The sequence below is a fragment of the Leptosomus discolor genome, chromosome 7 (genome assembly GCF_034619465.1).
Source record: "Leptosomus discolor isolate bLepDis1 chromosome 7, bLepDis1.hap2, whole genome shotgun sequence".
NCBI lineage: Eukaryota > Metazoa > Chordata > Aves > Leptosomiformes > Leptosomidae > Leptosomus > Leptosomus discolor.
In genome coordinates, this window is record NC_141397.1 from 711,302 (window position 1) to 850,755 (window position 139,454).

The 139,454-nt window shown below is 51.0% G+C and overlaps 4 protein-coding genes across 4 annotated transcripts; 2 read left to right on the forward strand and 2 right to left on the reverse strand.

The window, feature by feature from the left end:
* Positions 1-15,689: 15,689 nt before the first annotated feature.
* TFPI2 (tissue factor pathway inhibitor 2) lies at positions 15,690-20,523 on the reverse strand. Its single transcript, XM_086467533.1, has 5 exons — positions 20,442-20,523; positions 20,161-20,340; positions 19,529-19,708; positions 18,071-18,244; positions 15,690-15,793 (listed from the first exon to the last, which is right to left on the reverse strand). The coding sequence occupies exons 1-5, from the start codon at positions 20,521-20,523 to the stop codon at positions 15,690-15,692; spliced, it is 720 nt and encodes a 239-aa protein (XP_086323659.1).
* LOC147415057 (guanine nucleotide-binding protein G(I)/G(S)/G(O) subunit gamma-11) lies at positions 20,166-25,752 on the forward strand. The gene is made up of 3 exons (XM_086467534.1): positions 20,166-20,198; positions 23,745-23,843; positions 25,627-25,752. Exons 1-3 carry the CDS (start codon positions 20,166-20,168, stop codon positions 25,750-25,752), a joined length of 258 nt encoding a protein of 85 aa, XP_086323660.1.
* Positions 25,753-26,161: 409 nt separating this feature from the next.
* On the forward strand, positions 26,162-104,020 carry LOC104344909 (putative acyl-CoA dehydrogenase 6). The gene is made up of 9 exons (XM_086468419.1): positions 26,162-26,263; positions 41,298-41,418; positions 75,430-75,559; positions 81,995-82,101; positions 87,391-87,558; positions 93,676-93,849; positions 98,249-98,410; positions 98,562-98,712; positions 103,930-104,020. Exons 1-9 carry the CDS (start codon positions 26,162-26,164, stop codon positions 104,018-104,020), a joined length of 1,206 nt encoding a protein of 401 aa, XP_086324545.1.
* A 2,372-nt stretch (positions 104,021-106,392) lies between these two features.
* On the reverse strand, positions 106,393-112,626 carry BET1 (Bet1 golgi vesicular membrane trafficking protein). Its single transcript, XM_086467848.1, has 4 exons — positions 112,605-112,626; positions 109,591-109,706; positions 108,042-108,098; positions 106,393-107,588 (listed from the first exon to the last, which is right to left on the reverse strand). Exons 1-4 carry the CDS (start codon positions 112,621-112,623, stop codon positions 107,433-107,435), a joined length of 348 nt encoding a protein of 115 aa, XP_086323974.1. The 5' UTR covers positions 112,624-112,626; the 3' UTR covers positions 106,393-107,432.
* Between the last annotated feature and the right edge of the window lie 26,828 nt (positions 112,627-139,454).

The following is a 139,454-nucleotide window of genomic DNA, read 5'->3' on the forward strand; positions in this document are numbered from 1 at the left end:
AGCGCTTCTGCTGGCACGCAGACAGGTGTGTCTGCCCCCAGCCAGGAGGGTGGGACACGCAGACTCCCGCAACGGCAATGTTCAGAGTGCTCCGTCCCTCGCTCGGCCAGTGGTTGTAATGTGTTTGTGTCGTCTCTCTAGAAACCATCTAAATCCGCTCCTACGTGTTCCCAAATTCTTCTGCCTGAGGAGCAGAAGTCTGACAGTGGCTCTGAAAGCAAGCCTCCCACGGGATGCTGTACGCCGGCCTGCCACGGGGCCCTTCAGCCAGAAATGTTTCTTGCTTGTTTGTCTTAAGGCTTTGTGGGCGCTTTTTGCAGCTTGAAAGAACGTTTTCTACCAGTTCAGGCAGAATATCCTTTTAAATGTTTATTTATCTGTTTAGCACAACAAAGAGATCTGGGGCTAAATGCTACAGGCAAAAAGCAGATTGAACTAACATGCACAGAGGTGCAGCTAATACCTCTGAGTAAATGCCATGTTCATAGGACTCTGGGTGAAATGGCATTAACCAGAAGAGTGTCATTTCTCTTGTGTCTTCCTAATTGTTCACTGTTCCTTTCTAACCTGATATTCTCACTGTCCTCTCATTCTTGCTCTCAGTGATGCTGTAGCTAGGCAGAGGCTTTTCATTTTACAGGCATACCCTCAACAAAATTTCTTCAGGTGCACTATTGACAGGTAAAATTAGATTAAAGAAATATTTTATCTTACCTTACTGAAGCATTTCCCTCCCTTTCCTTGTAATTCACCTGAAACAAGCATGCAAGAGGCCAAAGTGAAGGGGAGCAAGGAAACATCCTGTTACCTGGCCGTCCTTGGGGTATTTCTTGAGATACTACATGCAGTTATGGCAGAAAGTCAACCGTTCATGGAACAAAGAAGGTGTAGCTTACATCTGGGTAAAGACTCAGGCAGAAGGTCAAGTACTATTCCAAACATTTAAGCTAACCATTCAGAAGAGATCAAAATGGTTCAAAACAGTTCCTTGCCTTATGAAGCTGTTCCTTGTATTATTCAGCCACTGAGTCACTCATTTCCTCAGCAGCAGGGAAGCAGCTCCTATGTGAAAGACGGCAATGAACTCAGAAAATTTGCTAGAAGATGGATCAGAACTACTGTTTCACTGAGGATACGGTACAGGTCCTCAGGTGACCCACCCAGCTGACCGCTGGCCTCCAGCAGCAGGTGAGGGTCTTTTCACAGCCGTAGCACGACAGCGGCCGATGCGAGCTGTCCCGAACGCTTGGCTGGGATTGTTATGGAGCGAAGCCTTGTTGGGTGTGCTCCTCACAGCCTAACAGGGCTCTACCTTGCTAAATGATGGGCAGAATTAGTCACCCACTCTGCGGCATTGACAGGTCATGATCAAAGCTTACATTAAACTTTCATGGATATGAAATACTAATTTCTTCAGATTACCTGCATGTGAGCCAGATACCCTTCACATGAAAAGAGAGATTTCATTTATCCGCACAAAAATATCCTCAAAGGCTCGGGGAGCTCTGAAGATAAACTTCTCGGTGTTTCTAACAGGCTGGAAGGAGAGGAGAAAAAAGTTTCTTCCTTGGCATGATTAGAATCTTGTCTTTCTGAGCCCCCTTTTCAAGCTGCGGAGCCCCAGGACCCAGCAAACGCGGGCTTCGGCAGCGCGGCACACGCCGGTGTGCGAGGAGGAGCCTGCGGAGCGTGCGGGGAAGGCGTCTTCTCGCCAGGTGCCGGAGAGTGCGAGGCAGGATGGGGCTGGGGGGACACCGCCGCGGCGGGGGCCGGCGCTCGCCGCGCGAGCTGGGGAAGCAGCGCGTCTGGCGGGGCTCCTGCTCTGGAGGGGAGCCACCCGGCCCCGCGCAGCGCTTCTGGGGGGTGCCCAGGTCCCCGCGCGCCGGGAGGGTGGCGCCACGCGAGCAGCCGCCTGTGTATTGCAGGAACTGGGCAGCTGAACGCCGTACTGCGACGTGCGGGCTGGATCTCGCAGAAAACTGGCTTTCCTGGAAGAGGAGGGAATTCGTGCGTTGCAGTAGTTCAGCATTTGTCAAGAATCATCTCCCATTGCAATGGGCAATGAGATAAATCTGCTTTTTTGATGATTTTCAAATTGGGTTCAGTTTTTGTACTCCTAAAAACTTCTCGGTCAAGCTCATTGAGTACAATTTCCCATTCTGTTTTCCAGCAATTAGTGAAATGGTGTCGCATTTTGTTGTGGGATGTGTCAGCTCTGTGTGACGTTGGAACCAGAACGGAATAAAAGGAGGAATTATATCAGGGACAGGGTAAGGTCTGCTCCATAGTGGAAATTCAGATTGTGTGGCTGTCCCGCAGTGCCACGTGACCGGCCTGTCCCAGTCCAGCCCAGCACGGCCCAAACCTTCTTCCTAATAACGCATGAGGTGCTCCCTTCCTCAGCCCAGCCTGCTGCCAAATCCCAGCGGAATGGGAACGGTACCACAAGGGCTGAGCCTCACAGCACTGCAGCAGCGGGACCTGGGAAATCTGACTGAGATCTGTTCCTAAAAGTGAATTTATCCCCCTTCTGAGCCATAAAAATTGTTTCTTAAAAACATTACTGAAAAAGAATGATTTTACAGAAGGAGAAGTGGCATTTTGGAGATGGTGCATTACACCTTTTTGAGTTAGAGCAGTCAAAACTAAAAAAGAAAATGGACAGTCCTCAGGAAAATTCAAAGAACTGGAAAGAAACCCTTGTTACAGTACCAAAAGAGTTACTGTAGCATTTTCCGTGACTGATGTTTTTAAAAGAACATTTCCTGGTTTAATTGGCATTGCTAACTGGATTTCATTTTTTACCAAACCCCTGTGGTGAGAGTTGTTAAGCAGTGTCTATCAGTATAAAAGCCAGTGAAGTATGAGCTGAGTTACACGGGGCACAACAGTGCAAAGCAAGAATTTGGGGGAAGCGAACTAATGGAGCAAAGCGAGTATGATTTTCTGAAAGATGTTGTCGTCATTTTTGGTTGCGGTAGGGCATGCCCGAAACGGGAACTGCTGAAGCAAATGGAAAAGTCAAATCCACGAAGAAAAATCCTGCCCTATGAAGTCAGTCCTTGCTCCACTGAAATTCCCAAGAATTTTGGTAGGAGTATTGCCTGGAAAACGGCTGAGGGTTGGAGTTTTGGATAACAAGGAGAACATGGTGGGATGCTTCTGGGTTAGTTTTATGCAACATCATAAAATGGCAGGCTCTAAAGCCAGAGGTGCAACATAAAAGCAAGCTGCAAACACTCTATAAACCAATCTTTTCATTTTAACTTTGGGGGGAAATGTGACTTAGGAAGTGAAGGAATAATCTGTTTCTTCCAAATACCTCTAGCCAGTATTATATGTAGTGCACTAAGTAGGAGAGAATCACCTCTTTCACGCTCGAGAATATTAATAACCCTTAGTTCTGAAAAATTAATGGTTCCTCCTAAGGTTGTGACATTACAGGAACAGCCTGTTACCCACAATTAGTTTTCTAGGCCTGCTTTTATGATTAGAAAAAGGAATCCAAGTGAGCTTACTGTATTTACACATTTCTCAGTATAATCTCGGTTCCACACATCTATCTTTGAGATTACAAACTTCTAGGGAACAGGTCTTTCGCGAAGCACCAAATAAGTTGTTAATCTAAGTAAAAAAGGCTACTCTTGTGCAAAAAGAGGAACTGCTGAGCACATTTAACTTCAGAAAAATTGCATGGCTATTTCTGCAGCTTGTAAAAATTGGTGGGATTTTCTTTTTTGAAACACTTTTGAGGTGCGGGAATGGGTCAGAGATATGTGAGGAGACTCCCACCTGTGCCTGCCTGTGTCAAATACGGCTGCAGGATCTGCTCCTCCCATTACACCAGGAACCTACGTGTTTAAAGGAAAAGAATCCAAATTTTCAATGTAGAGCGGAAAAAAGTATGTAAGAAAACTAAATATAAAAGAAAATGGCATTAACGCAGAAGCTGGAAATAAAAACCGCTTGGCTAAATAAACGAAGAGGGTGTCCATCTGGCTTTCTGCAGGCAGCCGAACTCTGCCTTGGCGGTGCTGGGGTCTGGCTGGGCCTGTCTGCATTGGTGCTATAAAGCAATAACCGATTTGAGAGGCTGGTTTTCTTGGCATGAGGCACCAGCAGTACCCAAAGGGAAGTCTGTCTTCTACCCCAGCCTTTCTGTGCTGTTTTAGGCACGTCAGCTAGCTCCTCTGTGATCTGACTTGGAAATAATTTTCATTAACTTTGTGAAAGCTGCATGTCTAACTGTCCTTCAGGAGATGGCTCATCTTCCCTGCTCTGCAAAATGGCTGTGAAAGGACCTCCCTCATTCACAGGGGAGCATAAGTAGAACCAACAACACATCACCTCGAGGCTGGGTGTGGAGACGTCTCCAGTTTTCCCGTTGACAGGGTTTCTTGGCTCACGTGCAATGCCCAGCACGTGCAGCTTTACAGAGCTCTCAAAGTCGGTTCGGGCCAGCAGCAGCCTTGGTGCTTTCGTGTAAGGCTGCTGCTGGGCTGGTAACTGCTGACTCCAGGCTGGAAGCCCTGGGGGCAGAATGCAGAGGCAGATGAGCTGGCGCTGCAGGAATTTGGGTGCCTGCAGAAGCTGAAACACTTCCTTCACGTTCCCTTACCCACTCAACCTCAGCCCCAGTGCCCCAGATAAAGTGAACCCGTCTGTAGATGAAACATCCCTAATAACTGCACTTAACGGTGGACATATAAGCAGCCTGAAAGGACTCCTAGTCCTTGTAGATCTTCAAATGATCTAACACTGGGGTTTGCCCTTATTCCCTCGTGGTATCCTCAGTCAAATGATCATACTGACTTTCCATCCGCTAGGCTCCCAGTATTTCTCATTGGTACGAGAAGTGTATACAAACAGGGGATACACGAAGTCTCTGACACGGCTTTGTCACACCGTTACAGAAGGAACAACCTTTCTGTTGAGCAATACCAGCCTGAGTGAGACCGACTAGTGAGAACATACTTCTCCCTGCACTTCACGGGGCAGAACAGGACAAAGTGTTTCGCCTCCTTACAGCCAGTACCTTTTGGTTGGACTTGATTACTCTTGTACTTCTAGTAAAAATGAGACATCTGAGATGCTGTTCAATCTTACAAAACTAGTCTTTCATTAAAAACCTGGTATTTCTGCCTTTTTTTTCAGTTGTTTGGGTTTTTTGGTTTGGTTGTTTTTTTTTTTTTTTTTGTTCCAGCCCAGCAGTGGAAGCAAATGTTTGGAACTTCAGGATTACCAAAAGGGGAGGAATTTTGGTTTGTGACAAGCAGTGCTGCTCACCAGGCCTGCGTTTCACACGTACCGAGGGCTCTGATTGCTCCCAGACTGTGTTCCTGGAAGGTCAGGAAGTTCCTCACCGGGCAGCTTCTATAGGACAGTCCGTCGGTTTGTTATTGACTCTTGTGTTGGTCATTCTCAGCCACCAACGCACTCGTGAACCTCCCGCTGTTTTATTGGCATGACTGGATCCACACGAACCTAAATCTCGGCCTTTCCCATCGTCTGTGCAAGGCCTTTGTGATTCAGTCGGTGTGCAGGGAACCGGTGCGAGAACCCTTACACAAGACCGGAGGTGTCTGTGTGTTCTCCCATGCTAAGCTCCACCCATCCCAGCCACTAACCACGTACTAGGTGTGACAGAAGTCATCTTGTCAGACACGGGTAGCTCTGATGGATCATGCAGCTTCCTTGTCTTCGCTGTAGCATTTATATGTTTCCTCTTTTTTCAGCAGTCAAGGGACTGATTTAGTTCTCAGAAACTGATTGTGTTCCCTACGGATTTCCAAAATGAAGAAGGCAATGCGCAACATAGCTAGCACCTCAATTCTCTTGTGGGTTGAACTTTGAAGAAGATTGAGAAATAATTTTCAATTATATCGCAGCCTCTGCCAAAAAATCTTAGCAAAAAGCCAAGAAGTCAACACTGGAAAATAAAGTCCTCCTGTTGGATGCTGACAAGGATTAGCTCAGTGCAGCAGCACCTCCGTTAGCTGAAAGGACGGAGAATGTGGGTGCAATGACAGAGACCTTGAGGGTTACCAAACGCCCACCTCAGTCCCGTCTCTGAGATTTTGTGACATGACAAGCAGAGTCAGGTGTAAAAAGGGAAAAGCATGTCCTAAGACAAAAATATATCACAATAACGGATTAACACCAGCCTGTTTATCCTGGCTGATCTTTCTGAAATATTCAAAGCTAATTGTATCATTACGAAGAGAGTGGCAACGTTTTTATTGGGCACTTTTTCGGGATTGCCTTTCAGTTGGATGATGGGCGCACACGAAATGCACCCCCGGTCCCACCCCCCTAACCCATCACCCTTCTCCGACGCTGCTTCGTGGCCTCTGTGCCTGGGGCAGCTCTCCTGAGGAGCCGACAGACCCCCCTCTGCTTGTGCTCCTCCCCAGGCAGCCTGCTCCCCCCGCCTCCCGGTACCTACGGACGGCACCAGCTGTTGGACTTTGGACTGAGCTTTCAGGCTCGCGGCGAGGCCCAGCGACAGCTCTTGGGTCTTTCGAACTCTGCGCATTGTTCAGGCAGCCGAGGGCTGTCAGCTAGGGGCCCTTGGAAACGAGAGATCTGTCCTTTGCCTCCCAGCCTCGGGCCACGACCTCGTTCCATACGGTACACCAAGTGACCTTTGAGGCGAAAACGTTCTGGTCCTGGGTCTTACTGGCACGGGAGGCAGCAAGTGAAAGGCTGGGTATCGCAGGAATCTGAACTATTCAGTGTGTCAACACTGTTTGAAGAGCCACGTGTGCGTCATCTTCTTGTTTGCAAGCTAATTAGATTTCTTGTTTTGAAAGATGGATTAATGAATTAATCACAGGGTGCGGTGGATGTTTTTTCTTAATGTTCTGAGACCAATTTAATATGAAGGTTTTTATTTTTTTATACGCATGATTCATTTCAGAACTGGAAAACACAGAAAGCAGAAATGTGAAAATGATAACTGTGTTAAGAAATGAAAATGATAATCACTGCCATCTCTGGCACGGCGAGCTTTCTTTTATGTTATCTGAAGCTGCAGATAGTACCAGCAACCGTGGAGAGAGGGCACGATATGAGAGCTTTCTAGTTAATAAATCAGCGCTGAATGGAAAAGGGTGTGGGTTTGATTGCGCAACATGCCAGACAGGTTTCTGGTTTGCAAAACTGAAACCGGGGTGGTTCACATCTTGATCTTCTCATATTGCAGCATTCACAGAAATTCTACTCTTTTTTTGTCTTTATTCAAACCAACTAAATTTTGGGCAACTCCTAATATTACAAAACGCAGTAACCCATCTTTATTGACTCAAAGGCAGACGGCAGCAAGGACTGGGACCTGGCCCTGGGTTCCGCATAGAGGGAACTCACGCCTGGACAATCCAGCAGCTGCACCAAGTTGGGCGTTTATACGCGCACGTGCCTTTTCGCTCATTTTCCTGGTTTTCAGTTTTCCTGTTCTAGACAGCTGCCCACCTAATGGGCCAGATTCTGCACCTCCGTTTCTTGGTCACCTAGCCCGCTGAGCCCCGCACGGGGGCGGGGTCTGGGTGCTTGGCACACGAGAAGGGAAAGAGGCTCAAAATCAGGAAATGCCAAATGGTGCGATTCTGAGCAGGACGGTTTGCATGAACCGTGAACCATCTGGTCTTCAATCGTTTTGAAAATGAGACGTGGAGCCAGATTTTCAAAGATATTTACCTTAATCAATAAAGATAGAGATAAGTGTCCGAGGTCAGAGATAAGGTGCCCTAGATATGTTTTAAAAGTGCTTGGGAAATTCCCACTCTATTAGTAGGAGCTGGGCAGCCAGATACTTAGTAAAATCCCACAAATCAAACACCTTGTAAATGTGGCCTTTGTTTCCTGCTCCCTTCTGTTTTCGCCTTCAGCTGTACAAACACCGTCCATACGGACAGAGGATCTGCAGTTCCTTCCCCAACAACCTCCTTTTGGTTCTACTTCGTCACTAAAACTGAGGAAATGACAGAGACCAAAGTACAGGCTGCAAAATCTGCGTTACCAGTGCAGGGGACACTGTACAGACCAAGCGTACCCAGTAAGGTCTCTCTGAGGCAAGGCAGAGTCCCATACCTGTTGATTAGGAAAATAGCCATTTCTCCTGAACATTGACTGACTGTTAAATGGAAATTTAGCGGCCAAAACACACAGAAAGGCCGAGTCCTAGTCATGTTTTGGAACATGACTGTACAAGTGTCTGAAAGAGAAGTGGAATAGGTTTGACAACAGTGCGTGAAAGCTACCAGCAATCCGTACCAGTGCTAGGGATGTATTTAGTTGTGTATCACAATTTCTCTTCACACCTGCACAGTCTGGATGCAATAACGTAGAGAAAGAGCTGTCACGGTCAAGCTGCAGTTGCAAGAGTCCTGAAGTCATGCTTTGCTGTGCTTTATGGAGCATTCACTCCAGTGCTGCTGAGGTTTATTGCATCAGCTGGCAAAAGAGTCATTATTTTATGGGTTTGGGTGTCTGAAGGAGAAAAATACTACTTTTAGGGTGCTGCCGAGCACAGTGATGCATCTCAAAGCTCTGTTAGCACTGCGTGCTCCCACCTGAGAGGCTGCACAACAGCCGGGTAAGACAGCGCTGCAGTTTGGCGCGTGGCCGACAAGCCGACCACGCAGGGCCCCAGGGCCGCACCTCGCTATCGCTCCTTAGACTAAACCGCGCCGCATTGGCTGTGGGGCGCAGGGCACCGACCAGGCAGCGGGACGGGTTTGCCGGACGGGACCAGGGAGGGGGGCTCCGTCCCCAGCCGCAGCACCCCGGCACGCCAGGGCGCGTGGTGGGAGCCCCCTGCTCACGCCTGCTCTCCCTCGCCCCACAGCCCCCTCCCCGCTCCCAGCGCTGTGCCCCGTGCTCTGCCACACGTCCCCGGCCGCGGGCTGCCCGTAGCTCCGCGCAGCGCTGGGACAGGCGTCCTCCTCGAGCCCAGCGCCCAGCACGGGCGGTGACTCGTGCTGGGCACGGGGGTCTCCCCAGGTAAGGGCCACGGGACGTGCCCCGGTGCCCAGGAGGACGGGCTCAGCTGGATCCGTAGCTTTTCATCCCAAGATGTCCTCAGAAATCTTATTTGCATTTCCAGCTTGAGACAGTCCCCTGTGCTGGCTGGAGAACTGGGGCTGAAAGGAGCTCGGGGGGCTCCGGGTGGTCAGCCCCAGCACCAGGCCAGCTCCGGCCTCTCCCGGCTGTGGTCCCTGCACGCTCTCGAGGGCAAAGCCGGAGGCTGTGCGGGAGGCAGAGAGGGCTCTCCCCTCCTCCTTCCCGCCGGGGATCCCCTCGCCGGGGAGCAAACATCACTGCACAGCCGGAAAAAACGTCTCTTGGGAGCAGGAGGGAGCCTGCAAGAGCTGGGACTGTTTTATTTTCCTCTGATGGACCTTTCTCGAGTGCGTAGGATACGCCCTGCCTCTTCTCGCCAGGGAGGCAGCTGAGCTGCTTCTCAGCCGAGGGTTTCAGCAATAAACCGTTCTGTGGCGCTGAAGTTCGGGGCTCCCCCTCCACAGACCAGACTCGGCACCCTCCTCCCTATCGCCTTTCGGGACGAAATGAGAAAGTGACAAATTGAGAAAAAATAAAGTAAAATGAGGCTTTTAAAGAAGAAAACCTCAATCCTAAATGCTACCGAGCGCTCACTGTCATGTTCAAAGGTATAATTCTGTCCGTTGGGGATAGAAATACTAACTACAGGTGTCTGCTCAAAAATGGGGCAATAAAGAGTTGGATGATTCTCCGTCGGCTCCATTGCAGTCGGTTTGCAAAGAGCTTCTTCATCATATACCTGGAGAGAGCAAAGAGCAGCTTTGCTTCAGCGTAACGGCAGAGCACAGTCTGGAATCTTTTTTTAGTCTCAGTTTTAAAAATAAAATGCAAAATTGAAAAACAAAACGAGGTGAGCTCTACTTCAGTGGCACAGTGACTTTTTTCAGGTGTTTGTAGCTTCAAACAGTTCTACGAGAATTAGAACTTACTGTGATTCATACCGTACGGTTTTACTGCAGTACTGCTTAGATCAATGCGCACTGGAAGGATGCAAAATTGCTGTTATGAGATCAGCTAAGGAACCCAGTTCCACTGCCGGTACAAAAGTGACACTTAGAATAGGTGTCAGCTAACACATAATGTATCAGAAGGAAGAATATCCAAGCTGTCTGATGACTTCAAACCAAACCAAGGAGATTTAAAAGTTCCTCCATCAACATAAATTTATGTCCATTTATCCCAATATTGCTTTGGATTTTAAGAGAGTCTTGAAAAAGTTGGAAAGAACAATTCCTGATAAAACCTAACAAAGGAAATGCCTTTAATAGTAAAACAGATGTTTTCCCGTGTTTTTATAGAATAGACTTCGTAGCAGTTTTGGTCCTGCTCCTGCCTGGAGACCTGTTGGAGTGAAGCGACGAGTTAGCTTCCTTCCCACTCGAGAGGAACCCATCGCCCCACCCGAGCAGGACATTGCCCACACCGTGCACCCAGCAACTGGGCCGGCGCTGAAATAAAGGTCAGGAATTTTTTGCTTTGCCTTCGTTTATTTGCTTCCACCCAGCACTGAACGTCGACACAGAGGTGAAGCATCCACACGTGCTGCTGCTGCGGGAGACCGCTGCTCTGCGCGAGGTCGTGGCTCTGCACGTCGAGGAGGTGACCGAAGCCTTCGGGCTCGCTCCAGGCCTTGCTGGGGTCACGGCAGAGCCCCTCACAGCCGCCTGGCTCCGGGAGAGAGCAGTAAATACCACTGGCATCGCTGCTTTGCTCATCAGACTTCCCTCCCACTTTTAGAGAGGAAAAAGAGTCCTGCCAGCCTCGCTGCATTCTACTGGAGGCATTTTTGTAAAGTGCTCTTTTTTAACATCAGTAAGACTCAAGCTTTCTCCTTGTTGAAAACTACCCTGATGATGGAAAGCTTTTTTCTGGTTTGATAATGAGGTATATTTTTCACCCATTACTCTCTTGACTCTTTAAATAGCTTTTATTAGTATAATCTATCATCTTCAGCTCGCTTCCCACACACAGAGAAAAATATCCCATAGAGAATAGCACTCATAGGCATTTATTAGTTACTATGAGTTTTATTACTGCATTTCATACCAAGCTTTAAAAAATTTAAACGTGCGTTGGCCTCTTAGAAAAGAAGCTGCGCTCTCGCTAAGCCATACCTCCGAGGAAGCCCACCGAGCCAGAACACGGTACCTCAGCTGGCGGGTGCAGGAAAGGATTTAACCCGTACTCAGTACATTACGGCCTCTAGTGAGGATCTGGCACGAGAAAAAATCAGGCTTAACATTACTGTGTGCTCACCAGGCTGAAGTTCACCCCCACCGAGGGGGACGGTGCGATACACCTGGAGCTCGAGCTGCGTGAACGACCGCTCCCACAGAAGCAGTGGGGCGCCCAGCCAGAGGTGTCTGGGAGAGCACCCGGTTTGTCCGCGCCCGTCCGAAATCACTGGCAGCGCTGCCAGCACGAGGGAACCTCCATGAAAAGGGACTTGCTTCATCCCCACAGAACGGACGCAGCGGTTCACGTTTCGGGGGCGGCTCTTTGGCTCGCCTGAACTACCTGTGTCACCAGTGGTTCAGCCGTGAGCCGGGAACTGACTGGAAATCAGCTCGTGAGCATACCAGTCGCTACCGCCTCGAACAGCGGGCTTTACCCCCCTTGTTGGCAGAGAGCGCTCGTGATGCCATTGCTGTTCATCAGGCTTTACATCTCGGATTAACAGCCCTGCTCCTCGGCCGTTAGGCGGCTGATCGGGTGATAGACGTTACTGTAAGGACCACCACGTGCTGAGAAACTACACGCACCTCAACAGAAGCAAGGATCTTGGCGCTAGTTATCACCAGCGATGGCCCTTCGTTCTACAGAGATGATGAGGCAGATTTCGCTCTCCATGACGCTGATGTAAATGCATAACAATTCTGGCGTACCCGCAACGTGGCTCTTCCCGGCTCTCGCAGCCAAGGCCGGGCTGCCGTACCCCGCGGCACGGGCGCCTTCTCCCGCCTGGCTCCGACGAGCTGCCCTCAGCAGCAGAGCTGGCTGCAGCCATAGGGACGAAACCTTTCACCTGCCCTCCCAGACACAACCTCAGTGATTTTTTATTTTTTTTAATGTGGCCCATTGTGTCTGATAAATGACTTCTTTTAAAATAAATGTTCCACGTTTTCCACCTCCTCCACCGATGAGAAGCGAATAGAGGAATGGGGACACTTCTGGCAGTCAGGAATCTGACTCCAGGGGTGTAAGTTTTGCTCCTGAAGTATGGAATTGTGAGAAAGCCATTTATTGGGTAAACCATTGTTGAAGTGAGATGTGGTGAAATTTTGCTTGCCATCATTTAGCTTATCAATAAAAAAAAATCTTGTGTTTCTGCATGGATTTTTTTTCTTTTCTCTTTTTGACACTGAAAATTCCACTGAAATATAAACTCGAAGCCACTCTCCTGCCCTGGAAATACTTTACGAAGCAATTCTTGGAGCATTGCCACAGACTAAGGATGGAGCATCAGCGCAGATCTTCGTTTTTATGGTCTTTGATACAGTTCTTCACAAGAGATCGCTAAGAAAAGAGCTGGAATTATGGATTGCAATGGAAAGTCAAAGAGCAGTGATGTTATCTGCAATGGAGTTTAGTCGAATCTGCTTATTTCAGCACCACTGCTCAGAGGCAGGTGTGACTGTCCCACGCAAATCACTACTCATGAGTTTCAGCAGCACTTTGCCTATGCAAGACGAGACGAACCCGGCGATTATCATCCCGGCTTCCCTCCTCTGCAGCAGGCATTTGCGCCGTGACACACGAAGCCAGCTGCTGGACACTGGCTGCTGTAATAGAAGGTAATTTGCAGGATGGTATGGGCTGCCTTAATTTTCAACGTGGCAAAATGCGAACAGCTGACCCAGCCTTGGGCCAGTGCTGTTTCATCAGCAAACTGGAAAAGGAAGTAAGTCATGAGTCATACAAAACGCTGCAGATGATAGAGAATTATTCAGCTTAGTCAAAGCCACAGGAGTCTGGAGGGACGTTGGAGTAACTTAAGAACGTGAAGCAGAGCAGCACAGTGGCGGCTGAAACTCTTTGTAGCTAAAAAGATGAGATTGCGGCATTTACCTGGAAAGAAAGTATGATTTATACAGAGTTCACTAAGGGACTGAAAGAAACCTCCACGGCCTCCACCCTTCCTCTTCCCCCCGCCCCGTCCTCCGGAATACTCCGCAGCCTGCTCGCTAGGAAGCCCCGCAAGAATCATGGGTGGTTTAGGTTGAATTTCTGTGTGAGACCAGGTAGATACGGGACTGAAACCCAAACCTCTGGCATTTCCCTGAGTGTCTGAGCCGTAAGCCCTTGGACTTCGAATTGTGCTTTTATGCAAGAGCAGACAGAGCACGCGGAGCAGCCGCATCACAAAGGGCTGCCGTGGCTGCCACGGCGCCCTGGACGGAGCCCGGTCCATCCAGACAGCTCTCGCTGAGCCCCTGAGCGAAAGGTTACGGCCTCTGGGATCCCTCCGGGACACCAGCTGGGTACCGCACTGCCCAGGATATGCTGCGACGTGTGACCAGGCACGCGATTCTGAGACCAAAAAATCAAGTGAGATGGATTTTGGGCTCCCTTCAAATCCCAGGTCCACTTTTGTACCCCACCCCAAGGTGCTCCTATCAAGCCAGAGCGTTAAGGAGCGGTAACGGTCCATTTCTCAAACCCGTTACCAGGGTTATACCCCGCAGCGATGCGGTTAAGAGGCGGCCATCCTCTACAGGGCCAAACAGTGCCTAGGTTGGACTTCCAGAACGGGCTGGCGGTTTTTTAAGGCACGGTCAGAAGTCTGCCACAACGGCAGCGGGGCTGCCCCAGCCGACAGTGCTCGGTGAGAAAAGGGACCCTCTGGGCTGCTGCGCTACGCGGCATGGCCAAAACCACGGCCCGAGGGAAGGGACGCGGGCAGCGTCCGTGGGCAGCGCGCCCTGCCTCCCCCAGGGAGGTCAGACCGGCCTGCTGCCGTGCGGAGGCTGCTCCCCAGGGACGAGGGCTGCTACGGGACAAACGCTCGAGGGTTTGGGTCACTGGTTACCTGCTGGTTCAGTCACAGCCTGCGCGCGTTCGTCTGCACCGAGTGACTAATGGAAGTGAGGAGGGTTTTGAGATTGAGAACCAGAACTGGAGCGGCAGAAAGACTGCGGCAAGCACAGCCGCCTGCTTTAACGGAGAATCCAGCGGTTTCAGAGAGAAAAATCAGTAAGACAAACAAATCTTGGCTGGTTTCCCCACCACATTCCCCCTCCGAAATGGGGATAAAGCACACACCTGAGATTTTCTAAGTGAAAGCCAATGTCGTTTCAAGCAAATAGCTGCCTCCCACGCAAAAGCTCTTCAGATAGTGCAACATCAAAGAGGGAGGAGACCCAGCAGCAGACGATCAGCCCAACTAAGCGCCCCCTTGGCGAGCAGCTCTTTAGGGAGAGCCAGCCGAGCCATAAAAGCTGCTGGGGGTGAATGACATCAATGCCATTTACTGGCCTTCTTCAAATAAAGACCTCAGCGTAAGGAAATGATTTAAGAGACAGCTAAACTCTGCTAGAGTCATAATTAGCAAATAATAGGTTCCATTACACATAGTGGTGCATACGACCAATTCAGGACAACGACAGAACAAGCTCTCCTTTTCTGCCCCAAAACCACTTTATTAACATTACTTATGAATTCATATTTAGAAAACATTGCAGGTGAAATGAACTGAAATTCAGACATGGCTCATACAAAACATAAAAGAAGGTGCAATAGTATCACCATAGGCATCACCTACCGTAAGAACTACAATAGTGCCTCGAAAGAGGGATTACAGGAGGTTTGCAGGAGCTGCCGCTTTCCTGCTTTAACAGCCACCGCACAAACACAAATACCAAGATCCTCAGCAGATGCAGTCAGCGTAGGCTCCACTAAAACCACCAAAATGCTGACTTACACCACACGAGGGTCTGGAGTGTAACTTGGCAGAAATTCCAAACGTCATGAAGCAGCAACGGCCACATTTCCACTTTAATACTCGGGCGGCCTATTAACTACCTTTGTCAGAGTGTTTATCAAAGCATCCCCAGTCCAAATTTCCTCTTGTGGGGTGAGCCAGATTTAAGTTTACGCTTCATTTACTGTTATGAAGGCTTCGGAAAGCCGTGACTATGGCCGTAACGGTAAGGGACAGCCGACTCAAACAGTAGTGCCGAAGTGTGTGAGACGGCAGGGCAATAAACCCCTGAACACGCTCCTGAAAGGCTCCTCTTATTTGGCAAGCAGAGGATGCCAAAAGAACCCATGGTAGGAGTTTAGCTTTGTACTCTCCTTAGTTGTACGAAGAGACAATTGATTTTTCAAATCTTAATTGATTCGTAACAGCTGAAATATTCTCCCAAGGCAACACTCCCCCATAAAAACATGGCAACTTAAATGCCTGGCTTTGCCAAAGTGTTCCTGCAAAGACCCCAGAGCAGAAGAACCAAACTTAGGTTCATTCTTCCTCTATCAGATGCAGTTCTTTATAAAAGGTAAGTTGGAAATAAAAAGCAGTTCTGAAAGACAGAACTATGTCAGTGTAGAAAACCGTGTGCAAACTGTCTTACAAAAGAAGAACGTGGAATCAAAAGAAGGTGTTTCAAACATCCAAGTGCACGACAGCTTTAAGACTTCGGGTTGTACGTCTGAGGCTTTTTAACCAGTTTTCTCATCATTTTTCGGCGGAACACATTCGCTGGCTTGTTGATTCTTGGTTTCTGTGTCCCTGCTGAGGAAACAAAGGAAGCAGTTAGGGAAACAGCAGGACAAAACTGTTACTGCTCTGTATTGTTTGGGGTTGGTTTGTTTCATGTTATGCTGTTTAAGCGGTTGATCCAATAATAACAAACGTATCAGAAACTGGAAAATGTGTTCCGGGCACCCTGTTCTCACACACTGCAAGGTCTCAGCGTGGCCACCTTTGGCACTGGAGTCCTACTTTGCTGCCCTTTTCCTGGGCAAGCATCAAAGTCTTTTCTAGCTGTCCTGCAGCAACAGCAGAATGGAAGTAAACACACTGCCCTGTCTGAAAAAGAAAAAAAATCACTATCGACGTATTCCTCTGAACAACAGTGGGGTAAAGTCTAAAATGGGAATGAAAAGGCAAAACGTTTTGGGTTACTGCGCAGCACTGGGTTTCACACAGAAGCTGCAGCGTGGCCACAGACAGCCGGGGTTGCCGTCCCCAGAAATGCTTACGAAGGCTGCACGAAACCCTGCGGGCAGCTCAGAAAACAGGCACCGGGCAAGTCCGGCCGAGGATCTTTGTCCTTGTGCTGCTACCTGCCAGCACGCAGAGCCCCTCGGCCAGTTCCCGATCCTCTCGCTGTCGCCCCAACACATTTATTTTCTTTTCCAATATAAACTTTTTTTAATTAAATGAATGAGAAACCTCTTCACTCCAACAGCTGGAGGTCAATTCAGACAGCAGGGGCGTGTTGGCACAGGGCACTGAATTCAGCTGGAGACTCCAAAGGGCCGCAGGAAAGATGCTGGGGAGGGAGTCATGGGAGCGGGAGAGGAGGAGTGGCTTCAGCTGCCCCAAAGATTTGCTTAGTGCTGCTGTACACTCCCAAGCTATAGAAATGAATATGTATAGCACAACATTAATTAGCACTAATTATGCCCTTAACTACGGGCTTTGGTCGCACCAAGCCTCACCAGTTGTGAAATCCACCAGCTGGTGGAAGAGCTTGTGATGGACCCTTCGGGCTCGGCTCCCCGGTGCTCCGGCCCGGACAGAGCCACCCTTTCCTCACCGCTCTCCTCCAGAGGAGAGGGGGAAGGCGGCACCCAGGGGGGCCCGGCCGGTGCGGGCAGGGGCAGCGTGGAGGCGAGGCGCTGAAGAGGAGCTGCCTTCCTCCCCTCTCCCCCCACACCTGGGCTGCAGCCTGGCCTGGCCATTCCCCAGGTAGTCACGGATTAGGCAATCACAAGCATCTCAGGTGGACTTGGCAGCTATTACCGACTCTCTTAGAACACTAGAGCGGCAGAGACACACTCTGACCTGTCACCCACAGAATTAGTACTGTTGTGACTAACTGGCGGCCCGTATTTTTACTTCTGAGGGCCGTGCTGGGGCTGCAATCCTTGCCCCAGCCCCGGATTTCCAGCCCAGAACTGAAGAGTCATCTCCTGGCTGCACATCTTACAGGCGAAGTACTCAGACCTTGTGCACACCTCACGTGTAAAACAGCTACTTTGGGGACGTTTGGTTTTCCCCCAAAGGCAACGGACATGCTAGACACAGCCTTACATTTTTCTCCCGTTAGTATCCATTTTTCATATGTTGCGCCGTGTCTGCTTCCTGAGTGCCCTGGGGATCAACAGGGAATTATGCTTTGCTCTGTCTCACCGACTTACGTATCAAACTGAACTGGAGCATGAGAACCTGCAATAGCTGGTGTGAACACACGGCTGCAGGTAAAAGCACAGCTCTCCTGACTTACAAGCACAGCCAGTAGCTGTTTTGAATAAAACCATTAAGAAAAATCAACGTCATTCCCAACCCTTCCCCCCACGGCCACAGAAACAGCCGATCTTTAGATGGGAAGAAGAATTCTTTAGTGATGGGAATGGGAAACGGGAAGGGGCAGCAGGGCATGAAGGGAGGGTGGTGACTGCTGGAAACGCGAAGGGGAAAACTAAATTGATTTCACAACTCACTTTACCCCTACTTAAAAACACCTAGAAGAAAGTGATACCTCAACCAGCGTTCGTGCTGGTGCTGAGCAGTTTAAAGAGTGGGCTCTGGCGAGTTAATTAGTCCTTTTGTGCGCCCTTCCCTACACTTCCTTCAAAAACGGTGTAACCACCCCGCACGGCACTGCCCTCGTCGTCAGGATTTAGTGCTGCATCTCAGTTTTCCTCCCTTTGGAAACGTGGAGTCCAGAATGCAAACCGCACCCGCCTGTAGCGAGCCAAGGTGAGAAGGACCCTGTGAACACCCGCTCCTGGCATTCAGATCGCCTCCCTGCCTGTGACTGACAAACGCAGAAAGCCTTACCCCTTCTGCAGACGTTGTAGCAATCCGTTTCGGTAACGAAGTTGTTGGCATTGCCACCGCAGCCGGTGTACTTGAACTCCTTGCAGGACTTGGTCTTGGCGTCATAGTAATAGCGAGGCACAGCGGAAGAGCAGAGTCCTTCATCCTTCGGGCTGTAGCACAGCAAGGGACCAGCTTGAAAACACGAAGGGACAAAAAAAAGAGAGAGAAAGAGACAAATCACACAAATGTAACCTCTGTGCCTGGCTTCTTAAAATTCACCCTGCAACAAATCTCGTGGTTAAACAGCTCTTGTTCTCATGGGCTTGACATGACTGCTCTCGGTGAGCTCAGAGACTTACTGCATCCCACTCCTGTGAGTTACGCGTTTGAGAAAGCAACAGACAGTCCCAGAAAAGAGGACTACCATCCCCCACGGGAAATTCATCAGCTCTCCCCGTTTGTGGTGCCACACATACGACAGCCGAGATATTCACAAAGTCTGGCCAGAAGTCTCATTCCACGTATATGGGGATATCACAGCCACCCCAGCGGCACCACCTCTGCAGAGGAACAAGGCACTCTGCCGCTTATCCTCACTACGAGCGTGCCAGCACATCCTGCCCGCTCGCAGCAGAAAGTACAAGCCCCACCGCTTTCCTCACCACCCATCATGCTCCATTTTGCCTCAATGGGATTTTACTGTCCTTGCTGGAAACCTTTTATCAATTTACTGGATGTGCAGCACAGAAATTAAAAACAATTCAGCATTCACCTAAGAAAACGCTGACCATCTGCCACCAGCCAAACATAACTGTCTCGTCAAGCCCTAATGAAGCTCAGGCAGTGACAGCTTTTGCGCATTCTGGTAGATCTCTCCTCTTCAAAGATCCCACCTTGCTCTGGGTGTCAGCCTGGCGTTTATGGCAACACTTGCTATGGTCACCTGCTCGTAATTACCACCTCTTGTCTTTAAAGCTCGCACGGAGAGACAGCAAACAGTCATGTCAGGCGAAAAACTTTTATCAGAAGTCAAGCTGGCAAGTGCCAGCCACCTACCTACCAACCCACCTACCACCATCCCTCAGGCCTGGATTTTAGAGGCGATTCTGCTTCCCATTACAGCGTCACTGCCCTGAACGCAGCTGCCCCGTCTCGTACGTCTGCCCCAGCACAGCGCTCCAGCCTTATCTCCCTTCACGTGCCACACGTACAGCCCTCTAGCAGTCAGGAGGTCGGCTGGGCGTAGCTGTGGGCATATTTAAGGTCACAATATTATACTAACGCAGCAGTTTTGCTCTTTCAGTAACAGCTGAGGCAAGTGACACATGAAAGCCTGCAGACAACATAAGCATCTGCTTCGCAGAAGTCTTCAAAAATACCACTGTATGGGTATCCAGAGGAAAATACCAAATAAGATATCATCTTTGTGTCGCTTTCAAACCATCTATTTTATTAAAAATTTGGAACAGCCATTACTTTTCTCTGGCAGACAGCGGTCCACACAAGACTGCAAATCTCTGAAGTTGTTGTCGTTGCCATAGCAGCCGCCGTAGATGAACTCCTCGCACCGCATCGAGCTCAGGTTGAAGGCGTATCTTTTTAGGTGACTCCTGCAAGGTCCCCCATCGGCCTCCATCCGGCATAGCTTGGGCACTTCTGCATCAAAAAAAAAAGAAAAAAAAAGAAAAAAAAAGAAAAAAAGACATTTTATCCTCTGCAACACCAGCCCTTGGCGCTCCCCGTGCTGGACGTGGCGGCGCAGACCAACCCCACCGCTCCGGCCGCAGGCGGGTCTCAGCCCGTCCCGCCGCCCGTCGCGGGGGGGGGGGGGGGGCGGTCAGGCTGGCAGGGGGGGTCCGGCGCGTTCGTCACCGACTAGGGGCGATGTTAGACCCCGTTTAGCGCCTCAACAGCCGAGTCCCGCACGCCGCCTCCGAGACACCGCGCTCCGCGCAGCACCGACCCCCGCTGCAGGGCCCGGCGGGACGGGCGGGGGTGCGGGGTGTCCCCCAAGCAGCGCAGCTCCCACGAACACCCCCCAGCCCCCGTCCCATCCCCGGGGGCACGCCGGGGAAGCCAGCCCCGCCGGGGCGGGTGCGCGGACTCACTCTTGATGGTCCAGCAGCTCTTCTCGCAGTCGTCGAAGGTGAGGAAGTTGTTGGCGTTGCCGTGGCAGCCCCCGTAGGTGAACTCCTGGCAGCTCTGCGTGTGCCGGTCGTAGTACCAGCGCGGCACCAGGGCGCGGCAGGGCCCCTCCTCGGGGGGCAGCAGGCAGGCGCGCTGCTTCCCTGCGGGAGGAGACACCGGGCGGCGGGGCTGAAGCCACCTTCGGCGGCGGCCCCGGCCCCGCGGAGCCGCCCGCGGGCTCCCGCCGAGCGGCCGCTCCTACCTGTGAGGGCGCGGGGGGCCAGGGCCGCGCAGGCCAGCGGCAGCAGCAGCGCGGGCAGCGGGAGGCGGCGGCCGGCGGCCATGTCGCGGCGGCGGGGTCCCGGGGAGAGAGCGGCGCTGCCCGGCCCGACGGCAGCGCTTTATATGCGCCCAGACGGCTTCCCCGGGCCGCCTCCTTCCTTGCGCGTGTGGTGGGAGGGGAAGGGCTGATTCAGCGGGGCGGCAGGTCCCCGCTGACCCGGCCGTCACCGGGGCGCGGCCTCGGCGTGAGCCCGAGGGCCGCGGGCAGCCCCCCGCCCCGCCGCCGCCGGGGCCCACGGACGGCGGGGGAAAGGGGCGGGGGGAGCCGCCGGGGCTGGCCCGGCGTCGGGCCAGGCCCGGCGTCTCGTCGCGGGGGCAGGGGAGCGGGTCGGTGTCCGCGGCTACCGCCCCCCCCCCCCCATTACGGGACGGTGCTGCAAGAGCCGTTCCAGTTAATGACGGCGAAAACCGGGCCGGGTCGCCCTCGCCCCCGCGGCGGCCGCTCCCGTTTGGGGGTCCCCGGGCGGCGGCGAGCCCAGCGCGGGGGCTCCAGCGGGTCCCGCTGCGGCCGAGCCGGGCACAAGCCGCTGGAGAGGCCGGCGAGCAGCCCCCGGGCCGGCGGAGCGGCGGCATGTGTGGCGGTGCGGCCGCGGCACGGCCGGGCGGGCCGGGGTCTGCGCGGGTGGGTCGCGGAGGGCTGGATTTGGGGAGCCGGCACGGCCGGGGGCAGTCGGTGGGCTTTCACCCCGCCGGGCCAGCGCTGTGCCCCGGGGGGAGGCGGGGGACCCGCGGGCAGCGCGCCGTCCCTCTACCGGGAGCGGACGTTAATTAGCGTTTACCCCAGCTTAGCACGGTACGGGAGATAAGAGCGGCTGCAAATTAGGCGTGCTCCCCGCGGGGAACCGCCAGCGGACCTGCTCTCCCGCTGTCCTCCGCCCCCTCGGGGCGGCGGTGGGGCGGGACGGGGGCTGGAGATGCCGTCCGTGCTGCGGGGGGGGGGGGGGGGGGGGGCGCCGCGGCCCCGACGGGCTGGGGCGGGGGGGAACGTCCCGGCACCCCGGTCATCTCCAGGACCGGCCTTCTCTCCGTGGCTTCGCTGCTTTTCTTACGTCATGGAGGGTTACTAACCAGTTGGCTGACATCACTTCGTTTTTCACAGGGGCGAGAAAGAGGAGCGCATCCCCACCCCACCGAGGTGGCTTCTGAGAGGCCGTGAGTGGCACCCCTCTCCCTCCTTTTCCAGCGCTGTTCCTGTTTTCAGAGCCTCCCGTTGCCCAAGGGTAAGCGGGTGCTTTAGTGACAAAAGAACAAACCCTGGCGCAGTTTGAGGTGTCACCATGGGACGCATCTGCCACATTTGAGAATCCTACAGCTACCACTGTCGGTAAGAGGTGTCCTCATTTTTAGGGGGTTCGTTCAGCTCGTTAAGCACAGCAACTATAATAAAGCTTATGTCCCTTGGGTAGGAAAGAACAAACAAACAAAAACCCAGCGTATATTTTCGATTTCTGGAAAGAATCAGAAGGCCATCTTTTTGCTATCAGGAAACTCTCAAGTGATTTCAACATGACTAGGCTGGCGTCCTTTAGTTTTCACCAGGTTTTGTTGGGATTGCAAAGAAAGTCACTGAAACACCACCTGAAAGACCAGCAGCAAAATGAGTGCTGTCCATATTTTGTTTCCCCTGTGCATGCACACAGCAAAGTTGGAGCAAAGCCCACCCGTCCATCGGTGCTGCAGCACAGCACAGGGTTTATTCAGCTGCTCCTTCACTGTAGCAGCGGAGACGTTCACTTAGATGAGGCAGGGGTCTGTGAAGCCATGAACTAGAGCTAAAGTCAGCACAGCGGGTGGAAAGCCAGGCCTGTCAACAGAGATCATTGCTCCTGGCTGTGGCTGCCCCCCGCCCCGACCCCCTGCCACAGCCCACCCTCGGCTCAGTCCCACACCCTGCACCGGCCTCCCCCCCACCCGCTCTGCCTTTCCCCACCGCCATGGCCCTGCGCCCACTGCAGCCCCGCTCCCCGCAGGCCCCCACCGGCTCCTTCCACCTGCGTCCCTGGCCCGGGACCAGCGGCTGGTGGGGTTTGGGGGTGCCAGTCTGGGCTATAGGGGTGCAGAAACTGCGTGCCGATGGCTGGGAAGGGAGGATGATAGCCAGAGCAGGCGAGAGGAACTGGTCTCAGTGAACAGGCTAAAATAAACCAAATACAAGCCCCAGGAGCACTGTAGGAGCAGCGCTGGAGCAGCAAGATGTAAATCTTATGTGCTGCTGACAGCTGCTTACATCTGGTGAGTGGGGAGGGAAGGAGCAAGGAGAGTCGTTGAGGGGAGAAGCCAGAGGTGGAAAGCGGGAGAGGCGACTGCCTGCGGGGGCCTTTGGAGTGCCAGAGCACAGGCGGACTGTACAGCCCGTGTACAGCCCATGTACAGCCCGTGTACAGCCCGTCCTCATGGCCGGTGTTTGGGGCGGTAAATTCCTCCTCCGAGCTGCATGGGCCAGAGGTGCTGGGTGCTGCACGGCCACGCGTGGGGGGACCCCCCCGTGCCAAGGAACACAGCGCCCTGCTTGGGACCTGGAAAGCGTACGCGAGCGCAGGGAGAGAATTTCCCAGCGCCTTCTCGTCTCTTCTGAGCCGTCTCTGCCCGCGTAGGGGGTCTCCATCCCCAGCACCCGCTGCAGCCCCACGGCTCCAGAGGCGCCCGGTGCGGGCCGGGGGCAGCCGGAGGTGGCGGGGGGGGGGGGGACGGGGCCGCGCTGCCGGGCTGAAACACCCGCCCGACGCCGTGGCGGCGTCGGGGGAGAGGAGCGGGGGGGGGGGGGGGGGAGGCGCGCAGGGGGGCGGCCGCAGCCCCCCCGCTCCCGCCCCGGCTGCCCCTCGGGGTGCGGGGCGGCGGGGCCGAGCGCCGGGGGCGGCCGGAGCGTCCCCTGGGCAGGCAGGGCCCGTGTGGACGCCCCGGCTCCCCGGCAGCGGGGCCGGGCCGGGCCGGGCCGGCGGGCTTTAATCCGGTGAGGGGGATTAGCGTGGGGGTTTAAAGGCCGGCGCCGAGCGGGGACGGGAAGGGAAGGGGTGCCAGGCGCGGCGAGCGGCGCGGACGGCCCAGCCCGGACAGCACCGTGTGAGTGAGCCCGGGGGCGGGCCGGGGGCGGCCGTCCCACCGCCCCGCCGTCCCACCGCCCCGCCGTCCCGCCGCCGCCCGGGGGCTCCGGCCCCGGCGCCCCGGCTGCCCATCGGTAACCTCTTGTCCTCCTCCTCGTTCCCCCCGCCCTTTGGCAGCGCAGACGATGCCAGCCATCAACATCGAGGACCTGAGCGAGAAGGACAAACTGAAAATGGAAGTGGAGCAGCTCCGGAAAGAAGTGAAGCTGGAGAGGCAGCCGGTGAGCGGCCGCGGAGAAGGGCCCCCAGGGCTGCCCGGCCGCCGGGGCCGGAGCGGGGAGAAGCCCGTTGCTCCGCGGGCGGGGTGGCGGGGGCTCATGCGGCGCCCCGGGGGCACGTCGGGCGGGGCGGGGGAGCTCCCGCTGGGCCGCTTTGGGGCGGCCGCGATCTGCACCGACGGGTCCGGGCACCCCCTTCGGGGCCGGGACCCGGGACGGCGCTGGCGACGTACTGCCGGCAGCACAGTGCGGGAGCGCCGGTCCGTCGGGGGCTGCTGCGGAGCCGGGGGGAAGGGGCCCCCGGGATCAGGAGCCCCGCGGGGGCGGCACGGCCCCGCCGGCCCGGCTCTTCCCGGGACGGCGGGCACCCGTTGGCTTCCCCGCTGCGGGTCCCCGGGGCCAGGGCCGGCTCCGGGCAGCCTTGCCCGGCGAGGGAGGAGCGGTCGAGCCCCGTTACCCTCCTCCGCCAAACGCCTTGGGACCCGCCGGTGCCGGGCGAGGGGGCGGCGGGCCGGGGGGGAGCCCTGCGGCGACCCCGCACCGCGCCGGCGGCCCCGCTCCCCCGCCCCGCTCTCGTTTCCAGTGAAATGTTTGTGGTTTTGCACGTTTTCTGTAGATGAAAGTCAAGCGGAACTCGCTTTGCTCCTTGATGAAACTGACTTTCTTTTCCTTTTTATTCTGCATGCCCGCAGAAACAAACTGCGCCTCAGCGGAGGCTTCTAGTTGGGACTAAACCCACATTTATGCGTGGGAATCAGTGGCGTTAGTCCCGTTAATTACATCGCAGGTCTGGGTGTTTAGTCCAGAAATAGGAAAGCCACAGTTGACGTTTTAGCTGTCAGACGGGTGTTGGTGATTGCAGGTGTCACAGTACAGTCTGAACCTCCAGCAGTACGGGGGGCTCCACGGCCAAGTACCCCAGATACCCCGTCATCCCTCAGAGAGTTTCCCAGGCAGCTGATGTGTGCTCGGTGGGATGTGCAGAATTTAGTAACAACAACAAAAATAATTTAAAAAAAAATTGCCTAAATTTTCAGAACAACCCGAAAGCCTGGTCGCTTCAGGGAAACTGGTGGTAAAAGCACAAGCAACATCCTCGGTTTTAGCAGTGCATCGTAACAGAAGTTTCTCCATAAGAATGAAATCTGTGCTGTAGCTGTCACCGTCCCCGGGCACCGCCGCGGGCATCACAGGGAAACGCAGAAACCACACTTCTGTTGTCACCAAGAGTGACACGTTTGGCTGAAGTTTCCTTGACAGTACAGAGAGGAAACTGAATAATTTTTTCAATGAATAAAAATGTCTGGACGTGTATTTAAGCAGACATTTTTCTCCTTGCACGTGAAAAGGCCCCTGATACAGCGCTGGCTGAAGCGAGCCAGCCCCGGGGCCTGCCTTACCCCGGAGCACCCCTTCGCTGTGGCCAGAGGTGCCCCGGCTGGAGCGAACGGGGCTGGGGAGGCCCAGGAGGGCGAGGGGGGTGCGGTGGGGTGTGCAGGCGTGTTTTGGTTGGTAAAACCACGTAAAGCACTTTGAAATGGAGCTGAAAGCTACAGGTCCCGAGCCCGGTGCCGGGGCAGAGCGCGGTCCGCAGCTCGACCACCGTGTGTCGGCTAATTAGAGCTAAAAAAGCCAGTTCTGAGGTGTGGGGGGGGCGCGTTCCCAGGGCGGGCGGGCGGCGGGGCCGGGGCAGGGCCCGTGCCCGGGGCGGTGGGGGGCGGCGGGGGGCCGGGGCGCTGTGCCGCGGGGGGTCCGTAACGCCGCCGCTTCTCTGCTTTGCCCCGAGGTGTCCAAGTGCTCCGAGGAGATCAAGAACTACATCGAGGAGCGGTCGGGCGAGGACCCGCTGGTGAAGGGGGTTCCCGAGGACAAGAACCCCTTCAAGGAGAAGGGCGGCTGTGTCATCGCCTAGGGAGCGCCGGCCCGCGGGGGAGCACGGCGGAGCGCATCGCGGCGGGTTTTAATTCCTCTCTTTTCCCTCACAAAAATGAAAGAAACCAGCCCGAAAGCAGGCGCGGCCCGCGCCGGTGGCTCGGCGGGGCCCGTCCCTCCCGCGGCGGGGCCGGTCCCCCCCCTTTCGCCCCGCGGCCCCCGCTTTCGCCACCCGGTGACCGGTTCCCTCGCGGCTGTTCGTTGGCATTAAAGCAACCCCGCCTGTCACCCGAGCGCCTGCCGCGGCTTCGCTGCGGGGAGAGGGGCTGGAGGAGGGACGGGACGGGACGGGACGGGACGGGGCGGTGCAGGGCCCGCCGCGGCGACCCGGGCCCTGGGGCAGCCGGCCGGGACAGGCCGCGGCGGGGCGGAGCGGGCGGGCGGTGGCCATGGCGCTGCGCGGCGGCGGGCGCTGGGTGCGCTGGGCCTCGGCGCTGCGGGGCGGCGGGGACAGGCCGCAGCACCGCGACTTGCGGGCGGCCCTCAGGAAGGTACCGGGGGAGCGGGGGGGTGGGGGGGGAAGGCGGCGGGAGGCCCCCAGCCGTCCGGAGCGCGCCCGAAGAAGTAACGTCCCGCCTGCCGGTGCCGGGGCGGCCGCAGAGTTCCGGGCCCCGCGCGGGGAGCGGGCCGCGGCCGGGCCCGGGCTGCCCCCCCGGCTGCCCCCCGGGGCGGAGGGCTGGCTGTGGGCGCGGCGCGCAGGGAAGGGCCCGGCGGGGGCCGTTTGTCCCGGGGCGGAGCGGGGCCGGGGCCCGCGCTGGGCCAGCGAAGGCCGCCGCTGGGCCGGGAGCGGAGAGCGAAGGGCTGGAGTTCCGCAACCTGCGCCCAGGAGCGGCGGCAGCCGCCGGCGGGGGAGCGGGGTGCGCGGCCCGGGGAGCCGTGAGGGGCCGTGAGGGGCTGCGGGGCCCGGCCCTCCTCCGCGGGGCCCGGCTGCAGCTGCTCCAAACCAGTACGGACTGGGCTGCCCCGTGGGAGTTCATGCCTGGGACTTCGGAGCTGCACTGTCCCATCTCTGACTGATGCTTTTTAAAGTTACTCCAGGAGTCTCATGTATTCATGGATAAATTTAACCTTTTCCAAGTTTCCCCTCTTCCCCCAGTTCACTGTGGGCAAAAGAAAGTGGAACTCCTTCCGAGTCATGTGTCATTTACTTTTCCTCAGTTATTTTTAGGAATTAACTTTCACACTGCGAGATGCCCCAAGGGCCGTTTAATTACTCAAGTTTTCTGTCGCTAAGGCGAGGCCTGTTGCCCTTGAGCTGTAGCAGTTGTGGGTTCGTCTCCTCTGTAAAAAGGGGACCTGGACAGTGAGGAAAAGAGCTGACTGCCCAGCCTGCTCCTGAGAAAGGAGTTTCGTTGGTTTCCTTCCTGGACCTTCCGCAGAGCAGGAATGAGCTGCCAGAGAAAGAATCAGTAGAAGAATTTGGAAACGAATCCTCGTCCCTCACCTGGATTAATGGTGCGGGATTTTGTAGCTAATCCCATAGTTCAAATTCGTGCTGATCCCACCCGGAGCGAGCCCTCGCTCTGGCTGCCTGCGGAGCCTCTGCCCGTTGGATGCACCCCCGGCACGCTGCTCCCGGTACCTGCCACCCCATCCGTGAGCAGTCGGTGTCCTGAGGCAGAGGGCAAGGCCCGGCCGGGCGAAGGCAGTCCTCTGGGGCCCGGGGCTGCCGAAAGGCCGGCTCTGCCGCGGGCAGGTCATGGCGCACGCGGGTGCGCGCCCCGGGTGGGTGCAGGTGTGTAGGTGCTGAGGGGTCGGGTGAAGGGGAGGGCGACGGTGGCTGCGGTGGTGGCTGCTGGGGCAGCAGAGCTGCTCTGCTGTGTGACACGGTGCATTTTTTGACAAATACAAACACTTTCCCCACCCCCCCCCCCGTGTTTTATTCCCCCCACAAGTGAGGTGCAGCTGACTGTGCCCTGCCTTGCTGGGTGATGGAGTCGTGGGCTGAGAGGGACTGCGATGCTACGTTTATCACATAAACCCCGGTGCTGAATAAATTGTAGAAGAAATCCCAGTAAGCAACATAAACCACGTTTTATCGTTGACCGGTATTTTGCAAAATGCTTAGATAGCATTTATTTCTGATTTTGTCTGATCATGCAGGGAAAGAAAATAATCACCGGTTTGTGCCAAATCCTGTCTGATGTCGTTCACCCCAAAGCTTCTAGCGATCAGGGTTTATTTTGGCTGAAGTTAAACCTGCCCTGGTGACTTCAGGCTAAACTGAAAAGTAAAGTCTTTGGGAGAGAGCGGCCACTCAGGACCTGCAACCCCCCGCGCGTGTACCTGCCGCGTAACCTGGGGCGCTCCCTCCTCCAGCGACATCCCGAGGTGACTGCCGGAGGAACCAGCAGTGCGGTTCCTCAGCGAGACCTGCTGGGGTTTTGTCTCCATTTTATTTTTTAATCTGTTAAACTAATGTCTTCTAAACGGTCTGTCGTTTTCCAATTGTTCTGAGCAGGATGAGGAAGAGACTCTTTTAATTCCAGGGTCTGTTTTTAGCAAGGGCATTGAAACAGGCCTGTGAGCGGTTTCCTTTACAGCTTTGTGGGTCACCGCCCTTCCTCTTGGAAATCGAAAACGTAACTTTTCCTTAACTGCGGAACAATGCCTGCAGGGCAGTGGTGTCCCAGGGCTTGCCCCAGTAACTGACTTCCAGGGTGACCGGCCTGAAGGAAAAAGGTTTGCCCTGCTCTCTGTGCGTGTGTGCCCAGCAGCATGCGTATGCACGGCGGCTGTAGACATGCTGCCCATTTCTCTGCTCCTCTGGCATTAGTAGTTTGAAGCTTTGGGAAGTAGGTTTGAGAGGGATTGGCGTGTATTTTGCTGGAGTTGGGTGTACCGTAAATGAGATCTCACTTTGTGGCCGGGGGCAACTTGGCCCAGTGACGCGGTGCTACATCTCGGCGGGACAAGGGGGATTCCCCCTGTGACAGTGAGACCCACCAAAGGACACCGCTGCCTTATTGGCTGCTCTTGGCTTGTGTGTCATGAGCTTCTGTTTATTAATATATGGTTTTTAACGAGAATTAAACCCCCTTCATGTTAGGGCATGTACATACCGACATTCACTAACTTTCTGGTAAAACGACTGCAAATTCTCTGTCAAAAGAATATGGCCCTTTTGACCTGCAAAATACGGGAGGGTGACCACCGCTGCTGCTGGAGCACCTTGGATGGAGCTGCTGTGTTTATCTTTGTAGCAAGTCATAAACACCAGTAACAGAACAGCAAAGTAGCAGGTTGCTGGTGTTACAAATAAATCACTTACAAGTGAGTTTTTCACTGAATTGGGAGGGCGAAAAGACGCAGCTGAGTCTGCAAAATACATGATTTGCAGCTGTGATTTTAAAACCTCACTTGTCAGGCACCTGAGGGAGAAGTTCCAGGAAGGAGGCGGTTAAAAAGTGTGTGTTAGTGAAGCTCACGGGTTTTGCACTGAGTGCCCTTCTGTCTGAGGGCAGCAAAACATGTTCCCGGGCTCTGGGGTCTTTGCAACGGCCTTTGTCATCTTGTGTCCGACAGAAATGTCGCCTTAACAGTCTGGGGCCAGTTCTCTGCTGCTGTGGATAAACACAGCAATGTCCTTTACTACTGCCAAGAATTTTTGGTGGCAATTTGACAGAGGAAATTTTCATAATTGATTTCTGTTGTTATTGGAAGGGGCAGCTGGGATGCAGCACTGTGGTAGGAGGGACCATCCGATGCAGTCACCAGGGCCCTACCAGGAGCTGCTTTTGAATCGGTTTAGGAGAGCGGGAGAGACAACAGTGAGCTTCAGCACAGTCAAGCAAGCTCTGATAACCCAAAGAACGTCGCTTGACGTACAAATGCTTCATTGTGCAGCGAAAATACAGTGAAGGCAATTCCTAAGCGATGCTCTGGTCTGCCAGGCAGTGCCAGGGCAGGGCGTACGTCTGAGATGGCAGTTGCTGTGTCTGATGTTAGGTTTTTTCCCTGCCCCGTGTTCATGTTAGAAGAGATCTCCACTGCGTCTGGTTAGACTTGTCAGAGCATCCTTTAGTAGGAGCACTGGGCCTAAGGGATACTTTTGGGTCTCGGCTCTAGCGGTTCTATCGCTTTGTTTGTCACACCTGGCTGGGGGAGGCAGCACCGTTGTGCGCTTCTGCCAGCTACGACCCTGTGTTCATAAGCGGTTTATGGCTGAGCAGACCTCTGGGGTTTATATAGGTTTTGTTGTGACTGTTCAGAAAATGTGACTTTGCCTAAACCTTTTTAGGTCACATTTGCTTGGAAACGTGCAGTTAAATCCCTCCCGCCCGTGCCGGTACTCGGGAATGGGGCATCTCCCAGCGGGGCATCAGGGTGCTCTGAGAGGGCGTCCGCAGTTCAGCTCGCCTCGCTCCGCACTTTGGGTTCCTGGCAGAATGGTGTTTTCCCTCTGTTTGGGCTTAGGAGGAGCGTGAAAGCCTACAGCCAGCTCCAGTCCTTGAAGATGAGATTTGGTAGGTGGACGCTGAGAGGTTGCAGAAGGAGGCTTGCAGGGCACTTGGGGGCTGCTTAAAACTGTTGGCTGTGGTGCAGCCAGGCTGGTGCATCTCGGCAGCAGTACGTGTTTCATCATAGCAACGAGCCACAGATCCCGGGTCACCAGCCCTGTGTGTTCCCTCAGGTGGGTTTCAGTGACTAGTGTTTAACTGCTTGTTAAAAAACTCAAGCCCTAGTTTCTCTACAGGAGTAAGGAAGGACAAGCTCAATGATTTGATGTATTTCCAGAAATGCCATTATAGCTGCAATCTGCCCTTTTATCCTCCTGGTCCTGCCCAGCCGTGCCAGGCAGGCCGTTAGCAGCTCGTCAGCCGGGGCAGCTGCCCTGAGCGAGTTGCAGGGGCAGCCCCTCGTGCCGGGGGCCTTATAAAGGGGGAGGTTGGCTGAGCAGAGGGATCTCCTGGGAGGGTTTCTGGTGCTCCTGGGGACTGCTGTGGCCAGAGACTCCAGGCTGGGTATGAATTTGTATTCTTGCTTTGTTTTGCTGTTTGATTAAATCTGTCCTTGCTTCAGCCTTTGGATCTCCCCTCCCTTTCCTGATCCCCTTCTCAGGTGGGGAGGGGTCATGGGGTGACAGGGTGACTGCTACAGTTGAGCCCCAGGTACAGGCTAAATGAAGATGTTTGTATGTGACAGCCTTCAAAATATGCTGTGAAAACTTGAGATTGGGCAAGCTTGTTTGGGTGGCACAGGGCGTTCTGGGAAGTGCCAGGAGTGCCTGCAAGGGTGCGACGCAGAGATCCTAAGGAGGAATCCGTAGTGGGGCAGCCAAGTTGTTGCCCTTGGAGCTGCTTTTTGGTGGTGGCTGTTCTGCTCCCTGCCTGCGTGCCAGGCCCTGGGGCGGAGGTGCTCGGGGGCAGCTGAAGGACAGAAAGGCTGGACGGGGAGCGTGGGGCACTCGTGGCCGTGCCTGCTGGTGGCTGGGCTGCCGCAGAAGCAGCAGGATTCTGCCTGTGGTCAGGAGCTGCCTTCCCCCTCTGCCAGTGCCCCCCAGACCCGCTGGGGGCAGCGGGCTGGGTTGGAGAGCGGGGCTGTGCCCGTTGTCACAAGGATTGCTGTGGGAAGTGTGCAGTGGGGCAGGCACAGCACGTAGGGTGTGATGGCCTTTCTAAAGGCAGAAAGGGAAATTGGAAACTCCTCTCTTACACTTGAGAAGGAGCCAGTCATTCCTGGGGAAGCTGATAAAGCCCTGGAGAAAAGCTGTCTCATTTGGGGAGAAATGTGGAACATCTTATTTCAGCTTGGCTTTCTCCCAGCCACACAAAAAAAGGAAAGTAAAAGGAACTAGAGCATGTCGAGTAGAAGTATTTCATGTGATGTTGGAGCAATGCAGTAAGTAGATCCAGAGTAAGCTTCTTGTGGTTCAGATGACGGTCCAGATCTTCAGCTGATGACTCAGTATCCTGAACTGGCAGCCCTTCAGTGAGGTCAGCGGTTTTAGTCTGTGATGAATCCCAAACCTTGTTAGGTGCTTGGCTGGTACGGTGAGGAGCAGAGGTTGAGTGCCAGCACATACATAAACCGGTGTAAGCTGTGGGTCTCCGCCTATGGTTTGGCATGTGTGGAGCCATTCTTTGTATGGCTCTAGAGTATTTTTTCTTCTTTCAGTGATGCAAGACAAGGGGTGAGGGCAGCAACAGAGTTAGGATCAGTTCCTAGGACTGAGTTTTTCCTGTGTTATCTAGAGGATTCGGTCATGATGTGGACCCCTTGGATGTAGTCAGTAAACCATGTCTTATGTCCAGGACTACTCTGGGTACAGGGGTGGCAGCACGGCTGTCCCCTCTGAACGTGGCCCACTGGTGTACCGAGAAGCCCTAGAAGTACGGCAGGAGACCTTGGTTACCACTTGTGGTCCTAGCTGGTGAAAAAGCATCGTGACCATTGGAAGCTCTCCTAATGGAGATGGATGTCCTTGAGGAAGGACATCCGTCAGTCCAGGCGAGTGGCATAGCCCAGCCAGCGCTGGGTACAACACGGCTTAATGAAGCCAGTCTCTCCAGCTCTTACCCAGTTTTCAGGCTGCACTGCCGCGCGAAGCCCCGCGCCCTGCGATGGGCAGCAGTCTGCGGCTGCGGAGGTGGATGAGCTTCCGAGGCACTTCCCTTTGAAGTTGGGTCTCGTTGTACAATTCCGTGGTGTCCCTATACCTTGCAGCAGAGAGGTGGCATAGGGTGGTGTGGGCCACAGTGAGAGAACTCCTTTTGTTCCTGCGGGGTGTAACCCGGAGTCAAAAGCAGGATCCAAACCCCAGCCTGTGGCGGGCGTTAGGCTATGCCATGCCTCAGCTCAGCATCTGTGTTGGAAAGCAGGAGTTGCAGGGGCAACAAAAAAAGCTTTGCTTGCTCGGTTCTGCATGGCTTTTGGAATAGGATACAGGTCACTCCTAGCTGTCCAAAAGGCTTGCCTGAGGTCAGCACCTGCAGGGACGTGGCAGGCATTCTTGCTCTTGTAGGGCTGCCCTGGTTTGTATCTGCCCTCAGGTCGGAGGAACAGCCGTACTCTCGGCTCTTGCTTGTTCTCACTAATTCTGGGTTCCCTCTGTGCCAGGCCAGGAAAAAAAAAAAAGGTCTTTGCCCATTGTGCTGTGAAAGTGTGTGGTTTGTGCTCACTCTGGTTCCTTCTGGGATGAGTCCTCCAGCTGAAGGCCAAGTTGACTGGGACAGTCCCATGTGGGAGTTTAGATATGTTGTAATTTGGGTGGGGGGGGAGATTAGTAATGAGACTGAAATTATGAAATCGTGTGCTGTGGGGGTTGGCGCTGTGGACAGCCTCCCAGGGCACCTGGAGAGGTGGTGGTGTTACCAAACACAGAGTCCTGCTGCTTGTGAGCAGAACTTGTGGTTGCTGTGGATGAGTCTGAACCTAGTCAATCAAGGGCTGGTTGGAGGTGGAAAAGGGGATTTCTTTGGCCTGTTTTCTGCCACAATGACATCATGTGCACACGTCATTCTTGTCCAAGAGGAACACAGGGCCCCGTGTGGCTTAAAAAACATGGTATTGAATGAGAGGTGCTGTGTTGATGGCATATTGCTTTGCCCGTGGTGGTGCGGTTGGGTGGAAGATGCAGTAGATGTCACTGACAGAGCGACAACCTGCATGTGCCCAAAGGAGAGAAGGGAGAGACTCCACGGAACTAAACGCAGAGCCGATTGCCTGCTCTCGGGGGGCTTTGTGAACGCGTTCCTGCCCTTCTCTGCTGGAGAACGGCTTTCACTAGGGTGGCTGCTGCTCTGGAGCCCACAGTGGGAAGCCATGGTGGGCTCCTCCCTTCTCTGCCATATTCTTGGATAGGGCAGCTGGAGGGGTTGTGGTTGGGAGTGTCCAGGGGCTGCCGAGACACTTGGGTCTGTACAGCAGGGATTTGCCTCTGCGGCCGTCCTGGGGTGGCGGACGTGGGGGGGGGGGGTTGGCTGGAGTGGTGAGGGTCCATCCCCAGCTGGAGCTGGCCTTCCAGCACCTCGTTCCTCAGGAGAAGGTTAGGCTGGGCTCAGCTCCCAGGTCCTGGAGCCAGCCTTGTGCTTCCATTGTACGGCGATGACGTGTGCTCGCTGCTCCAGCGGTGGGGCTCCCCGGTGGGCCAGCAGCTGCTCGGGGTGGGGGCGCAGCACGTGCTTCTGGGCTCCCGGGGGACTTGGAGGTTGTTAAGTTTTTGGTAAGCATTGGCAAAAACCTGTGGTTGATTCAGGGTTTGAGTTTCTTTGTTTCCTGAAGTAAAAACTGCAGCCAGATGTATGGGACCAGAAGATTTGCGGTGTCCGGGTTTCTGAACCAACAAGGAGCTTTGCTTTATGTGCTGGGTACATGGTGAGGAACTGTGCCGTGGAAGGGCAGAAACGTGATGATTTAAACAGAAGCGTGTCCGGTTACTGCCAGATGAACAGACCAGGCAAAACTGCAGAATGCTCATAAAGCGCGTGCTTGCATTTCTGAAAATTGGATTTTCTAAAAATAGGTGAGGACAGGTAAGTTTGTGATGAGATGCTGCAACTCTTACATTACAGGGGTTTTTCCCTCCGCTATTTTTTTTCCCCTTTGAGAAAGGGAAAGTTTCATTTAGTAACAGTCCGTTCCTGTATTTCCTGATCACTGTGGTCTTTGGTGCCCAGTGCTGGAGGAGATTGCAGGATTCCTTTGTTGCCTGTGGCACGGCTGAATTGAAGGTACAAAGAGGAACTGTGGTGCTCTAATTAATCAGATTTAAATGCATGTCTTCCCATTTCAGCCATGCCTTTTCCAGCATTCGGGAGATTTTTCTGTTTTTTCTCTTAAATGAGCCTACTGAATATTGGTTTTAAATCCCCTGGAAGCTCAGTTCTGGCCACAGCTATGTGCCGTGGCAGCGGAGAAACCCAGATGGGAGCCAGGCCGGCTCACCCTCGCTCTGCAGCCGTGAGCAGACACGTGGAAGTGTCCCGGGGTGCCCAAGGCGCTGGCGGTGGTGTTACCTCCCCCTTTGAGCCGGCTTCCTAGTGTGAAGCTGGGATGACTTTTTTTCTGTATTTTGGTGTCTCAAGCTTACACACTGCCCATGGGGAAGGCTCAACAACTTGGAGTCTGTGTGTATTGATGTCTAAATGCACACGTGTGCACGGAGCAGATTCGGGAGGGGTTATATGGAACATGTCTGACATGGTTGATGTGTGTCTTTATTCTGTGAAGTGCTTAGTATGTTTACAAGCAGAATAAAAGATCAGCAGTGGGGTCCATGGACAAAGAGGGGGGTGTCAGTGCCTGCCGTGGAGCCTGTGCTTGGCCAGGGACTGCAGCGTGGTCCTAACCTCGCCCCTCTGTAATGCCACCAGGGCAAGGGGACTGGCAGTGTGTCTTGGTAGGGTAGGTGGAACCATTATTTTGCTTTTCAACATCTGTTTAAGGTTTTTAGGTACATAATTAAAAAAATATATATAGTTGTATTTGATGTGAGTTTCTTTTTCTCTTCTCCATGGTGCCTGCTGGCTGGCAGTGTGCTCTTCATCCATCGGGTTTTTTGGACTGGGCTGGTCACATCTTGTCCTGCAGGCACCCCACAGAGCGGCTGGGTCTGCCCATGAAGTGCGTGAGGAGTTGGGGAGACCACAGCGAACTGAAGGGCACAGGCAGCAGCGCGTGGCCTTCTGGACCTTGGCAAGGGGTGGGCGCTGGCGGCTGCCCTGCCTGGGGGGTGTGGGTCTGGCACCATCTTCAAAGCCTGTGGATGAAGGGTGAGGGTTTGAGAGCATCTTTCCTGCCTTCTCTTTTGAAGTAGTCTCGCAGCCACTCGTTTCTTGCTCAGAAGTGCTTGTTTAGTGTTCAGGAAGATGCTGATGAGAACGGTCCATCCCACTGTTCAGTACCGTTTGTGTGCCCAGGGCTTCTGCGCAATTGCTTTTCAGTCCGTGAATCTCAGTCCGTGCATCTCTCCTCTGCAGACTGTGCTTGGGGTCATGGCAGTGAGCTGCTTCATACAGGCTGAATCAATCACCTGTTGGCCCTCAATTATAGTGGGGAAAAATGTAATAGATGGAGACTAAACCAATGACACAACTTGGGGGGCATTTTTCCTTCAAATGCAGTAAAGGCTTTTGAAAAAAGGCATGGGTATGTGTGGTAATTCCTCGTTCATTCTAGGCTTTCACAGGAAGGGAACAAGATTGAAAAGAGTAACAAAATGTTTTGAAAAAGGTATTTCCAGTAACAATAGAAAAATAGGGAAAGAAATCAAAGCTGTTTTATTTCAGACCTTTCTGTGAAAGTTTAGACCATGCTCTACAGCTAGTAGCAATGAATCTAAAGTTTTAAGTTAGATGGGTGCTTAAATACTGCGGTGTTTTCCTGCCGTTTCCTCCATACTGTGTGCTGCACTCGCGTTGTTATTTAGTGTCTTGATGATGGCTTGAAAATATTGAGGCTTTATGAAGAACTGTCGTCTAGGTTATAATTTTATAACTGGTTGGTTTGTGGTTGGTAAAATGAATCATGTTGCTTTAAAAAGCTTCAGTCAAAATTACTTAATTTCTGTTCTTTGTTTTAATTATCTGGATAGCTTGCTCTTAGGAATTCTTTTTTTTCTGCTGAGTGTTTTTCACAGCATCGTGACATGCCTGCCTGTGCTACAGCTGAACCTTTGCGGTTCAGCCCCGCATTGCTGTGGAGAACGTGCTCTTGGCTTGTTCCCACGAGGGTCTGGCAGCTCAGGGCACAGAGGTCTCTGTACCCCCAGGCCCTCAGAAAGGGTGAGCTCTCAGTGGGAAGTCTGGCAGACAGCCGTTTGCCCGGGTGTCGCGCCGCACGCCTGGCTGGGCGCTCGCGCCTCGGGCAGAGCAAGAGGCACAGGCCGCGTCCCCCGCCGCGGGCGAGAGGGAGACCCCCCTTCCTGCGGGAGGGGAGGGTGTTGGCAGCCCTGGGACGTTTGCTGCCGGGGGGCCCTCGCTGCCTTGTACGTGCGGGGTAGGTTTTGGCGGCCGGGTTTGGTGGCACCCACGGGTGGCCCGTGGGCTTGACCCACTCAGCTCTGCCTTGGGTCTTGCCGAAGCCCACCTGGTCCTCAGCACCGGCGTCCCCGCGGTGCTGCGTTGTCCCTCACCACAGGCACCGCTGCCTGCGGCTGTGACTAAAACTACAGGGAGAAATGTTGTTGTGCAGGCTGTAATTGTGCTCTTCAGTTGTAGTGTTGAAGGCAAAGGGCTCTCTTACCCCCTTCTGTTCAAGCCAGTGCTACACTAATGTCTGAAGAACTGTCATTCGTGGTTTGTGACTTTTTTGTTACATTAAAGGTCTCGTTGTGTCATCTTTGAGCTTGGCTCTGTTAATATAATAACCAATTACTGTAACTTGATTTAAAGGGAAAAAATGCTCCTCGTAACATCATATGGTGCAGTTATGTGGCACCACTAAATCCGTGTGGCACCGCTAAATCCATTTCATCTTGATATTAAATACCTTCTCGGACGTTCTCTCTTGCTTCTCTCGTAAGTCAGTCTGATCTCAGCTTGGGTACCACTCACAGGAAGCTTTAGTAAAAATGTTTGTCGTTTTGGAAGAATTCAGTTTATCATTTTCTTTTCAAGACTCATCATCGTGCTAATTGTGTGCTGAAATGTACGTCCACCATACAGTATTACAAGGGATGGATGTAAGAGATATTGTGTAGAAATGTTATTTACATTTAATTTCTGATTTGAATTGCTTGATAGAAGGTAAACCTGCTGGTGAACAATGGAAATAAACTAATTGCTGTAAAGGAGATCTGTGCACACACTCTCAGTACCCAAATGAATTAAATTATAGTTTATGCTTTTGTAGAAATAGCATATTTATCTTGGAATACAGTGAGAATTAAATGGAAATTGCCACTAATTTCTGGGTAGGTGCGGGTACAGTCTCAGCACAAAACACTGAGCATCATCATGTGAAGGAAAATCCCCAAATGTGTGTTTTTGGTTTTCTCATTTAAATAGTAAAGTAACTTCCAGTGCAAAATATTCATAACATGCACCTGCCTGGCAATGTATGCTTATTGCTCTGTTTTAGAAAGAAATTAGAATGATGTCCAGCAAAAAATGTCTGCCTGCCCCCCTCCCCGACCCCACCACCCCATTTCCCTGTCCCTGGGCAGGAAGCTGCAGGTGCTGTTTTCACAAACTTTGTCAAGTGTGTTTTGGAGGAAAACACTTGTGTTTCTCTCGCTGTCACTCAGCACCCAGCGGGTTTGCTGGCTCTATCGGTTTCCAGCTGGGCAAATGCCCACGGTGGCTTTTGAGACAACTCACGGCTGCTGTGAGCCCCACGGAGGCTCCCCGAGAGCAGCCCCAGCTCTCGCTGGGATACGGGCTGTGCCGGGGCTCCTCCGGATTTGCATCTTCATGGTCTGGGTGAGGCAGCCCGAGAAGAACATTGGTCCTGTAGGTGAGAGTTACTGTGCCCTCGCTGTCGGGGAGAATAACAGTTTTGGTTGTGGTTTGCTGGTACTTTATCAGCAGGTGGGGAAGATGCAGGGCTCCCATGTCAACTTTGTGTCCCAAATGCTGTTGGGATTGTCCAGCTAGGTCAGGTGAAAAGGTTCCCTTTGTGGCTGGGAGTACCTGTCAGGACACAGTGTTGAACTGCTTCTCCCGAGAGGAGTCTTGGGCCTTGTTCTAGTCGGTGTCCTAGCGATGCAAGTCTCTGTGCTGTCCCCGTTTCTGCCACATTTCTCGTGCTAAAGCATGTAAAAATCAGCAGGCCGGCTGCCTGCCTGCTGCTGAAAGCTGCTGGCTTCGGTGCGTTTGCCAGGCACCACGTGTGTACCTGGTGCCTGGGGTTAAGGTGCTGGCATGATTCGTGCTTGCTTCTAAAAGCTGTGTGCTTTCAGGGAGATATAAATAAATTTACAGTTAATTAGTCAAGACTTAAAGCAAGTGCGAAATACTCCTGTGGGGCACAGATGTGGGGAAGTCACCGAGGCGAAGGGAAGGGGCACACCAAATGCTGAGGTGTGCTGCATTAACTGGCCTGCGCTGAAACAAGCCTGCCTTCAGCAAGGTTTTAAGCACACCTTGTGTAATTGCTCGTGTTCCTCCAGTCATTGCTAGCCTGACCCTTTGAAAACGCCTCTGTTTCAGTGTGCTTTTCTGTGTGGGCGTGATAACATCCAGTAACCAGTACTGACGCGTCAGCCGGTTCTCCAGCAGTGTGGCTTGTACGTGGGAATACAAGGGAGATGTTCCCCCCGATCCCCTCATCCCTGTAAATAGCACGTGTGATTTTTGCTATTTGTGTCTAAAGTGTAAAACCCTTTGACAGGACCTATTTAATTTCTTTGCAAAAACATAGTTTAAAGTGGATGGTCCCCTGGCAAAGAAGAAACTGGCAGTCAGTGTCTGGACTGTGACACACTTTTCCTGAGAGGCATGCAGCGTTTGTGGTTTGTGCAGTGAGGTTGTCCTTGCGGTTTTGTTGTTATGCAAGGAGATCTTGTTTGATTCGATATGGCAAACTTCATGGTAATAATTAAACTTCAGCTCTGTTAAACAGTTTGAGCTTTACTCAAAGGCACAGGAGCAAGCAGGTTATAATCTGCAGAAATGATGCAAAATAACTTCTCTTATGCCTTAGTCATCCTTCTGCCTCTGTTTAACTTCAGAAGCTTGAAACACTTGGCCCAATACCAGCCATAGCATGCACAAAACTCTGGTAGTCCATTTGCTTTGTCCTTCTGCCAGGATCCACCAAAACACTGGGATAATGTCCATGGAAATGCCTGAAAGAGGTTATGCAGCATGTACAGAAAGCTCTCTGAGCATGACCAGATGTTATTGCACACCACCAAAACGGTGTTTCACCACCTGTAACTCAGCGTGGAGGGTCAGCCTCCCGGGGCCTGAGCATCTAGGGTATGGCGATACAGGAGTTAACTGGGGGCTCTCCCAGATCGTGTCCCAGGCAGCATTCTGTTATATTGATCGCGAGGCCTATCTTGTTCAGTGGTGAATGAGTTGAACGTTCAGCGTACACATTTCTCAGAATTTGGTGAGAGAAGTGAAAAAGTGATATTTTTTTTTTTCTATTACCAACAGTGAAGTAGCCTTATTTCTGTGGCTGACTGGGAAGCAGAGAGCAGCCATATATGGGCTAAAACTCTCTGAAGAATGTGCAGTAAATAGATAGTTCAGAAGAAGGCTCTGCGGGGTCTCACGAGCGCAGCGGTTTGGGAGGGAGAGGAGTCTATTTCCAGCTCAAGGAACTGTTAACGCCACAGGACTTGTTTATTTAATGTGGAGGAGAGACTAAGAGGAGTAACTTCTTAAAGTAATGAATTCTCTCTCTGGAAAAGAGCGTAGCAGTGTAGTTGGGGTCACAGACTAAAGGCGTTGCCTTTCTATGGGGAATCGGTGTGTGTTTTGGTAAGGTTTGGTCTGGGGGAAGGCCGGTGGCTGTTTAGCGTGTGGACCCCCTTGTGCCCGCTGACCCCCTCGGTGGCACGGCGGAAGGAGCCCGTGCCACCCCTGGTTTGGCTGGTGGGGGGTGGGCACTGTGCCCCCGGCTCCTTTTGAGAGCTCCAGGAGCCGCCTCTGCCCCGTGCCGGAGCGGTGGGCGGCAGCACCGGGCGGCAGAGGCGTGAGTGCCCGGCGCACCCTGCGGCATGGGGCTCTGTCGCGGAGACGGCTCTGCTCGGGAGTCGCTCCCGGGCTTGGAGGTCAGCTGCAAGACTGCAGGTTGCCTGTTTTGCTCCCTTCCTGTGGCCACAGAAATCAGGGACATTGTGGGGTGAGATGCCCACCCTCGTGCTCCGAAACCGAGAAGTGTTCCTGGATGTAGCGGCTGTGCTCCAGATGTGCGTTGCTGGCAACACCTGGAAGGGAAGACGGCAGCCTGACGAGGGCAAGGAGGGCAGTAGCCGGGCAGTAGCCGGGCAGCTCAGGACGGTGACCCTTGGGAGGTGTGCAGCAGTAGCCCAGCTGGGAGCTGCCCTGGGGCTGGACCCAGAAACGCCAGACATCTGGAAGACCGCGCTCTTGCAGGACGTGCTCTGTCAGACTGCGGGGAAGTCTGACTGCAGGCGGGACCCAAGTGCCCTGGACAGCGCTGGTGGCCTTGAGAGCGCTTCGGGTGGAGGGAGGGGGAGTGGGGCCTCCCCGCCTCGTGTCCCGTGTGTGGGCATCGTGAGCGGGTCCTCAGCCGCCTTCGGCAGGGCCCCTCTGCGGGCGATCCGCGCTTCCCTTCCTCTGGCTTTCTAGAAACCCTCCCCAGAAAGGTAACAAATGGGGGGAACTGCCGCTGGCAGAGGTCTTGGAGAGGCTTAGACCGGCCCTGGTGGCTTCCTGCTGTAGTAGTTGTCACTGTGAAAAGAATTATTTGTATGTGCCTTAGTGCATGGGATGTACTAGTGGGTGGAAAGTAAGGACATCCAAGAGGAAGTAAGAAAATTAATGTGCTTTCAAAAATTTCCCTGTAGGCTTTTTTCTCTTTGAATTAAAGTTTTAGACAAAAGTAGTCAAAGGTATTTCTGTAGGAATGTCTGTTAGTAACTTTCACCATTTATTTTTTTGAATCTAGATCATCGACAAGGAGATTAATCCCTTTGTGGACAAGTGGGAAGAAGAAGGACAGTTCCCAGCACATAAAATATTTAAAACCCTGGGACAGGCTGGATTCCTTGGTGTGGATAAGCCAACAGGTAGGAGAGTGTGTAACTCCCGAGCGGTGATGTTGATGGCGATAGACTCATTACATTACCTCGAAGTCGCTTTTGCCTCAGATCAAAACATGGTTCAGAATTCAGGCAAAGTTTACTTGTATTCCTCAGTCACGGGTGTGCTGGCTACCAGCTGTGCAAATACAGAAAATGATGTTGCTGAGGGCTCGAGTTGAAACTCTCCCAAATATAAGTGCTAAAAACCTGTGTGACTGTTACTTTAAAGTCAGCAAAAATAATGTCACTTCAATTTTCACAAACAGTCTGTATAATGACTTTTATGGATCCGGACACGTGGAATAATCTCAGTTTTCGTTAAAGAAACCACAGTTTGAAGGCATTGAAAGTGTTGTAAGATTTGGCCTGTTTTGCTTCCTTAACCTGTGACCTCTGCATTGCTGTGTCTTATTCTGTCTCGCCATTCAGAGGATGAGGTTTGTGTGGGTTTTAGGCCGTTATGTCCTCGACTGTCTTTAAAATGCACTATTCCAGCCCACAGAAGTGTGTACAGAGCAAGAAGCTGATGATGCACAGAGCAAGGACAGAGCAAGCTTCATGTGTACGTAGGTGTGTTAGTGAGGGGGAAAGGCAAGAAGTCCAGAGGAGCAGGGGGTATTTCTGCCTTGCAGCTAAAATACGTGTTCCCCTAGGTGTTTTGTTTGTGTGCCAATATACACTCGTGTTCTTTTCGAATGCTACTGTCATGTGTTCCCGTCAGAATTCTCTGTGGTTTTCCCCCCTGTTTTCTTATTTGTGGTTAAAAAGTTTGAACAAAAGCAAGTCTGCACAGGCAAACCTTGAGCAACTGTGGTGAGTTCGGGGCAGCCCGAAGTGACAGCGTTTGCACAGTTAAGTGCAGATAATCGTCTGTATGGAGCCCTCGCCCGGCCTTAGCGGTACCACGCCGCATCATTAGGGTGCTGAGGGGCAGGGTTTGAACATCGGAACAAATGATGTCCTCTTACCACTTTGAGAGGGAATATGTCCTCTTGAAATGAACTTTCATATTACCCATTCCAGCACGGAAAGTTTTCTCTCTAGCTGTTCAGCTGTTGGAGCTTGCAGAGCTGTTTAGCTGCGATTGTCTGACAAATCCAATTAGGTCTGAGCTGGTATTTCTTCACAAAAACGCTGACAGTTTGAGATTATACTTAAGATCTAATTAAAGGACAAATGGGATTACTGGGGGAGGGAGAAAACCACCTCTTCCTTCTGCTGTTATTGTTGGATAGGCAGGTTTGAGATGTCTTGGTGGGGTCTCCTTCACGCTGCTGATAGTCACGTGGGTTGTAACAACAGTGCGTTGCATTGCTGGCGGGTTACAGCCCTGTCATGTTGTCCTCTTCACCTCTGGCTGCACAGAGACCTCGGCTGGGGCAAGGAGCCTCAGTGCTGAGTGTGCTGAGCATAAAATGTTGTGGAGGTGGGAACTCTGCATAATGCTCACAAAACAGCTGGGGGCTGCCTTGGCAGCATCCAGTTGTGCAGCAGGACGTCGCCAGGTCCAGCTCTGCTCGGTGGTGCTGTGATGCCATCGGGTATGTCCTGCAAGCCCTGAGACTTTCTCTTGGTGGCAAGTGAAGCAGCCAGGTGTGTGATGGTGCGGTCCCGACAGCAGGGCTTTGGCACGGCCCAGACTCTATCTGCTGCTCTTCCACAAAGTGCTTGTGTTGGCTGTATGATTAGCGTGTACTGGTAGTAGTAACTATAAATACAACAGAGATACCTTTTACACTGTGCTCAGCCACTTCTGTTCTTTAACCGCTGTGTGCGGGGGAAGAGAGGTCTTAAGAGATTTGAGGAAGCCAAGAGCAGCTGGGAGTTCTGGAGGTGTGTTGGGGGAGGTCTGGCGGAGAGCGGCTCAATGGATCTGAGCAGAGCAATTGTGACAGCTGCCTGAGTAACAACCTGCCCTACTTTCTCTTTCCATCACGGACCAAATTCATGATTTCCATGTTGTATCCCTTCAAACCCAGATCATAAAGCATTCTTTTTCAAGACTCCACATTTTTAGTTAATTCACTTCAGTAGCAGCGGCAGTTTTGAAATACAAGTTTTTCTGAATTTGTTTTCCAAGGTCATTCTGTCAAGTACAGTTTTTTTTCCCCCCATAAAATTAATTTTGAAGCTTTCTGATTGGGCAGAAACGGGTCACAAACTTGTTTTGCTTAGATAGAAGGAAACATCTGTTGGAACGCAGATTTATTGAAACTGGACTCTTTCCTGTGTAAACACCTTTCCCTTTATGAACAATGAGCTGCTTAATGGGAGTCAGGCTTTTAAAAAAGCGTGCCTTATGTGGTCCCTTATCATTGGAGGCTTTCTCTGTGTGGAGAGCTGATTTGGGGCACTGTTTGTGTTGCAAAGGCTACATCAGTTCCCACCATATGCAGTTGTGGGCCACAAACTTGTCAAGGCTTTTCTGTGTATTTTTTCAGTTGTTTACGATTGTGGTGAATATTGGCTGTAGTGCAGTAGTTCAGGTTGTTGGCTGGAGGGGTCCTGCGAACACAGTGGGCAAGGCCCAGCCATGCACCCATAACTGGGGAGTCCTTGAGGTGGTCAGTGGCTTTAACTTCCTACGCTGTCCAGTCAGTCCTCTGCCAGAGGAAGATTCTTCTCTTTGAACCATTTCTCTGCACTGGTATTTTTTACACAACCCAAAACCAACGTGTGCACTGTTTTCCTGTGGAAGAAGTATGTGTTGTTCTGTCATATCAGGAAATTCTTCCTAGTAGTGAAATATGTGCTGAAAAAGTGAACACTATTTATGCATAAAAGTGTCTTTTTGCTCTGTCCAAGATGGGTTTTACAGAATCACTCAATTCAGCCTGAAATATTTAGTTTGGGGGTGGGGGAAACCCCAAACCAACATCTCTGTATAGCTGTTATTCTTCACTTAGGTTTACTGTGTGTTTCTCCTCAAATTATAAAGTTTTTGGACTATGGAGGTGCTGACAGTCCCAAAACTAGGGGCAGAAAATAGTATATTTTATAGGGTGGGCAGCAAAAGTATTTTGCGCAGGCTTGGCAGGTGGCCATTGCCTGTTTTGCGAAGGGAAGTGGGTAAGACAAAGTCTTGGGAGAGTTCTGTGCACAGATGAGATGCTGCAGTAAAAGCTGAAAAGATCCATGTGGTCACTTGTGATCAGATGATTGGCAAATCAAAGCCTTGGCTGTTGCTATGTTTCGGGTGTGTTGCCAGAGACAGGCTCAGAACGTAGTGTTATGTGCCTGTGTGTGCTGATGCAGGCGGGTAAAAGCTGTTGTTGTCTGCTGCTGGGAGAGTACCGGGACCCTCCCGTGAAGGCTCGGGGACAGCAGAGGAGAGGAGAGAAAGGTTTGTGAGAGGGCAGCGTCTGCTGCCCTGCACGCTCCCGTGGCACCCCCGTGAGACGTGAGCAGTAGCGGTGCCCGCGCTGGGTACTTGGTCAGCGCTGTCGCTGGCGGTCCTGCGGGAGCGGCCAGCAGGATGCGTTGGCATGCAGAGAGCGTGGACAGCTGTGCCAGTAGTGCCCTTCGCTCGTTCCTGTCAGACGCCTGGCAGCGCACTTGCACAACTGTGCTCTTAAATACATCGGGAAACTGTGTGGTAGGACTTGTCCGTGGATGGGAAAGCACGGTTTTGCACTGCCTCCCGCCGTGCTGGTGGGACAAGTGCTGCAGAGGGGGCAGGGGAGAGTAGTAAGCAGTACGTTCTTGTCCCTCGAGACAGATAAGCGCCCGATGAAAGAAAACAAATGTTTCGAATGATGGATTGCACTGCAATTGGACAACGATGCAATCTCCTCCCTGAAGAAAGCCGGCTTATTGCGAGTGTCTGTTGAATGGGGGAATGTAGCTCTAGACTATCCTCTGGGGTTAATGCTGGTGTTTCCTTCACAAGTATAAATTTCTCTGGTAGGATGAGACCTTAGGAGAGTTTGGTAGTGGAGAGTCACTTGGAAAGAGAGTGTGTGCCGTTGTTTGGTTTGGTTTTTTGTCACTTTCCCTTTCTGTAATACTAAACCTTATTGTTATATGGAATGAGCATCAATATGGAGTGAGCAAAAGAAGGACCTTGCAGGAGCAGTGAATTCTGTCATGAGAAAAGGGCTTTGTAGTTCAGGTAAAACAAGGGTTTATGGCCTCCAAGAGTAACTGAAACAAGCTTTCCCAGGTGTACCTGTGGATGGAAGCTGGAAGGTAGGTGTTTGGCAGAGGAGAATTCATTTGCTGAAAACCGTTTCTGTGTGGCAGGAGCGGACCAGCTGCAGTGCCTGTGCTTGGCTCAGCAGACTTGAGCGTAGCCAGCCGAACCAATTGCTTGATCCTCTCTCTTCCTGAGGAGCGCAGTAGTAGTTAGTTAATAGTTGTCGTGCTCTAAAAGTTTGAGAGAAGTCATTGTGCCACATTTTAAGGTACCAATGAGCTGGTAACTCAGCACTCTGAAATGTTTACCAGCTATGAGACGCCTGGTTTGTAATCAAGAAATAACCTCGATAAGCCTCTAAAAACCAGTAGACTGAAATTAGTCACTGCTTTGAGTCAAGTGGATGGCAAAGATAGTGATGGATGGCAGTGGTTTGGAGACCTCCATCAGATAAGTATAAGAAATTTCAGGTGCTTATCTGACCTTAATTTGGTGGATTGGATTGAAATTCAGGAAAACAGGTTTTTGTATGTGTAGATACAGGTTCTGTGTGGATGAGACTTTTTATTTTTTCCCTCCCCTCTGTGAAGTGCTGATAATTCAAGCCCTGTCTAGCGTCTTGCTGGTGCGGGATGAAATGCAATTGAAAATGGTACGGAGGAGATGGTTTGTTTGCTGCACTTCAGATGAGCAGATATTTCTGATCAGACCAGGAAACAGGCACTTCAGTTCATCTTTGGTTTTTCTTTACTTTGCACGTGACTTGAAGAATAAAGCTCTCGTGTTTCCATGGCTGGTGGGTGCAGCAGTCCCTGTGGGAATGGCTTGTTCAGCTGTCAACAGCAGTTTTGTGGGAACACCCAGCAAAGAACAGACTTGCTGAAGGACAGTGAGTCTTTGTTGAAGAGATTATCTTCTCTTAAGTGTGTTGTTGATAGAGGGATCGGATTAGTTCCTGGGGTTCTGCTTTTGTACTTCAGATAAGGCAAATCCTCACACTTGTGACTTGCAATGCAGGACACAGCAGTAACTCCTCCAGTTCAGGTATGTGTATACCAGCACTTAGGGGCAGATTAGGAGTTTCTGAAATCTGGTACCTGAACCTCTGGTAGCTGCAGGTCATGCCAAAACGGTATTGAGAAAGGAAGGAGGCATTTTTAATTCCTGGAAGAAGTCGAAGTGTCTAACTGGGAGCAGATGATCAGCTCTGTAATACAGCGACGTGCTGGAGCTCCTGGTGCTCACTTCTCCCGTGGCACACCTGCTGTGCCAAACCTGCTCCTGCGTGTCACAGGCTTTGCACAGAGTGACCGATCCACGTGGAGTCTTGAAGCTGACTGGGAGCGCGCTGTCTCTGGCTGTAGCGAAGGGACAGTCACAGCCAGCTGTCCCTGTTCCACCTCTGTTCCTCACGGTGTGCAGGGTTGTGCTCCAGGTGGTGCAGGAGGGTCCGTCCTTCTCTCTTGTACCTGATTTGAGGTTGGCCATGTTCCAACTTGAGTGCTTGGTATGAGGCTTGTTAATGGAGTTTCAGGGTTGCACAAAACTGTCTGTTTGCATACCAAGTGTAGGTCTGGGGGAGCACTGTCCAGAAGTGAAGATGGACAAGCCAGAGAGGGAAAGTAAAGATACAGCTGTGATGATGTTGGAAGGTCACACTGAAATGGCGTCAGTGAGAACCTTGGTTTCCAAAATCCCACTTGTGGTTATCTACTGCCTAACTGGTTCTGTCTCTTATTTTTTTATGTTCTAATACTTCAAGACTAATCTCATCCCTAGCTAGAGTTTTCACTTCTCCCCACTGCTGAAGTTGCAACAATAATCACTTTCTTCTACTAAAAAAGTGGGAAGAGGGCCTGCATACTGCTCTGAAGTCTGAATCGGGAGCCCAGTCTAACCTGTGAGAGAGAACTAATTTGACAAGCTGGCGCTGAAATGGGCCAAAAGCCAGGTGGCATTTCTCGACCTAATGTTGTGATGAAACACTGGAAGAAGCAGTCAAGACTCAGTAGTATCTTGTGATCTTTTATTTGGAGGTCAGCCTGTTTCAGAAGCTGTGGACTAAATGCTCTTAGATAGTCAAATACTTGAATTAGCTTTTGTGACTTCTGTGTTTTATCCTTCTGTGGGGTGTGCTCTTGTTTGTGTTTCCTCCTGTTCCTGTGCTTCTGAGGTCTCTGTGTATAACTTTGGTTTGAATTTCCTTCAGTTTTGTAGAAAATTGCTGGGTTTGTCTCTTGACAAAGCATGGGCCAATGAGTGAGCTTATACTAAAATAACCTTGGTATTATAAGTCTCTTTGGAACAAGACTGTTACATGTCAATTAGTCTCGAAAGTTTGATGCTAGATTCTTGACATCTGTCATATACCCAGGCGGCATAATGGGAGAGCTTTCTGAAAGGTATGAAGGCACTTCTTGCACTTGAGGCGTGTTGGCACACCAAGTGGGAAGGGTGTGGGAAAAGCCCCTGTGGAACGTAGGCTCGATGTGCTTTTACCGACTTGCTTTTTCATTATTAACTGCTGGGAGTGAAGTCTGACTTCTTTCTTGGGGCTGAAATGGGGAAAATATTGTGAAATAGTCATTCTGAGGTTGAGATGGTGATGGGGGGGAATCTCTGAAGAGCTGTTGACTTGTCAGCACTTGCTGATCCCGTAGGTCAGTAACCAGATGACAACCTTTTGAATGACACCTGGCTTGGAGAGAGGGTTACCAAGACCGCAGGAAGGCTGTGTTGTTCCTGGCTATGTGTTTCTGTCCCCAACGTTTGAGCAAGGGAAGAAGCTGGTGTCCAGCCTGCGCAAACCAGAACACGTGTAGCTGAGCAAGGAGTGAGGAAAGAAAGATAAATGTGTTTCGTTTCGGTTCTCCTGATCTGTCTAACACTTCTAATCCCTAGTGACCCAGTTCATGCAACATCATGAGCATCATTAATAACCTAATCCCTGGAGATCTTGCCTAAACCCTTAGTCACGCCAGCATCTCGAAGGAAGTTGAGGTCCCCGTGCCAGTGAAGTGCCCTTTCGTGCAGGTGGAAGATGGCTCTCGGCAGCGTGTCCCTCTCTGCCAGGCGGCCAGCGCTGCAGCCGCCCGTGAGCCTTGTCGCTGCCCTGGCAGCACAACTGCGGGGCTTCCCCTGCTGCCAGCTGCCCCCTGGGGAGAGCGCCTGTCCTTTCGGCACTTGTCCCGGGAGGGGGGGACGGGCGAAGGCGAGGGCCCAGCACGTGTGAGCCCGCACGTGACGGGCAGCCTGCTCGCGGGGTCGGTGATGCCTGCCACGCTCGGTAACCGTGTGCTACGTGGTGGTAAAAAAGGTCAGGGAGGGACAGCAACAGGAGGAATTTAGCTCCTTGGGGCTTGATACTTAGATAAGGTGAGGGCTGGCCATTTGTGGCTTTCTCGTCTGGTGGACTGGAACAAGCGAGTTTTGAGGTAAAGGCGCAGAGAACTGAAGTTGCAGGTTTTTAGTCGTGCTGAGTTGTGTGCAATAGGTATCACCGTTTCACAGCGAACCTGGAAGTTAACTGTATTCAGTTGTGTGACACGGGGCTCGTGTTTGTACTGCTTTTAGCTCTGCTGGGGTTTCACTGTTGGCCCTCATGTGATACCGATGCATGTTGGAGACTGCCTGATACCTTCTCGTAGGTGAAGTGGGAAGTGGGAAAAAAAAAAAAAAATCGGGTTTGTTCCAAAATACTTCTAAAGTCTGTTAAACTGGTCTGAGAAATAGTTGGAGCCTACACTCTGGTGTGTTGGTGCAACCATGCTGAAAGCCTTTTGTAGGTTTGGCCTAAGTAACACAGGGATTGTGGCCAGTCTGAACAGTTGATCTGTGTACCCCAGTTTCTTGGTTGATTAGGAAATGTTAAAAACATGCAAATTTGTTTTTGAAGTGAAGGTATGTGGGAGGCAGGAGTGAGTGATTTAAAACCAAAACCTGTTCTTTGGACTGGACAATCTCACCCATGCAAGACATGTGTCTGGCTCGTGTGTGGGGAGGCAAGGGGGTGTGTGGTGCCATCGGAGCCTGCCCTGCGTTAGTTACCGTGTGCTTCGCTGCTGTCGGGGTTCTGTGGGGTCTCAAGGGGGTGTGCAGGCTGAGCTGGAGCTGAGGCGTGTGCGGCTGCTCTGTCCAGATGCAGTGCCTACCCCGTAGGGGAAGTAAGAGCCTGTCCTACACAGCACTTTGCAGTCACGCTTATCACTACGTATACATTACAAATTTATATATTGCAGCAAAGCACGTTTCGTTTTGTACATATATTTGTATATACAGAGAAGGAGTTTCTGCTGATTTTTTTTTGTTTGTTTTTAAACCTCTCTAAAACTTTAACAAAACAAATATCCATCTAGTCAGCCTGGCTAAATGCTGCCTGGTTGTTTGGTTTTAATGTATTTCAAAGGCCTGTCCCGGTTCTCTGTGCAAGTTCACATGTCAAACCTTACGCTGTAAAATAACACAGCTGGAGCCCGGTGCTGAGCCCGGAGCACTGCTCGGGAGAGCTGCTGCGGCTGGGAGCCTTTCTGCCGTGGGGACTCGGCTGCTTTTTCTGTCCAAGGGTTGCCGCTGCCGCGGGGTTTGCCGGTGGGAGAGCTGCTTGGAGGTGCTCGGAGGGGTGTGCCCCACATCCGAGCGTGGAAACCCACGCCTGGTAAGAGATCTGCGTTAGTGCCCCGCACGGGCGGTTCCCCTGAGCAGGGGGTGGCCCTCGGGTCGCGGAGCTGGGTCTGGGGAGCTCTGTGCCCCCGAGGCACCTTCCTGACCCCGCAGCGCGGGCGGCCGTGGGCTGCTTGTCCTGGTTGTCCTTGGGGCACTTCAGTTCTCAGCTGAGCAGGCTGCTTCTGGGTCTCTGGCTGTTTCACTCACAGGGGCAGACAAAAGTGATAAATGTAATATTTTAAGTGCTCAAGAATGTATGGGCTGACTATTCGCAGATACTCACCAGTCCTGATAAACATTCTGCCCCAGGTTCACTTTTTCCATCATTTTTTAATCCCTCCAGAGGAATCGTGTCACTTTGTGTCTCTGTTGGGTGAAAAAGGAGCTGTAAATGAGCGTGCAAACCCACACCACTGTGGGCGTTATCCATACCATCTCCCTCCAGGCTCAGACATCCTCGCACACGTACAGCAGGGGAGGTGCACGGGCTCCGCTGCTCCCGTGCCACTGTTGCAAGCAGCAGTGTCCTGCTGCCCAGCATCGTTCTGAAATTTGTTGGCAATTGCTCAGTTTCCTAACACTTCCCAGGAGCTGAGGGGTTCAGTGGTGCCTCGGGGCTGGCAGTCTCCCAGGGGGCGGCCAGGGCCTTGGACCTACCAGAAGGAAGTTGTCTGTCTGTCTGACCTCCAAGCTTTCCGTCCCAGCTAGTGCTCAGGGTTCTTGCCTGACGCATAAAATTATTTAATCTAGAGTCTTCTGCCCACCACTAAATGAGTAGTCATTATTTTGACGTATTTTCCTGTGAATAAGGATTATTCATGGGTCCGAGTTTTTGCAATTAGGTTCATCACCCGGCACCTAGACGCTATAAATGGGCTGCCAAGCAGTCACCTTCTCCCCAAAGTGTTCAGATGTACGCTTGGCGGTGGTGCTTCGAGAAAATAAGACTTGAGAGTGCCCTTTGAAGGAAGAAATAAATCTAGAGTGCAAGTTTATCCAGTCTTTTTGAATCTATCAAAAAATAAATATTTTGACTTTTTCTCATGGACAGCACATTCCTGGCAGTTGACAGGGTTGAGCAGAAAAGCTGGTGCTGCTCGGCCTGTCGGCTGCTCCTCAAGCCTCTGACCGTGCTGCAGAAGATACCTTGAGCCCTTTTATTTAGATACATGCTTAAATGTGTTCAGTGTCTGGTCTTATTGCTTTGGTGCTGAAGGGACGTGGCTGCGGTTGCCACTTGATACCATGTACCTGCACTTCAGCTGTGTTCTCCGCTCTAACCTGTAATGTCCACGGAGGACAGCACAGATTTTTGTTCCCTGCAAACTGTGATCCAGTAGAGAGGGGGCATGGATAGGACACAATGAATTGATAGCTATTTTTTCTTTGAATGAAAATCAAGGAAACGATTTGATTTGTGCTTGAGTTTTTCATGGTTTTTTCTTCTTTGTGCACCTCCTGGGACCAAAAAACAGTATAAGCCCAAGTGCCTTTTGAAGCTGCTGAGGGATTGGTTTGTGTGGTTTAGGGGTTCTGGTTTGGCTTGGTGTTTTGTTGGTTGTTTTTTTTAAGCCTTGCTTAGGTGAGATGCTTCTCTGCAGACTAGCATCGCCGTGCTGGAAGGCTGGTGTAGCAGTCGGAGGGGGTTTGTTTGTGGCGCAGAGCTCATCCCTCGCTGGAAACGCAGGCGGTTAACGTGGGGGCAGAGCGGCTGGGGTGGGGCTGCAGCCCCCGCGGGGGACGGGTGTGCAGCGCGGGGCCAAGCCGAAGGGTGGGAAGATGCCACGAGGCCGCGGGCAGCGCTGCCGGCCCTCGGGGTGCAGGGAGCACCGAGCAGGACTGCGGGGGCGGGCGGGCTGGGCAGGGCTCGCCCCAGCACCGTGGTGCCGGTGGAGTCCGAGCGGCTGCCCCCGTTGTTCTGCCACTGACCTCGTTGGTGGAGACCTGGAGAGGAGGCTGTCAGAAATTGATTGGGGAGTGGGCATGGGACAAGGTGGTGTGAGGATTTGTTTAACGTGTTTATTCCAGGTGTGTTTGGTTTTGTGCTGTCATTTCAAAGCCATGATCATCTGGAGGCCATACAGCTTCACCTGTGTGAGGAGGAGAAAACAAACCGTGGGAGAAGTGTGTCAGTTAAAGGTGAAAAGGAAGGCTGATTTAAAACTTGGTGGGTTTTTAAATTATTTTTTCCTTCTGTCCACTCAAGAAACCCTTTAAATACCTTAATCTTTTAGATTTTTTTCAGTAACATAAAGAGCTTGGAGCCTTTGTGGAATGCAGAGAGTTAAGTGTTTGAAGTGTTGTCCAAGGACAGTGTGATAAGGAAAGTGGTCTCCTAAACAGCAGTTGTACATAGACTGACACTTAATACCACTCTTCTGTTTTACAGAATTAGTTCTGAAATCGGACTTCAGGGTCAGGTTTTTCTTTGTTTTGTTTCTCAGGCAGATGCCTGGGGGACCCCTTGGGACAGACAAGCTGTTCCCTGCAGGACAGCGGTATTTCCTGAAGAACATGCCGGTTTGTTACCTGCCTTCGGGGGAGCCAGGTAGAGCTGGTTCCTCGGTCATCTCTAGTGCAGTAGCTGTTGTTTCCCCATGAACCTGCTCCCTGGTCTTGTCTGCCCTGGGAAATGCCTTCAGTGCTGGGGGCAGGAGCCGGGAACCCAGCATGGCTCTGGAGGAGGGCAGGGAGGGGTCTTGCCCAGGACCTTTGGAGCGCCATGACCTGTGTACGTGCACTCTCCGTGAGCCAGGGAGGCTGGCAGAAAATGTGCACTTCCCCACAACTCAAGCACTTACAGGTTAGCTTCGCTTGTACAGCTGAATGGGGAAACAACGGGTGGAATTAGTGGAAAATTTCCTTGAATGCGTATCACAGGGGCAGGTATTTGAGTTTTTTATGGCATCGTTAAATGGTTTAAAAATCTCTGAAGGTGAATTTAGTCAGCATTCCTTCTGCTTCCTATTCTGTACGTCAGGAAATGAGTGAGACTGTTATGCTCACCCTCGCTTTATTATTTAAGAACTGGGGTCTCGGTGGAGTGGAAGATCAATGAGTAATAAGGCTGCTGAAAGGAGGAATTTTTTTTCCTTTTTACATTATGTATAACCTGTGAAGCTCCATCCTGCAGAAATCACGAGGAGCAAAGTTTAATAGGAATGCAGAAGCTATTTTGTACTTCTGTAGCTAGTTACATCCACAGTGACTTCAGGGAGAGTGGCTGTATTCCTGATCGGCTGTGTTCCTGATCATCAGCTCCTGGCTCAGCTGGCGGATACACCCTTTCGTGGCTGGTTGGGCTGTGGCCTCGCCTGGCGTGAGTGAAATAGCATGTAGGGGGATGGGAGCCTCGGTCCCAGCAAGAGGCTGTAGTTTTATGCCAGAAATCTGGATTCTCTGGTGATGTTAGTACTCCTCTGGGCTGAGATGTGGTGTAGGATGTTGGTCACATCAGCCTGCCCAAGAGCAGAGTTCACCTTCGGCTACGGCAGATGCTGCTCAGGGGTGGTTTGTGCCCCTCCCGGTGGGGTGTAGTGCTGCGCTGAGATGCAGGGTGCAGCCCTGCTGCTTCGGCTGGACAGTGTGGGTACCACTGGGTAGGCGGGGGGGATGGCACGTGGCCCTGAAGAGCTCGGAAGAAGGTCCAGTTTTCTTGACTGAAATGTTTCTCTCTACCTGTTGACCCATGGGGAGCTTTGCAGCTGCAGGACTGTGATGGAAAGGGTTGAGTGCTCTTACCCCCTCGAGAGCTCTGTGGTGTGAGCCCCATCCGAGGCCGGGCTCACACGGGCACCCCACCAGAGCCCTCTCCACGTGCTGGTGGAGCACCGGAGGGAAGGGGACATCCAGCTGCAGTCGGTTGGTCCAGAGCTGCTCAGGGTTCAGGTGGAGCGCAGCAGAGCCAGGGCTTGTGTGGGAAGAACGTCATCTCCTGGGGAACTACTTCGAGCAGGAAAGGGTTTGCTCCAGGCTCAGTTTTGTCAGGAATGAAAAGCTCAAGTAATTAAAAAAAAATTAAAAAAAACCCCCCACAACCAAAAACCAACAAAACCAAACAAAACCCCACCAAAACCAACCAAAAATCCACAATGGATACTGCAGCTTTTGAGGATCCTCCCCCAGCCCAGGAGAGAAAGCTTTTAGTTTTTGTACTTCCCTCCTCCACGTATTGAATGGTTGTGATCACATTTTTCGCAGGCCGTTACTACCCGTATTTGTTTTCTAAACCTTACCAGTTGTTTTCAGCCACCCCTGTCTGCTCGTTTTCCCACTGAGCCTCTTACCTCTTTCTTCTTGCATTTTTTCCCCTCTTAAGAGGATTCAGGTGGGTCCTTGTGTTGCTTCTCTAACAACTGTTATTTGTTGTTTCTTCTGTTTTAACTTACTTTGGAAGGACTGTGGGTAATAAAAATATTTGGTGAAAAACTGAATTCTGAGTGTAAGAGAGGCGTGGAAATCATCTCTTATGGTCAGATATTCTTGGCATTACTAAAGACCTTAAGGTCCTGAAGGCTGCGAAAATTGAGGCTTTTTTATCTACTTGCTGTGAATTTATTCTTCAAAGCCAGTGCCATTTAAGAGAAATTTGGATAGATGGACTTTACTTTGTGGGGAATGCTTATTAAAGAGTGAATTGCCTTTTTTTTCCTTCCTTCAGCTAGTAACATGCTGTGTTTTCTTTACCTGGTCTCTTGCTTGTTCTTGTGCAATAACCTTTTATATTCCAAAATAAAACTCCTGAAATAGATAATATCCTACTCCTTCGTCATTCTGACGGGGATTTGCTTTCCAAGTCTCTCTCCTCATAGCTGAGCAGTTCAGGCTAAATCCTGGTGTTGTGGAAGTCCATGTTTACAAAACAAAAAACCTCTGAATCCATTTTAATAGCTTTTCGGGGGCTTTGTTTATTTGTTTTAGGGAGAATACTGAAGGCTTTTCCCTTTTTCTGCTAAGGGAAGCAGCATGCCAGCAACTTGCTCTTCTGTAGCTGATGGAATGAAGCTGTTCGCTGAGCCTGTCGCTCGCAGCGAGTCAGGAAATTCTTTCCAGTGTGTCCAGATGCTTCCTGTGCACAGGGCTGGTGTCATACTTGGCACGTGATTTAAAAAAAGACATAAAATCAGTCAGACTTTATTTTGTATTTGGCCAGGTCCTTTGGCACCGTGGAGGGAGAGAGAGGCTTGCTGGCTGGACGGTGTCACTATGCTTGGGGTGGTTTGGAAGAACAAAAAGGGACTGTGTAGAATGTAATCACTTTTTTAGGTGTTGAAAGCCCCATGGCGCTCTGCTCCGTGCCAGCTGTAGGCTGTCCCCCCGAGGCTACGGGCTGACTCCTGTTCCGCCCGTGCGGGGTGCTGCGCGGCCGAAAGGTGCGGCAGCTGGAGCTGGTGGCGGGGCTGCCTTTCGGAGGGGGTGGATAAGATGTTGGCATCTGTGGGCTCTGTGGGTTTGAGCCGACCACGATGCATCCTCTGACCCCTCTGCAGGCTGTGGTGTTCTCTTGGCGTGCCACTGCGTGGAAAAGGGGTGTAGACCGCACGTCCTGGCTGGTGCTCGTAAAACCTGTGGGCGGGTGGACCTGTAGGAGAAAGCATGATGGATCTGCTGCCTTTGGACAGGTCTCCCCTGGACTCCCAGTCACCATGCGAATGAGGAGTCCAGATAAACCAGATTCTCTTGAGAGTAAAAGCCGTTTCCTGTGCTTTCTCCTTATCTCCTTCCAAGCCATGTTGGGAATCCCGTCCTCTGTCTCTGCCCAGGTCGCAGCTGGATGTCATCAAGGAGGATGTGGAGTGAGGAGAATACAAGAGGAAGCAAATGCCAGGAGCAGAATTCTTTAAGTAGGAATCACTTCAACAGGAAACCATCTGCTCCTTTCGGCAAACGTGCTTTGTAACGCTTTTCAAGATGCTAATTTCATTTTATTCCAGGTTTGCATTTATCTATTCCAGGTTTGCATTTATCTCTCGGTACTGAGAATCCAGTTCCTTCTCTCCTAGAAGAGATGTGTATTGTGGTCTTGGAAAACTTTGTTGTTTCTGATCGTCAACTTTGAGTCAGCAGCAGATCTTTAATGTACAAAACCAGGTGTTGGGGTTCTGCTGGGTGGTACTTCTAACACTGAAGGAGCCCTCGGTTTTGGAGGTGCCACTGAACATTCCTGTGCAAACTGATGTGCACAAGAACCGACCCACTGCGCTATGTAACCCCAATGTGACTCCAGGAATCCAGAGTTGCACCCATCCGTAGTGGATCAGAATCTGGCTGTTTCACAGCTTCTGTGGTGCTGCCTGCTAAGTTGGGGAAAGGCCAGTTTTCTGCTTGGAAACAAGAGAAACAAAGAGTGAAACAAAATGAATCGGTCTTTCTCTGAGCTAAACTTCAAGCAGTTTAGCTGTGTGTCTGAAACAGAAAGCACGCAAATGCAGAGAATTCCAAAATCTTCCAACTCTGACCTTGCTTTAACAGGTTTTAATTGCTTCCAGGTTTAAGGCAAGTGACTTTAAAACAATCTAAGATTCCAAATCTAAAAATAGGAGATTATTAATGTTGAAGACTTTTACCATGGCAGTGACCATTATCTGGATCTATAGCATAGTGTGGTTTCTGCAAGGGAAAGCGTGGAGCAAAGTGGAGGGGTGTTGACATGCTGTGTTGTGCCTTGTGCCTTCATGATGGGGAGTCAGGAGATGGCATCAGATCTTCTGTCCTGCGTTCGAGCTGTCTAGGGCTCATGCTGAGCGCTGCGGATGTGGCTGCTGTGTGGCTTTAAAATGTTTTGCCTGGATTTGGGTAGATTTGTGTGTGGCCCTTGGAGTGCTGTGGATCGTCTTCCACTGGGTTTAGGGAGGAAGAACTGGATAGAGAGTGGGTGTGCTGACATGGCTGGTGTTTGGGGGGGCAAACCTGCCCCCTTGGCTGCCGCTGTAATGAAGGGTGCAGAGACCCTCCAGCAGAACTTTGGGTGTCGTGGTGCGGAGATGGAGCAGCACCTGTGAAGGGTGGTCAGCTCTAACGTGAGCTGCCATCATCCCCGTCGCTCTCCATTGAATGAAAGTGCTCATAGCGCTTAAGGGGAAAAATTAATTGTTAGGTTAAAATTATTTTCCCTTCCTCTCAGGATTTTATTGACTCAATGGGTAGTAGTGAGCTGTATTCTCTAAATGCCTCCACATGCTGAATGATCTCATTTTCCATGTGGGAGTACAGCATAAACTTCAGAACACAAAAGATTGCATGAAAAGGTGGCATTAATTATACAAAATTACCATCAGAAGGCAGATTGTTACAGAGGACACTTTTTTGACATTGTGAAACAGCTTTTCATTTAAGTTTAATCTGACAACACTCAGAAATAACCACAAAGCTCTGCTGTTTAATTCCTGGCAGGAGAATATCTTTAAAGTTAGTTATTGAAGCATACTAACAGTTGGGGGGGGGGGGGGAAGGAATTTAAATCTAAGTTCTGGTGAATAATGATGAAGTACTTAATTGAAATCAGTAGGTTTTAGTCATAACATAGCTCGCTGAGAAAAGGTGAAATGGAACAATACCCAAATTCTTCTGAGGGTCCCAAATATCTCCTAGCTGTGAAGTAGTTATGTCATAGACATGCAAATGTAAACGTAAGCTTGCAAAAAAAAAAAAAAAAGGGTTGACAGTTGGTTGATGCATTGTTTAAAAAGAAAGAGGAAAATTAGTACAGCAGGTAAGAGAAGTCAAGGGTTACCGTAGCAGGCAGGCACCAATCTGTCTGTGGCCGCAGTCGCAGGACACAGGAGAGCAAACGCTGGCGAGGTGAGGGTCGTGCTTTGGGGCGGCACAAGCCCTTGCAGGATTCCTTTTATCTCTGCTCGTGCCAGAGAAATACTGGCTTGTTTTTGAAGGCAGAAAAGCAACCCAAGAGCCACGCTCGCAGGGTTATGATGGAAACCCTCCTCTGGCCGTAACTGCTTTTGCTCGTGTGTGGAGGCCACCGCCGGGGCAGGGCCCGTGGTGCTGGGGGGCGGTGGGTGCTGCGGGAGGAGGCTTCCCGCCGGGGCGGCAACGCGGCGGTGGCAAAGGCAGCCTGGGGCAGAGCCAGGAACCGGACCCTGCTTTGGCGGGCTGGGTGGCTGCGGTGAACACGGGGAAACTCCTGATCAGGGTGGTCTGCGTCTGCTGTCAGGCAATCTTGGGGAATTACTGGAGTCCAAGACTTGAAAGACCCCAGCAGAGGAGCCATGCGGAGAAGCTCTTCCCTCCAGCTTACCTGCTCAGCTTCCCCTGTTTGTGTCTGTGGTGGTTTTCAGTCAAGTTATTTTTGTTGTGCGAGTGCTTAATCTCAGAAACGCGGGGCATGTTTTTAAAACATTAAAAAAAGCTCTTGCTGCTCGGACAACGGGCTGTGAAATCACTTGGCAGGGATGTTTTTATTTCGGCTGACCCTGGAGGATCTGAAGGATACCACAAATGCGTTTTTAATGGTCAGCTGCAATTTTACTCATAAGTAATAAATTGCAACCAATCGGAGCATCATTTAGGGTGAAAGACAGCTCAGTGATCATGAAGTCACTCCAAAGTGCAGGGCCAGATGAACATACCCATGTTGAACATAGGCTTTGAACTTGTGTTTGTGAGGATGGGCAATGAAAAGCAGAATCAAAGCATTGCTGTATTTTTTTTGAGATGTGTCACAGCCTGCTGCGTGGAGGGGACAGGCTGGAGGGATCGCAGTTAAGCCCTGTGGAGGGCACACGTCAGCGCTGTGTCTTGCTCTCGCAGCAGGGCTTTAAACACTGGGGCTGCTGGGTGAGACTGGGGTGATGGAACAGGCCGTCCCTGCTGATAACCTGGGCCTTTCGTCTGCTTGGGGCCGAATGTCGCCTCTGTTTGAATCCCCTCTGTGCAAGAGAAGCTGCCGAAGGCCTGAGCGTTGGTTATTGTCGCGTTCCGGTTGAACATCAGCGAGAGCTGGGCACGTCTTTGCAGTTTGAGTTGTTTGAAAACTGAGCTCGTAACGAGGAAGAGGAGGCGATGTGACGCGTGTGCCGCCTCTCTGTGGACTTCTTGGCGCGCCTTGCCTCGCGGGGCTCCAGCGGGGCCTCCACGCTGCCCTGGGCCGTAGCCGCGGGGTGCGGAGCCCTGAGGCGCGCAGGGTGGCGAGAGCGGAGCACCCGGAGCTCTGCCTGTCGGACGGGATTTCTCTGGACGCGATGACAAAAGATACCGCCACCTGATTCTTTTGCCTTTGCTGGGCGGCCGGGCAGAGCAATGATCATCACTGCTGCCATAAATATTTATGGAAAAAATTGCCTCCCACCTTTGGCTTTGGCTGATGTTTTTTTAATCCTGTTTCTCTGCTGCTTGTCAGATTACCCAGCTGATTCATTTTTCATCATATAGGCTCCTCACTCTGTGCTTCTGGGCTACTGTGATATTGCATATACTCAGGTTATTGTGAGAAAAATGATTGTGCTGGTTTTGGAGGAGTGCTTTTTTACTGTATATTGTGCACACTGGTAATAGAGCGTTTCTGTATTGCTTTGAGATGGTATGGTACTATTGTCAAATATATCCTTTTTTCCTACATCATTTACACAGCAATGAAGCTTTTTTTCATGGGTTAGAAAAGGTTTCACTGGTTTGCTTTTTCTAAGAAGATCTTTTAAAGCCATTTTCAGTAGCTGTCCTTTACATATTCATGCATTTATACATATTTTACAGAGCCTTAATATGCTAAAGAAAAATGAGGGGTCAAGCAGAAGCTCACCGATCCGATTAATGAGTTCCAGTACATGCCCTTAAATCCTTTGTGCATTGGGAGTGGGGCACAGAAAATCCTCTCCTGGTGCTTATTTCCACTTATTGCTTCAATATTTAATTAGCATGGCTTAGTCGCTGTAACTCTCAGTGAGTTTTTAAAAGATTTAATTTGAAACTAATTGGACTAATGCACTGACTATTAATTACCCAGCCCTGCAGGTGCAGGGGCGGTAGGAAGTCGGACCCTGCGAAGACACTGGGTGCGGTTCTGGGCCAAGACCGAGGCTCAGGTGTGGCTGAGCAGGCTCGGGGGAGTCTCTGCGGCTGCCTCTGTCCCTTCCCTCCCCTGCAGAGGGGAAAGAGGCGAGTGGCCCGAGAGCCTTGGCGCTGTGCTGGGCGTCTGCCCTGCGAGGAGCCGAGGGAGCCCTGAGCAGTGCGCTGTCTGCAGTGGCGTTGTCCGCGGGTCACTCGGCGGGCACACGTCCGTCCCCTTGGCCGGTCCACGCGCCTCACTAGACGCACGTCGGTGTGTCCGTCCATCGTTCAGTGGAACGGCAGCGCGGACCGGCCCCTGCCTGCTCAGAGCCGCTGCGGCAGCGGCTGCGGTGGGGACGCGTCGCCAAGGCTTGTTTCTGCGGGTCTGCGGCTGCGGGGTCCTGCAGGAGGAGGGGTGCCCGCGGCTTCCATCACCCCCTGTTTAGGAAGGGGCGCGGTAGGACTGACTGCTTGCAGCAGAATTGGTGGTTGGGGCTCCAAGCATCAGCTGCTCCGAACCTAAGTAGCGACTGAGGATTTGGAGTGAGGTGTCGTTTGGTCGGTTATCTGTAGGCAATGCGGTGGAGGTTCCTGGGGAGGACAGCTGCGTTTTACTTGGTGAAGAGCTTAGAAACAACAGAGCCCTTCTCCTGGCAGGTGCCACGTCTGGTGAAAAGACGCAATGAAAAGAACACGGATCTGGTTTCAATCTCAACTCAGCTTAATCCCTTATGCTGCTTTTGTTTTTCTCAAACAAAAATATTGAAAAATTACCTTTTTGTACATGGTGCCAGAGACAAGGTTTTTTATACATATATAAAAAAATATATATAGTCTTATTTGCTCTGTGATCTTGATTTCAGACTTTTTTATAACCCATCTTCCCATCAGCAAGAGAGCTGTTCATGTTTGACTGTTCAAATAACTTCACTGTGGTGCTGTACTGGCTTCTGCCAGGAAAAGACCTCTGTGCACCAAAGCATGTTCTGAAGTTTGCAGCTATCCTTTATGTAAGTTTGAACAAAGTTTGATCCTTTCTTTAAGAAGTTGATTTATTTTTCCTCTTTGCTACAAGGCTGCCTTTTGCAGCTGTTTACATCACATGTTGCAGGAGTCATCACAGTAATTACTGGTGAAAGCTCTTTGCCCAAACCCCGAATTAACTGCATATTTTACCAGCCCTGAGATGGATTTGGAGTGGGAGCTCTTAGCTGGGCATGTCTTGGCCTGAAAGTTTTTGGCAAAGTAATGAGTTCAGGGAAGAAACAAAGCAAGCACAAAGGACTGATTTGTAGGAGCAATTAAAGAGCTCCCTAGTTGAGCTGGGGTGTGATTAAAGGCATGTGACTCCAGTGTGTGTCAGGCGTAAACGAGGGAAGGAGGAGCTGTTGAGGACAGTGGAGGAAAAGGAGAAATACTGCCTGGAAAACTGCCAGCAAATAAACCAGAGATGATCGCTTGCTGCCAGAAGTTGGAAACCTGACTGCTGGAGGCATACCAGTTGTGTTAACTGGGCAGGGCGAAAGATGCTGGGACTCATGGGTTTCTTTAACTCCTTGGGTTCTTCTGTTTGGATTTAGTGGCAAGCAGAGTGCTGCTTGAGCGTGTTGTCTGACTTTGGGCTTAATATGGGTAATTAACTTCCATGCAGTAATCAGCTGATCAAATGCAGTACTTGTGGGTAAATCAGAGAAGTAGGTTTCGGACCGTGGATTCTGTAGAGCATTTCTGAGATGAATGGAAGAAGTTAAAGAGGAGAACAGACTTCTTGTAGCTTGAATATTTACTGCAAAAAACTGTATCCCTGAATATTACTGCAAAAAACCTGACAAAACAAAGGGAAGCAGTACAGGTGCTGCATGTGCCTGTGTAACAGCTTTAGAAGACGTGATACCCCCGTTTTTGGAGAGGAATGGCCGGCGCGGTACTTGGCAGGATCGTTATAGCTGTACTCACTGATGGAAATCTGGCTCTTGTCTCAGGACTGCTTTGCTGTTCCCAGCTGTTGGCTCGTGAGTGACCCGCCTTGTCCCGAGTCCCAGCTGTGGCCGTGGGTCAAGGTGGCCGCAGGGCGACCGAGGGAGGTGCAGAAGGCACAGACGTGCCGCGGGCAGGGGCAGCGGCTGCAGCAGGCCCCAGGCCGGGGAGCGGCTGTGCTTCTGGGGCTGGCGTAGGGCGGGCAGCTCTGCTGGTGGGGCAGGCTGCATGGTGGCTGCGCCGGAGCTGCTGAAGAGTGGCTGGGGAGCCCTGGCTTCTGCTGCTCCTCGGTGCTGCCGTGATCGGTGATGCTTTCTGCCTTGGCATGCTCTAATTTTTTTTGATTTTTTTTTTTCCCCAGATGTTTTTTCTTAAAAACAGGGACTTAATTTATTTTCTACGTGTATTTTTTTTCCATTAAACTTGGGGAATGCTTCAAAGGTTTTGCCTTTGAAATAACAATGAAACAACAGTGCAATGAGTCACATCAAATCTAGTTTTCATAACTTGGTGTAGGAAGTATGTCAAGATAAAACCAGAGGAGGTCAATGTTAACAAAGTAGAAACTCAATAAATGAATATTTTATTTACATGCAGGCTACTTTTACATGTAATCTCCGTAGTGTTACTTGGCTTTATTTCTTATGTCCTTAAGTCTTTATTGTTTAATCATCAGTAGGATCAGCTTTCTTCACAGATAAGATCCAGATATAAATAAGTCTCTCTTCAGTGAGCAGTGTCACAGTATGAATACTGAGAAGGGAATCAAGTTGGTATTGACAACAGGCAGTTTGTCTTCAGAATCTTCATAAATCTTTTCAGAGAAAGTGATTATTAAACAATTTCACGTACGTGTTTATGGGCCAGTTCTCTGTGAGCAAACAGGCAGCAAGACCACTTCTGACCGCGAATTATTTGCTATGAATGCTGCAATCACGTATGTAACTGCGGGTGTACATTCTCAATAGTGAATTCTTGTGAATGTTTTAAATAATTTTTTAAAGTTTTGCTCTGTTTCTGTGTAAAAGAAACCTGGCTTGCAGTATCACTGAAAGTGGTGAAAAATGTGAAGTCATTTGTCATGAAACTAATGAGAAAATAATCTCAGCTGTAAACAGAAAGAGATAAATGAGAAACACATGAGTGTTTAGATTTCTTGTTACTCCCTCTGGACAGCTTGTTAAGTCACACTGAAGTTAGTATATGCAATATAAAAACTTTAAAAATAAATTTTATGGAACAAAACACCAAAATTGGTGTGATTTCCTGTCTTTTGCTATTCTGTCCTCTAAAAGACCCAAGTAGGGTATTAAACAAACAAATGTGAAACTTCCCGTATAGAGTTTAGGTATGGGACAGGTTTGTCATGTACCTCTGGTTTGATTTTGCTTTTCTCGGACAGTCCATCCGTTGCAGTGGTGACACTCACTGTGCAGCGAGGCTACTGGCGTTAGAAAGGGGGTTTTGAGTGGAAGCGTAACTTCTGGACACTAAGGGTCTCTGAAAGCAGATGCAAACATTACAATTTCATTTAAAAAAAAGAATCCTAAGAATTACAGCAGGGACCCACCGTGTTGTGCGGGGAGGCAGGTACCCGCGGCAGCGTGACTGGAACCAAGCTGCTGCTGCTGCTGCTCAGTCCCGGGGCTTTCCCGGGTCGGGCGGCAGCGATGGGGGGCTGCAGGGTGGGGAGGCAGCGGGGCGGCCCGTGCTGGGTTTCACTGGGTGAGAAGGGCTCGGGGTGGCCATGGCACTGCCCCGGACAGCGGGCACTGGCAGCTTCCCCCGCCTGAGGGCCGGCTTGCTCGGGAGGGCTCCAGCTTGCGCCTTGCCCTGCCGGCGCCTGAGGAGCGCCTCCAGTTGCTCCCAGGTGGAGCTGGGTGGCATTTCTGCAGGGTCCCCCCGGCCCACGGAGCAGCCTGCTCTTACCGCTCGCTTTTGCCCAGAGGCATCTCCAGTTAGAGCACACGCCAAGCTGGTTGTGAGGATTCATATTTCCTTCCATCCCTTGCTTCAGTGAATTAGGTTTAAAAATAAAATGCTTTTATTCCTGAACTTCCTCCTTCTTTGTTTTGGGCGATGGAGAGCACCACTCTCCCCACCTGTCTGCCTGCCTTCCCCGTGGGCTTCCCTGAAATTACTCCTCTATTGTGTTCCTTAATTACTCTTCCCAGCTTCAGGCTGCTTTTTTTCCTCTTTTGACTTCAAGATTGTGGCAAAATCCCGTAATTTGTGTATCGAGACTTGCTCGTTTGACCTCTCTTGGATATCTTGCAGGATCCACTTTGCCATAGAGACCACAATCACCACCAACGATATTAAATTGCAGGCAGCACCTCTTTTTCTAAATTGCTTTGTTCTTCCATGCTCTCCTCTTCCATGCCTCTTACCAGTTTTGTGGATCCTGCTGTCATCGTTGAGTGGAAATAATTTTTTTGTCCTTTTACTAAGTAGTAAAGCCTTTTAAACGGAGGTCCATGGTCTAATACTGCATCTTTATTGCCTCACTGGCCCCTTCTTTTAAAGGTGTACAAGATGCTCCTGTGCTTGTGTGAGGAGGTGAGCAGATGAAGGCAGATAAGCAGGTGAATGAGGGATAAGAGGTACGGGTGTCTGTCCCTCCTGTCGTATGATGCTTCCTCAGCAGGAAAGACCTGATGGCAGGGGGTTCCCTTATCTCCAAAGCAGGACCTGGCCACCCAGAAGTGGGGACAGCAGTGAGGCGGGGGGGAGGTGAGGGCTTGTGCCCAGCCATCAGCACAGCCCTGGGGCTGTGCACTGCAGCTGAGAAACTCAGAGGTCAGATTGAAAAAAAAAAAAAAGTGACTCAACAGGGAAACATTAGGGATAACGAAATTCCAGTATGATTAGTTTTTATGTAACCTTGTTGTCACAGTTCTCCCTTGCTGGCAGGCTAAACAGAGAGGGCTCCTGTGAGCCAGCTGTGAAATCTGGGCAGATTTGTGTTGGTGGTTTCTGTCTCTTTGTGTTTGTAATCAGCAAAACAATCAGATCAGCAGAGCCCATTCATCTTGCTAGGATACTCCAAAAGCGTCCCGAATGTGGCAAAAAAAGAAGACAAATCCTCAGCAGCATGAGGAGCAGGGCTGGGTGATGCAGGGTGCCCGAAGCTGGGTTTACACCGAGGAAGCCCTTTCATTGAGGGAGAAACGGGCAAGCAGTTTGTTCCATCCTGGGGCAGGACGGGAAACGCACACCGGAGGACAGGGTTTGTCTGAAGACTCATCCTGGCTCTGGAAGGACACGCTGAGAGATGGAAAACAACTCTGTGAAAACACGTGTTCTGTTTCTGGGGATGCTCACGCTTGGGTACCAGTAAACTGATGGGGATTTTCTTTATTTCAGATGCTTCAGTGACTCCGGTAGAACAGCACGTGCAGTGCTGCAATGAACCCCTGGTATCTGATGGGGGGTGATAGGCTTGGCCTAATCATGTTTTAAAAATTGCTTGTGATTAGATGGATCTAATGGGAAGTGCGTGGTACAAGTCCGACTGAAATATAGCGATAATACGTGGTTTTGACAAGTGCTTTCTCCCTCATGGAAGCGCTACCTTTCCCTCCCCCACCCTCCTCACTCTCCAACTAGTAGATGTGTGGGAGAGGTGGGGGGAGCATTTGTCTCCTCAGGGGGAGGAAGATGGGGAGGATTCTGGCCTCTCTGGTATTTTTCCCTCTGATTTGACAGGAAGGTGTGTTACTGACTAGATTACTGAGCCAGTAGATAACAACTCGGGTGCTTGGCAATATGTCTAAGATTATTTTTCAAATATCTCCTGGAATAATTTATTAATTTCTGGAAAGAAGGATTTTTCTCTCAATATGTATGAACTTGTTTTGCTACTTTTATTTTCAGGTGTGAATGTTTAAAATCTCAGTTTCAGAGCCATCCCATGAATATGAATATATGCAACACAAGATATATGTTGATTTAATATACTTTCCCTTTCAGACTTACTCAGCGTATGCAATAAAACTTCATTCCACTGCAAATTTACAATGCAGCCACGTACTCACAGTATTCCTTTCCTGAAGAATGCATTTCTTGCTGTGTAACTCGAGTGATATTTTAGGAACAAGAATTTGAGATGTAATCTCTTGCGTAGCTGCTCACAAAGCAGCGGATGACTGAGATGAATAGCCAGCCTCTGCCGTCCTTGGAGCTCCTGAGCGGCAGCCGAACGCCTGGGCGTCCCTGCTGGGGTTCCCCCGGGGGGGGTGAACGGGAGAGCTCTGCCCGGCGCCGCGGGTGTCTGTCCGGCCAGTCCTGCACCCGCGCTTCTACCTGGGCTGTGGCTGGCGATGGCTGCAGCTCCTCTGTCCCGGTTGTAAAAAACCGCAGGTAAACTGCCGAGCAGAAGGGTGGTTCTGCCGGCCGCCTAAGCGCTTTGGGGCATCGGTTGTAACGCAGGTAGGCTTGGGAGTCGGTGAAGGTGGAAAGGATTTTCTGGGGGCTTTTGTGGTTTAACTCCTCCCGCTCTTCACAGATACCTGTAACCACGTCACTGTTCCCTTTTGCCCTGGGTTATCCTCTGTGTGCGTTACCGACCTCGCTGTGTCAGTCAGATAACTGTGTATTGGGCAGTTTGTGTGGTTTAGTGGTAAACTCTTGAGGTTTTTACCTGCTCGGCAGCTGGGTGCTGTCTTTCTCCCTCGGCAGACTCCCAGGTTTGAGTGCTGATTTGTCACTGATTTCTGAACCAGATCAGTAAGAAGAAACAGATAATCCTGACTGATGGTAATTCTTGGAGTGTTACCACAGGGGATGAGGAAAAGCTCATAGAAATAATCAAATACTTTGAGTAGAAGGTTCTTTTGAAGCAAACAATCTTGAATGGGGAACTTGATTCCCAGCATGCTCTGCACCGCACTGAAAATCCTTGCGTTTGCCCCAGTGCCACACGTAAGGCACACCCTCCAGTGTCAAGGTGAATGAAAATAGAAATGTGGTGAACTTCACGTTGGAGATTGCAGTTCAGATTAGAGTCCTGTTGCGTCAGCCCTTCTGCAAGCAGAGAGGGATAATCCGTTTTGTGATACGGTGTGGCTGGCAAATCTCAAGGGCAAGGATGCACGCAGAATCATAGGCAGAAATAAGAACTAAACCAGACCTTTTCAGCTCTAGAATAGTGCTTAAAGTATTTGTCCATGCTTCTTAAACCAAATAATAGTTGTCAATGAAGTATTTTTCCCATTAAAATTAGCAAGAATAGAGCAAGTGCGGGAATTGTCAATTTTAGTGAAATATCTGTTTTGTTGGAGAAAAAGAAGGGGAAATGCACTGTTATGATGCTGCAAAAAGTCTTCCATTTTCATCCTAAAAGGGGTTTTTATTGCAAAATTTCATTTGTATGTCTCTTGGGGGGGAAAAAAAACCAAAAACAACCTGACAAAAGAATACAATTTCATGTTATAAAAATATTCAGATTTTTGCATTTTTACTTGAGTTTCATTCCTAGTCTGAGACCACGCTCATGACCCTTCATGGAAAACCGAGCGTTTGGGGAGCCGCGCTCCGTGGCATGGGGATGGGGATGCTCTTTCCTGGCTCTGCTTGGGCGAACTCCAAGCAGTTTCACCACGAGTCAGATTCCACGGGCGGTGACGGCGCCCGGGAGCTGCTCTCCCTCGGTCCCGGCCGTACCCGGGTACTGCCGCGGCGGGGGGGGCGGCTCCGGCGCCTCGGGCTGTCCCACGGGTGAGGGTTGGGGGCTGCTGGGGGCGAGGGGCTGCGAGCGGGCGGTGCGAGGCGGTGACCCAAGGGCAGAGGGCTGGGCCGCGGCGGCGTTGACAGACGTCCCTTCAGTGACGTGTTGGCTGTCAGCGTGCCGAGGTGGTGCTCTGGGGTGGCACGGCGTGCTGTCGGTATCTGGCCCAGCTTCGTGAGGACTTCAGGAGTCAGCCGCTGGAAAATCAGTCGGTCTGGTCAGAAATTCCTGTGGAAGCTCCCGCAGTGTGCTGCTGTTCAGGGTTCAGTGCTCCGGGACTAACCGCCGTGCTGGCCAGGCTTGCTCCAGAGCGTGGCCAGAGTTTGTTTAATTGTTCACTACACACATTCTGAAATACTTTTTTCTGGAATTTACTCAAAACCAGCTTTTGTCAAATCTTTTCCCCCATGCCTGCGATTTCGGTTTTCAGTTTATGACTCCATTTGGGGATTGCAAGTTTTGGAACTTGTGATCTAGTAAAATTTATGCCTTTGGGTGTGACATCTTGAGCTAAGTGGCTGAAGTTTTCTGTGTCAGACAAGAGTGGATTTCTGACAAGCTTGGAAAAATAAGTATCAGCTTGGACTGGAATAAAAGATCTTGTAGGGAAGGAAGTTAAACACAGCTTTCAGCAGATAAATAGGCAGCCTTTGTAGTAAAACTTAATGTAGAAATTTTACCAAGTAGCAAATGTAATAAATCTGTTTAATCCCTGAATCATGTAGTATTGCTTTTTAGTTTAATTATTTATTTATGTGGAACTGAGACGAGGCAGAATGAGCCCTGGGTCTTTTGAATATCAACTCTATATCCTGATGCCTTTAAGAAATGCAAGTCATTAGTCTGCTTTTTTGCTCAATAGGGTTTGCTACAAAACCAAGTATGATTCATTCTGACTTCAGATCTTGACCCCTTTTCATCCAGCTTTTAAAAATTCCTTACGATTGTGCGTGCTTGTATTCAGTGCCGTCACTCGTCTTTTCTCTCTGTTGTACTTAAGCTGGAGAATGATCTTTGGGCTCTGTTGCCTATTGGTAAGTCTGTTCCCATTTTTGGTTTGACCTGCTCACCTGTGGGGCGCTGAATGTCTCTGCGTTACTGTGGATTCCTTACAGTACCTGTTCGTGTACTCACATTTCCCATCCTGCTGGAGGAGAATTTACGTGATGCAGAGTAACGTGAACTTTCTGTAGCACTTTGTGGCGGTTCAGGTGAGAGGAGGCGTCCCGAGCAGGAGCAGCAGTAGCACACAAGGATGCTGGACCTGCCTCACTCGTGTAGCGGTGTGAGATTCGTGGGTTAGTGACCTGTTCACCACGAATGAACACGTCTAAAAGGAGCCAGCGGAGCTGCTGGGCGGCTGCTTTCCTGGGAGGAAGAGCCCCTCTTCCGCGGGGCTGACAGACGCCGCGGGCAGCCTGAAGGCAGCTCTCGGTGCCCCCCAGGGCTGATCCACGGTGGCGTCGGTGGGACCGCAGTGGGCACACGTCACGGCGAAGGGTGCTGGCGCTGGGGCAGTGCCGGCCTTTCTGTCGGGAGGGCGGCAGGAGCGGCCGTGTGTCCTGCGGGACGGGCCTGACCCGGAGAGTTGAGCTGCGCAACCAAAAGCCGAGCTTAAACCAGGCGGCCGCGCAGCGGGTCGTGGGACTGTACCCATGGCGTCTGGGGGGGGCTGCAGAGGTGGCACCTGGGCTGTGGCTTGTTTGCCAGCTTGCCCAAGGAGAAGCCCCGTGGGGAGTAGCGTGGCCTGGCCACCGAAGCTCCGGAGGTGTGTGGTATTCGGACTGTGCACATCCCGATTTCACTTTTCCATGTGGTTTTTCCTTGTTTTCTTCATGCTGTGGCATTTAGTTTGACTGCCCTCTTCAAACATACAGTAATTGAGATCTGTCCGTTTTAACCTTAAAGGAAAAAACTGTAGGTGGTTTAACCAGGCTTGTGCGGAACTGATGTCAGGTCAGAGCTGGGGCGGGGGGAATAACCTCTGTTTAAAAGGAGGCATAGGGCGACTGAGGAATCTGTGACCAGCGATTGCATAAAGTTTTGTCTGTGACTTGGAGCTGACACAAGAGCTGGTGCTTGGGGCTGTGTGCAATCTTGGAATTTCTTTTTTCCTTCCTTTTTTTTTTTGGCTACCGTCTTTTTGTCCACTGTTAATGTTTCTTGTGTTGCCACGTGGAGGTTTTATTCTATTGTACTGTGCAGCTTAGCTTTCTCTTCCCCACAGCCTTGTTTTTGTATGCAGTTTGGGGGGGTTGTGTGGTTTTTTTGGGTTTTTTTTAATTTTTTTTTTTGAAGAGGTCTGATACCCGTCTGAGTTGGAAGATTTATGCCGATGCGATTGCTGACTCAGATGCATGTGGTAGCACTGCATAAACGTTTAGAAAATAAAGAAAACCTACAGGTTGGGGGGGTGGGTGGTTGGAAGAGGGTCACAAGCTTGGCTGTTGTCACCTGGTGATGCAGAACGTCCTGCTCTGTCCTGTGCAGCTTTGAACCCCTGTGGACATCCCTGTGCTGCCCCCGCCAGGGCCGGGTCTGTGGGCTGAGTTTCTCCGCTGGCAGGCACGGCCCAGCTCCTCCTTGGCGTTCGGTGGGTCTCTACTGGGGTTTTTATCCTGGCGCTGTGGGGGAAGTTTCTCCTGTGTGTTCCAGCGTGGCTCTGACTTAAGCTGAAACAGTGCTAGGCAGGTCCGGTCACCTTGCCCGGCTCAGTAAATTCGGGGTCTGAAGCGGCAGCCGCGATGGCCCCTGCAGCAGCGGGTGTTGCAGGAACACGCGACTGGCACTGGTGCTGCGACTGCGTGTGGTCGGAAAGGAGCGGACGGCCACTCTGTGGTTTCCCTGTCCCAAAGAACATGGGGTCACACGAGTGATACGACAAGTAAAACCTCGGTTAGCAGAAGAGGTCCTTCTCTGCCCTGGAGTTTTTGGGTGAACTAGTGAGGATCTGTGAGAGCTCACGTTCTGTCTATGGTCGTGATCTTTCTAGAGTCAACCACACAAAATTATAAAGCGCTATAACTTTTCCTGGTTTGGGACAAACCTTCAGTCCAGCTGAGGGAGTTTGATCCATCTGACTAAGGTAATCTGTTAAGGGGAACTTTGCATCTGGTACAAAAGTTTTATTTGTTTCTTTTCTGTTTGTTTGTTTTTGGTTTTGTGACTTGATCCAGGGGAAATAGCCAAAAAAGGTGTGTGTGTTCATCCCAACAAGACCAAAGTGGACTCTTGTTGTTTGTGTTACACAAAATGAGAGTTTTTTCTACTGCACCCAGCAAGAAGCAAATAACCAAGAAGGCAGGAGGTGTTTTCTGAGCTTGATCAACCTCAGCTTTACAGAACGGGTTCGTGGGAAATTGCACAACACAGAGAGCGCCTTTGGTAGTTCTTTACATTCCTCTTACGTAAAGAAGAGGGAAGGAATTACGGTAGGATTTCTGTGCTGTCCTACCTGATGTCACTGCAGTTTTGTGACTTCAGGGCTCTTTGTAGTCCTCTGGAGTTGAAATTCTTGATCTGTGTTCGTGACAGGCGAGTAAGGTTTGAACACTTAAATTCTGCTTCTGTTGATTTAAAGTTGTAGGCTATGACGAAAACTGGCAGTTAGCTCTGTCATCCTAGTGTCAGATGTAGGAGTCTCTCAGACCTGTCTTCAAGGGGGGTTGATTCATGTTTTATTTGTCTTTCTAGTCACTAGAAAGAAGAGCGCACGTTTGTTTTTTCTTGCACTGAGGTCGGTGCCAATAGTAGAAATAATGCTGCGTGGTTGCCTTTGGTGTAGATGCACTGCCAGTGAACTCTGGAAGCTATGTACACCAGCAAAATAAATTACATAAGCCTTTAGTTAGCAATGCAGGTACGTTGTTTCCCCCATTCCTTTTTTCCAGGCCCACTGATATCCTTAAAACCCTCTGAAGACCCTGTTTTGCCTTGCTTCAACTCGCTCGTAGACCCTCCTCACCATGGATGTTGTCATTCCCACTAACAGCTACTGGGTGGGGTTCAGAAGCAAATCCCACATAGAGACACTTCTGAACTCCTGCAAAGTCTGCGCTTGGGACTTTGAGCTGGTCTCATCATTGAACAGACTCATACCCAAACAGTTGTTTGTAGCTGAACAAGTGACCAGAGACTTGTTGGTCTTGATGAAAAGATTATATGAAAGATGTCGGCTTCTCCTTTGCCTTTAAAAGTCCTTTTTCGGAGATGTTCTTTGCCTTTGTTTTCCCAGCTGATCTTCTCAGCAGTGTTTCTGTTTTGACATGTTGCAGCTGAAGATCAGATGCTCTTGCTCTTCTACTTGTATTTTGGGCATCATCTTTCCTGTCTGCCTATGTTCATAAGTAAAAGTCACAGTACCCTAAATTATCAGATTTAGTAGAATGTACATCTGCATCTTGTAAAAATGGTGCTTTTTAAAACTCACTGTTTTCCCTTGGGCTCCCGCTCCACTGGCAGTGTCACAAAGTCAAAATATAGAAATAAGCTGGTCTGTATAAAATAAGAAGCTTTTTTTCTTTTTTGGGGGGGGTGTGTGTGTATTTAAGACAGTGTGGTGGTGGTTAGTAGAAAAGCACAGAGCAGCCAATTTAAGAGAAAACCAAGGTAATACAGTGGCCATGGTGCGGTGGGATCACCTTGGGCAGCAGGCAGCGCCCACCCAGCCGCTCGCTCGCTCCCCTCCTCGCCAGGGCAGGAGGACGCGCGATGGCGAGCTGGGGTCGGGGAGAGCGCTCACCAGCTCTGGCCGTGGGCAAAGCGGGCTTGGCTGGGGGAAAACTGGTTTAATTTGCTGCTAATTAAACTAGCTTTTGTGTAGCGAGAAGCAAAGGCAACTGAAAACAGCATGTCCCCCCATCCTCTCCCCCTTCTTCCCAGGCTCAGCTTCTGTCCTCCCTTCCAGAGTCCCCTCCCTCCTTCCCCATCTGGGAGCTGTGCTGTTGTCAGCGGAACAGCAACAGTCTGAATACAGCGGAGTCGCCTCTTTCTACCTGTTTTGGATTATAAAAGCATTAGTGCGTTGGACAGGCTGCCTGGGTTTGCCTTGGTTTGTTCTCTTAGTATTTCTTGCAAATTAAAAATGGAAACGTAGCGAAACACTTCTCTGAAGGTCACTCGTTGCCTTTTAAAGTTAACTGAAGTATTTACCCTAGAAATGTTTTACATGTGAATATTTTTAAAAACAATCAAATCTGAAATTGCCGTGGTGTAACGTGCCCAGGTTGTGTGGGGTGGAGCTGCACAGGCTGCGCTGACAAGCGACTCTGTCTCGGACAAGTACTTTGGGCTCACAAGAGGCGTTCCCTGCCGTCGTGCCCCGCACCGCTCGCATCTCTCCTTGGCACCTGGGCAGAAGCGCTGAGAAGCGAGGTGTGGGCTGAGGAGTGGTTTTACCTTTGCTTCTGCCCTTCCTGCCCGTCTGCACCGGTGGAGGTCTCCTGCGTTACCTGTCCCCGCAGGGGAGAACCTGGAGGATGCATCAGCTCTGCCTGGCAGGGCTCCCCCCGCCGCCTTCGCAGCTCCATCCTGACCGTCTCCTCCCTGCGGTAGGAAGCGCCCCCAGTGCCACCGCTTTGGGAGCTGCCCCTCGTACCGCTCGGTGACTGATCCCGGTGGGAGCAAGGCGCGTCTGTTACGGAGCGTTGTGCTGTGAACAACACACGTGAGCCCTGCGCTTGTGCGACCGGGTCCTTCTCTGGGTCAGTTCTGTGCATTGCTTCCTCCTGCGCAGTTGCTTTCGGTCAATCAAGAACCGAAGGTTTTGATTTGTGGAGTTAAGTGAGAGACAGGAGTATAACTGCTTGGTAGACAAAACCAAAGACAAAATTAGTAATAACTATAGTTTGATTAAATAATTAACTGGTTAAAAAAAAAAAAAATCCAATGGAAAGCGTTTGTGCGGTGCCAAAACGGAGGTTACCTATTGTAACTGCTATAGATTCATGTAAAACTAGCAGCAACTCTCTCGTACCACACACCTTTAAATAGCCGTGCCGTTGCACGTTGGTGGAGCTTTGCAAAGGCAAGGGAACGGGATTATATATTATGCTAAACACGTTCCCATATTACTGTTGTTTCACTGTACTGCTTAAGCTCCCAGTAAGAATTTTAACTTTGTATATATATTTCAGGAAACATTCTTTGTTTTCAGGTAAAAGTCTGGAAAAGTAGCTATTTTTTTAAAATTCTGACAATCCAGACTCTTCTGGATGACCTAAGGAGAAAAGTTATTTGAAAACTGAACTTCACACTTAACCTCTTCCATTTGTGTTTTCCTTCCTTTCTGCAGAAAAAGGATGCACAAAGATAGTTTCTGTGGGTTTAGGAAACGGATGGTAGCGCACAAAGCCCCGTGTTCACATGCGCTGTGGTGTTTTGATTTTTAATTAATGGTGTTTTTTGAAAACTTCAAAGCAGGTCAGCAGAGGGGTGAGCTCAGTGTTTGGCAGCGGCAAGTGGAAATGGAAGAGGGTCGTCTGCCCCTTGTTGTGTGTGCGAGGGGTGGGGGATTGTAGCTGTTTACTGGAAATTTTCTTAGTCGGCCTTCAAATAAGGGGAAAAAAAAAACCCTAACAACCCACCAAAAAAAAAGACCACCCAAAAACTAACAAGGAGGAAAATGTTATCTAATCAGAGCTCCTCAGTTAACCGATGACGTCAAGCAGTAACCTTCTCTTTCTGTCCATGTTTCCTTTGGGCCATGAACCGTTCAACACAGCTAGAAGTGACCTCATCCATCACAGCAACGGGGCCTGTCTGCGTTTCGCTCCGTGGTGGGTTTATTGGCGCTGGGCATGGGAAGGGGGTGAAGAATAACATCCTCTTCCACCGCGCTTGCAGACTGGAATGTGGGAGGAGGAACAGCCCGCGCGGGTGCCTGGCCAGCGCCCCGGCTCGTCAGCCTCCTGCTAACGACGGGCGCTTTAATGACGGCACCGACCGGGTGCTGGGATGCCAAACGGGGGTCTTTGGCCTCGTACTGGTGCCTAAGGCGGCTCTGGAGCTGCGGCAGGAACTCCACGTGGGCGGACGACCTGCCTGGGGCCTCGCTCCGAGCTGCCCCGGTGGGCGCGGGGGGGAGCGGGCGGCAGGCGCTGCCCCGGAGCGGGAAGAGCACGTGTTGCCTCGCGGTGGTTGGCACGTGCAGCCGTGCTGCGAGGGAGCCTCCGCCTGCCTTCTGGTGTCCTTGTCGGCAGCGCGTGGCCCTTCCCGGCCGTTTCCAGTACGAGCGACGATGCTCCTTGGGGCGTTCGGAGGTGACCTCGTGCGCGCGGGGGGCGAGGGCGGGGTGACTTCCAGGGCGGGTTTTGTGAAGGGCAGCGTGCCGTCGCTTCGCTGAAGGGAAAGCCGGTAATTGCCAAACGCTTCAGAAAAACAGCAGTGAAATTGCCGCTGGCAAGTCCCCGCAGTAGCAGTATTCTGTTGGGGTTTTGTTCTGTCGCTTACGCCCGTCTAGAACACGCGTGTCACAGCTTCGTTGTTCCCTCAGAGTACGGCGGCCTGGGCTTGGACTTCTCCTATAGCATCGCGGTGGCAGAAGAGCTGGGAAGTATCCGCTGCGGAGGTGTTCCGATGGCTATTGGAGTGCAAGCTGGCATGACTACACCTGCTCTTACAAGGTAATTTTCAAAAAGTTTGGTTTAGCCTAAAACCCAAACTGTCGTGTGTTTAGGCCTAAAACCCAATTTGGGTGAGAGTAGAAAAGAGAGTACAGAAGAGTGGGGAAAAAACCGTTACTGTGCAGATTTACTGTCTGTTTCCTTTGTAACTTTGCTCTAGTAATGCTTGAGGAAGGAACCTACTCTCTACCTCTCAAAGTTTGGTTTAGGGGAGAAAATACTTTCTTTTTTTAGTGTTAGAATATTATATATTAAAACACAGGCCTTGTGCAATAGCAGATGATATGATTACAAACACAGAACCTTGGTGCCATGACCAATAAGACAATTTTAATTCCAGAATCCCCCTATTCATGTTTGTTTTATATCTGGTTTTTTAGCCAGATATCCCAGTGCAGTCATACTAAGGATGCATTTAATTGTGATGATCAGTCAATTCTATTTATGACTTACTTCCTTTTTTCCAGCTTTACAAGGCACTCATCGCTGACTGTGACTTTTCAGGAATAATGATCAATATTGTTGTAAGTCCTAAGTTGTAGCCCATGTATCCTGCTTCCTAAATACGCCCATTCCAGGCAATTACTCATTTTGCTTTTTCTCATCTGCTTGTGTCAGTGTTCCCCTTTTACCACTTGCTGTCGTTCAGGCTCCTGCACTTCCTGAATCCGTTTTGGGTTTTTTCCCCTCCCTCAATAAAAGTGGCAGTTACCAGCCTCCTCTTAATGTGGTCATTGCACAGACATTCTGCATCAAAACAGCAGTTTGCAAAACGAGAGGGAGGCGACAGGCTGGTCCAGAAGTTTGTCGCTGGGTTATGGATACACCTAAAATTCTGGAAGGTGGGGGATTAAATTCAAATGATGGTGATGAAGTCAGGAATTTCTTTGTACGAAACAGATATACAAGAGGGGAATTTTTGCACAGAAGAGCACTTTAGGGTTGGGTTTTTTGGTGTTTGTTTGGGTTCCCCCCCCCCCCATTCTGAATGAAAATGCCTGTAAATGCAGCGCAGAGTCTGGAATGTAGGCTCTGTTCCCTCGACATCCATCTGTCCTGCTAGGCACATGTGACTTCGGAGGTCTCAGCCATGGGAAATCTTTCTAAAAATTTTCTTCTCCTTTGGGTAATAGACCAAAAGCTTGCTGAAGGCGTGGAGTTCAGTATGTCTGTTCCAACAGTAGCTGAGTTATAGCCCAACTGAGAATAAAAATAGTGTTTTAAAAGACTTCAGAGAGTAGTACCTTGCCCCCATGACAGCCTTTTATTCCCAGGGGTTTAAAAACATCTGTAGGTAAAAGATGGAATTTTGTTCCATTGCAGTTTTTTGGCCTTCTGTTACTCTGTTCTGCTGTAGTAAAGCTACATCCGTTTGTGCTAGTGAAATCCTACAGTGGATGTTCTTGGGAAGTAAACGTGAAGATGTCTTTAAGATGATGAAATCTGATGGAATTTGCATCTGTGCTAGTGGACTTTTCCTCCACTGTTAAGCCAGTTCCACTGACTAGTTACACGGTGCAGTGTCCCACGCTTCAGACAGAAAAGTGAAACTTGGTGATGAAAAGAAAGCTGGCTGCTGCAGGAAGTTCTGCACGGGTGCAGCTTGGCTTCATGCAGGGTAATGAGAGGGCTGACTGCTGGCCCTGGCCGTGGGCTCACATCCCCTTCACAACCCAGATTCTTGAAAGGTAGCTGTGAGCTGTGGTGATGCTGAATGAGTTCAAAGAGATAATCCAAATTTTGCATCTTAACTCTGCGTTGTTAAACAGCACAAAAAGAATCAGCCATCACCCACTAAAAACTTTTAAAAAGCAATCTGGAGCCCTTTGTTGGCTTTCCTAACTTTGGGCTTCGTTCACATTCATCGAGCATGAACCGACTCAGTGAATGTGATGGGTCGTGAAGATTTTCCCAGATTCCTCTGAGTGAAGCAGTGGCACTTTCTAAATCTGAGAACTAAATGCAGCCTGTTCTGTCAGCAGTGCTCTGACCTTTGATGTACCTGGTCTTTCTAACATGCTCAGAGACACTACTTCACTTGCTTTCAGGATTACCAGTCGAGTGGAGAAAGCAGCTCTGGGCTGAGGCAGTGCATGGGGTGCATTTCCCTGGGCTTGTAAACGCGCCTACAGGGTGACACCGGATCGGTGCAAAGCTCCTTTGCCCTGGCAGCAGGCAGTAAACTTTCTCCTCCCCGCCCCCCCCCCCCCCCCCCCCCCAGTTTATAGGAAACCAGTAAGGAGGCTGATGATGATGATTTAGTGGGAAGAGAGTGCTTTTCTGTTTCATCAGCTCACTCATCACTGATTCTCTCTCCACCCCCAGCAGCAGCGTACTGAGAATTAATGTCCAAAAAGCTGGTTTTGCTGGCGCTTTGCCTGCCTGCTGTAAAGGAGAGACACCAGAGCTCAGTCATAACAGCAGTCGTGAAAAGCAGGATCGTCTGCTTGAGCGGCTGGGAAAAGGGTGAAAATGGGAAGAGATCATTCAGGAGTCGAGTGGCTTTCCTGCCGGCGTAGCTCGGGGAAGCCTGGGCTTGCGCTGCTTCAACAGACGCACCGAGTTGTCTCGCTCGCCTTTGGTACGCGGGTCGCGTGGTGCGTGCGAGGTCTGCCCTGCGCCGGAGCAGAGACTGTGCTTCAGCATATCCCTGGTAAAAGCGTTGCTGTCCTGGTGGCCGGCTGTGCTCCGTCGGTGGCCGGCTGTGCTCCGTCGGTGGCCGGCTGTGCTCCGTCGGTGGCCGGCTGTGCTCCGTCGGTGGCCGGCTGTGCTCCGTCGGTGGCCGGCTGTGCTGCTTCGGGCCTTTGAGAGCCTGTGAGGGCCCAGCCTGGCCGGAGCAATACGGTGGGGCAGCAGGCGGCCGAGCAGCTGCTTCTGAACCGGCTTTCCAAAAACGGCTTCGCGCTGTTCCTGTCCCTGGAGGTTCCTCCAGCTCCTGGTGACGGCCTGGCTGTGCCACGGTGGCGGGTTGTCTGGTGGCCAGCACTGAGGTCTCCGGAGCTGCTGTGGTAGGACACCAGCCGTGTGAGCGGCTCTTAAAAACTCCGTGGTCTGAGGAGGGCAATCTTTAACGTGACGCCTCTTTTGCAATACCTGGGTTCGAGTGCAAAGTGCGTTCCTGAAGGGGTAGAAGATTGACATCGTCACTCTTAACTGAAACCCTTCAGGTATCTTATCTGCGCGGGGTCCTCGGAGCCATCGGGCGCTCTCATACAGGCTCCTCAGCCGTATTCGTTTCAGAACGTAGCGTTAGCTTGAACTGAGCAATTTGTTTCATAAACCCCTCAAATGACTGAAGCTTAAACGCTAGGTAAAAACTAGGAGGCAGAGCACTTCTCTTGCTGCTTTTGTTCTTACGCTGCCTTCCACAAAAAGTAAATCAGTTTTCTGAGTGCGGATTTTTTTCAACTCGCATGTTGTCTTGTCTTGGCTGAAGTAGGGACGCAAGGAGAGGAAGCTGATTGCAGTGGGGATTCTTTTAAATCCAGGTTATGGCAATTACTGCACTTAATGAGGCTTCCGTGCTGCCCAGGGCGCTTGCTGCTGTTCAGCGTGCACATCTAACCCTTGCTGTGCCTGTGAAGAGCATCTCCTCCCTCTTGTTTTTTCCGGATTCTTTCCCTGTCCCTTGAAGCTCCAAGGAGCACTGCTAAGCTGGACCTGGACAGCAGGTGGTACGATGCTTGTGCAGAACCACACGGAACCAAAAGCACGTGGCCACTGCCTTGTTAACAGACTGAGCCTGGGGGCAGAACAGGAGGAGAATGGGGAGAAACTCGCCTCTTGCCGCTTTCCTTCTAACCTACCAGCAGTAGGTCGGAGCTGCTCTCTTCTTTGCGTAACGGACATCTTCTTTCTACTCCTAGGATGTCCATGAGTAAACTGTTGTGTCATCTTTGAGATACTGTAGAATAATGCATAAATCATCTGAAAGCTCCTCCTTTTTTTTGGTTTATCTTTGCTTTGGTGGTGGATATTGCTCAGATGTGTGAGCTCCCGTGTGAGAACGCTTGAGTTGATCAAATGCCGAGAGCCATCTTAGAGCTGCCTGCAGCTGTTCACATCCAGGATTTCGATTTGCACTTGGTGGTGTGTCGTACTAGTGTAGCTGTCAGTTCTAGTCAGAACTTTCCTTACTAATTTAATTAATTCACTTCAGCTTTTTTCCCCAGAAGCAGAGGAAACAAAAGTGAATGAGATCTGCAGTTCTGCCAAGATGATTATCAGCCCAATTAAGTCAAATAGTGATGTGTGACAGACATATTTTCATTCAATGTAGCAATCTAACCTGTCAGAAGCCACATTTTTATGTATATTTGAGATGAATAAAGGTGACTTCAAATTTCTAATCAGCAGAGCACATAAATAGAACTACATGGATCGAGGAAGTGTGCTTACATCTGTATTTTGCCATGGTTTTATTTCCCGGTTAACCACCACTTACAAGATTGTATGCCACTGTCATTTTTGTGTCTGTATTCGTGATATTCCACCGGTGTTAATTGTAAAGGCGGAGCAAGGCAGGACGGACCCCTTCCCTGCCACTCTCAGCGTGCCCGAATCCCTCACGTCTGGGTTACCCGGCATCAGCAGGGAGCTCGGGTTTGACGGGACCCGCGGGTGCGTCTGCGTACGCACGGGCATGAGGGCGCGTTTCGGAGCGGTGCGCGGCTCTGTGCTTCATCCCAGTGGAACCTGTGCTGGGGGGCACGGCCCGGCCCAGAGGCAGCCAGGGCCGGGGCTGTCCTGAGCCGGAGCACGATCTCATGGCGAGCGGCGTGTCCGAGCTCCGGAGCTGTGAACTGGAAGGACGTGGCTGTCGCATTTATGCGAACCTGAGATTTTTCTGGGTTGCATTTAGGATGGGTAGGATTTTACTGGAATGACACATTTCTAACACAATTGCTGTCTGCTTGCTGAGCTGCGTGTCCTCCCTGCGGGGCACGGAGACCCGTGAGCTTCTGAAGGTGGTGTTGCCAGACTTTTTTTTTTTTTTTAATTGCAAAATAACTTCTTCTGTAGCCTCACTTTTGGGAAGAGCTGAGCTGTTTTCTGGAACTTAAACCAACCAACCAAAGATATCAAACCAAAAATATTATTCTGGGGAAAGCTCTTGTTATGGAAGTCCTCTGCTGAAATAATGAAAGGTTGGCAAAGTTTAAGCATCAGAAAACACTGCCAAAAATCCCTGCTAGCTCCTCATAGTCTGATTTTTTTTGTGTTGTTAGGTTTTTTTGTCTAGTGAAAGTTCAGCTGGCTATACTTGATCATGTCCCGAGGAAAAGGGGAAAAAAAAAAAAGCACACTGCATGACAGGCCAGGGGACTTTGTCCCAGTGTGCTGGAGGAAGAGGTAAACACTCCAAGCTCGCTGCTTGTATTTACTTGGGGCTGCTGCCGTGGTTGTCAGCAGGGGCAGGGCGAGGGACTGAGCTCCCTGTGGGCACAAAGCAGAAGTGTCTGGCAGCTCCCTGGCTGTCCTGTGTCCTTGGCTGTGTCAGGGTCGGAGCAGGGGGAAGGGTCAGTCATAGCTGAAATGCCATCACGCCTGGGGAAGCGCTGGGACCACGTTTCAGAAGGAGGGCTCAGCAGAGACGTCTCACAACCCAAGGAATTTTTCAGTCTAGCACAAGAGAGGTTCAAGGACCAGACCACGAGCTCACTGTTCACCCTGCAAGACCGAATCAGTGAATGTTAATTAGGACAAAATCAACTGTGAAATGAAATGGGCCATGTTTTGAATTGACGAAAGCAGCTAAACGTTGGAAAAAGAGGGTGCCTCTTAACTGAATTGAGATACGGCCAAGTGGATTTTTGTGTTAAAATGCCATCAACGGTGTTTTCTGTTTCGCTTTTTATTGTTGTGGGGACTAAAACAACGGCTGGGAAGAAGCACTAATGGATTTCACTCTGATTTAAATGCAGATGTGAAATATTAATAATGTAAACAGAGGTATTTGCAGAGGGTGGCCATCACATGCCGTAATTTTTCAGTTGCTGCTAAAACCTGGCAAAGAGCTGGTGCAAGAGTCAGAAGACATGCAGAGAGCAGGTCCTCCATCCTGGCTGACTGCAGGCTGGTGCAGGAGCGTTGAGGGGAAGCCCCAGGGACGGTGTGTGTTTAGGTCTGATAGCTCTCAAAACAGCAAGCGTACAGGTCAGATCTCGGGCACCTAGAGCACACGCTTCTGTGGGAGTAAGGTGCCTGAATTCTTGTAAAAACCTTGTTTAAAGTGATTGTGGCTGCGCTTCTGGTGAGAGCTCTGAATCCTCGCTTTGGTGGTATCTGTTCTGTCTCTTGGCTCTGGGACAGGATTTACCTAGTTGTAGGAAAACTGATCGCTGTGGGGGTAGAACAAAATTGGTAACTAACGTGTAAGTAGAGTTTACCCTCCACAGCGTTTAATATCCTTCCTTTTTCATTCTATGGTTGCAGGTTTGGTTCTGATGAGTTGAAAAAACAGTTCCTCGTACCAACTATAGCTGGAGACGTTGTGGCTTGCTTGGGAATCAGTGAAGCTGGAGCTGGGTCAGACGTCGCCAGTAAGTTAACCTAACAAATTGCCCATTTTAGACAGCCTGGGATTTTCATGGAAAGAATCTGTTTTCCCTGACTCTTCCCTTTGCCGCTGTCATTTGTAAGAAGCAAAAGGGAGGAGAGTCTGGCACGGTGAGGGCAGAAAGTGGTGTTCCAGGAGCAGCAGCGCACGGCGCTGGTGCACCCGAAAGCAATCGGAGTGAACGTTGGGGAGTCGATAGCTGAGGCTGTGTCGAGCCTGAGCACCGCAGATCACCGTCCCGCTGCCACGCTGGCCCTGGCTTTCTGCTGGCGCTTGTCCTGCTGCTGCCCCCCGGCTTTGTGGGCGCTCGGCCCGGGCAGGGAGCACCCCAGCCCGTCCTCAGCTCAGCCACCCCCGGCCAGTCATGTCTGCAGGGTCTGTGATCGGGTGGTGGCTGTGCTGGGACTCACACTTCCCAAAACAGACCTCCCCGCTGCTGTGGGCCGACTGCGGAGCCCATCCGTCCCGAGCGCCGCCACGCCACGTCCGCAGCGGGTTCCTCTCGCCCGTTCTCGCCTCAACTCAGCCCCTGCCGGTGTTCTGTGCAGGAAAAATGCCTCTGAGCGGGGGACTTGCTTTATGGAGAGCTAGCAAAGGATTTGCCGTGTCAAATCCGTTACCTTTGTGATTTAGTCACTTTGCACGCAACTCTTTCACGGACGAATGAAGCTAATATTCTGGAGTGCCTGAGGCAGTAGATGATTTGAACAATTAAATTAAAACAGATGCAGAAAAAGTGAAAGATATCTCATCTGACTGAATCATGGATTCAAGGAAGAGGGCGTGACAAGAAACCACTCCTAGAGGTTTTGTCGCCGGGCACAGGCTGGCCGAGGTGAACACGTTGTGCTCTTGCGAATCACTGAGGCAACGTCTCCCCGCAGACAAAATCACCGAGTTTGACTGAAGTTCTTTGATCAGCAGAGTCCTCCTTGGCGCGAACTCATGATGTTTTCTCAAGACAAATAGATAATTATTCAGTGTCAGAGGAGGGGTGCAGCAGGTAGTTTTCAAGAGAGATAGTGGGGATCATGAAATAATGGGACTAAATCTTCCTGCGTGATCTGTTGGTGTTTTCCTTTCCAGTTCATTGATTTTGTTCATGAGAAAAATTCCATAATTTTTATAGACCTGTTTTTCATTAAAATGATTTGAAATTTGACTGTTGCTAATGTAGGAACTACAACATAATTTATTTTAATTAATGCCTCTCTAGTTTAATTAGATGACTATCAGAACTTCCTAAATATGATTGTAAATTTTTGGTGCAGCGTTCCAGATAACAAGTAACATAAATATTCTTTTAGCTGCATGTTGTTTATCATCTGGTTTAATTGGTGTGACACACTTGGATTGAGACAGTTAAAGAGAAATTTGGAATCAGCTGGGATTATCTGAGGAAGGCAGGCTGCAGCGGGGAGGCAGGCTGCAGGATGAGGCGACGATGCTTTTTGACCTGTCCTGGAAGATTTGATCCCGGTATAAATCCAGAAACCAGCTTTCAGTGTTTCGGAAGGGTAGTTGAATGGCCGGCTTGGGCACGAGCAGCACTGGCTTACGTTCTGAGGAGCGCTGGTTTGTATGAGGCAGAGAGAACGTGTCCTCTGCAGGTGGCCCAGCTTTCAGCCGGCCGAGCTGCGCTTGATGCTTCCTTCGGTTTCCCGGGCTGTGGAGATGTTTGTCTCCCGTATCGAAGTGCAGGGGTAGGAGAGCGTAGCGACTGCTTTGGGGAGGTGGGGACGTGCTTCTGCCCGGGGAGTCCCTGTACCTGGAGCTGGAGAGTGGCACAGAGTAAGGCACCTCTAGCGTTTCTTCTGCCAGTCCCAAAATTACCGAAGGTGATGCGAACACAGAAGAAAAAAAAAAAGTGTTTCTCTAAATGAGAAGTGAAAGGTGCCTGGAATGAATTTATTCAAAATTCAACAGAACAAAAAGGACTGTGTATATTAGCCTGATACACATTTCAAATCAATTTGAAGGAGTACCTGCCTGCTTTCAAGTGCAGTTGTTGTGTTGTACATCGTCTTGACCACGTGCAACAAAACCAGCACAGCGATGACTGGAGAAGCAGAGCAGCAGGTACAGAGAGTGTCTGTCTTTAATTTCAGGATTCTTGGTACCACCCAGCATAGGTGTTTGTGTCAGTCTTAATGATTTTGTCTTGTCTCACCTCACTGCTCTTCTGCAATCTAGATAACGTTTTGCTGATAGCCTGTGGGGGACACCTAAGAATGCCTCACGGACAGCAACACTTCCTCTTTCAAGTTAAGGCTTCCAGGCAACTGCAGCGAGTAACCCTGTTCACGGCTGTCTCTTCAACACAGATACCTTGCCCCGTTTTGGCTCGGTGGAACCCAATCTTTCTGCCTTTCTGGATTTAGGTCATTTTTATTTTTTTTTTGAGCATGAAACCCCACAACGGCACACGGTGTCTGTAATGGCACAAATACTTCTCCCACCCCAACAGAAATACTGCCCCCGATGTGTGAAGGTGCACAGCGCTTTGCTGGCTCGTGATTAACTCTGCAGATCACCTTCCTTAGCAGTTTGCTATTGAAACAGGAATAGCACGAGACAGCAATTGTGCTCGTTGCCTTGTGCCTAAGTACTAGTACCTGCCAGGTCAAGCTTGAAAACTCAAGGTCATTCCTTTCTTGCTGGGCGGTGCCTCAGTTGCCTGTGTCGGTGATGTCTCCCGAGTTTGTGTCACCAGCAGATTTCATTAGAGTGTTCCTATCCTCCTTTTAGAGATCATCAACGGAAATGCTCAGTAGGTTTTGTCCTACTGAGTCGGTATCCAAGGAGAGGCACCAGCAGGGCCCTCCCTGCACGTCAGCACTGCCTCTTTCAGTGCAACCTGATGCAATTTCCGCTTTGCCCAAGTCCCTTTTGTCCTAATTCTTACCTTTCCAAAATTCTAACTCGGAGTTACCAAGTGGCACAGATTCTGGTTCGCCTGGGTCCAGCAGGATTTTTCCTGTTCTGCTTTTCTCTAGAAAATCCATTTTCATAATAAACAGATTGGGTTGGTTTTGAATAAGATCCCACTGGTAAATTGAATTCTCTTTTCTTTCCAAATGCACTCTGAGGCTATGCAGATTGCCAAAACCAGCAACCTCTCTTCTCACTAACGTTAATTTCTGTACAGTCCTTCCTGTCCATGCCTTGCTCTGACAGCTGTATTGTGAATCTTTATCTCATGTGAAATGCTTCTGTAGTTTTGAGGCATCCTCTATATGCCTCGTGTTTTTTCTCATTCTCTTTTTGCTTCTGTGGCTGAAACACTTTTGTTTGCTGCCTGTCTTCTGCAATTTTGTTCGTTTTCATCTGCAAGATTTAACTTTGTTTGACCTGTGGCAGTTCTTGCCTTCTGACCTCCAAACTGTAGCTTACTGTTTCCTTTGCTGTAGGCCATCTCCTGGGTTTTTTTGAAGTGATTATTTGTTCAGTTAGACTTGAAGCTATTTCATGCAAGTTTTGCATTGTTTTTTTCCTGTGCTGACGATGTAAATTCCAGATAGGTGTTCTTTGCTTTTTACTTTAAGGATGTGCGTTGCCTATCTTTGATCGCCACGTTGACCCTAAAAGTTGAAGCCAACCTTGCCTTTTGTCCAATCTGTTGTGATGCCTGGCTGGACCCAAGAGCACAGTGGAGAAGACAGCGTGAGGCTCAAGTGTGTTGTGATTTGAATGGGGAAGGAACCAGCCCTGGTTGCTTCTGTGGCCCTCGCTGTATCATATGCCTTTTGGTGGTCCCTTGTGGCCTTTCCTAGAAGGGGCCCTCACAGCATGCTCTGTAAACGCTCCTGTTGAGTTACAGGCACTACAGGGCCAGTGGTGTGGACCTGCCAAAAATGACTTACGGAGCACCCACTGAAGGCGCCTTTTCCCAGAGCTGTGCACTGTCAGGGAGAATAATTACAGTCAAATGTTCTAAATTTTGTTCATAGCCATATCTCTGAGACTGAGTCCACTTGATCAATTAAGTAGGTTTTCAAAGCCTACTGCATTTTAAACATAGACTTACTTATTGTCTTGATCATCTTTCTCCTAGTTAAAGAGTAAGTTGATTTTAAGTAGTGGTTTCTCAAGTGTTTGAAGCAAACGGTCCAGTGTCACATCTGGGAATACTTGAACATTCCCATTAGTAAGGCATTTGTTCTTTAATCTCTCTGTGGGAGGTTGGCCCCCTGTGACGCCGTGCTGCATGAACTGTTTACACTTGTGATAACATCACAGTGCTCATTGTTCCTCCCCAGACCTTCCTGGGACCTCTATCTAATCTCTTCGGTGGCTGTTCCACAACAAAGGGGTAAATCACTGTGGATGCTCCCATCCTTTTCACACCACTGTTGTGTTTCTTACTCCACCTCTTGTCTGTCCTTCATTTATTATTTAGTCTCCACGTATGATTGCCCAGTGTCTGCGTATTAGGAGCATCAGTGCTTTAGATTCCTTCAGCTTGTTGGCCTTTGTCACTAGACAGATTTCGTATCAAGTCCCTTGGACAGGTTTGGCAAGTCCTCTCACTGCCTGAGTAGCTGCCTGGTTTTATCCACCATAGTACTTACAGCTGGGTGTCTGTGGGAGAGCCTCCCTTGGATGGGGTTTTAGTTGAAGAAGTCCAGTTGCAGGGCAAAAAGCCAGGCAGCCCCTTAGGACGCCTGCTGGTACCCGGTGATTCACGCCGGCCGCCTGTGGCAGCGAGGGCTGCTTGCAGGGTGACGCAAACACTCACGGGGGAGAATGAGGTGGTGTTTTGCCAGGGGGTACAAACAGCAGGAGTTCAGAACTCCTCCTCCGCGTGCAGATGTTCTTAGCGCTTAGCCTGGGCCTTTGGTAGCCGCTCTGACCGCGAGCGCGCAGGAGGGCACGCGCGTGTCTCTGCGTACGCAGACGCTGGCGGTGTTGAAGTCGCAGCTCCGCGGTTAACGTCCGCCTCGGTGACTGACGAGCAGCCACGGAAACGCGTGGTGCATCGCCTCTGGCCCCGGGTTTTGACAGCCAGGCTTACGTAGGGAGAGTTTTCATCTGTCAGCTGCTGGGCTGTGGACTCCACCTAAGGGAGGGTGAGAGAAGCGGTCCTGTTCCCCCAGCTCCCCTTCCCGGGGCCCTCTGGGCAGGTCTGCCATGTGCAGGATTTGGGGGTGGGAAGGGAGACCAGGTACTGGTTGTCTGTCTGAGAGCAAGGGAGCGACCCTGCCTGTGGTACAGGGACCCGTTGATCCCTCCTCCGCCCGAACAACCCTTCGTTTCCTGTGTTTTGCAACAGACATCAAGACGAGGGCTGTGAGAAAAGGCGATGAGTACGTCATCAACGGTGGCAAGATGTGGACTACGACCGGGTGCCAAGCGGACTGGATGTGCCTGCTGGCCAACACCAGCGAAGGACCTCCCCATCAAAATAAATCTCTCATGTGCCTGCCGATGGATCTACCTGGTAATAACACAGAACTCTTTCTCCTCTGATGTGATTTTATCGGTGGGTTTGTGTATGCCCCACCCAAGAAGGAAGGGTGTTTGGCAGAAAGGACTTCACCCCTAAATGCCCGTCTGAGTTAGGTGTGTGCTGCTCAGGTGGTTCTGAAATGGATGTGCACACTTCCACAAAGAAGTAGGGGACAAGAGGAAACAAGAAGGAAGTTAAGTATTTTGCAGACTTCAGCTTGTGACTCCCAAATAATTTTATATGGAGAGTCCTTTTTGCCAAAAAAAAATTTGTACAAGTTGTTTAGATACATTTGCATGGGAATATTTCATAACCTTCTGTGGGAATGAAGAGACAAGTCAGTGCCAAGGACAAAATTAATGCCTCAAAGAAATCATTCAAAATAGAGCCAACATTCTTTTGGAAGTTACAAGATCCGGTGTCTCTTAGTTTTGGAGAAGATCCACAAAACTTTTATCTGGGTTTTCTGTCCCAAAAGGCATGAAGATGCAAACAGTCCACAAAATAAATAACATATTAATCTATTTACATGGATCTTTGCTACATATGACCTATATGTAAAATGTTCTTAAATTATCTTTCCAAAATGGCATTAAATTGTTTCCTGTTTTGTATGAGGGCTGGTGAACAGAATATGTACTTCCTTTTTCAATGAATGGAGAAGTATTTTTAATTAAGCTATCTTATTTCTTCAGAAAACATTGAAAGTGATTCTCAAACATGTGAAAATAAACAGATAAGGAGTTTAGAGATTTCAGACTTGGGAAGTAGATGGGAAATACGTCCCAAAACAATCCTGTCCCACATGCCAACACCCCTCTCCCCGGAGCCCGTGGCCAGTACCTGGCTCGTGGGCTCGGTTAGGGTGGGCTCAGGGACCAGCTGCATTGAATCCGTGCTGTGACTGCGGGGTGGGTTATCCCTCCGGTAACCGCCCTCCTCCGCCCAGCCTGGTGGGCTGGCGGGTGCAGGCGCCCCAGGAGGCTTCGCGGCTGTGCTCCGCAGAGGGGCCCTCTTGCCAGGGCGCCGCTGCCCGTGTCCGCTCGAGCGAGGAAAATAGTCCGGGAGTTAAACGTGGGCTGGAGCGAAAGCTCTCAGGCGTAGGGATTTGGTTTTGAAGGTGATGGCTAGTGATCTGGGTGAAGGCACTGGAGAACCACATCCCGACCGAAGGGCAGAAGTGTCAGTGGTGCAGCCCGGACGTGCCTGTTCCTGGGCAGCCTGCAGGCCTTGCAGCAGCCGTGTCCCTCCGAGAGGGCGCGGTTACGGTCCTGTGGGCAGGGACCTCGTGCGGTTTTAACCTGTTCAAAGGTTTTTAAACCTTGTTGGTTTTCACTTGTTTTAATATTTAAAAAAATTATGTAAGATATTAATTTAATGTATAGTATATTTTGACACATATTTTAAATATATGCTATCCATGTAATATCTCCTACTGTATATTAATGTATTGATTAATAGGAAATACTGTTGTTTGTTTAGTTTGGAGTAGCTCACACACAAAGGGTGTGTCATTACCAGCAGTTCACACGTAGGGACGCGGCCCTGGCAGCGAGGTGAAGGCCCCTGTGTTCACTGACTGGACCAGGCAGAGGACAACACCCGGGTCTCCAGTGCCGCGGAAGGGGGTGAGGAGAGCTCCTCAAGGGAGTATCCTGTATGTGAATCTCAGCGAGGAGGAAGCCAAGCAAGTGAAGCGCGTTGCCCTGGGCACTAAGCAAGGTCTGCGTGGGCTGTGAGTTTCCCCAGCCTCTGCACCCGCCAGAGAGGCTTTGGGTGGGAGCTCCCGGCAGAGGGACCTCGCTGCTTCACTAGCTGTTGGCTTTGCCCTTACTGGTCGGTGAGGAGCGAACGTGTAACGCGGAGCCAGAATCTCCCTGGGTGTCCAGGTGAGCTCACGTGCAGCCACCTGTCCCCGTGAAGTCCTCCTTGTGGTGCTGCAGGAAGGGGTCAGAGGGCAAATGCAGGGCTGCTTCGCGGAGGTCGGTTTTCCCGACCCAACAGAGCAGCCGCCCCACTGTTAGAGGAGATCAAATACACAGAAATCAGATGGGAGGTTTTCAGCCACCTTGGTTCTTCCAAAAAGACACGTGAGTCGCTGTGGCTTTGGGGGGGTGCTGTTGGGTCCCACAGCCCATACACAGACCTTCTTTACCTGCAGTGCGTAGATTTTGAGTAGGAGAATTGCCTGAGTCACCTGCAGCTGGTCAGCAGAAGTGTAGAAGTCTTCCTAGAGGCAAAAAGTGCACTCCTGAAAGTGTTTGTGCTTTCGTTCTTCTGTGTGGTCCAGATAGGGACCCCCAAAAGGGTCACTGTGCCCAGACTGGTGACCTTTTGGAATGGAGTATTAAGGCGGTAGATTGTGCTCAGTGGGTGGGTCATATGGGAAGTGAGATTTTTCAGGAAGACCAAGAGGAAAAGCATGAAAAAGGCTGCCGTTTGACACAGATGTGGGGAGGAAGCTCCAGCTGTGCCGATACATCCTAAGGATGTCTGTCTGCCACAGATTGTGCTCCTTGGAGGGCAGCAGACCAAGACGGGGCGGAAGTGTCCGGGGGACATCGCCGAATGATGCGCTGTCACGCGTCTGTAGGTGCTGTCAAAGCTCAAGAGCGAGTGTGTTGTGTCTGACCCACTGCTGCAGTCGCCAGCCTGCGTGGCAGGGTAAGGAAGGGACCCGGGCTGCAGCGGTAACTCCCTGCTGGAAGCTGAAGGACATGGGAGACCAGTCCAGCATTTTTCATGAAAATCTTCATTGGTTTGTGCTTGTGCAATGTGGTGATGAAAGAAAAAAAAGAAAAAAAAGAATCCAAGTCTGAAAGTGAATTATTAACTTCAACTACTGGTAGTTTCTTGGAGAGGTGAAGTAGGGTTTGATTCTTCTAGTTTTAGGTGTGTACAGAGTCTGTTCTGGGGTGAAGCACATCATGGTCTAGATCTGACAGATATGCTGAATACCTTTCTCATAAGGGGAATTTGGATAACGGGAGTGTGGATTCACAGTAGATGTCCAAATCAGGTGAATACTCCTCATACTAGTGATGCCTTAAAAACAAAAAGCTGAATTTCTCATATGATGAAGTAGAATCTAGCAAGCTGTAAATTGTCTGTGTGTTAGATACGTAGACAGATGGCTTGCAGCCCTAATCTGGTAACTATTTGTGCACTGGTTTGTCCTCAGATAGTACTGGGGTAGATGGCGAGGAGGAGATAATAAAGAGAAGGTCATCCAGGAAAGGGGAAAGAGCATGTTCATGTTTCTCAGGCTGCAATTTGAAACGTGCCTCTTCCCCTTTGTAATGGCAGTAAACGGTGTCAGGAGAGAGCGACTGCCTTTCTCTCAAGACTGAGTATAGGAAATGGAAAGAGATGGTCAGAAGGCAGGAGGAGTGGGGGAAGATGAAAAACCAGACACGCCTGGGAAGAGCTGCCCAGAGCAATCCGTCTCAGTGGTCGCGGTGCAAGCAGCACAGATGGCTCCGCGTGTTGTCGTTGTAGTGCAGGCGCTTGGCCTTGCTGGATTGAGGTTTGTGTGGTGTTGGGTGGCTCGTGATTTATCTCGTGCAGACAAACTCCAGGAGTTCTCTGGGCAGCTGATGGCGGCTGCTGCTGTGGCTGGTGGTAGTTTTTAGTATGTGGTACCTCTTGTGAGGAGAGTGAAGGTAACGAAACTAAGCAAAGGAGGGTTTTGGTGCCCCTGTTGTAGCCAAGGAGATGGTTATGTAGTCTTCAGAAAAGAGAAAACAAAGGGGGCACGACGTGAGGCTGATGCAGTTTGGCCTCTTCCTGAGTGAGAAACGTGAACTAATCTAAGAGCGAGTGAAACTGGTAAGGCACAACCAAGGGGCTGCTGCTGGATGCGAGACACTTGAACACGCAGCCCAGCCTGGACGAAGCATGGATAGACATCGGTAACACCTTTAGCTCCTCTGGCCAAACCTGTATGAGCTTTCTTCAATGGTTGGGTGTGGGTCTGGGGAAGTGCACACCAGGGTTGGTTTAGCAGCGTGAAGAACTGGCAGCCGTTGTACTTTGTCCAGCGGAGCCCTTGGTAAACCCCCCACTAACGAGCAGTAAGTGCATCTTCCTGGGGGCGAGGAGCGGTGTTGCGTAAAACCAGCTGGAAGTCGACCAAAAACATGACCTCCAAGACACTCAAAGAAATGAAGTGGTAACATTCCAATGGGGAAAGACGTTCCAGGAGTCATTTGGGCCTGTAAATGCTTCAGTGTGTCTTTAGCTCTGATTTTAATACAGAAACAAACTACAAATGCTTTTTTTTTGGCATGACTGGGTGCAAATTGCTAGATAATTCTCAGTCCAAGGGTCAAAAATTTTTACAGAGCTGTCCTGATTTTCTTCCTGTGTTGAACACACATCAAAGCCAATGTTCCTAAGGCGTGATCTGTTTATACATTGGCTGGTGGAGAAGAATTGTGAGTGGAAGGTGGGGAAGTCTCTGTGGACCTTATTCCGAGAGCAGTCTTGGCGTTTGGAAATGGCGTCAGTATTTCATCTCTGCGGAGAGATGAAACTTCCACCACCTTATTCAGTGCAGCCAGAGCGTGCCGGTTTGAAGGGAACGACTGGCAGCTACTTCTGCCTGCAAAACCGAAGTGGCGTTCACGTGGCTGAAGGCCTCCTGTCAGTCAGAGTCGAGATGTCGGTGTTGGGTCAGAAAGAGATGGTCGCTGGAAGCCGTGAAGGACGGCAAGGCACAAACACGTGTGGAGGGGGACACGATGGTCCGTGTGGTGACCAACTCCTCCTAAGCCGCATCAGAGAGTAGTAGAAGATTGAAAAAAAATAGAATAAAGAGGAAAATCTTGCCAGGATGTTTCCTCATCACAACACTGGTTAGAATACCACGTATGTGGGCAGTGAAATGTTTTCTGCAAAGACACACGTGCGGATTTGGAGGGCTGGTTTTCGGTGTATAGTGACTTGGCAGATGTAGTCAGCACACTTTGCAAAACTCCTCATACCTGTTTGTTGGCCTCAGTTTACCTCTGAAACATCCTTGACTTCCACGCCGAATATTCGCATTAGCCCCAGGGCAACAAGGAGATAAAAACTGAAGACGAGGGAGTTGCCACCAACACCCCCGTGGGTGCCTGTTGCGCTCTGGCGGCACAGCGGAAAGCCGTGCTGGCGTCTCCAAGAGCAGGAGGGAGCCTGTAGCCAGGGAAAACCACGCAGCGGGAAGGCGTCCCACCTGGTGTGACCGGGCAGGTGAAGCCTTGCGTGGCCAGGCCTGAAGGAACCGGGTTGGCCTCCAGCGGCCGCGGCCGGTGAGGCAGGGTCGGTGCTGTGGGCAGCAAACGCCCTTCACAAGGGTGTCCACAGGAGAGCTCAGGGGAATGAGCTGTGGACCGCGCTGTGACTGCTTAGGTGAAGCAAACAGGGGTTTGTAGGCCGTCCTGAAAATACGTTGTGCTAACAAAATTTGGAGTTCACGTGGAATGGTTGGATGTTTGTAGCAGTTAAGAATTTGAGTCTAACTTCTTGTTATTAGGAAAAAGCGGTATTGCGTAATTATACCCTCTCTTTTCTACAGGTACCAGAAAAAATCAGGGTGGGCTAGAAAGGGGGAGGGTAAATGTGGAAGAGAGGGAAGGAAGAGACTTTCCAGGAGGAGAAAATCTCTAGTTGCAGCTTAAAACGTAGCTCTGTTTTTGTCATTATTAAATATTTCTCTACTGTTTCCCAGCAGCGCAGGTACTCGGCAAATACTGCTAAATTGAATTCCAGAACTTTATTATAGAGCACTAAAAGTGAAACGTAAGCAAGTTTCAGGATGTGTATGCAGTAAGATTATTGCTGCTAGTAAACAGTTGTTATTTGGGGACGTAATGGAAAGGGACCTTCACAAGTGCACAGTTTCTGATTTGCTAGTTAAATAAAATGGGAAAAAAAACCTTCTTAAAAATAGGATGTGGGCTGTTTTACTCTTAAATTCCAGAATACTGTTAGGTTTATCCTGAAGGTAGGTTTCACTGTAGCCTTGACACAGACCTTCACATCTGCAAGCCTGGCTTTCTCAGAATGCTGTGCTTGTACCTGGTGCTTCTGGGGTTTGTGGCCTTTCTCATGCCCCTTTTTCTTCAGGCATTCACGTCACTAAGAAGATCGACAAACTGGGCATGAGGTCGTCGGACACGGCTCAGATCTTTTTTGAAGACGTGAGGGTCCCCCGCAGAAACCTCATCGGCGAGGAAGGGAAGGGTTTCACGTACCAGATGCTGCAGTTCCAAGAAGAGCGGCTGTGGGGAGTCGCCAGCGGTAAGGCACCGCTCGCACGCCGGGGCCGGGCGGGCACCCGGGGGTCGCCCTCCCCGTGACCAACAGCCCTTCCCTTCTGTCGCGGGTGCAGTGACCTCGTACGGGCTGGGTTTGAAATCTGCCGGAGCCTGTCGTGGCGTAGGCGACCTTCCCTTTCTGTGGGAGAGCTTGAAGCAGAATATACTTTGTGGGGCGTCCCAGGGCTGGTTTTGCCTTGTTTCTTTTTCTTGGCCCTTTTCTGCTGATAAGAACATAAAGTATCGCGTCGTGTCCGCCACAGATAAAGTACAAAGGCTGTCAAAACACTGGCATGACAGAGAAGGACGGTGACTTTTCCTGTAGTACAGCAAGCAATGATGCTTACCCTGGATTTTAGACCATGAACTAGGTGGCTGTGTAAAGAAGTGGCTCTTACAGGATGCGAGAGCTTTGTTTTGCAGGTCTGTGTTACCTCTGCAGACGCTGGGCAGAAGCGGTACAGCGCCAGATTCCCTGCTCTGAAGTTACCCTGTCACAGAGTTCCTGTTACTCTGGACTGAGGGCTTACTTAAATCCACATTGTTTGAGTTAGACGGGTTCTGGCTATTCCAGGTAACCAGAGCCAAGTCTGGATTGTCCATTTTCAGTGTCCCAGCCTTTCCCCCCACCCCACAGTGCTTGTTTCTTCCACTGAAATAGGTGGCTCATGGCAAGATTGGCCCCCTCTAAATTTCAGAGTTGTGTAAATGACCTCACCACGTTTGTGCTCCTGTGCAGACCCTGTCTGTTGCTGTCTGCGTGTGGCCGGGGAGCCAAGAAGTGTTTTACTGATCCAGTGACCAAATAAAAAACCTCAAGTCTTGCGTGTTGTGAGTTGATCCCAGACCATATATTTTAGAGTTCAAATGCTTTAAAAAAATCTTTGGTTTGGGCCAAAATTCTTAGTTCAGCCGGAGATAAACAGTGGGAGTCATTTTAGCAAAGAAAGGAGGTTAGACTGGCAAGGGATGCCACTGCAGACTCGGGCAAGGAGAGACGTGGCCCTGCTGCTGGTCCTGCTTTAATGGAGGCAAACACAGACCGCAGGGGCGTGCATTGTGCGTGTTTACGCTCAGCTGGAAGCCCACCAGAAGCTCTGGCTTGCAGCGGTGCTCCCCAGGCAGCAGAGCAGCCCACGGCGTTACTCGTGCCCCAGGCAAAAGCGCCGGGCAGTGTCAGCATCAGACGGCGGAGCGTGGCGCAGGTTAGGTCACTCCTGCGAACGCCGCGGCAGCCCGGTGCTGTCCCGCCTTGCACAACTGCCCGGCAGGCGCCGCGGGGGCCGGGAAGCGGGACGCCGGGTTTCAATTCTCCTTTTTGCCCCGGGCGGCGCCGCGGGAGCAGGAGAACCCTCGCCCTGGGGAGGGCATCTTCGCTCGCCCCGCCGTGCCCAGGCGAGGGAGAGCCCTGGAGCTCCCCGAGGGAGAGGGAGCTCCCTCCTGGGCCGCTTGGCTTTGCTTTCGTCCGCTGTCCGGTGGACAACGCGTGACCGCGCTGGGAGCGGGGACAAGTCCGTGGTTCGGGCCAAGCTGAGGATTTCGGAGGTGTAGCCAGTTGTGGAAAACAAGAGGAAAGAGTAACGGTGTCCAGCAGGGAGCCGGGTGCTCGGTGGATGTGGTTTGTCCCACCACGACATCTAGCTGTTGGCTTCCCGCCCTGCAGATGGCTTTACGGATGCAAAACGATGCGCGCGCCCTCGTAGGCTTGGGAGGAGGTCTGTGCCGTAATCCCAGTCCTCGTTTCTGGCCCTCAGAAGGACATTTCTGTTCCTTCCCGGTTCGTGACTATTCACGTGACGCTGAAAGTCGTCAGTCTGCTTTCGAGCGCTGTGGGGGCCAGCCCTGGCATCCTCGCTTGCGCTGCTTCCTGGAACCTGGCAGGAGACTGCCCTTCTCTTTCTTTCCTTTTTGGGGGTTGTTTTGTTGAGTTTGGGGGGTTTTTGCTTTGTTTTTATGTGGTTTTTAGCACCAAGTTTCTGTGCTCCAGCCTCCTCTTTGTTTATTAGTAATCTTTGTGGCCAGATTTCAGAACGTGTGGGGAGTTTCCTTCCTCCTTCACCTTTTTTTTTTTCTTTTTTTTTTTTCCCCATTTGAAATGAATTTTCAGCCAAAGAGATTTAAAATAGAAATGGAAAAACTGATTTCCTGGAATTGCAAAAGTTGGTCCCAGGTGTGGTCTGTTCCTCCGAGTGACACATCACCCAAGGCATTGGTCAAAGGCGCTGGGTTTCTTGCTTCACTGGGGGCGAAGAGCTGCCGCGTGTCTCTCCCGTGGGGTGACACCCGGCAAACGCCGTCCGTTCGTGGACCTGCTGCGCTGATCACAGGAAAAGAATGTTGCTACGGCAAGAAAGCAAACGGGGGTTTTGCGAATTGCTTAACGTGGAGGCGAGGAGGGAGTTGAGTGTGTGAGAGAGCAGAATGGCGCTTCTCGAGTGCCTGCTCTGCTCGGGCAGCCTCGGCTTTGTGAGCACCACTGAGTCACGGCCGGGGCGCAGGGTGACGGAGCCGTTGGCAGGGGCAGTGCGCGTCCTTCAGAGACAGGCTGCTCAGCTTGGAGCTCGCTGTGCGCCTCGCTGGAGACTGATCAGCCGCAGCCTAAGAAAAATACATCGATTTCCTTTCGTTGTGAGAGGAGACGTGGCAAGGCAGAGGGTGTTTGCAGCGAGCAGGAGTTTCGAGTAGGAAAACGTATGTTGGAGGGAGGCACGAGGTAAAGATCGCTCTGTGTCTGCAGCTTGAGGCGCTTTCACGGTTCTTGGCTGCGTGGCGGACCGCGGGTTTGTGCCTTGGGCCGCCCTGGGGCGACGTCTCCCGCACGTGCTGGCGGTAGAAGCCCGCGGGGCCCCGTTTGTCTGAGGATGGGCAGAGCGTTGGGTGACGAAGGACGAACAAATATCGGGGGGGGGGGAAGTTCGGTGAGAAAATGAGTTTCCCCGTGAAGAAGGGCATTTCCCTGGAGTTCCGCGAGCGGCACAGCGCTGCGTGCCGTCGGGTGGCAGGAGCTGTCGGCAGGTGGGGGCTCGCGGTGCCCCGCGCCGTGGTACGGCTGCGCCCCCGAAACCCCGCTCGGGGGGAGAGCTGGGGGTGGTCGTGGCAGGGGGCGACGGGCGGGACGTGAGGCTGCACGGGAGAGCAGCGCGGGGGGCACGTCCGAAGGCGATGCAGGAAGGAGGGTGGGGGCCCCCCGGCTCTGAGGGAGCTGTGTGTGAGCGACTGGCAGGTGGGAAAGGGGTCTGCAGCAGCCCAGGCCTGGCTGGGGTCTGCACTTCAGATTCGGAGCTTTGTGGTGTCGATTCTACCTGAGAGCAGGTGTGGAGATGCGTATTTTCGGTGTGGAGATGCGTATTTTGAATCACAGAACGTCAGGGGTTGGAAGGGACCTCTGGAGATCACCTAGTCCACCCCCCTGCCAGAGCAGGGTCACCCAGAGCAGGTCACCCAGGAACACGACCAGGCGGGTTTTGAATGTCTCCAGAGGAGGAGACTCCAAAAAAGTTTTGAAAAGAGAAAGTGTGACCCTTCTCGTACAGATGGACTTGTGAACGCTCCCTCTCCCCACCGCTTGCCTTGGTGACCCGGGTCCACATTCGCCAAACACAGTTCTCCTCAAACTCAGTCCCTGCTGTTGTCCCAGCCCGGCCCGTCACTTCGAGGCTGGTTTGTCTTGGAAAAGAAACTTCCCTTTTAATCTTGTTTAAGACAGGGTGTCTCTAAGTTTGCTCAGAAATTAGTTCTCTGGCTTTGAGCCGCGTCCGCCACCTCTGCTGCCCGTCCCCAGCAGCGTGCTGTTTGGTTCTGCTCCCGTCGGAACTCTCGTTAGCTTTTGCTGAAAGCGGCTGTGGGTTGTAGTGGTTTTCCCTTCCTCTCTGTACTGGGATCTGGTCACAGAGTGCAGCCTGTGGCGTTCCCTGATCTCCGAATAGGGTTCTGCCTCCTCCCTGGAGCCTTCCAAGAGCGTACGTTTCCGCAGCGTTCCCCAGGGAGCACGCTGCCTGCCGCCGGCATCGCCGCAGGCCTTCAGGACGCAGGTTGCGTGGAAGGCAGGAGTTGTCACAGGCTTTTCCAGGGCCCCAGATGAGGCGTTAGGGATAAAGTTTGTGCTCCTCGTTACGTACCGCTCTCTGTGACTTTCCTTCCCTCCTCTTCGCTCTCCTCCCGGTTTTGCAGCCTGGGGCTCAGGTGAAATGGGGATAAAGGGCTCTGCAAGGTGGGAGGAAATACCAGACTTTCAGAATTGAAACTTCACGTGTGGGGAATGAGCCGTGTTAGAAACCCTAATGTATCGTCTGTACAATGTGAAAAACCCATCTTTTTCCATGAGAAGAAAAAAGTCAGACCTGGCTAAAAGGGCGTCTTGTTCTGTGCTTCGCTTCTTCCAGTCCTGGCGCCGCTGGAAACTGTGATACAGGAGACGATTGACTACACTCGCCAGCGGAAGGTGTTTGGCCAGCCCGTCCTGCACCACCAAGCCGTGGGCTTCCGCCTGGCCGAGCTGGCCACCGAAGTGGAGCTCCTGCGCTCGCTGCTGCACCGCGCCGTCGGTGAGCTCCCGCGCCGGCCTCCCCGGGCGTGCTGCCCGCCGCCCGAAGGACGTCACCGGGCTGCGGGGACACGGGGGGGGTGGTTGCCAGAGAGGCAGGCTGCCATCAGGAGCCCTGCCTTTTTATTTCTCTTCTTTTTCTTTTTTTTTAGCTCTCTATGTGGAAGGCAACGATGTGACAAAATTTGCCTCCATGGCGAAGCTGAAGGCGGGTCGCCTGGCCCGCGAGGTGACCGATAGCTGTCTCCAGTTCTGGGGAGGAATGGGATTCACCAGCGAGGTCCTGGTGAGCCGGTTTTACAGGTGAGCGAGCGAGCGGTGGAAGCTGGCGATGGCTCTGCTGAAGTTTGGCCCCTTCGATGTGCCCCCCTCGAAAAGGGTGCCAGCCCCTCGCCGGTGTGGGCGGTGTCGTCCCGCCGAGCGGCGTGTCGCTGGGGTGGCTGCAAGGGCATCCGTGGCCACTGACTCTGGGGCGAGCTGTGTGAGTGCCGGGACGTCGGCTGGCTGTTCCTGGGCCGAATCCTGGCTCTGCCTCACAGCGGCCTGGTTGGAACTACCCGCAGCTGCAGTGTCAGGGGGAAGAAGTACACCCCACGTTTTCCCTGAGGGTCTGCTGGTACCTGCCAGGGGAAAAAGGAGGAGCCTACCAACAAGTGATTTCTTTTCTCTTTCGTCTTTGCTTGTGGCCTTGATCACAAGAACAGAACTAAACCGAAACAGGAGCTTTCTCCCAAAGCCAGTGAAAATCCGCTTTACCTTTTTCCCCAGCTGTACGTGTGCCTTGGGCTGCTGCGGTGGCCCTTGCCGGGGCAGTCCCCTCCCGCCCCGGGTAGCCACACCAGACGTATGAGAGGTGCAGCTGCTTCCAGCAAGCTGTTCGGTCGTTAAAACACAGCCGGGGCATTTTTGCAAATTAGTGAGAGTCCCTTCAAGTTTTACCATATACTTACAGCAAAATTCTCTCGAAGCCAACAGTTTCCTTGCAGCTGTCAGGAAAATTCTGGCCCTGATGTCTTTTATTCTGTAGAAGGACCAAAATGGAACTTGCATTTTTTTGCAGTAACAGATTTCAGGCCAGCCCCTGTAGGTACGATACCTATTCTCAGAGGCTGGCAAAGTTCGGTAGCGGTTCAGTTAGTTGGAAGAGTTGGTGAGTGTATCTGTGTGAGAGCAGAACGCTTAAAAAAAAAAATCTGTAAAAAGCTTGTTCCTTTTTAGTAGGTTGAGTTACTTTTTCTGGTTTTAATAGCATTTTATGAACAAGAGTGCCGCTGTGGTAAGTCAGAGATCCTCGGCCTTTTCTGCCTTGTGGATTCCTGGAGCTTTCTGGTGCAGGTAGAGGCTGCTGTACGGCGGAGGCTCTCAGCCAGCTGCGGATAAGATGGTTTTTCTGAGTTACTTTCTTCATAGCCTCACTTTTAGCTGCTAGTGGTCCCTCGTGATGCGGCTGTTAACAGCTGCGGCACTCTGAATGAAACGAATCCTTGTTGTGAAGCGCTTGCTGTCCGTGTAGTAGGTGTGCAGATGAACGTGTAGCTCGGGCTTGTCTCTAGATTTCCTGCCAAGTCTGTTATTGCAAACTCAGGGCAGGGCTTTTCTGTGCAGCTTCCAGAGAACACCAGCGCCGTCAACATTTTTTCCTGTGAAGAAATCCAGAGTATTCCCTGTTGGTGTAAACTGTGCCAGCTGGCTAAAGAAACCGATCTTTCTGCGTCTAAACCAAAGAAAAAATGTGGCCAAAGGTGGTGTGATACCTATAAAATTTTCTGTGAATCAGTAAAACTCCATTCTTGAGTAACCGTAAGCTCCAGGGAGGCAGGAGCAGAGAATTACCTAAATAAACAATTACAGGTTCGAGTCAGAATCTTGCCAATCTGTGACGATACGCAGAGCAGCGGCTTTCCTGAAGCCACTCCTCCCGGCGCGGCGGTCCGAGGAGCCGCCCGCGTCCCCGCGGCGGTTGGCAGGTGGCACGAAGCGTCACCGCGCAGCGTGACGTCCAGCCGCGGCCTTGGGCGAGCTCCGTAGCGTCACCCCCGCCGAGCTCCCGAGGAAACGTCCATCCTTGCCGGGCGACGGCTCCTCGGGGCGCCCGGCGGGGTGCGGGTGGGCGCCTGCAGCCCCGGGGAGGCGACCAGCTGGCGCGGCACGAGCTGCCGTCGCGTCTCGGTTGGGTCGGTGGTCCTCAGCTCCGCAGAACCGCGGAGGCTCGCGCCGCGCGGCGCGCTCTGGAAGGCACAACACGGGGGCTCTTTCGCCCCGTAGGTGCCTCTCCCGGGCTGGCACTGTGTCTGTGAACGTCTCGTCTCCAGTCGTAGGGATTGTGGGAAGGAGCGTGGGGTTGCGAAAACAGCTTTTGAGCCCAAACGCCAGAGGGTTTAATAGAACAATGCCAGCCAATATAAAACCCAATAAGAGCGGGCCTTGCCCTGCCAGCAGGCTCTGGAGAAGGAGCGCGCCAGACTGGAGCGGCGTGTGTTTGCTTTGCTCGCCCCTGAATGAAGTTGCCTCGAAGACATCGTGACTGAGGAAAAATCAGTTATTGAACAAACCCACACAATCCGTATGAAACCCCAGGTGGTGAGAGATCAGAGGGAGGAGAGCTGCTTGCAGCAAGCATATCGCAATTTTTCAGATTTCATGAGTTTTAAAAAATTTCAGGTGAAGTGTGTATTTTAACAGTAGTTACCTATGCTTGTTACGGGAAGAACCCGTCTGGCCTTCTTAACAAAGTTTGAGGTTTTTTAATTAAGGTGGTTTCCACGCGCTGAACACTGTGTCCAGCTGCTGCCCGTTCTTACAAGGGACGTTGGACTGCAGGGCTGTGCTGGTTACACTGCTCAGGGGCGCGTTCAGGCTGTAAATTAGAGGGTTCCTGGTCCTTAGACCAACTTTGTTATGTGACAGCCTTCAAATTAGGACAGTCCCAGATTAAAGGGAGCTTGGTTTTTCTCCTTAAAGCAGTGCTCGGTACCTTTCTGAAGGAGGTTAGGTGACGTGGTACCTACCTATGGGAATGGGAAACCTGGTGACACGGAGAGTCCTTATTGTTCCTCTTGCTGCCAAACTAGAAATTATTGATAACCTGGACTGAGTTTGGTGGCTGGGAAGGGCTCCTTGCCCTTCCTCATAAGTGCAGGTACTTAACTCAGCACTGAAATTATTATTTTTTTTTTAATCTGTCAGAGTTTGGATTGCTTTTTAATGTAGTTTACATCTCGATTTGGTTGAATAGAGTAAGTGTTATCTACAGCGGTGCTTCAGGTGCATGAGGTTTCCTCAGTGAGGGGAGACTCTTTACAGGGTCCAGAACAAGGGTCAGGATTCCTCTCTCCCCTCGGGCACACTCCCCCTCTCTAAGGAAAAGAGCATTCAGCCAGCAGCTAGCGGTGGGGTCCCTCAAAGTGCCGGCTGTGCGTGACCGTGCGGCGCGTTGCAGGCTGGTTCCTCACCGTCCTCGGTCCGGGTGAGCCCGTCGCAGAGGGGTGCCCGCCCCGGCGCGGCTGCCGGTAGCGCAGGACCTGCTGCTCTGTCACGGGCGCAGCCCCGAGGCCGCGCAGCAGTCGGGAAGCGAAGTGTTGCTGTGCTGCGTCAGAAGCATTCCAGGAGCAGCCTACCTCGAGCAATAAAATGGTAATATTTACGTATGTTAAAATATTTATGTGCTGTATTAGTAATGCAGCCTTGATAGAATATCGAGTATCAAACCCTGAACTTACGCTAAAAAGCTGATACACAAGTCACTTTACTGTGTCATCTCCCCCAGCTTCCTCACAGAGTTCCTGGCAGGATCGTTAGTCCCGTGGTTTCGTTTTCATACTCTGAAAGCAAGTCGCTCTCCCAGAAGAGGGCTGCCAGATTGAAGTCATTCCGGTCCTTTGTCATCTCAATCCTCTTAAACGAGGTGAAACCTTCTGTCCTGCCTCCCTGGGGCAGAGACTGGCAGTAGTCACCTGCTACCAGGTTCTGTAGGAAATATTGGATACTGTATTGGATGCTGTAGGAAATATGTGGGAAATATTCCTTTTTTTCACCCATAGAGACAAAAGTACCATCAACAGCAACTTTGTAAGGACACGCACCCACAAAACCATACGTGAAAAGCGTTTGTTTTTTTTAAAAGACGTGTTTATATGTGAGCACCCGCCGTGTCAGCCGTGCGCCACCAAAGCCAGATCTCGCCCCCGGCTGTTTACAGCTCCGTGTGAACGCGCCCCGTGTCCAGGACTCCCGCTGCAAGCGGAGGATCGTTACGGGCATCACGGGGGAGTCCTGAGGATTAATTATTTGCTGTCGCCGCAGCGCTGTGATGCTGCGAGACGCTGAGCGCTGGCAGGGCCTGGCTGTGGCTCGGAAAAGCAGACGGCCCCGCAGCACGGAGGGCAGTGACCTCCCGTGGTCCGGCCCTGCTGCCCGGAGGACGCTGGGGAGCCCTCAGGTTCTGGGACTAAGCAGAGGTAGCCCAGCAGAACTGGTTCAGTGCTGTGGGGTGGGTTGGTTGGGTTTTTTTAATTTTCCCCAAAGGGGAAAAGGAATTTGTGAAGAAAAGGGCTTATGGTCGCAGTGGTCTGCAGCGTGGCTAGCACAGGGGGCTTCGGCTGTCCTGGTGGGGCGGCTCTGGGGTGCCAGGGGCAGTTTCTAAATGAGTACAATCAGAAATATCAAATCAAAAGGAAACAAGCTCGGAGCAGCCGTTCTCTTTTAAAACAGGGGCTTTACATGCCCTCTACTACTAGACTGTGATACTAGAGTGTAACACCCCATAACACCGCTACGGACCGTGCCAGCTCTCGCAGAGCCGTGGGGAGACCAGGGTGGTGGTTGGTGAAAAGCTGGAGCGAACACGGTGCCTCCCCCGTGCCGCCCTGCAGCACCTCACGGGCTGACCAATGGACGCTCGCTTGACCACGCAGAGTTCAGGGCCGCGACGCTTTTTGCTGCTGGCCCTCCAGGAGCTCCCCCAAATCCGGCGACGGGCTGAGGCCCCGGCGGCTTTGCAGAGGAGCTGGGGGTGTTGCGGGTGGTATCACGGAGGGGCGGTGGGTGAGGGGTTGGGCACGGCCAGGGGACGGGAGCAGGTGACCCCGAGAAGAGCCTGGGATGCTTTCTGTCCCAGTCCGCAGTCGGGAGACCTGAACTGGTCTGCAGGAGGGCAGCTGCAGGTCTGGCCGGGCTTCAGCGGGGCGGCTGTGCGCTAGGAGAGGCTGTCGCTCACTTTGAGGTGAAAATACGCTGTTACGCTGAGTTAAGGTTATTTTTGAAAGAATCTGAAACTCGGATGTGGCAAATGGTTATCTTAAGCCTTTTGGGTTTGCATTAGCGACCCCCCCGGAGCACAGCGGGGTGTCTGCGCTGCTGACAACTCGTCTGTCCCCAGGCGTGTCCTGCTGTAACCGCGGGGTTTCCACGGCGTAGGAGCAGCTCCGTAATCGCGTAGAACGACTACGGGGTGGGCACAGCTCTGGGCTCGTGCCGTCCGCGCAGCACGCGGGTGTTTAAATCGGCTCTTTGTTTCCACAGAGACTTGAGGTTGGTGTCGATAGGCGGTGGCACAGATGAGACCATGCTCTCCATCATATGCAAGTACATGGAAATGCTGCCAGGCAAGTGACGTGCCCCCGCTCTTCCTCGAAGGTGAAGCAGGAGCAGGGCTTGCCCGACGCGCCGAAGGGAACGGCCCGGACACGCTTCGAGGGTAAAATGAGTGGAAAACGTAACAGTAATTCTGCCACCGAACGCTCGTCCAGGTCTCCGGCCGTCACCGCTCTGTGCTCTCCAGCGTCACGTTCCTGTTGATACGAAGCAGTCTGAAAGCGTGGGGCCTCCTGCAAGGTGGTTTTCCATTTTTTCAGTGGGTTACTGCTTTGGGAAGGCTGGTGATCCCCACTGAGCACCCGCAAAAAAAAGGTAACCTTCAATCAAGGCATATCTGTCTACATTTCAGAGCACCAAGGCTGCCAATTAAGAAACAGAACTTCCCTCGGGCTAGGCTGTGGTGTCACTAGCAGCCTCATCCCATTTCGGTCTAGCTTTGCTTTCAGGGTCAGGGGTTAAGGCACAAATTCTTCCCTGCCGTGTTCAGACGCTGGCGCAGAGACTTTGCTCTCCATTACAAGAACCTTCCCCATCTTTAGCCAGTGATCATCCAAATGAGCTCTGTCATCTCTGCCGAGCGCGCAGTGACTTGCACGGGTGTTGGTGGCGGGAGCGGGGCTGGCTGTGATTTGTAGAATTCTACAAACAACGGTTTAATTGTAGCTGAAGCTTTTGGAGGCCTGACCTGCAGCAGCAAGGTATCGTGGTTTGTGCGTAATTAAAGAAAAATCTTTTAAACAAACATGTTGATACGAAAATTGTGTGTAATTACTTAACCTCTTCCTAAAGCAGCCCTTCAAGCCAGGAGAGACGGCCTGTACTATTGCAGGAGAAAAAGCTTCCGTGGGATTGGCCTTGTAATCATCAACTGGAGGTGCTGGTTTGTTGATTAGGATTTTCTATGGAATCGCCACAATACGGTGAGGTTAACAGGTTGATAGTTAAAAGAGGGTATGTCCTCCCACCTGGAACTACCTGTATGGTTGCTAGAGAGAGTCTGTTACATTAAACTGAGAAACACAATATATAAACGTTGTGTAGAAGATTTCCAGACCAAGAATAATCATAACTGCGCTATTCTTGTGTAACTGCAACTTGGCAGAAGTACAATTAACGCTGCGGGTGTTTTTCTGCCGTACCCACTGTACAGTGTGTTTTCTTCTACAAGGCCTTACCGGAGCATCCCGACACCTCGCGGCCTGTCTGTGAATTTTAGGTCCTGTCAGAGCAATGCTTCCCTCCCAGAAAATGACTGTAAAGCCCGGGCAGATGCACATGAGGAAAATGCTGTGGCTGCAATGCACGGTTCCCCTTCCCCAGCGAAACAGCCTCAAGCACTTTCACCTTCACCTGTCACCTCTCGCTTTGTGGAAAAAGCCCTCATCTGTTTTCTAACGAACATACAGAGGGGGAAGGTTGGCTGGGGGCTTCCTGCAGTCCTTGTGCTTAAGCTTTCGCCCCACTTCCCACCCTGGCTGCATGATGGAAAACCTGACAACTCTCCCTAAAGAAATGCAGAAAGGCAGGGACAGGCTTCGGATTCCCCCCAGTTCATGTCCCCTCACTCCTCTGCACCACTGGGGGACCGGGGAGGAAGGCAGACAACCTCGGTGCTGTTCTGCATGAATTACCTTTTAATCTGGTTTGATGTTTTAAACGAAAATCCTGTTGGTTTATGCATGATCTGGAGGATGGGTAAAAGAATTTCACCGGTCCGTGCTCTGTCAGGGCAGAGGGGACGCCCTTGCGTGCTCTGCAGAGCGAAGGCAGGAGCTGTACCGGCCGTAGGAGGGGCTGCAGCCACCCAGTCCCCGCTTTGTGGGGGGTGGTTAAACCCCCGCCCGCTCACGGGTACGGCAGGTCTGTGGCTGGAAACAGTGAGCGTCTCGAAACTGGTCACGCTCCGTGTTTAGGAGCCAGAAAGGTGTTTCTAGAGGCTGCCCGGCCCTCGAGGAGCAGGGCTGTCACACGGGGACGGCAGTCACTGCCACCTCACTGCGTGCCCTCGCACCCCACCGCCTCATCAAAACCAAACGGGCATCAGCCTGGGGTGGCTAACGGCACCCTGGGGGCCACCTCTGGGAACTCACCAGCCCGGCCGCCCCCACGTGAGGACAATCGATGCATCACCGTGGCGCGAGCGCTCGGCTGCCGGTTGTAGAAGTGTTGGAGACCTCCTGACAGGCAGAGCGCAAAGCAGCCGGAAATGGGGGGCTTCCCCGGGTGTTGGGTGGTGGCTCCGTGACTGACGTGTCGCAGTCCCCTTGCCGGGGAAATCTGACGTGACAGGAACGTAGCGCGCGCACCTCCCTCCCCTCTGTTACCCCTCGCCGCAGCCCCCTCCCACACCCCCCGCAGGAAAGGCTGGGCACAAACGACAGCAGCGGGGACGCGCCAGGCACTTTATTGGTCCGTTCGTCGGCGGGCACTGATGGCAACACCCGGTACAGCATCGACACAAAAGTTCTTTCAGAAATCACAGGTACAACTGCAGCATCTGGGAAACTTGAGTTTTGGAATGGTGAACTCGGCAGCGTGGTGGCTTCAGCTATGAGGAACGCTCTGGTGAGCCCAGGCTTGGCCTGCCAGCTAAAACCCCTCCCCGGCTGCCTCGGAACCCGCTTCAGGGCAGAACGCGCGGCCCTCCCGCAGGGCAGGTTCACAGACAGGCAGTAACCAGGTCCCGGTAACCGTCCAGTGATTCAACCGCATCATCAAGTTTTAGGTACTTTAAGTATAAAGAAATCCTTTGCGCTGTGGCCGTGTTGTTGATCCCAATGATCAAAGGCACCTGCCTAAAAGCAGATGCGCACGCGTGTTTTGTCATGTTTAAATTTAAAAAAAAAATCCAGTTTTAAGTAATTTCTCCCCAAACACACGGTTTAAGCTACTTGAACACAGATACTATCAGACCCAGCCACAGAAACCACTCCTGGGGTACCGCTGTTACAGCTGTTTGCTTCAGGCCAGCCTTGTAAAAATCCACAGATAAACAGATCTGGAAAGATCCACGTATTCCTCGTGCTTGTGCAGCCGGGGAGCGCCCGAAGCTGGAGCTCTAATGTAGAGCACGGCCCAGAACGAAAAGCAGAACGAGAGAAAGCCTTGGTGTTCTGCAGTTCCTTCTTGCCCAAACCACCACTGGTTTCTGTATTTTTAAAATCAATTCTAAAAACAGTTTGCCCTGAAAAAGTAACCTGCTGCACTCACAGTTTCTGCGTATTTACAAATGATCCCCCCAAAACAGAGGATGACGGGAAAAATTCTGATACATTAAGAAATCTGTCTATAACATCGCATTAAGAGTTAATGCAATTTACAGCAATTTCACTGTGTTTTATCCACAGAGCCGCCCCCTTTAGGTCAGCGTCCTCCCTAAGACTGCTCTGTAGGTGAAATTACACCATTTAACCCAAAGGTAACGTGCATCACCTCAGTTTAATAATCCAGTATACTACAAAAAACACAAACAACGCAAAGAGCATCATGTAGCAGAGCAGCTTTGTCTGGCTTCCTCTGGAGAGCATCCTCAGCCTGCCCATAGTCGCGCCCAGGAGTCCACCCGCAGAGTCAAAGTCAGTATCCTGCAGTTAAAACACCAGAACAACGAAAACTGTGTGACTCTGAGGAAAAAAGGTTACCCCTAACACTTGCTAAGTGTAGTTTTTCCTGTTCAATTTTTCCAGAACTAAAATTATTTGAGGCAGTTTCTGAAAATTAACCTGGAAAATCTTTTGCCCACTTATCCAGAGGTATTTTTTTTCCCCAAGCCAAAGCAAAAACCAGGCACTTCTGCATTCCCCATGTTTTGCTTCCCTCTCCTGCTGTTAAACCCCAGTAAGTTCCATAATCCCGTACCTCTGCTAACAACCCACAGCAGGGGCTGAGCGCCGGGAGCCTTGGAAGCACCACACCCACCCGCCCGCCCTGCTGCCCCCCGGTCATGCTCTGAGGCAGCCGAAAGCTCACGGCGGCACGAGGAGCGCTCTGCACGAGTCCTGCCCCGTCTGACAGGCAGTCAGTGACAGCGGACTTACCATTTCCGATAGCATCTTATTTTGGTTTTTAACTTCTGTTCCGATTTCAATGGAAAGCTATTAAAAAAGAAACAAACCCAGAGAGCGTTAACGGTGAGCAGTGGGTTATAGGCAGGTGAGAGGAACCGGCCCAACCCGCACGACACAGCCAGCGCTCCCCAGGTACAGTGTGGGCGCAGCACGGGGCACGTCCACGCACGGAACAGCAGCACCGAGCTCCTCAGGGACCCTCAGGGACCCCGGTGCCTGCCACCCGAGCGGGCGGGCAGCCCCAGAAGGTGCTCGCTGCGCCTCCCCCCCTTTTCCAGAGAACAACTCCTGAGGATTAGCACGAGGGCTGTCAAAAATCCACAGCCCAGTCGTGTCGAGGTGGCGATGACCCACGTCCCGGAGCAGCTGCTGATGCTGGGGGGCGGAGGACCGTGTGGCAGGAGTCAGGTCTACAGAGGAGTGACTGGGCATGCTGGCTGATGGTAGGGCTGGCTTGGGTTTGTAATGGGTTGGCATGGCAAGGGTTTGGTAGCGGGGGGGCTCCAGGGGTGGCTTCTGTGAGAACCTGCTGGAAGTTTCCCCCGTGTCTGATACAGCTGGCTCCAGGATGGACCCACCGGTGGCCGAGGCCGAGCCCACGAGCGACAGTGGCAGCACCTTGGGGAGAACGTGTTGAAGGAGGAGACAAAAAGTGACCGTGCAGGAGCCATTGGAGCCAGAGAGGAGTGAGAACGTGTGAGAGCAGTGGCCCTGCAGCCACCAAGGTCAGCAAAGAGGGGCAGGGGGTGCTCCAGGTGCAGAGATTCCCCTGCAGCCCACGGTGAGGCAGGCTGTGCCCCTGCAGCCCGCGGAGGACCCCACGCTGGAGCAGGGGGATGCCCAAAGGAGGCTGTGACAGGACCCATGGCCCCACAGAAAGAGGAGCCCAGGCTGGAGCAGGTCTGCTGGCAGCACTTGTGACCCCGTGGGGGACCCACGCTGGAGCAGTTCATGAAGAACCACAGCCTGTGGGAAGGACTCACGCGGGAGAAGTTCATGGAGGACTGTCTCCCATGGGACAGACCCCACACTGGAGCAGGGGAAGGGTGTGAGGAGCCCTCCCCCTGAGGAGGAAGGAGCAGCAGAGATGTGTGATGAACTGACCCCAAGCCCCATTTGCCGTCCCCCTACACTGCTGGGGGGCAGGAAGGAGAGGAACTGGGAGGGAAGAAGGGAGGGGTGTGGGGAAGGTGTTTTAAGGTTTGGTTTTATTTCTCATTACCCTTCTCTGATTTGATTGGCAATAAATGAAATTCATTTTCTCAAGTTGGGTCTGTTTTGCCCGTGACAGTAACTGCTGAGTGCTCTCCCTGTCCTTGTCTCGACCCACGGGCCTTTCATGGCATCTCCTCTGCCCCATCCAGCTGAGGAGGGCAGTGACAGAGCGGCTTTGGTGGGCACCTGGTGTCCAGCCAGGGCCAACCCACCCCAGAATTAACGTTATTTTTTAAACTCTGTCCACTGGCCCGTACAATTCCGTTCAACAAGGGGGGTGACACCAATCTAACTCAGGACTTACCGATTTAATGGCGCTGACTTTTGTCCGCAGACTTTCTGTTAACCGGTCGTTTTCCTCCTCGTAGACGCTGTACCCGCTGTTGGCGTAGCCGTGGTGACCCGCGGGTGCTCCCTCGCCTACGGACACACGGACAGAGCGCAGCCCTGGAGCAGCGCCCGCCCCTCCCGGCAGAGCGCGCCTCCCGCTGAAAGGCGGTTCCTTCCCGGCACCCTGGGCAGCCGGGAGGAGGCGCCGCGTCTGCCCGAGACAGAGACTGGGCCCCTCTCCAACGAGCAGGTTACCCCTCGCTACGCAGATCCCAGAAGGGAACGCGGGGGACGACTGTGATCCAACACGATCCAGCTTCGCCCCAGGTACTGTTTTCCGATGACTCCCATGGAAATCAGCCCCGCGGAGACGGGAAGGGAGCACCGAGGCCGCCGCGCAGAGCGGCACACCTCACTGAAAACGGGGACGTGGGGACCGTTCTCCACCAAAGACAAGTACCACCTGCTCGCACACCTGAAGGAGAGGTCGCCCTGATCCCCACACGCCTTTCCCTACGAACAGGAGCCGAGACCGGGAGCCAGGCCGCTGAGCGGAACGCTGCCATCTCCGTCACCATCTCTGTCCCCGCTCCCGCCCTTGCCTGTCGCGTGACGGAGCGTCAGGACTGCTGCCCAGACGAGGGGCAGAAGGCAGCAACAGCCCCTCCGCCCCTCACACTCGCTTCCTCCAGCCTCGGAGAAGATCTCCGGCAGACCGCAGCCAGACAGCAGCGTGGGCACGGGGGAAGTAAAGCCGCGTCCAGCCTAGACCAAAACCAGCCTCAGACCTCAAACGCAAGGTCTGAAACCACAGAGTCCCAGACTGAGGGGGGCGAACAGGCAAGAACTGCCGCAGGCTTCGTGGTAAGGATCCTACTGGATTAGTTCCACAATCCAGTTGTGCCATTACTCAATGGTCATACGGGCCGTCCGAATGCCACACTAGTGTTGGCTGAACGCCTTTGGCTAATTCCCCTTCAGCGCACTTCAGAGACCTCTGCGTTCAGGTGCCTGCCTTCTTTTTGAGGAAGACACAGAGGAGACACGCCAGCCACCCTCACAGATGAAGCTCCGACTCAAACAGCTTCACCGTGTGCTCGGCACACGCAACGTTAAGATTTTAGAAGAGTTACCTGCTGCTTTGACAAGTGGCATCACTTGACATTAACCCATAAAGCCCTTCTTTAAAAAATCTTAAGTAACGACAGATCTTAAGTTTGTCCTGTGAACGGCTTTAATGTTATTCTGTGAGTCGAGCTAATGACCAGTTCTCAACGAGACGGGGTGAAACGTGCGTCTCCATCACAGTGAGAGCCAAGAAGCTTCTTCCCCCACCGAAATCAAGAGCACCAGGGCCGAATGCAGAGAGCCGATTCCAATGGCGCCATTTGGAGAGCCGGGGCTGTTCTCACGGGCTCTGCTTCTACACGGGCAGCCAGCCTCGGTGCTCCGACCGACCGACCGACCGCGGGGTTTGGAGGAGGTTGGTACGCGAACGTACCGCGGCGCCTCGGGCCAAAACGCCGTCGCTGGGATTCGCACGCGGGCTGCGAGGGGGCTGATGTGAACCACCGCCCCGAAGCTTCTGCCCGGGCACAGCCGCCCCTGCAGAGGTAGCGGAGCGGGCGGAGGCCGGGCCGCAGCTGCTGACGGGAGGGACGCGACTGCAGCACGGCAGCTCCGCGGGCCGTCTCGCCTCGCCGCTCCTCGACACGCAACGTGGGCACCACCACGACACCATCGCGGGCTAAAAGAGGCGCCAGGTAGCTGGTGCCCACCGCAGAGGTGCTGGTGCCCACCTTCTGTCTCCAGCCTACTAAATACAGCGCAACTCTGGGCTGACAGGCGAAACACCAAGGAAAAGAGCAAGTTTTACTGCAGCGGATGACAGACCTTCCAGCAGGTTTTTTAAGGGGTTGTTTCAGGATGCTCCTGGAGACCCTGCCTGCCAGAGACGCGCTAAAGGCAGATGTGCTCTTCGCCCTGCGCTCCCTCCATAAACAGCCAACGCTTCCTTTCTCAGACACAGCTTCAGTCCAACCCCCAGGTCACCGTTAGCCTGACAAAGAAAGGGCCGAGGACAGAAGCGCTGCCAAGTGCCCACCTCTTGATGACAAACATCCCAACGCCTCTCTTGGCCTTGGGGATCCAAGACTTGTTTTATCTTGTGCAAACACTATCACACAACACAGATCAAAAGCATGGACGTACACCCAGGGCGGTGTTACCGACGCACCTGCTTTAGCCACATTCATCACCCCCTGAGTACTCACTCTCTGGGATGAAGTACCAGAGCCCAGTCATAAACTTCCAGGGCGTGAGCGTCCCCGGAGCTTTACAGCGAGGCCAGAGCTCTCCAGAACGTGACACGGGAGCTCAAAGATTCTTGAAGAAACGGGGCCTGGGCTCCTGCAGACGCTCCACGGGAGCTCTGTGGAGACTTTGGCCTCGCACCAGATCATGTTTGCAATAAACTGACAACAGCCGGGTTTGGGTTTTCCCCCCAAACGCAGCAGGAAGACATGCAGAAGTTCTACAATTAAAAAACAGCCGAGGATTTGGAAAGCACTTGGCTGCACTGCCCGCCCACGGGAAGAACCACGGCTGCGTTAGCGCCCTTCAGAACACGACTGACTACGAGTCCCAGTGCTGCTCCCCAAACCCAGCCGGAGAGAAGACGCAGCCAGGGGCGGGGGTAACGCCTCCCCCCGCGCCGAGCCCCCGGGCCCTGCAGCCAGCCCGCCGCGGCACAGCCCCCCAAGCCCCCACCCGGGGACAGGCCCGGCCCGGCCCGGCCCGGCCGGCTCCGGCGGCCGCTCCCACAGGCCCGGGCACAGCCGAGCTCCCCACCCCGCTCCCTTCAACCCGCCAGCACCGCCGAGGGCGGCCGAGCCGCCGCTGCCCCGCCCGGCTGTGGCGGCCCGGCTGTGGCGGCCCGGCTGTGGCGGCCCGGCTGCAGGCCCCGCCGCCGGGGACCGCCGCGCTTACCCAGCCCCGCGCGCCTCATGGCTGCGCCCGCAGCCGCCGAGGGCGAAGCGGAAGGAGGACGGGAGCGGCTCCCACGGCGCCGCAGGGAAGCGGAGCGGCGGCGGCGGCGGCCCCGGCTGCGATCGCGGCGGCGGCTCGGCCGACCGGCGCCTTCCGCCGCTGAGCGCCACGACAGCGCCGCGCGGGCCGCCGGGAGCGGCGGGGCGGGGCGGGGCCGCGCGGGGGCTGCTGGGAGCTGTAGTTCCGCGGCGGGGCGGGGCGGGGCGGTGCTGAGGAGAGGGGAGCGCGGGGCGGCGCTGGGGGGAAAGCAGGGTCTGTTCCACCGTGACCCCACTTTTTTAGATTTATTAGCAGGGAAAGTGTCTTTTTCCGCACTCTGATACAAGCTGTGCTTGGGAAGTATTTGACCTTTTTATTAGCTGATGGCTAACATAATTTAATTATTATTTACTCGATTGTCGTTGCTAAGTACCGCGATTCTGCTCATCCTTTCCTGTAGCTCCTTGTTAGCAGCACAAGCTGCTCCATCTCTTGTTTGGTTCTGCAGGGAACACACCCAGAAACCTCCGCTGTATTTCTGTAGATTTCTTGTCAGTGCTGTGAAATGACACCAAGATAGAGCAGGACGGCCACGGACACAGCTGCTGCTCTCCCTCCCGGATTCCACTACGTAGGGCTAGAATCAAAATTTCTTGAAGTCATGGACAGTTTTTGTATTGGCTTGAGATCAGGCTATACATTTTTATTAAAAAAAAAAAAAACCAGCTCTGCTGATTCTTTGTCTTCCAAGTCATGTGTGTGCGGTGTAATCTATGAATAATTCCAGTCACGATTTCTTTCTCTAATATTAAGGTACCATTTCTGATGTCAGCTTCGGCTGCGTAGTAATACCAGCTGAATGAGTGATAAGAAAATTCAGAGCCCTTGCAGCAGCCTGAGCATTAACAACTGTAACGCCCAAAGAGGAGGACTAACACGTTTCAAATAAAAAGTGGAAGTCAGATAATTTTTTATTTTACTAAGACGACCGTGTGGGATGAATGGAGCAGACCGTTCCAGGGTTCGTAAGACACAATTGAACAGTGATGCGATGGATGCATTCTGTTTATTTTGACCTTTCAGACATGCGGGAGAGGCTCTCACCAGTCAAAACAGAGGATTTGAGAAAACCAGAGGCTTTAAGCGCAATGGATTTCAGCGAGGGGAGAACTGTTTTGCAGAGCATTTTCCTGCAGCCCGTTTCCCGGGACAGAGGGGACAGACATCATCCTCGTTTCCCTGCCCAGCAGAGGAAAACCAAGAATGTGAATCAAGATTCCTGGGTGCTGGGGGTGGCTCTAGGTGAAAGGAAAAGCCGCCAGAACGCGCAGACACGCGTGCAAAGTCGTGTTGGCCCCAGTCCCCAGACGCTGCAGGGAGCTTCCGCTGAGGCTGTTCAAGGCCGTGATTTGCGGTGGGCTGAATGCAGGGTCTGTGTGTGCCAGCGAGACCCTGGGCAAGACTCCTCTGCTGGGGAGGAAGGGGAGGGAGGCCTCCTGAGGCTGGAAGAGAGCACATGGGGAGGCAGAAGAGGCTTCCAGCCATGAGTGTGGCCAGGGCGGTCACAGAAGCGAGGAGGTGACGCTGTGCCGGAGGTGTCCTAAGGGGGCCCAGGTGTCCAACCGTTCCTGCCTGGCAGAATCCTCTCAAGACGTTGGATCCTTGCTGGACACTCGCAGGTGACCTAAGGGATGTGGGTATCACAGGCACCTGCGAATGAGGACGTGACCCTTTGTGCCTCACTTTTGCCCCGTTAGCTGGGCGGTTCGTTAGATGAGCCGTTACAGCTTAACTTGGAGGTTCGTCAGGGAACGGCATCGTACAAAACTGGTTTTCAGGAATATCCCAGGTGAACTTTCATGCCAATAAATTCTAGCCAAGATTTTTAAAATAGTCCCAACTGTTCGTCTTCAGTCTTTTAAGGGCTTGTTTTCCCTAAAATGCTGGAGAATATAAACTAAAAGTCAAATAAAATTGTTTACACGCAGTGTGAACAATCAGCAAAACAACTGAAACTCTTACTGGGAGACCGTAACACACCGACGACTAAGATTTTATTTCATGGAATACTAATGAGGATTTTAAATGAAAAGATTGTTTTCTTTCCCGAGCTGAATTATCAGTAGGTTTGTACTGAGCTGCAGGACATCGTTATGATTTGTACATCAGTAATGCCTTTCCAACCTCAATTACCAGCAGAGCAGAGCCCGCGCCATGGATCTTTCACTGACGGCAGCTGTCAGCTGCGTAAATGACTTTATCAACGTGCCCTGAAAAGTGGAAATGGTTTATGCAAATTAACCTGAACCACAGCGGGCAAGAGGAGCAGCAGAAGAAACGAGGGAATTGACGCGGTGGCGCTGGGAAGCGTTGCTGGGCTCCACCTGGATGCAGGCTCAGCAGAGCTCCGGCAGAGCGGGGAGAGGAGCCCTGGCGAACGTGGCCAGACGTGCTGGGGCAGGGACAGGCCATCTCCCCCACTCACCCCTTTCCCTTGAAAAAGCGTTTTTTCATTCTGGGAGTGTTTCCTCTCATGTAAAAAGAAGCGTAGTTTTAGACCACCTCGAAAAACCCTACTACGAATGGCAATAGATTTAAAATTAAGAGATTAATGATTCACACTCCTTACTGGTAGCTGGCCCTTACAGGCTTGGAAAGAAATACAAGAACCCTTGAAACCACTCGCTGTGAATTACTTGAGAGCCGTCAGCCTGACAAAAAGAAATCCCAATCTTTCTCCTTCCTTCACAAGTCAGGAATATTTGCTAATATTTGGTATTTTATCCATTACATTAAAGACTCCTCATGAGCTCCTGCTCTGAATTTGCTTTAGTCGCTGATTATCGGTGTCTCGCGTACTGTCACGTGAGATGTCATTACTCTACGTCTTCGGGAGGTTTAACTCAGTAAAATCTGCAATTACTGCTCCTTGGACTGTCTTTATTTCGCCTGTGTTCATACAACTCAGGTGGAGTTTCTGATCCAAGAGGTATTAAGGGAGGTGTCAGTACTGACCTTAAAGGTGGCAGAATTTCAGTCTTGAAAACTGAATATTGAATATGAAATTTCATACCTCGCCCCGTGCGTTCCGCAGCGTGCCAGCCGGCGTACGCATGGCTTGTGTCCGGCAACGTGAAAGTATCGCTGAGGCTCCTGGCAGGTCGTTCCCAACACACGGACCGGTATCATTTAGTCTCACAGTCACATTCAAAGAGAGGAAACCCCCCAAACTGGTAGTTGCATAAGTAGTAGTTAGATTCTATTGCTAATATTCTGCTGCAGTTTTATAAATGATTAAGAAAATCACTTTGAGGGCGGTGTTCCGTAAGAACAAGGCAATGATAACTGTGCTTAGGAAAAGGAGCAGGGCAAAGAAGATGCGTTTGCCTATGGAGACAAATCCGAACCAGATGGTTGAAAGGACGTGGAACAACCGAAGTACTGCAGGGCGCTAAAACCCACCGACAGCATCGACTAGAAACCTGGGAGGGAGAAGTAGCAGAAGCAGAGGAGAGAAAAAGATCATCTCTCCATCTATGCTGAGGGAAGATTTTTTTACTCCTACTTGATCAAAAAGCAAAGCTATTATTTTCTCTGTTAATGTGTAATCTCTCACTGTGGCACGTATCAGTGATATCAATAGATGTGTTATTAGAGTCAGCCAAATATTGGGCTTCTGTGTGCGTTTCCATTGTCTGGCTTTCCCATGTCCGCCCAGTGCCTGCCCAGCAGGTTCGGGAATTGCAGGTGGTTTATTCCTTGTTTCTGCTTAAGGCCCAGGCTGCAAACCCCTCTCCTGTCGTTTACAGAGCCATTGCGTTACACTGCGTCGTGCCAGTCCTCCACCTGCAGGGGCAATTAATCTGTCCTGAGACAGTCTAGAAGAAAATATGTATTTCGTATATATTTGAGTATCTGAATACATGTTCAGGACTGACTTTGCCAGAAAAGGCCACTGCTTTTCTCAGCAGCAAATGTAAATTATGTCTTGTTTCATAAAAGTTCTCCACTTTTGAGGCCTTTTTCAAGTATTTTGTAGAGTGTTAAATGTCTGTTCGGAGTGACCACCAAGTGTGCTCCGCACAGGACTGGTGATGTGCTGTCACACATCCAGCGAGCGCCCAGGTCCTGGGGGCTGGAGCCGCTGCGGGGTGAGCCGGCTCCTCTTGGGCACCTGCCCGGGCCAGGCTGCGGCTGCGCCTCCATCGCCCTCCCGTCCTCCCCGGTCTCATGGCTCTGAGGGACGGAAGCAACACCGGTATCTCTGCTTAGTAGGCAGAAAATCAAAACCTTAAAGCTTAATTAGGGGCATTAAAAAAAAAAAAAAAAAAAAAAAGTCACGTGTGTCTCTGCCAGAGGGCTTTAGGCGCCGGTCAGCCTTCAAATCCCAAGCTGCAGCCCCAGGAAGCTCCCACAGCTGCTGGCTCCCGCGCACCCCCAAGCCCACCAGCCCCTCAGCCCTCCAGGCTCTGCGCACCCCCAGAGGGTGTCCGTGGGACAGGGCTGAGCAGCCCAGCACCTCCCAGCGCAGGGACCAGGCGCTGAGGCGCTGGGTGCACGCGGCCATGCCGGGCCTGGGCCGTGCCTGGCGCCTGCAGGCCCGTGCAGAAGCCGTGCTGCTTTGCTATAAGCAAGTGGCTTGCTTTGTTTGTGAAATAACACCCAGCAAGCGAGAGCTCTTGTCAAATAAAAGCAGAGAAAAATGTGTTTCATCGTTGTCTTCCTCTTTGTGCTGGTGACCAGCAGCCGGTACCCTCAGCTGGCTGGTTCTGCTGGTTGCTGGGCAGAATGCTTCAGCTCGTCTTGCCACTCAGACCTTTCACAGCAAATCCAATTTCTTTTTTTTTTTTTTTTTTTTTTTTCCTCCTTTGTGTGTTTTTTGCCTTGGAGTGATTTCTGGAGATGTTTAGCAGGAGCTCTGATTTCTTTACTAAAATATCACTCCTTCTTCAGTGGTTTGAAAACTTCAGCTAGTCTGTGACTTGCGAAAAGATTCCTTCCTCCCGCTTTGTTCCAGGCTAATATGTACAAGGTTTTTGCTCACGGCCTATCAGCAACACGTTTGGCATTCTGACCTGCAGTAAACTGAATAAAAAATCTGGAGCGATCGTCACAGAGTCGGCAGGTTTCAGTGAGAAGAGCTGAGCTGCTGGAAGGGTGGAGCCTCAGCCACACTGAAGAAGTCCCCTAGGTGTAGACGTCCCCTCACACATAGGCCTCATTCCCATCGGGGTATATACCAATAACTCACTGGGATAAAAAATTGGCTTTCTGTCTTGAATGTCTAAGGGCTTGAGAGCTCATTTTTTAAAAAATAGATGCTATAAAGTGTATATATAATGACACCCCAAAGTTTTAATGAAAAAAAAAAAAATCCCTGATAGAATCAAGGACCATATATCTTCTCACAAAGTCAGAAATATTATACTCCACAAAATTAATAAATATTTGTCAGACACTGAAAGAGAGTAATGTTTCACTAATTTGGCTGAGTCTGCCCATTTCCCAGTTCTTTCCACTTCCTTCTAACCAAATCATTTATTTCAAATTTGACAGGTTTCTATGTTATGATCTTGAACATCCTCCAAAAATTTGTTGGCAGATAATAAATTTTAAGTCAACTCTGACTCTGAAGGTTTTTTTCTGTGATAAATGTTTGTATCCCTGTGTAAGAGAAGTTCTGAAGGTACAGCATTCGTGAAGCAAAAATAGGGAAAATAGCTACTAAACCTCATTCTCCATGGCTATTTACAGTAGCTGCATGTTAAAATATCTGCAGTTTAGGCTACCACACGGGCAGCCTTCATTTTCAGCACAGATGTCCTTAAGTCTCAGAAACAGAGAAGAAAAGGTTTTGGGAACTCGTTTAGAGGCAGTGCTTTTGTTTTCTGTCAGAGGACTGACTCTAAATGAAGGTACTGTTACAGAAACACCCTCCTGTAGATCTAAAATTGTGTAGAAATACCAGTTGGGAGCAGGAGCTGATTTTTATCTTTAAAGAAAAATGTGTTTTTTCGTGTAATTCAAATCAGAAACCATTAAAATACACTCTAGCTGTTGGGAGCTTGGGGTTTGTGTGTGTGTGCGTATCATTTGTGAATCTATAAAATAGCCTGGGCTTTCCCTTTGAGTATTATGGTCCGTGTTTATGATTTCTGAGCTTATTTACTTTCTCATCAACGTGCTAATCACTTCCAAGGTGGGGGCTATTAGCAAGTCATTATGAGCTGGCAGCAAGTAAATTAAATGGGTGTGAAGAGGCACGGGGTGCCTCATTTGCTCGGAAGAGCCGCTCTGCAGGGGCAGGTCCAAGGCCCGAGGAAACGCCGATGAGAAGTGATGTTGTGCAAGGCTGGCACACCCGGGTTCGCTTGGCTGCCGGACCTCGGCTTGGCTCCCTCGGCGGCTCTGCGTCGCGCCGGGTCCCGGGGGGCTGCGGGGGGGCTGGCGGGGCGGGGGGGGAGGGGCTGCCCGCCGGCCGGGGGGGGGGGGGGGTGGGGGGCTGTCCGCCGGCCGGGGGGGGCCGCAGTTCTCTTGCAGCGGGACTTGACGATCTCGGAGGTCTTTCCCAACGCGGTGACGCCGGGAGTACCCGCACGGTTCGGTGCTCAGTCCCCAGGCTGCTTCCTCGTGTCTGGGACTGGTACAGCTGGTGGTACGTGGTGGGGCTCAGGGCTGAGGGAGGGGAAAGCCACACACAGCCTGGTTTTTCTCTTTCTTCCCCCCCCCCCCCCCGCCCCCCGAGTACTGCTTCCCTCCGTACCAGCAGAAAACAGTAGAGGACAGAGGAGTTAGTGCCAAATGCCATGGCTTGCAGTCTGGAGTGGATTCAGCTGAACGCCAGCCGTGGTCAGTTTGGGCTCTGGAGTCCCCTGTAAACAAAATCACACCGAGTCTGGACCCACAGTTTTATAGAATCATAGACTGGTTCGGGTTGGAAGGGACCTTAAAGATCATCTCGTCCAACCCCCTGCCATGGGCAGGGATTTCTTAGTGCTGACATAGTTCTGTTGTAGCCTGAACTGAAGGGCTGGTTTATGGCTTCATAACCTGATTCATGTCTACAGGACGTCCAAGCAGTTGGTGGGCTGTTACTGGCGGGGTCTGGTATGTGGTCTCTGGGTGCAGTAGGTGAAGGCACATCACGTTCAAATTTCTTGTTCAGGCCCATTTAAAATGTCATGGGGAAAAATAGAATCAAATCCAGAAATACTAAGTCCCATCTTTTATCAAATAAACAGAATTGTCTGTGATTAGGGAAGAAAGAGGACCCTCAAAACAGATGTGGGTTTTTTTTTTGAATGCTTGAGCATTGTGTGTGCTGTCTTTAATTAAACTGAAAGATGTTAATTGTGTGTGCCTTTATCTTAAGGTTTCAGTAAAAATAGTAAAGGTGAACCCTGAATATAGGGTGAGCAGCTCAACTGAGAGCTTGCCAGTGAGGCTCAGCTGAGGGCATTGTTACCTGCCTTTTCCCAAAGTCTTCCTCTGTTCCTTTTACCACTTCACTGAGAATCTTCCTCTAATATCCTTGACTGGATATTGATGAAAAATAACATGTGGCTTAGAAATATCCACCCCTTGGCATCGCAAGCGCGCAGAGGGGTGCCTGCAGCCAGAGGTGCCTCCAGCAAGCCCGGAGTTACCGCTGAACAGAGCTGATTTCGTTTGCTCTGATCAGCAATAGCTGTGAATCCACTGTGGTTTGGGGCCTCATTAGGTGATTGTTAATTGCTTAATGTGTTAAGGAAAAGTTAAGTGATACCTAAGAGAAGCTTCTGTTGCTGATCTCAAACCCTGTGAGTAATCCTCAGTATCAGCAGTGGGACCGTGGCTGACTCAGCTCCATGCAATACCTATAAACCCATTAGGAAAGCAAGAAGCTGATGAGTTATTCTGGAGAGAGCTCAAGGGGAAAGTGATTTCCACTGTCATTAGTCAAGACGGAGCCATCAGTGTGGTCCCACTTGGGTCTGGTGTCCCTGGCAGACTGCAGGCTTTTCGCTGACCCCTGTCATCTGCTCCTCCAACCCCCGCTCTGTGCTCGCCCATCAGCTGGGGACGCGGTAGAGCAGAGCAGTGACAACGTGCTGGATAACCTGGCGAGGCAGAAGGAACCAGCTCACACCTGCACCGCGCATCTCTCCTTGCAGAGAGCTTTGAAGCCGAGCAGCACGTGTGACAGAAGCTTGTGCTGGCGGGGAGCCTGGGTGGAGGAAGGGATGGGGTAGGGGAGCAGAACCACCGCTCCGGGCAGAAAATGGTCCTGGCACTGCCCTTGAACGCAGACCAGCGTAGGGTGAGCGTTCCCACCGAGGTGTTTAAGGAAACAGAACAGAGTTTGTCGTCGAGGGGCATTTTTTTATCCTTTTTCTCATTTTGGGGGCAGAGATGCATAAGGCTTTCCGGAACGGAAAGGCAGGAAAAAAAGGAGTTGGGGTCAAACAACTGTTGCCCTGTGCATCGCTTGACCCTTCTGCCTTGTTTTTAAGTGCCATTAGGTTGCAGTTATAGCGTGACTTGTAAACAAAGAACTGTTTGAAACAGAAAACAGCTGAATTTTGGGGTTGGAAATGTCAAAAATGATACGTTTGATGACCTTCAAAGCTTTTCTTCAGTGTTTTTGTTATTTTACCAGAATAGAATACTTTCTGCAAAGTGCACCAGCTTTGACGGATACGTTTTCCACTATAAAAAGACTTAAAACTAGAAATAAATAGGGATTTTACTTAAAGATCTCAAAGTATGTCAGAGTATGTTCCGCATGTGAAGGACCATGTGTCTCTCTTTGCTATAAAGGCAGTAACAGAACACAGAGGTGTGTTGTTGAATGAAGAGGCAGCATGCAGATGCCAGTGTTCAGGTCGCACCCCTTGAAATCCGCATGCAGTTAGATCAGCTGACTTAGTGCTCTGCTGAAAATTAACCGTCTGTTAGCGTCCTCGCTGTAATTTTCGTAGGTACCAAGCTGGTTGGTGTACCGGTGTCGGACAGCGTGGCCTGCCGATGGCCTCTCAGAGCTGGAAACCGGAATGTTTTTGTTTGGCTGCAGCGTGGTGGGTACCAGCCTGCTGTGCTCATATAAAGGAAGTAATTTTCTGCCTCTCCACAGTCAGCCATTAGTAGTACTTATCTCAATTGTAAATGCAAAAGATTTTGCTCTTTCTTCAGTTGTAATTTCTTCTCAGCAAGTGTCAACTGAAAATTATAGCTTAAGACTTTCTACTGCAAAAGGTATTGATTTTCATAATATTTAGTGTTCTGTCAAAAATGGAAAAGCCTTGCCATGAAGACTTTTGCAATTAAGGCAGTTGGATCTGCAATTTACAATTCAGCCCAGCCAGAATCAGATAAATAATAACACATTTGGGTATCAATGTTGACGCTGTACCAGTGCAGGTGCAAACTGGGATCCATCTACTTTTCTCCATTAGTCCAGGTTACCTTTACTTAAATGAAATTACCTTGAGAGCGCAGCTTCACCACTGTCACACCATCACCACTTCTTCCCCCTCCCCACCGTTTCAAAGTGGCCACGTCAGCTCTCGGCCTGTGCTTGCTCGATGGTGACGCGTACTGTTGTGTTGGCTGTGCCATGAGCCTGGCGGGCAAATGGAGCGACAGTAAAACCACCTTCCTTTTGATTTTAGCTGCTGTCTTTCAGCTAGCTTGCTTGAAAGTGCCTCGCACTGGGGACTTGTGCTGGGCCAGAAAGGATTGCTCAGCCAGGGGCAGGAGGGCTTTTGCAGGTGCAGTGCCAGCCCCAAACCGTGGGGAAGCAGCAGCAGTAGTTTGCTCTAGAAGACATGCTTGTGGGGCACAGAGAATAGTGAATGTCAGTTGGATGTAACTGAATGTAACTTCTGAATGTAAGCTGGACAGATCAAAAAACAGACCACGAATCTGGACAGACTTCCCGCAGGCTCGTGTGAGAGCAGAGCTTCATCGGTTGGTACCTTGTACTCTTTGTGACCCGGGGAGGAGATAACCCTCTACTTGGGCAAACAACCTCTTGCCCGGTCATCAGCACGGGCTGTGATGTAATCTGGTTTTTCCTGCCCTTCCCCCTTCCATTCTGAAGTACGGATTGCTGTAAGCCATCAGCTGGGTTTTCAGGCTTTCTAAAACCTCGAAACCTACGTGAAGGAAAGATTTCTCACTGTGCTTTCTGTTCCATAATCCTCGACCACAAGCGCTGGGTCGATTGTTCCTTCAGCAGCTGTTTCAGCCGAACTGCACTTTCCCAGGGATCACTCTTGGGTTGATTCCAGCAGCTGCGAGATAAAGAAGAGAAGTTTAAGCAGTGAATTAGTTCAAATGTCAAAACGTAATTGCCTTTTTGAAAGGCAATTAAAACTGATTATTTGCAGAGTTCATGGTGGCACTGTGGCCAGCAGTGTGAAAAAGCGACCGAGGTTCACGGTTTGCTCCATGCTGTACCGGGTAAGCCAGCGGGATGTCTCTGGAAACGGTCCTTCGTGGCTGGCTGTTTTAACAAGCTTTCCAAACAATTGCCCAAGTCGCTGTTTCAGACGCCAGAGAGTGTTCAACTTTGCTGACAATTGAGGAAAATCCAGTAACATCAGTTTAAAGCACCCTTGAGATGCTTTGCTGGCTGACAAAGCTGTCAGTGTTTATTCAGAGTACAAACGCCTGGGCTGATGGGGCTTTTTTTAAATGCAAAGCACCGAAAGAGCTGGGTGCTCAGCATCTTGGCAAGCCAGGCCCATTGAAAGTGCACATTCATGGCTTGTTTTGAGTTGCCAAATACCATTTCATAGTGAAATGACTCTTTTCAGCAAAAGTTAACTAGCTGTGAATGTGTTCTGTTGCGGTTGCAAGGCATGGGACTTGAAGAGAAAGTCTGGGTAGTCACAAAACTCGATTCTTCAAAAAAGTTTAAAAACCTCCAAGTCTAGTAAATCAATCAAAATTGTTTATACTGGGGCGCTGTTGTGTTTGTAAACTCCACAGGGCACGTTAAATAGACGGCTGTAGTGCAGGATCCCCTGTGCTGTTTCAGTCACGTCCTGGAGAGGTGGTTTCTCCACTGCTAAGTTAATCATGAAGTCTTGCTCATTCAGCTCTTCGGTTGTGTGCTGGTGGTGTCAGGATAGTGGATTTTCATGATCTTCTTTGGTGCTTTCTGACACGTACCAACTGAAGCATCTTAGAGATTATAATACAGAAAAGAAAATTCAGTGTGTTAAGGAAATCATCCACTCAAAAGAAAATTGGTATTTTAATCTTCCACTTATTACAAAATAATGAATGTTTATTTAAAGATTCCTCACAGAAATTTAAGGAAATAACTGACAGAAATGCTCCACAAATGAGAGCAGAGCTTACAGGATTTCAGCTGCACGTAAGCAAATGCTCTGCATGGGTGTCATGACTGCCTAAACAATAGGCACTTGAGCGTGCAAGTGATAGCGATAGATGGTGATGTCTTGTTCTTGTCTACCGATCCTGTGTCTTGCATGTAAGTGCTTTTTGTGCAGGAATGTGTTGGCGTGACCTCCACCTACGGCCTCTTCCTCTGGCCTCTCCCAGCCGATGGGAGAAGTTAACCCAGCTCATGTCATCGGCTGCTCCTGCCCTCTGCAGCTTCTGCCCGTTTGGTTCAATTTGCCTGTTCTTGAAAGGCTAGATTTTCAAAACTTGATTTTTATGAATTAGATAATGAAGTTCCCATTTTTAACACTTTCTGTAGCAGTTTTTTTTTAAAGAGGCTAATTTCTGTTTTTATTAGGGGCTAGAGAAAACGGAGCAGGAAGACCTGGAGGTGCGGGTCCTGCAAAGCACCGAGGAGTCGGCGCTCTCTGTAAGGACCTGCTGTCTCCTCTCAGAACAGCGTTACCCTCCCACGTCTGCATCTGCAGTGTATTAGTGCTTTGTGGAATGGGCTGCAGGGTTGCTGTGGAAGATGCTGGTCCCTGCAGTGTACCCCTTGCACCCCAGAAAACGCAAGCTGTTTGTCATGAAACGGGTCAAAAGCTGATCTGTGCTGCAGTTTTCTCATCTGAAGAACAAAAACTGTAAAAGAATGTTAATTTTAATGTTTCTCAACTCATACTGTTTCAAATGAACTAAAGCCTTCGAACATGCAGTAACACCTGCACAGCAGGAGAGGAGCGAGGAGTGGACGGGTATGGTGGTGACTGGTTAACTGGCGCAGTTGTATCTTGGTGTTCTCGGGAGTATTTTTAGGAGTATTTATCCAAAAGAACTGTGGCATCGAGTGATTAATGATGTAATGCCTACGGATGTAATTGCCAGCTACATTTTAATTAGGCATCTCTTAACTTCGTGTTTCAAAATGTGCGTAGTTATCATTAAATTACAGGTTTTTCCCTTTCTATAAGATGCTCCTCAGCCTCTAACAGGCTTGACTGAAAATCTGCTTCCTGTAACCGCCAGCGGCTTGGCATCCGCAGGCACTGGGAGATCCAGGTTTAGTTCCCCATCAGAAGGGGGGACTGAATCAGTCCCAGGCAAGTGACCCAATTTCTGGGCTGTTTAGGAGGTGCCCGGACAGGTGGTTCTGGGGCACTGAGGCTGAGGAATATTCGATGTCACGTTGCATGGGGGAGAGGAGGAACATGCTGAAAGGAGCTCCTGTTTGCTCTGAAGCAGGATAGCTCCCAGACGCCTGCCTGCCTTTCACAGGACAGATTCTTCTTTTCCCTGATTTACCTAATGATTCCAAAATGCGGGATCTCTGAAATGCGATTCTTTTCCATTCACAACGATAAGAAAACCGCTGCTCAATCTTGGTAGCAGTTATTTATGTAAGGACTTGGAGCAAGTGAAAGTTTTCTTTGCCTTTGAGATATGGTTTCTGACAGCTTGTAGTAAATCTCAGAGAAATGAACACTTATGTTCCCCCAGAGGTCTCACACTGTTCATCTTGGGAAGCCTGAGTTTGTCAGTCTGAGCCATATAGCTTCTGCTTTACCCCGCTGGATTCTGTGCAGCTCCACGAAACACAAAAGTGTTGGCCTTTCTACAATGCCGAGATGTAAAAGTGACAAACTGGGAAGATGAAATAACAGGGATTTAATGGAGAAAAATGTTGAGTTGTCCGTATTTCAGAGGCTGCACTTGATTGTTACTGTGGCTCATGGTAAACGTGTTTCTGAAGTCATGTTTGCATTGGTCAGTAAAGTTTATTCAGCCTCAAATGGAGTTAACAGCACAAAAAATTCTAAGGATCGCTTTTAACCTTTATGTTCATGTTTCATTGCTGCCAGATGAAAGCCACCATCCAGTGGAAAACATTTGCTTACAGCAATTCAAGACCAAATCCTCAGTCGTTGCAGCAGCTGGAGAGTCAGTGCAGCGCCGGAGCGCGAGCATCCCTGCGTGTGCTGGATGCTCCAGCGGTGGCCGAGCGAGCCCGGAGCCTGCTGCTGGCTTCTGGGCAGCTCGGTTTTGTGCCCCGTGAGCTCTAGGTGTGCCAGGGGGCTGCTCTCTGAATTTGCTTCTTGCACACCTATGAGCAATTGAGATGAAGTATTTAATGAGGGAGCACAATCCCTCCCTCTCTCAAACCCTTAGCTTTAATGCACCACATTAGTATTACTTAAATGCTGGAGACTCGCACTTCACTTTTTGCATCCTAGTAAAATGAATTGTTCCTGTGCTTGATTTCATTTTCTTGACTCCTTACTTCTAAGCAGCACAAGAAAAAATTGATGGTGCTTACCACAGAGGGGAGAAAGTGGGTTATGTGGATGGAGAAAGCCTTGAAACAAGCCACTGTTGCCACTGCTTTGATGGAAAACAAACCCCACTTTGACATGTCACATCAGCGCCTTTCAAAAAAGTCAGTTTGGTAGTTTAAGAAATAATTGCAAATACTGTGTTAAAATAAGTTTGTTGTAACAATAGTGAAATATATCCTGAATATTAGAATCAACCTTAATTTCCTTGGGTGTTCATTGAGTTGAATCATCCCAAACAAACCAATAACAGCTTCCCCACCCCAGTATGGCTTCCTTCTACCTTGCTGCATTCCTCGTTCCATTTTATTAAAGAAAGAATTAGCTGGAGGATGGGAGGAGGCAGACTGAGGTCTATCTTCTGATATTTGGGCCAGGGATACATCTGCTACTAATACAATTTGAACATAGTTGAATTTAGGCATTTGCCTAATTATTTGTTTTCCTCAGCACCAAAACTTGCACTGTGTGATAAACTGTACGGTAAATAACTGTGCTGGCTTCCTGATTTTTTTATTTTCTTTTTCCTCCAGTACTGGGTTTCATTGGAAATAGGGTTCTACTGCTGGTAACCTTGGCTGCAAGCAAAACCTCCCACTTGGGCCTTTGCAAAGCATGACTAGTGACATCAGCTTTTACGTGAAGTTTAACTGAGAACAGAGTGCTTCCTCGTGCAAACTGAAGGTAGCACCTGACTTTTTCCTTGCTGTTAACAGTGCCACAACCTCTGTTACTCTAGTCCTTATACAGCAAAGTGTTGACTTTTCCAGGGGCTGGCAGATGATGCTTTTGTGTTCGAGTCCTCTTTAGTCTCAGAGCGTTGTTTACCAAGGGAAATGACATTGCAAAAATCCTTCTGTGACCAGCGCTGGAATACTAGCTGCTGCGACAGCAGGCTGCTCCCTGGTTGTTGTGAGACGCCAGCACGCTGGGCTGACGCCTTGTTCGACGGGCTGCTGTGTTGTACACAGCAATTTCCAGCTCTCCGCTTTTTCCCCGGCTAGGAACGCAAGTTCTGCTGCTGTTTCCCCCCAAGAGAGTCGCTGTCTCGCCATCCTGCTGGCAGGTACCGTGGGCTCTCGGGTGGCAGGTTGGGTGCGAGGTGGTGGCTCTGCCTTCAGTCTTCCTACGCCCAGTGCTGGCGCTGTACCCCCTTCCCGTGACACAGTCTTCCCTTTCAGGTTTAAAACACAGTAATCGGATTATGAGTGTTGTTTCCAGCCTTAATTGGTGTAGTTGAACTAGGTTATCAGCTCTGGGCTAGGACCTTGCTTCAGTACCCTCTGCTAAGCTTCATTTAATTACATTTCATGCAACCTCTCTGGTTCCCCAGAGGCTAAACACGCCTGCGGCCAGGCTCGGTGTCAGCACAGAGGGCTGTTCTCAGCCCCGGCGCTTTTGGGTGGGTCTGGAAGAACCGGGCTTAGCCCGTGCGTTGCACCTGCTGTTTAGCTCCCCCCTCCCCGCAGTGCTGCCCGACCCCCAGCCCGGCAGCAGGAGCCTGGCCCGATGCGACGTGAGGAAGTGATTCTCTCCGTACGGCTGATAACCTGGGCCGGTACCTGCTGTTGTGGTTTGCCTTCCTGCGCGCCATTTCTGGTCTTTCCACGTTCAAGTGACTGTTTTATCTGAAGCCTCTGGTTTTATCTGGGCGACGTGCACGGTCCTGAGCCCCTCCGCAGAGCGTGTGGGTGTCCAGTTAAGCCTCATTTCCACTTTTATGGGCTGTAATTGTTTCCCGACGACACTGCCTGGAAGTGCCCAGTTTGTCAGTTTTCTTTCCATTCTGCAGCAGAAGGGCGATCTGCCCTTGCCCGTGAGCTCCTGTGTTCACCACCGTTGCTGTGGACTCCGTTTTGGTACGAGAAAAGGCGAATTCGTGCCCGGGGCACCATCCTGCTGTTTCCTAGGAAACTTCACAGAAGCCCAGAGATGCCTCTTCCTGCAGAAGATGCGTAGCAGATGCCTACAGGTGAGGTGGAGAGGGCAGAGCGCAACTGGTCTGAGCTGAAGACAAGGGAAAACAGTGTGAGGAGCAAAACTGTCAGAATTATGAATTCTGAGCCATTTCAGGCCCCTGCCTGAATGCTGCGCAACCGTCTGCAGCTTCAGATGCTCTTACGCTTAGAGGCCAGCACGAACAAAATCACTGAAAGCACAAGGGGCAGAAGTCAGGCTGTCGACAAAATGCTGCCCAATGTAGCAGGACTTTTTTTTTTTTTTTTAAAAAAAAAAACACCCAAACTTTCATTCTTAGGAGTTTCTTGTAAGAAAAACAAATAAACATATTCTCAGGTGGAATTAGCTGTCAGTTTAAGTGAAAGTCATATCGACATGTGTAGGAAACTGACTTGAGCTATCTAAGCTATTTTCACCCTAAAACTAAGTCACTGTGTTCACAGCCTTTTCTAGTGATAAATTCTACAGGGGAGGAGCATTTTTCTTTCTTTTTTTTGGCTGCCACATGGTGAAGCACCAACCTTGAGCGTTCTCAAAGATGAGAGCCCTTCTCCAAAGCAAAGTCTCAAGTGGCAGCCCCAGAGGACTGGAACCAGCCTGCCAAGGCTGCGGGTGTTCTTGGCTGCATGGAGGGAAGCCTGAAGGCAGAGTCCTCAGGAAGGAGATGGCTGTCCTTTTGGAAGGCTGAAATAAATCTTTTGCAGTTCTCATTCTGTGATGACAGGTTGCAACAGTCTCTCTGATGAAGAACAGCTCTTCTTTTTTTTCTTTTTCTGGAATTGCAGGTTGTTGTTCCAGCCTGCCCTCCTCCTCTGCTTGCACACAGGGGAGTGGAGCCATTACCAGTGTCTTTAGCTCCACCAAAATCTCCTGGGAAACAGAGGACATGGCTGGCAATGAAGACCAGCAGCTGTTGTCCTTGCTTTCTGTCATGGTAAGAATACAACCCCTGACACTCCCCTCTCTAAAAGATTGCCTCCCTTCCGTGATGTGCTTAGAAAGCTCCTTTTAATAAAGGGATCAGATTAGTCAGTAATGGCTCTTGAACTGAATTGCCTTTGGAGTAGGAAACCACTCGCTCTTTTCTGCTGGGCTTTGTGGTAGGAATGGGGACTTTTCATCTGCTAATGGGTGACTGAAAATGCAGGGGGTTTAGAACTCCAGAGCCTCTGTGTGTGGAATCACACTGTGCTGCTCCTTCTTCAAAGAGACCTCATGTAAACCTTACACCAGCCCTCAGGGTATGTTGCGCTTCTCTGCTGTAACTAATTGCGTTAGTACTAATTATGACCCATAAACCCATTAATTTCTACTAGAAGCAAGGAACGTTCATGCATTGCAAAGCCGCTGTGCTTGGACACACTTTAATTGTGCTCTATATTCATCTTTTTCAACATCAGCTTCTCACTAATGTGCCACTTTAAAAATGCTAATCATCATAATTTTATCAAAGACCTGCAGCAAGCCGAAGTTACAGTTGGCTGTTTTCATCTGTCTGTGAGCAGCTCCGATAGCTACAAAGAACCAGAGCAGCAAGGCCTATTTATAGACATCAGTTCCAAATCAATACAGAATAAGAAAGAGTTATGACTTTGAGAACTGCTGCTTTTAAGGTTAGCTGTGGAAGCATAACCTACCGCTGAAATGGTAGGGCAGGCTCGTGCATATATTGCGTGTTATACGGCTGAGCTAAAGTCAGTACTTGGAAATCATTATTTTTTTCAAAAAATGCTGCTTTTGCAAAACGAAGTTGCCTGAACAATCTTTAAGGCAGGCAACATGTTTCCTTTGATTCTTTTAGAACTTAGGAACCAAAATGTTTGTGACTGAACCCTCTTTTTCACTGTCTGGTCTTCAAAGGCTTCTGTGCCATCGTATGAAAATTTTTACTGTCTCATGTCTGAGAAAAGATTTGCAAAAAAATTGAAAAGACTTTACAAGTGTGTGAAGTACGATGCAGAAGTACAGAGGCAGCCGTCAGTCACCCCAGCGCATCACGCCGAACTGTGAGCAGTCAGATCAGCTGGATCGGGATGAAAACTGGCATGTGGAGCAAGTTCGGAATGGGCACGGGAATTCCGAACCTCCTCCTCCTCTTTGTACTGGAAGAGGAGGTCTTGCTCCAGCTCTCCAAGAACCAGCCATGGAAAGGGAAGCTCTGGCAGAACTTTTGGCTTTGAGCTTTACGTGGCATGAAGGTTAGAGCTCCTCTGGCAGTAGGGATGTGGGAGGCACATTTGTTTCAGGCATCCACAAAGCTCTGGAAGCTGCTCAAGGAGTTGCAGTGGAAGCAAACCCTGGTGAATAAAAGAAATGTAACGGCAAAGGGTGCTTAGTAGTATAAATCATTTAAAAGGTGGTGGAGTATATCAGTGAACAGGTTTTCTTGTTAAAATATACTTTTCAGTAATGACTGCACCATTGCTAGAGGAATATATTAGCATTAGATTGATGATTTAAAGGTGAAATGAACTTTAAAAAATACGATTGGCTGTTAAAGAGCAAGAGACATAAGAGGAAGGAGTAGTAAATTGCCAGAATGAGATTCTCAGTCATCTTAAAGGGAAGCTTTTGCAAAAGACACTTGTACGATGTAAGCAGGTACATTGCAATTTATGGACTGACAAGTGTTAAGGGGGGAATTTTTTTAAATAAGTTTATGCAGTCGAGATGTTTGGAAGATGTCGCTTTGTCAGGCTGCAGGGTCCTTGGTACCCTCATCTGCACAGAGTGCAGCACGGCAAAGCCGTGGGTTTGTTCTTGCCACTGAAAGTACCTCCTCGTCCGTTTTGCTCTTGGCATTTCAAATAGCTGTCGGAACCATTCCAGGGGTTTGGCTGCTGCTTCAGCCACTCAGATCAGAGTTTCCACACTGTCTTGCCTTTGCTAGCCTTTCATGGCGAAGGGTGACCGGAGCAGTTTGGACACCTCCCAGGGAAGTTCGTGTACGGGTTTATGAGACCTCGGGTAGAGCTGAGGATCTCCTCTCGGTGGATGGTGTGACAGTGGGTGGCTGTGGAGAAGAGGAAGGCACACGGGCTGGAATCACACAGTGTTGTGTGAAGCACAGGACAGGCCGCCAAGCTCCTTGAGCTCTGGAGCTGGCAGCGGCTTTCGCGTTGCTTGACCTCGGATACAGCACTCGCCGTCGAAGCCAGTCGGGCCAAGCTCGGTTTATAGCCCAGGAGGACGGTTCGGCACAGCTGGGCCGTGTTTCGGCTGAACTCTTTTGGCACCCATGGTGAGATGGGAAAAGCTGAGCCGTCCCGTCTAGTGAGGGGGCTGCGCTTCGTGCTCCGCTTCCCGATGCCCGTGGGCTGTTTGGCTCGGGTGTGAGCGGTCCGATGGACCACAGCCTCACGTGTGCCGCCGAGTACGGTCAGGCCTGTCCTCACGTCCGCGTTAGAGCCCTGATTAACGACTCTCCCCCCTCAGGCTGGTGCCCTCCGCAGCCCTGTAAGACTGCGCCTGAAAAACGGGGTATCAGCAGAGCCGCCCTGCTGCGGAGGGGCGAGGAGGGGGAGAGCCAGGCTGGATCGCCCTGGCGTGTGCCAGGAGGCCGGTGAGCCGCTCGCAAAGAGCTCCCTGCCAGCCCCCCGGGACAGGCGCGCGGGGCGTAGCCTGAGCACCTCGACAGGGCGCCGGGAGGTTCATCGGGCCAGGGACGAAGGCTCTGACAGCAGCCGAACGCAGAGGTGTACTTGTGTGCCCGTGCCGAAACGTTTGAGCTCTGAAATGCTCTCTCCCACCTTCCCTGAGACATCTTAGGCAGCTTTGACAAGCGTTGATTAATCTTTAATTCATTTTTATTTTTACTTTGCTGCCTATGGAGGCCTTAGTTTATTGCACGGCTGCTCTTGGTGCATGGTGGCGGCTCCTTTGTCATCGCCTGTATCCGATAAGAACTTCTGCTTCGTCTGCTTTTCGTTAGCAGGTCAGGTTTTTCTTGTTTTAAATATACAAGTGTTGGGCATTTGATGAGACAATGAAGGAAGCTCGGAACAGAGCACGATGAGGTGCATGATGCTCTTTATTTTGTCCGGCAATCTTGGCATGTCACTTTAAAGCTTTGTTTTATTGTAAGATCACAGCAGAACACTGCACCCTTCTGTGTATGCCAGCCCTGGGACTGACAGCATTAACTCCTTCTGATACCAGCACATCTGCTGGAAAAGCGTCTGGCAGGCTTGATCTCATTTAACATCGAACGATGTTCCCAGGCAACATGGGGCCGTTACAGACTTTTCATTCCCTTCTCTATCAAAAGAAAAACATGAATAATTAGTTGAGAAGAAAAAAGAACAATGAATGCTGGTCCCTCTGAGAAGAGAATGAAAAGGCAAACACCTGATACAGGCTGATTTGAGTACTGCAGGATGTCGAAACATACCAACATGAGTGAGTAAGAACCTGTATGAAATGTAAAAGAAGTAATTTTTTAATCAGGGGCTTAATTTTGTTACTTGAAAGAGAAAACCCCTGTAAGGATTAAGGAAGGATGGGAAGACAATGACACTCTGGTTACCTTATTTCAAAGAACTTAAAGGATGTGCAGACGACAGCTCTTCAAAAAATGGCTTCAAGAGATTTTTTTTCAGCATCCATTTAGGAATAAGCTAAGAGAAGTTCCTGCCATGCTTTATCAGGTTAGTAGCCAAACTCACTTCTCAGCTTTGGAGAGTGCAGTTTCTAGTTACTGGTAACAGTGAGTTTCAGGGATGCTTCAGTCAAAAGCAGGACGTATTTTCAGAGATTCTGTTGCATGTGTCAGTGCTCGCTGGGCAGAAAAACTCCTGTTCAGGAAAACTGTGGCAGCCTTAATGCAAATATTTGAATTAAAAGACAGAGTAAGTAGGGAAGCAAGTGCTACGAGCCCTCAGATTATCAACCAATCCTCTCTGTTGCTGGAGAGAACCACTCCTTCAGCTCTGTAAACACTGCTTTGGAGACAAAAGTCATAGATGATGACTCCTCAGTTTAATCAAAGGGTTGGAAGTCATGAAGGGCCTTGGCAGACTGGAAGCAGGTTGGTTTGACTGCAGGGACAAATGCCTTTTGGTTCCTATTGTGTTGTATTCACAACGGAAGGTACTTTGATTTCTCCTTGTAAATTCCCATAGCACTTTTTTTAATATCTCTTTGCTGCTGTCAGTGCTTGGGCTGATTACATTGCAGCTCAAGACAAGCAGATTCTCCATCCTGGAGATCTGATTCCTCCCGTCATGGACAGTTCTGGTCAGTGGGCTTGCCTCGGGAAGAACTGATGGTCTTCTCTTCCATTTGTTTCCATCTCTGGAAACAAACCATTCTGTCATGTCCAGCCCTGACATTGGTCTTCTGCTTATTATGCTTCTGTTTCTCTAGAGAAAAAAAGTGATTCACGTACTCCACCTTGAATAGTGCGGGTTTCTCAAATAGACCCACGTTCATCGCTAGTCTTTGCAAGCCCCCCTTGCCGGTGTGTGAGCAGTCTTTTCCCTTGCGTTTTCCTTCTTGTTGCTTTTGTCTTCTGCTGGGAATTTTTACATAGCTCATCATTAACATTCTCCTGAGTATTCTCTCTTTGCCTTAGATTTGGATTTGTGTCTGGACTTGAAAATAGCCTCCTCTTCTAGAATTGATGCTGTGGGAGAACTCTGAATGGGGAGTTTCCTGGCTGCAGCAGGTTTGTGTTTTCCTGATCGCTGCTCTACCTGTTTGGGTTTTATTGCAGGAAAAAGTAATAAAAATAAATCAGTGTCCCTCTCTGTAATCTCTTTCACTTTCTTTACTAATTAAACCTCATGTTGAAAGTGATGCAGTTTCTCCATCGGGCTGCTAGCTTTACAAGGGAGCCCAGGAGGTGAGAAATGGTGACAAACACCTCCCGTTTCACACTGGCTGCATCACTTGAACGTGTGAAGGGTCTCTTGCAGACAGCTCCACTCCGACAATTTTGCAGTAATGCCTTTAATGTCAGACTGGATTTTCTCTTTTAGCTTTCCTAGGAAGTCTTTCCACTCTGAAGTTCTGCTCCTTGCTTTATTTTTTCTGACATCTGGTTTTAAGCTGGATGCCCCTTTGGGCTCCGGCTGTGACTGCAGCTCTCCAGCTGCCTGCTGCTCCTTCCCCCAGTTCTCCGCCGATAGCTTCAGGCACCGTCGTTAAGTCTTGCAGGTCAGTGACTTTACTGCTTGCTACAAGGCTCCGGAATGTCAGGTTGTTCCTCAAATAACAACCAGCGGCTGGTCCCCAGTGCCTGCTTTGGGACAGGTAATTCTGTATTTCCCAGTACCCTTCCTGTTTGTCTCCGTTTGGGCTGAGAGGCCTCCGTTCAGAGCAAGCGAGAACAGCCTCTTAGGTGAGATTTTGAGAATCAGTATTTACCTTTTAATTTGAGAGCCGTTCTTCTCAGCGCTCTGCTTTTTCTTTATTTCTTCCTGAGGAGTGTCACAGTGTCAGAGCTGATGGGCTTTGCTGTCCCTTCAGAGCTCAGTTGTGAACATCCATCTTGGCCCACAGCTCTGCAGTTCCCTCCACTGGCAGAACCCAGAAGGGCTGTCACGTACGTGAGGATGTTCTTCTGCGTCCCCGTCTGTTCTTCTGCGTCCCCGTCTGTTCTTCTGCGTCCCCGTCTGTCTGTTCTTCTGCGTCCCCTTCTGCCTGTTCTTCTGCGTCCCCTTCTGCTTGTTCTTCTGCGTCCCCTTCTGCTTGTTCTTCTGCGTCCCCGTCTGTTCTTCTGCGTCCCCGTCTGCCTGTTCTTCTGCGTCCCCTTTTGCTGACTTTTTAACGGCGGGTTACGGGTGGGGGGAGGACGCGTGTCATGGGCACGTTCTTCAGGGCGTTGTTATGTACCTGTTATAGGCCATTACACACACCGCAGGCAATACCAACACCGGTAACGCCCAGGGCATCGTTGCTGCTGCTAAAGAAGCGACGAGAGCGCAGCAGAGGCGGGTGAGGCGGGCAGCCCTTGGGAAGGCGCCTCTCCGGGCACAGAAGGCCGGGACGGCCGCAGGGCAGAACAGAGCTCCATGGCTGGGGCAGGGCTGTTCTGGCGGGGCCAGTGCCGCCGGCGGTGGTACCAGTTTGGGAAGGAGCGGCAGGTCCCCTTTCCCGCGACATGCCCGGCATCACACAAGCCAGGGTTATCGACAGCATCGTGGCCCTGGTGAGATCTCGCTGGCACAAAGGGCTCTAGGGCAGAGGGGTGCTCCTTGCTACTCGGTGAACACCGTGGGGCCGTGATTTTACAGCTCGTAGGTGTTACCTTAATGTAAGGAATAGATCAGCCGGTTTCTCTTTGCCATGATTTACCGTTCAGCAGCCTCCCGTGACAGAAGGTTCATAAGGCAATTTGCACAGGTCGTCATCGCTAATCTTTGCCTCTGTGTGTGATCCATGGTCTGGCACTTTCTTGTCTTTTGTGACTAAATAAATTTTAGGCATGGGTGAAAAATTTGGTGCTGAATTAAAAAAAAAAAAAGCTGATTGTACAGTGGTTCCCCAAAAGCAGGTGAAAAGCATACATAACGTACCTTACAGAATTCTCACATCATCTTGTAAAGACTTCTCTCCTCCTCAGGAAAGCCCTTTACATCACCTGTGTGGAACCTTTGGGGTCCTTAGCGTGGAGAAATGTGACTTTCTGTTTCTCCTTGAGCCCACTGGTTTTTGTTTTTTTGTTGTTGTTCTCTAGAGCAGATTAGACAGAACAGAGAGAAATTTGATGACTATTTTGCCCTAAGCTCCGTCTGCTTCTGTAATATTCATAAGAACAAATGATTTATGCATAAATGTGCACAAACATTCAGATTTAAAAAAAAACTATCCTAGAAATTTGATGAACTTTGGATTTTCATCTAATAAGTCATAAACAGACTGTAGAAAATCCTTTATATTCCCATTTAGGCAACAGCTATCCCCCAGCTTATTAAAATTTATAGTTCTGTCAGAGGAACAACTACGCTGTGCTCACAGAAATAATAGGTGGGAGAGGTTCAAGAGCCACCCGGTGGTTTAAATTCCCTGCACATACCACTCAGAGACCTGTTACAGGTTGGGAAAAATCTGGGTCTAGCCATCAATGGGGAAAGGACCAAAAATGAGTGTATAAAATACCCATAGCTAATAATTAGTTAGATCCTACTCGTAGTACCTTGAGGAAAAAATGATGCTTTCCTCTGTTCTTAGTTAAAAGGCAAGAAGCCCATCGATCATTTGTCCTCGCGAGAGGACGCCAAACAGTATTGGTCGTGGTGCAGGGGCAGCGTGGTTCATCGGTCACTCTTAAATACAAGAGATTTCCAACCAAAATCAGTTATGACAAATTTGTTAAGACCCCAAATTTTTACGTGTTTCATCAAGCTTATTTTCTGTGGGTTTTGTTTTGCTCAGATGTCACAGCTGATAACTGTACGTCATAGAATCTCTTGATCCTGCTAGGATGTTGCTTTCATTTTTTCCTTTAAATGAACAGTATTTTGCTGTACCCCTGAGCTAAATCAGCGTCCCTAGGAAAGCTTTTCTCCCTCCTCCTGAAACAAGGGTGTCAGAGAGGTGGACTGTCTCCCCGCTCAGTTTCTTATAATCACTTGTGTTACGCAAAGAGGAATATTCAGAATATTTAACTAGCCAAAACAGATATCTATCTGTCCATGGAAAGACTTTAAATGATCTTTTTCTTTTTCATTTAGAAAAACCCCAAGAAGTAGTAGTATGGCAGGGTAATTCTAGGACCAGCTGAAACCCTTTTAAAAAAAAAAACCCAGAATTGTGTACTCATCAGATTTTTCTTCTGTGTTCTTTATGCAGTCTTATGAACATCATTAAACTTTTATATCTGTTGCAGATATTGTCTGAAGAGATCACAACTATCTCCATGAATTCAGGAAAATTTGAGGAGGTCACTAAAACCTCAGGTGTTCTGGAAATATTGAAGTACTATTAACTGCAAAAAATATGATTCTTTTTGCTTCTATGATTCTGAGCAAGTACCAGTTTATCTTTTTCACTTAATGACAGAAAAATCCAAATAATTAAGGAATTACAAAAAGTGGTGGGAGGACAGGGAAAATTAAGCCCAGAGAAGAGAATAGGCAAGGGTAGTAATTCAAAATGTGTATTTAAGTTAAAAAAATGACCTGGTGCTCTCTCACTATAAGCTGGTCAAGGAGTTTGTCCTGCTTCTAGGAAGGGCTATATTTTCACAGATACAATAATAATAAATACATTTTATTTTCACTTGAAGATGTCAAACATTTACAGGTATCTTTTTCACTTTTCCTAGTTATTTAAATGTTTTTAATAGGAGACATTTAGTAACTGTACATGGCCCGTTATTTGCAGGATTGGTTTACCAAATGTTTCAAGTCTGTGCCAAGTACTAAGCCCTGGTTGCCAAGAGGACCAAGGTACCCAAGTAGGAAGCAGTCTGCAGGGGCATGGAAAGGAGTCGTTAGGAAAGGGCACATTGGGGATGAATAGGGTAGTCGTGTCAGATCCAACACGGTTTGAGGAAGTCCAGAGGATCTCCGTGGGACAGCGAGGACAAGGCAGCAGCCAGCCGCTGCGGGGACCCTCTGCCCCGGAGCGGGACGTCTTTGTCAAAGTTCACGTACAGCCCTCTCGCTCCTGGAGCTCTGAAGCAAGACGACACGTGTCTGGAGACAACGGGCTCCACAAGCACCGGGAGCCTGGTGGAGCCTGGCTACGGCCTGTCCCTTGATGTGACATCGGTGGCCGTGCTGGCCAGAGGCTCTTGGCTGTGCCCTGAGTTCCTGCGGCACCTTCCCCGGGAGCACGGGCTGCGGCGATCGGGAGAGACTGGCCGGCAGAGAACAGCGTTGGTGCCTCCAAGGGGATGGAGTGAATTTGCCAAGATTCATGCAAGGACCTTTCCTCTGCTTGTTCTTATCATTTCTGCAGGAACTTACTTACCCTTGAGACCTCTACCCTTCTGATCAAAACTGGTCAACAAGCTCCATGAAATATTTATCTACTTTTGTAAAAGGTGCTGCAGAATATTAAGGTTCTTTTTTTTCTCTGGCTACAGTAAAATGAAACAGAAGTAAACGCGGCCTGTCCTCTCTCTTCAGCTTCCGCATACCCGACCATGAGAGCGTCTCATCAGGGTGTTGCCTGGAGGCGCCCTCACCTCGCATTGCAGCAGGTTGGGCAACTTCCATTTTCGCTGGATGTGCCCAAACGTATTTCTCCTTTGGGAGAATAAATAGCTAATTACTTCCGTAGCACCGAGTGCGGATGTGGTTGCAGAAGTCCTGATACAGCCCTGAGAGCTACCAGAGGTCACGGCCTCCTGTGACAGGAGGAGATCTCTGCTGAAGGACTAGGTAAGCGCCGGGGCTTGGGAGGTTGCTGGCTGTACACTGGTCGATGCAGGTACGTGCCTCTCCAGGAGCTAGGGTGTGGGGCTCCCTTACAATTCGTTTTGCACAGCACCTGGAATGAAAAACCCCAGGTCTTTCTCTTCCTGCATCACAGGTGGCTCTCGGAGATGAGGTACGCTCAGCTCTGAGGTGAAAATGAGCGCCTTTGGCACGCAGGCCTTGCCCTGGCTGTCGGGGACCGCCTGTTGCCAGCACGGCGGCCGGTCTTGCAGGCATCGCCGGGGCCGGCTGGCTCACCAGCGGTGAGAGACGGGCTGGGCTGGGAGCTCTGCGGCTGGCTAAGCCTGTGGCTGTGCTGCGGGGACAGCGAGGGAGCGCCCATCCCTCCGGACGAGGACTGGGAACGGCCGAGACTGCAGGCACAAACAGCATCAACAGACAGTACTGGAAAAGGTGGTTTTCTTTGACGCATAATTGCAAAAGAAGGACGAGAGGCAAGACGCAGCGGAAGGTAAAGTAAAGCTTTTGCCAGGAAAGGTCACTGCCGTCGTGATGAGCAGGCTCTTTCCACACCCTGGAGTGCCCGTAAAGCTAGCTGTCTCTGACTCCCGTTAATCTGCTGCCACCTGGTTTTGCCTTTTCCCCCTTGTTGCAAATGTTTATGCATCTCTTAATCTCTTTTAGTCCAAAAAGAAAAGAATCGCAGCATGCCGGTGTATTGAGAGGGGCCGTCTGATCACCAGCATGGGTGGAAAAAGTTCTGTGAGAGTCTCGAGTGCTCTTAGGAAAGGTGGTTTTAC

Excerpts from the sequence above, each read along its gene's own strand:
- BET1 (XM_086467848.1), bottom strand. Across the intron at positions 108,099-109,590 it reads AAGTCAGCGCCATTAAATCG|CTTTCCATTGAAATCGGAAC; the intron begins GTAAGTCCTGAG and ends CTTTTTTAATAG. Across the intron at positions 107,589-108,041 it reads ATAAGATGCTATCGGAAATG|GATACTGACTTTGACTCTGC; the intron begins GTAAGTCCGCTG and ends TTTTAACTGCAG.
- LOC147415057 (XM_086467534.1), top strand. The coding sequence starts at position 20,166 with ATGGTCCAGCAGCTCTTCTCGCAGTCGTCGAAG. Across the intron at positions 20,199-23,744 it reads TCTTCTCGCAGTCGTCGAAG|ACGATGCCAGCCATCAACAT; the intron begins GTGAGGAAGTTG and ends TTGGCAGCGCAG. Across the intron at positions 23,844-25,626 it reads TGAAGCTGGAGAGGCAGCCG|GTGTCCAAGTGCTCCGAGGA; the intron begins GTGAGCGGCCGC and ends CTTTGCCCCGAG.
- LOC104344909 (XM_086468419.1), top strand. The coding sequence starts at position 26,162 with ATGGCGCTGCGCGGCGGCGGGCGCTGGGTGCGCTGGGCCTCGGCGCTG. Across the intron at positions 75,560-81,994 it reads ACTACACCTGCTCTTACAAG|GTTTGGTTCTGATGAGTTGA; the intron begins GTAATTTTCAAA and ends CTATGGTTGCAG. Across the intron at positions 98,411-98,561 it reads GCTGCTGCACCGCGCCGTCG|CTCTCTATGTGGAAGGCAAC; the intron begins GTGAGCTCCCGC and ends CTTTTTTTTTAG.
- TFPI2 (XM_086467533.1), bottom strand. The coding sequence starts at position 20,523 with ATGGCCGCCGGCCGCCGCCTCCCGCTGCCCGCGCTGCTGCTGCCGCTG. Across the intron at positions 19,709-20,160 it reads GAGCTGCTGGACCATCAAGA|AAGTGCCCAAGCTATGCCGG; the intron begins GTGAGTCCGCGC and ends TTTTTGATGCAG. Across the intron at positions 18,245-19,528 it reads CCGCTGTCTGCCAGAGAAAA|CTGGTCCCTTGCTGTGCTAC; the intron begins GTAATGGCTGTT and ends CGTGTTTTCAAG.